Source organism: Homarus americanus, unplaced genomic scaffold (genome assembly GCF_018991925.1).
Source record: "Homarus americanus isolate GMGI-L3 unplaced genomic scaffold, GMGI_Hamer_2.0 scaffold4896, whole genome shotgun sequence".
Taxonomy (NCBI): Eukaryota; Metazoa; Arthropoda; class Malacostraca; order Decapoda; family Nephropidae; genus Homarus; species Homarus americanus.
In genome coordinates, this window is record NW_024749657.1 from 6,314,183 (window position 1) to 6,435,392 (window position 121,210).

Consider the following 121,210-nt stretch of genomic DNA (forward strand, 5'->3'; position numbering starts at 1 on the left):
AGAGAGAGAGAGAGAGAGAGAGAGACAGATACCTACACGAGTCGATATATAGTAAATAGACAGGGCAGATAGACAGACAGACAGACAGACAGCCAGAAAGACACACACACCTGCCGGGACGAGAGATGTCAGGTATTTCATTAAGATTTAATTAACTCTTCACGTTTCTGCTTGATGTTCCCTCACCTGCTTGTCTACCTGTCCCTGGTCTCTATTATAGTTGGTCTCTACTCCTCTGGTCTCTACTCCTCTGGTCTCTATAGTTGGTCTCTACTCCTCTGGTCTCTACTCCTCTGGTCTCTACTCCTCTGGTCTCTACTTGATACCCTTCTACCTAACTTAACCAAACCTAACCTAACCTAATCACACCTTCCACCTAACCTAACCAAACTACAGGAACTTTAGTGCTTAATTATCAGGTAAAAAAAATTAATGGATCACCTGAAGAATCATCGCCCCAGCTTATTTCACCTAACTATTAAACCACCCTAAAACTATTTTGGGAGGATGAGGTTAGGTTAGGATATGTTAGGATATGTTAGGTTAGATGTAGGTTAGGTTAGGTTAGGTTAGGTTAGGTTAGGTTAGGATAGGTTAGGTTAGATGTAGGTTAGGATAGAATAGGTTAAGGTTAGATTAAGTTAGCATTAAGGTAGTTAATCTTCAGGTGAAATAAGCTGGGGCTACGATTCTTCAGGGGTACTATAAACAACATGTGTTAGAGTATATACCTAACCACGTGTATTGTTTATAACCCACACTCTACAAAACGCCCCCAAGGCGTTAGGTTAGGTTAGGTTAGATTTAGGTTAGGTTAAGGTACGCGTGATTAAGTTGACCTCAGAGCTCAATTGTGTGGAAGTGTTGGTAAGACTGAGAGCTAAGCGTCAACAACCAATAGGAGAGGCGCTAATCCCCAGGTAAACAAACCGAACACCACCTTGTAATATTTTTCTCGTTCTTTCTCACCTCTCTCGTTCTTTCTCACCTCTCTCGTTCTTTCTCCTCACTCGTTCTTTCTCACCTCTCTCGTTCTTTCTCACCTCTCTCGTTCTTTCTCACCTCTCTCGTTCTTTCTCACCTCTCTCGTTCTTTCTCCTCACTCGTTCTTTCTCACCTCACTCGTTCTTCCTCACCTCTCTCGTTCTTCCTCACCTCTCTCGTTAAAGGAATCATCTACAGTTCGCAATTTAACTTTCTCCTGTACCCCCATAGTGACACAGCTACTGACAGCCAATAGACCCAAGGCAGAATGTCAGAGTTAACCAATCAGCTGTGGCCATTTGCTAATCGTATACCTGCTGTCTGAGTATACTTAAAACTGTCCGAGTGAGTTAACACATTACCTTCCCCACCTCCCCTTCATTCCCTTCTCTCCCTCTACCCCTTTTCCCCTCCCTCCCTCCCTTCTTCATTCCACTCCCTCCCCCTCTTCCCTTCCCTCCATCCTGCTCCCTCCCTCCCTCCCCTCCATCCTGCCCCCTCCCTTCCCTCCATCCCTCCCACGCTCAGAGAACTCACACTTCCGCCTTGTCTTCCACACCAGCAGGCGCTAATCCTTCCCCTCCATCAACGGGTCATTATCACCTCTCAACACACAGGAAAACCAACCTTACAGCCAGAGATGGATTAACACTATCATCCCTCGCCATCATGTTTACATTAGCGATCCCCAAGATTACACGATTGGAAGGAGGAGGAAGAGGAGGAACAAGAGGAAGAGGAGGAACAAGAGGAAGAGGAGGAACAAGAGGTAAGAGGAGGAGGAGAGGAGGGGCTTTTGACTGTCTCTTAAACAATTGACTGGGTGAGTGGATTACGAGTGTGTGTGTGTGTGTGAGGTGAGGTGAAGTAAGGTGAGGTGAAGTGAAAGTTAGACACTATACATGTTTACACTCAGGATATTAAGGTTTTTTGAGGCGTGATAGATCCATCCTGTCTGTCTGTCTGTCTGTCTGTCTGTTTTAGTGATTATCATCTTAGGTTAGGTTAGGTTAAGAATGTGGGAATAAACTCTTTGAATGCTTTAGGAGATGATCATTAACTATACAGATGCCCTTCCCCTCAGTTTATTTCACCTGCAGATTAACCTAACCTAACCAAATATTACTTAAACCTTACCTAACCCAACCGATTAACCTAACCTAACCAAATATTACTTAAACCTTACCTAACCCAACCGTCGAGAAGTGAAGGAAATGACATACGTCTTAAGAGAGAGAAGAGAACATCCCGTTACCATGACAACTATAAGACCCACCTGAGTGACGTCAGAGGTGGGGATACACAAAGGAACATTACCTTAGCTTTTGTCTAGTGTTAGTTGGAGGTATAAGGTATCTAGGTATAAGGTGTAAGGTATAAGGTATCTAGGTATACGGTATAAGGTATCTAGGTATAAGGTATAAGGTATCTAGGTATACGGTATAAGGTATCTAGGTATAAGAACATAAGAAAATAAGGAATCTGCAATAGGCCGGTAGTTCTGTGCATGGCAGCTCCTGTCGAGAGTTACTACCACTCTCTATCATCCATGAATCTATCCAGCCTCCTTTTGAAACTTTCCAGCGTGGTGGTGGTGTGTGATGGTGGTGGTAGTGGTGGTGTGTGGTGGTAGTGGTGGTGTGTGGTGGTAGTGGTGGTAGTGGTGGTGTGTGGTGGTAGTGGTGGTGTGTGGTGGTAGAAGTGTGTGTGTGGTGATGGTGGAGGCTTGTGTGGTGGTGGTGTGTGGTGGTGTGATGTAGGAGTTGTGTGTGTGTGGTGGTAGTGGTGGTGTGTGGTGGTAGAAGTGTGTGTGTGGTGGTAGTGGTGGTGGTGGTGGTAGTGGTGGTGGTGGTGGTGTGTGGTGGTAGAAGTGTGTGTGTGGTGATGGTAAAAGTCAACAAGTTTAACCAATTGATAAGGGATGGGGCAGGTGTGGAAGGTGAGGACAGGTCAGGGGTCAAGACGAAGTGACCTGCATGTAGTTAGTGGGTCATTAGAGGCGTAAGACTAATTCAAACGGGAATTGTGTCACTAAGGTGTGGAGTGACTAAGGTACTCTACTGCCGCCGTGACGCACTCTGGTGTGTGTGTGTGTGTGTGTGCAGTATAGTGAGAGAGAATAAAAATGGGAGAAGGAAAGAATAAAGGTGGATGAGAAGGAGAAGTGAAGGGAGGAGGGAAATGTGAAGGCAGGGAAGGAGAGATGATGAGAGACAGGGAGGGAGGGAGGGGAGAGGTGAAGGGAAGAAAAGAAGGGAGGAAGGAAATGAGAGGTAAAGGAAGGGAGTGAAGGGAGGGAGGGTGGAAGGAAGGGTGGTAGACTAACAAGGTAGTTAACACCCACGAGACAACGTCCATCATTACCGGTAATCATCTGCTTCCGGCCCTCTTCTCTTGTTATGTTCTTATTTCGATTTCTTTCTCTGATTTTCTTTCTATACTTCGTCATTCACAACATGTTATTAAATGGACAACAACAACAACAAGAGGACACTAGAAGCTTCAACCAATCACAGTGAATAATGACGTCAAACAAATTAGTGACGTCATGAGGTGTGGGTGAGGTCACGGGCTGACACCTGTTCTTCAAGGTCAGGTCAGGTCATCATCGGAACAACCTGTTAATTGCTCGCGCCACGCCAGTGTGAGGTGACCCTTGACCCTACACACACACCAAGTTGACCGGACACACTAAGTATCACACACCGGTTAACGACCAATTAGACTAATACCCCTAATGACCCTTTAACTACCCCAAAGTCGCGGTGGTGGAAATATTAACACACAAGAAATATGTTTTAAAAAGCAGCTCGTGTTAACCCCTTGAGTACGGCGACTTAACCCCTTGAGTACGACGATTTAACCCATTGAGTACGGCGACTTAACCCCTTGAGTACGACGATTTAACCCATTGAGTACGGCGACTTAACCCCTTGAGTACAATGACTTATTACATTATCATATCTCAAAGGGTTAAGACATGAGATGAACCGATATAGAGAATGAAACAAACAAAATGTATAAAAAAAAACAAGTAATTAAGTACGACATAAACAAAAAAATGAAAAACAAACACAAACTTATGGATGACCAGATGGCTACATAAACAAACACAAAATATAAAATAAAAAACAAATAAAACAAAAACAATAAGCGGGTTCAATTAAAGGATTACATATATAAAGGTTATAATAAAAGGATTAAACTCCCTAAAATTCGACATAACACAAACCTGATTAAGTCGAGTTACAATATTGACGTCGTTTCATTATCAAAGGGGGGAGAGAGAGCTAGGACCTGCCTGCCTGCCTCCTCCCCACCCCGCCCGCCCACCCTGCCTGCGTCCTGCCCCGCCCTCCGTCACGCCCGGATGATCTCTTTAGACACCTGAGAGAGAGAGAGAGAGAGAGAGAGAGAGAGAGAGAGAGAGAGAGAGAGAGAGAGAGAGAGAGAGAGAGAGAGTTATGGGTATACATACAGATATACACACACACATCCCGAAGCAGTCATCACACAGAGACGTGACCCCACTGTCTGCCAAAAATGACCTGACCTCATTACCCAGGCATCATCTATGACCCACGACCAAGCACACAAACACGCACACACACACACACACACACACACACACACACACACACACAACACGCCTAGCATAAACAATGAGAGAGAGAGAGAGAGAGAGAGAGAGAGAGAGAGATAGGGTGTAAACAGAAGAGCATCACCGATCATTCGCCTACGTCACGGCTATAGCTTCACGTCACGAGTATAAATGCCAGAACGGAGCGTGTGGAAGGAATCCGAAACTATTACCACTAGGGAAGGGCTGGGGGAGGGGAGGGGAGAGTCTGAACCTCTTACGTGTCTAGGGTGTGATGCTCTTGTCTCGCTTATTTCCGGTGTTTTCCTCCTCTTTTGTGATAAATTTGAAGCCTTGTTTACAAACATTGATTCCCGTCTTGTCCGTAAGCTTAGCCATATGTTAAGTTAGATTAGGTTAGGTTAGGATTTGGTTAGGTTAGGTTAGGTTATGTTAAGTTAGATTAGGTTAGGATTTGGTTAGGTTAGGTTAGGATTTGGTTAGGTTAGGTTAGGTTATGTTAAGTTAGATTAGGTTAGGATTTGGTTAGATTAGGTTAGGATTTGGTTAGGTTAGGTTATGTTAAGTTAGATTAGGTTAGGATTTGGTTAGATTAGGTTAGGATTTGGTTAGGTTAGGAGATTATTTATTTATTTGTTTCTGTGTTGATTTACGGAGTCTGTATTCTTAATATATGTTTTAGTTCTACGTATTTGTATTAGCTGTATCGTGTATTGTATTACGAGAATTAATTTATGTATTTTAATTTTTATGACACACCCACAACTACAACAAACACACACCTGAATCATCATCCACACACAAATACATACATATCAACATGGCTGGCAATACACACACACAATACCACAATGTATACCTGAAATAACTGAGTGATGTCTGATTTATGTATTATATTTATGTATGATCTGTGACGTGTGTATTACGGCTATTAAGTCTTCATACTTTTCGGACCTGTGATGTAAACTGTATGTATACTTCTTCGAGTTTAGGTTAATTATATGTTGATTATATTTAGTTATATTGAAATGGCAATTATAATTATGTTGACTATAAAATTATGTTGAGAGAGAGAGAGAGAGAGAGGAGTAGAATTAAACAAAGGAATGAGGAAGAAGGGAGAGGAGAGAAGAAGAAAGAAAGAGGGATACAAAGGGAAACGAAGGAGAGAGAGAGAGAGAGAGAGAGAGAGGAGTAAAATCAAACAAAGAAGAGAGAGAGAGAGACAGACAGACAGACAGACAGACAGACAGACAGACAGACAGACAGAGAGAGAAGAGAGAGAGAGATCAGCCACTATGTAAACAAATACCCCTCACTCGGGTCTTTTACATAGAGTCCAGATATTAGACTCTTGTGAACGAGGCTCCATCCTCAGCACACTCGGGGAGCAGGTGGGGAGGTTACCCGGGGAGAAGAGAAAGAAGATGGGGAGGAGAACAAGAACAATAACAAACAAATACCAACAACAAACTAAAAACAGTCAGAGGAAGAAGAGGAGGAGGAGGAGGAGGAAGAGAACAAGAACAACAATAACAACAATAACAACAACATTAACAACTAAAATAACAACAAAAACAATAACAACTACAAGAACAACAATAACAACTAAAAGAACAACAACAACAACAACAACAACAACTACAACAACAATAACAACAGCAACTACAACAACAACAACAAAAACAGCAACTAAAACAACAAGAACAACAATAACAAAACAAGAGCAATAACAAAAACAAAAAACAGCACAACTACTACAACAACAACAACAAAAACAGCAGGGGTAACTACAACAACAAGAACAACAACAACAAAAACAGCAACTACAACAACAACAAGAACAACAAAAACAGCAACTACAACAACAAGAACAACAACAACAAAAACAGCAACTACAACAACAACAAGAACAACAATAACAAAACAAGAGCAATAACAAAAACAACAACTACTAGAGGGGTAAATCTGGATCGAACTACCTCGTTACAGCGTCACCCACCTAGTTTATCTCATCTCCCCTTGTTATCTCTCCCTTAGGGCCGGGGAGAAGGAGGGAGGGAGGAAGAGAGAGGGAGGGAGGGAGGAAGAGAGGGAGGGAGGGAGGGAAGGAGGGAGATGGGAGGGTGAGGGAGGAAAGGAGGGAAAGAACAGAAGAAAGAAATAAAAGGGATAAGAAAGGGAGGTGATAAAGAGAGAGAGGGAAAGAAAGGGGAAGAGAAGAAGAGACGAGAAGGAGGAAGGTATAGATAAGCAGATAAAATCGAGAGAGAGGGAGAGAGAGAGGAGAACCAGACAAACATACAGACATAGATGAAGATTGATCCATTGGCACCAGGCACTCGTGGCCCCCTGGAGTGCCACTGGAAGATTGAGTGTGAAACGGATACCGGTTCCTGCCCCATGAACCGGTTCCTGCCCCATGAACCGGACATTACCTCCACCACCCACACCATGTCTACTATACCCCCACTCCTCCACCACACCCACACCACCCACCCACAACCCTCCACCACACCCACACACCCCTCCACCCCCACCCCTGCACCACACCCATACCACCTCCATCACACCCCTCCATCCCCATCACACCTACACCACCACAACCCCACCTCTTCCACACCCCAACCACACCATCTCACCCACACCACACCCACACCCTCTCCACCACACTCATCTCATATTTACACAAACACGTAATGTTATGTCATACTTCCACGTCAGTCGCTGTTTTCCAACCTGTTCTCCCGCCCCCCTGACCTCTCGTGACCTCACATGTGGTGGCAGTGACCCCATCAACGGCCTAGTGCCACCTTTCCCCACCCTACCCTCACAAACACAAAGTTAATGGGATTTTATTGTGAATTTTTGTTTGGGTCGTGAGAATTTTTTTTAAATATCCACTAGTTTAAAAATTCTTTATTTTGACCTAATTTTAGTGGTTTTTAATTTTTGTTTTATTTTTTTAATATTTTTTAGATTTTTTTATAAACACGATTAAATGAAAATAAAAGTATAGATATAAAAAATAATTAAACTTAAATAAAAAATATGAAGAAAAATTTTCAAGTAAAAATAAACAAAAAATACAAATAAAAAAAAATAACAAAAACAAACTTAAAATAAATCAATTAAAAACAAACAAATAAAAACAATATAAATTAAAAACTAAATACAAATAAAAACAAAAGGTAGAAAATAAAATAATAACAATAGAAAGTACAAAGAGCTTTCACCTGGCGCGGCTTTCTTTTATATAGGGAGAGAGAGAGAGAGAGAGAGAGAGAGAGAGAGAGCAATGCAGGTGAGGAGTAATTAACCAGAGTCGTGTGTCACCTGTTGATGACTGAGTGATGAAGCGAGGAAGGCGAGAGGCAGTGAGGGTGAGAGGGAGTGAGAGTGAGAGGAGGTGAAGGTAAGAGGGAGTGAGGGTGAGAGGAGGTGAAGGTGAGAGGGAGTGAGAGTGAGAGGCAGTGAGGGTGAGAGGGAGTGAGAGGAGATGAGGTGAAGGTAAGAGGGAGAGAGTGAGAGGTGAGAGGGAGGGAAGGTAAGAGGGAGTGAGGGTGAGAGGGGCAGGAGGGGAGAGGGAGTGAGAGGAGAGGAGGTGAAGGTGGGTGAGGGAGTGAGAGGGGTGAGAGGCAGTGAGGGTGAGAGGGAGTGAGAGTGAGAGGAGGTGAAGGTAAGAGGGGAGGAGGGGTGAGAGGAGGTGAAGGTGAGAGGGAGGAGAGTGAGAGGCAGGAGGGGTGGGGAGAGGGGAGGGGAGAGGGAGAGGTAGTGAGAGTGAGAGGCAGTGGGAGGGGAGGCAGTGGGAGGGGAGAGGGAGAGAGGGGTGGGAGAGGGAGAAGGGTGGGAGAGGGAGTGGGGAGGGGTGAGAGGGAGGAGAGGAGAGACAGGGAGAGTGAGGGGAGGCAGGAGAGGGAGGTGAAGGTGAGAGGGAGGAGGAGGGAGAGGTGTGAGAGGAGGTGGCAAGGAGAGGCAGTGAGGGTAAGAGATAGGGTGAGAGGCAGGAGAGGAGGCAAGGGGCAGAGGGGAGGAGGTGGGGTGAGAGGGAGGGAGGAGAGGCAGTGGGAGAGAGGCAAGGCGAGAGGCAGTAAGGGGTAGGAGTGAGAGGTGCAGTGAGAGGAGGTGAAGGCGGAGGTAAGGGTGAGAGGAAGGAGAGGAGAGGCAGTGGGAGAGGAGGTGAAGGTAAGAGGGAGTGAGGGTGAGAGGGAGTGAGAGTGAGAGAGAGGCAGTGAGGGTAAGAGATAGGAGGGTGAGAGGCAGTGAGAGGCCATAAGGGTGAGAGACAGGGAGGAGAGTGAGAAGCCAGGGAGAGGTCGACAGATAGCCGTGTGTCACATTACTGGACCTTCAGCTAATAATGAGACACAGTATCCTCTCACTACCCCCCTCCCTCCCCCCTCCCCCTCTCCTCCCTCCCTCTCACTCCCCCTCTCCTCCCTCCCTCCCTCTCACTCACCCTCCCCTCCCTCTCACCCGTCCTCCTCCCTTGCCCTTAGCTGGAGGGAAGGAGGAGGGGGGATAGGAGAAAGGTTGGGAGGGGTGGTGAGAGGTAGGGAGGGAGGGGGGAGGGAGGGAGGGAGAGAAGGAGGGGGGGAAGGAGGGAGGGAGGGAGAGAAGAAAAATAATGAGGGAGAGAAGAGAAAGAAGGTCACAAGAAAAAGGCAGAGAGAGAGAGAGAATAAGAAATAAATTAGAAAATAAGAAACTACGTGAAGGAAATTGAATGAGAGAGAGAGAGAGAGAGAGAGAGAGAGAGAGAGAGAGAGAGAGAGTCACCATTGTAAGGCATGAATAATTACTAATTCCTTCATTATATCATCTCACTCATCACCATAAGCCTCACCATCCCTCACTCACTATACAGGTCTAGTTATGTATCTGTCTATGTATGCATATGTATATTATCTATTGTTTTTAAAATATTATCGATTTATTAGTCTATCAATATATAGTAAATTCATCTATTAAAAAACTCTCTCTCTCTCTCTCTCTCTCTCTCTCTCTCTCTCTCTCTCTCTCTCTCATATTTGTATGAAAAATTACACTTAGAATCATCGGTACATTGATAGTCATACTGGTAATGTAATAGCTTCCCTTAACAAAAACAAACACAAAAAAGCAACAACAGAAAACGAAAAAAAACACCAATATCTAATACACAAATCAGTGAAAACAAAATGACAAAACGAGACTAATTGTGGCAACTTTTTAAAACAAAATGGTTTCGAACCAGGAGTCAAACTACAGCAGGTGTATACAGTGAGCTGCCGCAGGTTTAGCCCGACCTGTGCTGTAATGGTCAGCATCCTCGCCTCGCAAGCGAGCGGACCCGAGTTCGATCCTCGGGCAGGGTGAAACTATGGGCAAGTTTCTTTACGCCATTTGTCTACCCAGCAGTAATTGGGAACCTGGATGTTAATCGATTTGCGGATTGTATTCCGGGGTAATGGTTAGCCAGTGCAGTTAGCGAGTTGTCCGGTCTTCTCGGACCATTCCTTGACACTGGGTCATGCAGCTCGTTAACTTAGGGTGTGGTTGTTGTGTTGGCCCTTGGGCCAGCCATCCTCGATTTCGAGAGGCTTCCATTATTATAGCCCGAGTGATTAACAGGTAAAAGGTCTTGTTGGAACACCTGATGGTCGCCTCCCTCCTCTCCCTAGCTTAGTATTTCACCCGATGATTAACCACCCTAGCTCTACCTGAGGGGTTAGGTTAGGTTAGGTTAGATTAGGTGAGCTTTAGGTTAGGTAAAAGACAACCAGTATAGCACAACACAACTCCACAACACAACCTCTACAACACAACCTCTACAACACAACCTCTACAACAGACAACCTCCACAATACACAACCTCTACAAGTTGTAGACTACAACACACAACCTCCACAACACACAACCTCCACAACACCCAACCTCCACAACACCCAACCTCCACAACACCCAACCTCCACCAAACATCTGCTCCACCAACCACTCTTTCTTAGGGGTTATATTCCCATCAACATCCTTCCCTCAGTATAGCTTAAAACTCTTCCTCTCGTCTGTTTATTTCTGCAGGAGCCGTCGTTTGGGGGCGGGGGTGGGCGGGGATGGGCGGGGGTTCGTTTGGGGGCCGGGGGGTGGGCGAGGGTGGGTTGGGGGGTAATAATTAATCACAAGCCATCAACTTCACCTGACTTCTACGTTAATACACTATTCATTTACCTGCGTTAAACTACACTTGAAGATGATCTTTAACTAATTTCTACACAAACTTTCAACAATTAGATCGAAACAGTCGGAAATTGGGTTAAAACGGAGTAAGAAGCGAGTGCATTACATAGTCGTGAGATCAGCTGGTAACGCGTGTGTATCCGTTTGTGGAAGATGTTGACGTTTTTGTAGGTATCCGGATTACTGGCTGACGGGAGAAGATCTTTATAGTTTGTTGATATATAATGATGTGTGTGTGTGTGTGTGTGTGTGTGTATGTGTGTGTGTTTATGTACTTGAGGGGAGGGGGGGGGTGTATGTATGTATGGAGGAAGAGCTGTGTTTGGAAGAAGAGGAATCATGTGTGTGTATTTGTGGTGTGTGGAGAAAGTATGCTTGAATGTGTGGGGTTAGTTTGTGTGTAGCGGTGGTAATATACATGTTTGTGAAGGGTTATATGTATACAGTATATGGTTGTATGAGTTGGGCTGAAAGTGTATGCGTGTGTGTGTGTGTGTGTGCGTGTGTGTGTGTGTGTGTGTGTGTGTACAGGCCTGGTATCACGTTGCACCAGCCCATTCATTTCACACGGGCCTGAAACCCGACCCGACCCGCGCGTTGTAACATGACCAGGGAGAGAGAGAGAGAGAGAGAGAGAGAGAGCTCTACTATTGATCTCACAACACGGTCCACTATTTCTCATACCCCAGCGGCTCTACTACTATACACACACACACACACACACACACACACACACACACACACAGTAATCGCTTCTCTCCTTATTTATCATCTTTGTCTATGTTTCCTTTATCACCTCTGGCGTTACTATTATTTCTAGTGTATAAAGTTATTGTTATTCATTATTATTATTATCTTGTTGTCAATGTTATTTTTCTTGGTCATCATCATTATATTATTATTATTATTATTATTAGCAGTATAGTAGTTGTGCAGTACTAGTAATAGTCTATATCTATAGTAATAGTAGTAGTAGTAGTAGTAGTAGTAGGCCGCATGTCACCGTAACCTAGCTCTCGATGCTGCACACAGGAGGAACGAGAACGACAAGAGAAGGGCATATGGGGAGAGAATTCAAAACGTTGATCAAGGCAGCTTCACTCCTCTAGTGTTCACAACCTCTGGTGGGATGGGACCAAGTGCAAGATGTTTCTACGCCAGACTCGCGGAGGTGATCTCCGAACAGAAGCAGCAGCCCAGAAGTTATGTTACAGCCTGGATGAGATGTCGACTGTCTTTCTCTCTCCTCCGGTCGGCTTTGCTCTGCCTCAGGGGAACGAGAGCTTCTGCCCCAATGCCGACAACTGCTGCAGATATTGACTATGAGGCTACAGTCACTGAATGCGGCATAGATCTGCGGCTCAACTAATTCAACACAGATAACATAAGAACATAAGAACATAAGAATGAAGGAAACTGCAGCGGGCCTATTGGCCCATACTGGGCAGTCCCGTTTACACTCAACCCCTATTGCTCATATAAGCATCCAACCTATGTTTGAAGCTATTCAGCGTATTCGAGTTAATGATGATATTTGGTAACTTGTTCCATTCATCCACTACTCTGCTTCAAAGCTACTTATGTATTAGGATATTTAATATAAAGGTAATAAAATGGCGGCGAAGGTGTGGCTATTGGGGGAGGCTGGAGGCCACGTAGTAGTAGAAATGAGGTATATTCAACCCACGATGCAGTATAGAATCATAACAGAAAAAGGTAATGGGAGGAGTACCACAAGGAAAGGTCTTGGTTCCTACGCTGTTTATGACCAACACCAACAACACTATAACAGAAATACATCAAGCTGCCTCATAAAATTTGTGGACGGTAAAATTATATTTTCAGAAAGGTAACAAATCGAGGAATGGTGGATTTACATACGATTTATGGTGGATGAATGACTCGAGAATGGTGGTTTAGCTGGTAACGTTGGTAAAGTTTGCATGTGGTGTACATAATGGCTGTGTTAGCATTTGATAATTAGAAGAAAAAAATATCTTTGAGTCCGTAGTTAGTAGAAGTAATGAAAAAAAAAGCCAAATAGACTTCAGGTATAATAAATCGCGTAGCTGTGAATATAATGATAGAAAGTCAACCATGATTCACTAGCTACCACACCAACACTATAAGACAAGACATCACTGGGAAAAAAGAACAAGGCAAAGTGACTGGAAATATTTGCCTAATATTCCTTAAAGAAACAACTGGTTAAAGGCCTTGGGACTGACAACGCTTCAAGTAAGACACCCAACACGATATGGCTGACGTCACACAGATATACAACATCCTAAACGAGACGTGAGATTCAAACTCCAAGATGACCTGAGGAAAAAGTCACCCACAAAATATTCATAAATAAAGAATAAGAATTTTACTCTACAATTTGTATATACGAGAATATTTTCACTCTTCAAAAAACACAGTAATACATTTAATTCCTAATACGTCTATAGAGTTCGAGAGAGATCAACAGACATCTAAATGATATTAATTCAGTTACCCATCGTATATCATTGTCGGGAGTACCTCAAGGGTTAGTCTTTGCTCCCACAATATTTCTTTTTACCCACATACTGAATACTGCGGTTCACTGTCCACTATACTGAGAACTGTGTCCATTGTTATGTAGATGATCCAACTCTTATAGTAGTCTCCCTTTTGGTATACCTTCCTTGTATAGACGAATGACAAGATGAGGCTACAATGATCGCTCTCTCATGATTCCGATTCTGGTCTATAGGTAAAGTATGGCTGCTCTCTCTCTCTCTCTCTCTCTCTCTCTCTCTCTCTCTCTCATCATACTGGAGTCCGCCCCTCAGATTCCTACCTAAATATACCTCCCTCCCTCTCTACTTTTCTCTCTCCCTCCCTCTCTACTTCCTTCATTCCTCCCATCTCTCCCTCTCCACTTCTCCCTCCCTCTCTACCTCTACCTCTCTCTCCCTCCCTCTCTACTTCCTTCATTCCTCCCATCTCTCCATCCCTCCTTCTCTACCCCCTCCCACCCTCTCTACCTCCTCTCCCCCTCAGCTCCTTACCTCCCTACCTGCTTATGGTATGTTTAGAGGTGTAAGTCTGGCAAGAATGTGACAGACAACCACACACTTGACCACGCAATCTCCTACCGCTCTTAGCCTATCCACGCCCCTACACGCTTTCCTGAGTTTCCCAACGCCCTTACACGCTTCCCTGAACTTCTCTACGCCCTTACACGCTTTCCTGAGCTACCCCACTCCCTTACACGCTTTCTTGAGCTTCCCCCACGCTTTTGTGAACCATACTGAACTTCTCCACGCCCCTACACGCTTCTATGAACCTCTCCACGCCCCTACACGCCTCTCTGAACCTCTCCACGCTCTCTGAACTTCTCCACGCCTCTTTGAACCTCTCCACGCCCCCTACACGACTCTCGAACCTTCCACACTCTATGAACCTCTCCACGCCCCTACACGCCTCTGTGAACCTCTCCACGCCCCTACACGCCTCTCTGAACCTCTCCACGCTCTCTGAACCTCCACGCCCTCTGAACCTCTCCACGCTCGAACTTCTACGACTCTCTGAACCTTCCCACCTATGAACCTACTCCTCTCACCCATACAAACCCTTATTATGACCTCTTAAGAACCACTCCGGATATAACCTCCTAAGAACCCCTGAAATGGCCCTTAAGACCCCCTGATATGAACCTTAAACCCCTTATATGACCGCCTAGGAACCCCCTGAAATAACCCTTAAAAACCCGAAATGACCCTTGAACCCCCTGAAATGACCCTTGAACCCCCTGAAATGACCCTTGAATCCCCTGAAATGACCCTTGAACCCCCTGATATGACCCTTGAACCTCCTAACATGAACCTTAAACCCTGATAAACAAGAAGAGAAACAGCATAGACTCGACAATAATAGTAAAGAAGAGAAGTACAGGAAGACAAATAATATAATAAGAGACACGTAACAAAGGAGTATAAGAGACGGGAATAACAAGAGAGGAAACACAGAGGGGACAATAACAGAGACAATCGTTCCTATTTCATAAAAAATGTGAGATTATTAAGGGGAAACTATATTAAATGATTACAGTGAACTAACTTATTATTAACATTACTATAATATATTTAAAAAGTTAATTGGTAAATTCTAAATACACGTTAGTTATTAAAGAGTACTATTTCTAGTTACACTTTGAGTACGGTGGGAGGATCTCAAGTAAGCTGTATACAATGTACTATCATCGTACTCAAGGTGTTATTCCCATCGTACTCAAGAGGTTGGATCATCGTACTGAAGTGACTGATTAATTGTACTCAAGGGATTAAGCTAACTTCATGAATAATAAATTCATTTATAATACGTATGGGATGAAATCATTATCCTCAGGGGGTTGACATTGTATTTAGGATTTTAAGTCATAATATTCAAGTATTTAATCTCCATAATCAATAAACATAACTAAAGGGAAAGATTTCAGCTATCGTGTTTTGTTTTCAGTTTATGTTCGCGAGTCACCACGGCATGCAGGGTTACGACACTACGAGCATGCAAAAACCCTAAGAACAACGCCCCGTGTAATAGTTAGGAATTAGATTGCTTGTTGGATCCCTTGGAGTTTAACCTTACGATTAATCACCTTAACTCCAATGTAATGCAATGTAATGCGCACACACACACACACACACACACACGGTGAGTGAACAAGTGTGACTAAACCCGTAGGACATGGAGCCCGCCCTCTCTGTCCACCACACATTGTAGCAGTAATCCCCCGCTGGTCGTGTCCACCGCACCGTGTGAGTACTTCATTGTTGACCCCATTCCCTCCCTCCCCCCTCATCACCAAATGGGGGGTGGGGTGTGGTGGGTGGATATGAATATTGGCTAATGGTTTGTTGATGACGGTGGAGACGCTAAGTAAGGGAGGGGAGAGGAGAGGAGAGGACTGTATTTCACGGTCTATTCGTCTAATTATTATCTTCTATCTTTCTCTCTCTTCCTCTGTTTAATCCATCCAATAAAATACATTCATTCTATACACATAACGCACCATGATGAAGAGGCCAGGAACAGCTGTCTTCATCCTCCCCTCCCTACCATAAATTTAACGCAGAGTCAGTTCATTAAAGTGAGCTTGTGTGGGGCTAGTTCGACGCCATCATTACATCGATCCGGGTTTTAACGAGTCACCCCTGGGAGTATGGCCGCGCTTTCTATGTCTTAATCTGGTTGGCGTTTATTGAGATCATTTCTAGCATGTAATATGTAAATACTGGTTCTGTGTGTTGTTACCGAAGCAGAAACACGAGAAAAAAAAAGATATAAATATTAATATTCTTAAAACCGTTTTATTGATATACTTGCATTAAGATTATAAAATGCATGTGTGGTTTTAAATTAGTTTTCTCAAGTGGCTGAGTGTTAATTATCTACACACTCCTACACTTCCTTACACTCTCACACACCCTTACACTCACACACTCCCCCACACATGCTCCTACACATCCCTACACTTCCTTACACTCTCACACACCCTTACACTCACACACTCCCCCACACATGCTCCTACACATCCCTACACTTCCTTACACTCTCACACACGCCCCCACACACGCCCCTACACCCCCTCAGGTGACCTCTGGCCCCAGGGGTATAAACTACGTCAGGCTGTGGTGGCACCTGACGTAAAAATACTGTCACTGTACACCGTCTCTCTCCTTTCATCCTCCCCTACCTCTCCCCTCTCCCTCATCCTTCTCCTCCTTCCCATCGTTCTTCCGCGCCTCTCCTTCCTACACCATCATCCTCACCCACCCCTTCCTTCTCCCTTCCATCATCCTCCATCCCTCTATTCATCACCAGTTTCTCCCTTCTCCGTTTCTTTCCCGTCCCTTTCATCCTCCCTGGCCCTTCATCTCCCCACACCCCCCCCTCTGCCTCGCTCCTTCTCCCCAATAATCTCCCTTTACTCCCCTCCTTCCCAGTTATCCCACAAACATCAAGGTACTTTGTAAACACCCTGTACGGTATATGATCCACGCTACTAATATTTCTAAGTGATCGAGTCCTCCTTCAGATCCGTCTCTGTCGTCACTAGATTGAGTTGGTTAGGTTAGGTTAGGTTAGGTTAGGTGGTATTTGAGAAAGTGAGTGTGAACTAGCTTTTCAATCTTCATAGAGACGACAACAATTTATCTGTTTACGATTAGGTCTGAGACAATGTGGTTAGATCACCTATGACAGCACACCAAACGACTCAACCAAACTTATTAAAACAAATGAGATCACCTGAAGATTCGCCCCCTTGGATAATCTTCAGGGGAGTTAAAATGTGCAGTCTAAAATCCATAGGTTGACTTCGGCAGGAGAGTTAAGGTTGGGTCTGACATTACACACACAGATCATAACGACATTTTAAACATTATTTTCGTTCATTTTATCTTTATTTCCTCATCTCCTTCACCATATCTAAGATTTAAACATCGAAAATTAGCCTATAGGTGTAATTACCATAAACAATTCAGAATACTTAAGATGGCTCCCAGTTTCTTCACCTTCACCAATACAAAACAAGAAATCAACTGTGTTTACCGCGGGAGGGAAGACTTTTCTCCGCGGGTCAGTAATCAGCAGAACCTTTCAAACAACTAACTAGTAACTGCACGACTGTCAAAGGTTCACCAATTTGAGCTGAATAGACATATAAAATACATAATAAACATGTCAACGCTTTAACTAACTTGGAAATCCACTAGGTTTCTTCTTGCTCAACTTGAAGTGGTTGAGTGGAGAGCGGAGGAAGACGTCAACTCAACATCACTAAGGTTCACTGCTGATTACTTTGCCAATATATACTCTACGCCTTAACTTTTAACCTGTGCGACCCATTCCTCACCTGGCCAATCACATGACATGAATAGAGCAAACTAGCCATGTACCTTGACCAATTAGAAATAGTTGTTATGTATACGCATGCAGTTCATCTCTCCCATTGTGTCCGTGGTTCGTATACTCTATATAGTTAGGGGATAAACAAAAATGACTTACTAATACAATACTGAAATATACGATAAGTAGAGATGTTAAATATACATAGAGTTAACAGCTATTGGTTATATATCGTCGCTTACCGTACAGTGATATTACCATTTTTATATTTGTTTCTCTCTCTTTAAGCCTTTATCCGCTATAATGCAGCAATATGGCGGAAATGACATCAAACACACATATACTGTAGTCTCCCTTCACTCATACTTACCACTGTAATATACACGAATACCACAGTAATGATTATAAAAACTGGTACAACACGAGACAGTTCAAAGCAGAGAACATACTGTACATTCGGTAGTATAAGACATGGTATAATATTTTTCTCAAACGTTTCCTACGATCAGGTTACAGATTCTCAAAGTATCGAATGATAAATATTCCACCAAATACAACAAAATAAATATTATAATGTAGTACTACGCTTCAAATAACGTCATTAACCGTTTAACAAGGTTAGTAATTAACTAGTCCACCAACAATTATAAATTATGTAATATAGGAATAGAACTATCTGTCTGTACGAATTAAGTAGGTACAGTATTGTTTTATTTCTTGAGTTAGATTGAATGAATTAGTTACATTTTACGTTAATTTTATTTCTTATTAATTACCTTATCTCCGATTTGCTAGGAAGATGTTCTTAATCGTTTATTTGATAATTATTATGTGTCTATTTTCAGTTATTTATTAATTAATAGTTTTCTTTTTCTCTAATTAATCTATTGTTAATGTTTGAAATAATTTTTTGTTTCAGGTTATGATGCGACTGACTTTAGAATATTCTAGTTAATTATTATATATTTATCTCTTCTAATATACTATAGGACTAGGCGTGTGTCTGTCTGTCTGTCTGTTTCTCTGTTTGTGTGTGTGTCTGTTCTGGGCAGCCGAAACGGCACAATCGATTTTCATCAAACTTGGTGGGAAAATCGCAAAAAATTCGTAGTGGAACAAACCTGGTCCCATGTCGATGATTTCTTTAGGAAGGCATTAATTAACAATTTTATTTACGACGGAAAACGATGCAAGTCTACGGACTTGGCGCACCCTCATTTGCTGTACGCTAGCCAAGCACGAGCGTTGAAACTTTCACTGGGCACGAACGTACCCGCGATCACTCGTGTTTATCTATGATCGGTAAAAATTAATAGTTATGTTTGTTTATCTATAATGTATATGTAATTAGTTTATCCTTCAGGTAAAACTATTAAAACTTTGCAGGTCCTCCGCCTCTAGGTAAAGTCTCTACGGGTAATTGCAACAGTTTCCTAAACTTTTAAAGTCATATTAAAGAAATTATACGAGAAGCTTGGGCAGTAATCACGGTAAAAAATTGGCCCGGCAACTTCAAGTAATTTCCTTTAATTTGAAGAAAAATTACCAACTCTTTAAACTGTTTCAATTAGAGGGAAAAATTAGGGCGTACACGGTATTAATATTTTGGTTCGCGGTAAGTGTTCGTGTGATAAGCGTTCGTGTGGTTAGCGTTCGTTTAAAGTTTTATATACAGTACATGGTCAGGTTACGTTCAGTTCCTGCTGTTACTTACGCTCACTTCACCCTCAGTGATTGGATAAGCTGAATTCAATTTGCTTTTATTGATTGGATAATACTGCCATTCGGGATTGGTTTTGTCTACGTTCATTTTTCGTTCATGGGTTAGTAATTCATAACATTACGTTCAATTTGCCTCTCAAACCCCGGTAAATTTCAGCTCAGTTTGTGTTCTAGTACTGCATTTACTTAATTTGCATTCAAGCACTCTAATTCACACTCAATTTGTAGTGGTCTAGGATTAGTCCAGTAATGACGGTAAAAAGTTTGATTTACGTTTAAAGGCGCTACAATACTTGGCTTCGCTAAGACGAGTTAGCGGCGGTGTTAAATGCCTATGTTAAACCGACCACAAACTAGTTCATACGATTCTGTGAAATAATTTTTGGGCGTGAATGAGATGGGAATTATATTTTTAGGAATGAAAATTCTATATGATTATTTGTTTAATATTCTTATCATTATTATTAATAGTGGTAGCCATATTAGTCTAATTATTCCTGAAGTGCTTATGGAAACATTACGATTTGTATAAGGCAAAATACTGTATGGAAAATATAGGTTAGCTGTTACAGTACAAGTTAAGACAAAGTTAAATTAAAAATATAAATGAAATATAAAACAAACTTGACACAATTCTTAAGTTTCTCTGACCTTCACTATGACTGACCTCCACTAAAATCTGCTGGCGCCCAGACAATCAGACCGATCAACTGAAAAAGAAAAATCGTAAAAAAAAAAATAATCCGTAATTATGGATGCCAGAGTGCAAATAACCAGATAAACAGACAAACAAACCCCAAATCTGTCAATATTTCAGATAAAATTGTACATTCTAGTGATTAATTTTGATAAAAAAAAAATCACGAACTAAACTAAACCAATATGAAAATAGAAGCATAGTTTTGTTGGGAAAAGTTGGTCACTACGGCGCAATGTGACAACTTTGAGTCTTGCGATGATTCTCCGCCGGTGACTGTCATTTGTCCACAATAGACGATTGAGTCCTAACAAGAGGGGACAGAATCCCTTTGTGGGCCACATTGACGCTCCTCGGCCCCTCACGCTTCACCACCCGTTATCTCCTCCTTAAGAACCACTAATATCACCTAAGACGCTCTGCTTGGAATCTTAATCCTTCGTGCCTGAAATATATGGACTCTCTCTGGAATTTTTTGTTTGTGAAGATAAATATCGTAAGAGCTTTTTATTATTGTAGTTACCGGGGGGGCGTATTTCTCAATCTTCAGTGATCGAATGTGGGGCAATATGCTTAGGTTGTGACGTAATCAATCATTAATGGGTTTCTGTAGCCCAGGAGTAGGAGTCACTAAGGTTCGTCGTAGCTCATGATGAAAGAATGAAACTAACTGATTAACTTATGATAAAATACAAAAAATACGTAAAAAGTAACGTTAATATTATATCGAGATTACCAGACATGTTAACTTGACACCAGTTACGGTTATGGCACATTTTATAAACAATTATCTTCTTAATTTTTGTCTGATGAATTGAGTTCAGAGTTCAGTATTATTTATGTTATTTTACGATATTTTAGTGTTTTAGTTAAGTCAGGTGCATCATTCTTTTATCATCAGTGAGGGGAAATATTTATCGTACGAATCTCTGAGAGTAACAAGCAGATAATCCCACAGAACTTTATAAAACACAACACTTGGCGATTATTCCCCTCACTACAACGTATGTGTTTTTGAACGACCACGCGTGAAAAAGAAACATTTTTATATGTGCCTCAGCGACCAGCCGCCAGCAGCTTCCTTACTGATGCCATTTGTTGCTGGCGTGAAAAGGATAACTGACAAGCGTTCATGCACTGGCTTTAAGGGCATAAACAGGACGAATTACAGAGCACAAATTATGTCCTTATACGGTGAAGACATAAGAGCAAATTCAGCTTGTATCTGGCCTCGGTGTGTACGTCCCAGTGACATATATCAAAGACCAATTGATGTTAAACTGATGGGCACTTGATTACCCACGCACCGGAGGACAAACCCCGTGATTCTGGCGACTCAAAACCGCCTCTAAGACAACCCACAACAAGGGCTGAACTCTCCATATAAATTCACCCTCAAATACATCTTTTGAAGCTGGTAGGAGGCGCGAGAGATTATAATGTGTTGGTTTTTCAGGCCGCTGGTTAACAGAATAGGTGTCGGGTGACGGCGGTGCGGGGCGGGGCGGGAGCACCACCAGCCACTACAAGGGCGACACGCAGTATGGTGGTTGTACCGACTCACAGATTTCATGCACACTTCAAATATTAATGAATATTTTTTCTTCACTTTACACGTTGATGTACACGTTATGAATGACCATGCATACGAACACCACAATATATATTCTGCTGAAATACATAACAGTAATCTAATATTTTACTAGTACTGACGATCTCCTGTACTACTTAAGAGTGAAACCATAACTAGGCCTTATAGTGCACCCGTATGATATGGTTAAGGATACAGTATTACCTAGACTCCAGGACTAATACACACCTTACCTCACTGAAATAAGTTCCTGTGATAACCTTATAGTCAGTAATTACTACCATAAGACCTACGTGTTTTAATAATGATTTGCATTTACTTAATGAGGAGAACTGTCTTACTGTGAGTTACATCTTATGATTCTACTAATAACATCTAATTAAAAATAGACAAAAAATACCTTCATACATGTACGTATATTAACATTTACTTCTTAATTATGACAGTTAGGAGCTACACATACCTTGAGACATTTAAAACAGATCAGGTGGGAGGAAGAGACGATGTGTGGCGCCACTATGCACAGACGCAACACACTAAAATTCCCTTTATTTATGACACATTCACGTCAGAGGCGGCGTTATGGTGTGATGCTCTTGGAGAAAATAAAATAAAATAGATGAAAATTTAATCCACATTTCTAATTCTATTTTCAATCGTTCACGTTTCTACAATATGTAATGTAGTTTGCTGTATATTAATGATGTCTGTATAGCCCAACCGTAATACATAATACAGGGTGTTAGAAAAGTCTCTGTGCAGTTGTAATAACTAACCCTACAGATGTTCCTTGTTATACCTACATTGTTATACACATTGTTCTACATACAGGTGCACAGAGACTTTTCCAACACCCCGTATAACTACTACAGTATCTACATAACACATATTTAAAGGCAACAAACTAAAATATAATACAAACTTGTAAATGTTTATAAAATAACATTAAATATCGTTTCACGGTTTATAAATTCCTCTCTTAAAAAAAAAAATCACCAAAATTTTACCAAGTTTATTGTCTATTTTCTAGCTAGTATTTTTTTTCTTATTTACTGAGATAAATTAACTATAAAAATAGTCATTGATAATATTTCAAGTAATCGAGAAACATTAGTGAAACGAGTAGCTAAACAAATGATCAACGATAAATGGCAATAAAAACAAGATGTGTGATAATGGCAATAAAATAAGGAATATATAATAACTAATAAATGTCATAAAGTTAGGAATATGTGAAAATTGTGATAAGAAATACGTGATATATAAATAATTATACCTATGTGAAAATTATGTGACGGAATGAAAATTAAAAAAATAATAATTTGACAAATACGTAACTTTATACTTATATCCTCCAGTCTTATTATTACTTCTATATCAACATAGAAGACTGATTAATACTGTAACTCAACCCCTAGATTCTCCAAAGGTCCTACAAGGAACAGTGTTGGTCCGAACTGGTAGAATTTAGGCAAAACACAAGAATATTTTTATAACTTTAGATACGCTAAATGTACCCTACCTTATTTCCTTATCTTCATGGGGAATAAAATACCTTATATCACATGTATATTGTATTGAAACGTATAATTACATACAACTTAATTGCCATATCATTAGTTGAAAATACTATCATTGCCTAATGCTGAAAGTAATATAGATTAAGTTTAGTAAATGTTAACTGATGGTGAAATAAAGTAGTTTTATATTATCTAAATTTAACCTTTTCGGTATATGATTATTAGGAAAAAGTCATTATTTTTTTTTAATGTTTAGTTCAAATAAAATTATTCTGTCGTATAAAGGAACTACAGAAATTTAAAATATGAACATTCAACATTTGCCACGTCATTCAGGTCGCACAGGAGAGCAATTGCATACTGATATATGTCTGCTATAAAAATATAAACACATTCCCTCAACATTCTCTCTAGATTCTTATAAAAAATATATATAGATGTGCATTAGGTTATATATCTATTGTGCATTAGAAACTCTGGTGGTTTCTGTGGAGTATAATAACGTTCATCGATAACGTCATTACCCGAAGAGCAATCAACCAATCAGCTAATGTGATGCCACTGACGTTATTGATCATGTGATTTATTGTCCCTTATTCCAAAACAATCCATGTAGTAAAACCAAAACACAACTACCGGTAACTATCGTGCAACTAATTACATTAAGTAGTACTCAAAAGGTAAACAAAGACAATAAAATTATGCTTAAACAATAAAATTACATAACACTTTGGCACCAACTTTTTTTTTCCCATTAATTATGCTTCGTATCTCTAAATGTCTGTCCAGTTATAGACAATTGACAAAGATAATAATACTTCCTAACTTCTATACATAATTATATACATACAAATATCTATAATACTTAGGATGAAACATTATAGGCGATGCTGTATATAGAAATAGATTATACAGAAGACACTTTGACAGGCTTATCAGTAAAGATATTTTTACTAGTTAAACTGAGATTATACCAGTTATAGTTGACCATCCCGATTATACCAGTTATAGTAGACCATCCCGATTATACCAGTTATAGTAGACCATCCTGATTATACCAGTTATAGTAGACCATCCTGATTATACCAGTTATAGTAGACCATCCCGATTATACCAGTTATAGTAGACCATCCTAATTATACCAGTAATAGAAAACCATCCTAATTATACCCGGTAGGTCTAATTTTTATAATATATTGGTCAGTTTTGGCAATACTGTTGTTACAATAATTAGTTCTGGTAATACTGAAGTTATAATACAATTAGTTCTGGTAATACTGATGTTATAATACAATTAGTTCTGGTAATACAGATGTTAGTTATAATACAATAATCAGTTCTGGTAATACTGATGTTAGTTATAATACAATAATCTGTTCTGGTAATACTGATGTTAGTTATAATACAATAATTAGTTCTGGTAATACTGATGTTAGTTATAATACAATAATCTGTTCTGGTAATACTGATGTTAGTTATAATACAATAATCAGTTCTGGTAATACTGATGTTAGTTATAATACAATAATTAGTTCTGGTAATACTGATGTTAGTTATAATACAATAATCAGTTCTGGTAATACTGATGTTAGTTATAATACAATAATTAGTTCTGGTAATACTGATGTTAGTTATAATACAATAATTAGTTCTGGTAATACTGATGTTAGTTATAATACAATAATCTGTTCTGGTAATACTGATGTTAGTTATAATACAATAATCAGTTCTGGTAATACTGATGTTAGTTATAATACAATAATTAGTTCTGGTAATACTGATGTTAGTTATAATACAATAATCTGTTCTGGTAATACTGATGTTAGTTATAATACAATAATCAGTTCTGGTAATACTGATGTTAGTTATAATACAATAATCAGTTCTGGTAATACTGATGTTAGTTATAATACAATAATCAGTTCTGGTAATACTGATGTTAGTTATAATACAATAATCAGTTCTGGTAATACTGATGTTAGTTATAATACAATAATCAGTTCTGGTAATACTGATGTTAGTTATAATACAATAATCAGTTCTGGTAATACTGATGTTGTTGATGTTCTTCCTCAACAATTTTTCTGCTTCTTCTATTTTCATTTTCTTTCTTCTTTACTTCTTCTTTCTTCTTGTATAACCTCTTCCAGTTCCTCTTTTTATTTCTCTCTTTCTTCTCTCCCTCTTTTATCTTTCTGTTGTATTGCTTCTTCCTTTTTCTTATTCATTTCATACGAGAGATGTAAGAGTCAGTCATGTTTTTATTTCCCAGGTTATCAAGTCTCGGATTAAGTTAGGTTAGGTTAGGTTACATTACATTAGATTAGGTTAAAATTATGGATAGATTAGGTTAGGTTAAGTTATGGCTAGATTAAGATAGGTTAGGTTAGGTTAGGATAAAATTATGGATAGATTAGGTTAGGTTAAGTTATGGCTAGATTAAGATAGGTTAGGTTAGGTTAAAATTATGGATAGATTAGGTTAGGTTAAGTTATGGCTAGATTAAGGCTAGGTTTAGGTTAGTTCCGATCGAATTAGATTGTTATAGTTCGTGGACGGTAAAGTAGCCATCACTCTTACCGTCACATCTCAACCCCTGATACACCTCTGTCCCTTCACTCAGACGGACGATCTCTTGGTCTTGAGGTAGTTGGCGACCATGAAGGAATCGTGCAGGAGAGGTGGGAACTGGTCGCTCTGGTGGGGGTCGATCTTGCTGCCTCCTCCCTGTTCCACCAGCAGGTTAGAGATCCTCGACGGTGACCTGTAATTAGGATAGGTTAATGGCGGCCCTCTCTCTCTCTCTCTCTCTCTCTCTCTCTCTCTCTCTCTCTCTCAAGCAAAAACACTCTAAACAAGACACCAATTCACGACGAACCAACCAACCAACCACTAAGACTCACCTGACGATAGAGTAGCGGTGCCTGCTGTCGGTGGGGCTGTGGTGAGGCCGAGGGTAGCAGGTGCAGGAACAGACGGTGGCGATGCTGGTGTAAGACCCGACGCGCCCCTCGCCCAGCTCCGACTCGTGGGTACCCGCCAGGAGTTTGCCGTTGATGGCCATGAGTTCTCCGTCCAGGGTCACTACCGACTGGGACGCGTCTTGCATTTCGTAGTCCCCAGCCTTCACTTCGTCGGTGTTCCTGGAGGTGGGATGATAGTGGTGAGAGGCAGTGTGTGTATGTGTGTGTGTATGTGTGTGTGTGTGTGTGTGTGTGTGTGTGTGTGTGTGTGTATGTGTGTGTGTATGTGTGTGTGTGTGTGTGTGTGTGTGTGTGTGTAAGTCATACCTGATATGACCGCCAAGTGCCAAAAAAATTTATAAATAAAACACATAAGTTGTGGAGTGACTTTAATACTCACAAAGGCCTTTTAAAAGAGTTATTTAGAGGGTATCAAGATCCTTTTTAGCTCCATATATTGACTGACAGAGGAGGAGGAGGAGGAGGAGAGGGAGGAGGAGGGAAAGAGGAGAAGGAGAAGGAGGAGAAGGAGAAGGAGGAGGAGAAGGAGGAGGAGGAGGAGTAGGAGGAGGAGGAGAAGAAGGAGGAGGAGGAGGCGGAGGAGGAGGAGGAGGAGGAGGAGGAGGAGGAGGAGGAGGAGGAGGTACTCACATGGTCATGAAGCGAAGGACGAGAAGGTTGATGGAGGCAGCGACGACGGTGAGGCCAAAGAGGATGAAGACGAGAGACAGAGCGACGTAACCAGGCTTAGTGGTGAGGGCGTTCTCCTTCTGCACGGGGAGAACAGGATGGTGAGCTTCTCAGGCTATCTCTCTACCTCTGTCATAACTCTTCGCTGTCAATCATTGCCTGTCTAACTCTCTCTGTGTCAGTCCGTCTCTATCTCTCCTTTTCTAATTCTATCTCTCTGTTTATCTGTGCCTATGTCTGTTACTTTCTTGTTTAATCCTCTCTCTACCCATCTTCCTTACGTCTATTCCCTTACCCCTACGCCTTTCTGCATATTAAAATGTGTACGTTCATACTTTGGTACTTTGACTATAAGGAAGAATAATTGCCACAGACGACCACTACCACGACCCATTCCTTCTACCACCACTACCACGACCCATTCCTTCTACCACCACTACCACGACCCCCTCCACCATCCCTCATTACCTGTAGAGCCACGAAGTCGCCGAAGCCTATGGTAGTGAGCGTGATGAAACAATAATAAAAAGCATCTATGTAGTTCCAGTTCTCGTAGTGGGAGAAAACAGCTGCTCCCGCGGTCATGACGATAGAGGAGAGAGTCCCAGTGACACATAGTTGGTTCACGTCGGTCGCTTCAGTCGTCGTACACCCCAGCATCTTTTTCATCTGCGGCAGGAAGGTTCTTGTGAGGGATATATAATTAGTAGAAGGGCGGTGTGTGTGTGTGTGTGTGTGTGTGTGTGTGTGTGTGTGTGTGTGTGTGTGTGTGTGTGTGTGTGTGTGTGTGTGTGTGGGTATGGTAAGAGTGTTACAGTGATGTCATAGTGAATTACTGTACAAACACAGGTTGAAAAGGAAATGGCATCACAATACATACAGGTAAAGTGATTTTATTTTTTTTTTGGGGGGGGGGCCAACTACAAGAAAAAAGCCAAAGTGAAAGGTAAGCATCTGCGGACGAGTTATGGGATGCGATCATGTGTTGAACGGCCCATCTATAAATTCAACTTTGCCGTTCATCCTGGTATGGGGGTTATAGAGGAGAGACTTACCTTCTTGATAATGACGGAGGTGAACTTGTTGAGACGTTCACCAATGGACTGGAACATGACCATACCCAAGGGGATGCCCACGACGGCGTACACGATACAGAAAGCCTTCCCGCCCACGGTCTCTGGAGTCGAGTGCCCATACCCTGAAGAAGGTAGACCCACAGCAGTAATTTATTATCATCGGAAATTAGGAAACTCTTTACATACATACATACATACATACATACATACATACATACATACATACATACATGCATACATACATATACATACATACGTACATACATAAACCACATTGACCTTAACCTAACCAAACATGAAAACATTATCCGAATCTAACTTAACGTATCCAATCTTTAACTTATCTAACCAAATATCACTCACCGTAAATTTAACAAACCTAACTTAAACCAACAGAATATAACTTAACCTAACTAAACTTAACTTTATTAAATCTAACTTAACCATGTCTAGTAAAGTGACCAAACTTAATCTAACTCAGTCTAACCAAACCTCTGTGAACCTAATCAAACTTAACTTTAACCAATCCTAACTTAAACCAATTAAACTTAACTTAATCCAACAAAACCTAACTTATCTACACCCAATCCAACTTTACCTAACCAAATCTAGCGTAACATAGCCAAATCTAACTCATTCTAACCAAACCTAATTTAACCGAACCAAACCCATCCTTATAGAATCCTAACCTAACCTAACCTTGACAATCCCAACTTATCGTACCGAGACTTAACCTAACTTTACATAACAAAATCTATAACCCAATATAACCTAACCTAATTTAACAACGCCAAACTTAAACTAATCCACCCAAAACCTGACTTACGCCACGATATGATTACGTTACTCACCGATCATGGCGACAACGACGGTGACGAAGTACAACGCTCCGGCGAACTTCCACTGCGGCCCTGCCTTATGTGGCTGGTTCTCGATGATCACCGTTTCTATCAACTTGTACTCAGACCCGCTGATGTTGTATCTGCCCAGTAACTCCTGTCGGACGGCTGGTTAATGGCAGAAAATATGTTATTTGTGTGTCTAAGCAAGGGAGAAGATGGTTTAGCTGCCTCGCGCTTGACAGGAGAGACGCAAAGTAGGCGTCGTTGTTGTTGTACGGCAAAGAGGGAGAGAGGGACGCTGTTGGTTTGGCAGGAGGGTTGTTTGGCTAGGTTAGTTTATTATACAATTGAAAGCGGGAGGTGAGGGGGGGGGGTGTAAGTGGTATGTGGGTAATGAATACTGATACTGGTATGGTAGGTTGTTGAATATGCAACATTTAGGAAACAGTGTGATGGTTACGTACCTACAGCTTACAGAAGAGATCATTTACATTGAGGTCAACAGAGCGAAATCACATATTAAGTATTTTAGACAATTGTTCATAACTAAAAGTATATATATCTATATATAAGGGGCCAAAGATACATTTTTTTATCAATTAAATGTGATCTAATGCTGTTTTTTTCTTTGACCTTTAAAGGTTAGGAAATTTCATTAACTATTATTAAATCATAAGAATAGGCATAGAATAACTCGAAATTTTATTGTAAGCACATTTATGATTTTTATTATGATAATGCTGTATAGAAATATTTCAGGTCAACCGTAAACATTATTTATAAATATTGTTAACTAGACGAGTATTAATAGTTATCAATAGGAATACAAAAGTTATGTTGCGGAAACTTACTTCTACACACAATAATTTATATCTCGTTACTAACTTGTGTTGGATGATGCATTTTAACATTTTGTGGGTACACCTTAAGAGGTTAGTTCAAGGCTTTAAAGCAGGCATGAGAATGATTTTTGGACACAAACAAACAAACACACACACACAAACATATACCACGTCACCATCAACCATACCAAGACCATGGTTATGCACATCAACCTCTCCTCCGACATTGTCCCACCCCCTTCCATTAATTTAGGTCCCAACACACTCCAGGTTGTAGATTCTACGAAGCTCCTCGGCGTCACCATAGACAACAAACTAAATTGGAAACCACACGTCAGTGAAGTTGTCAAATCCTCCAGTTTCCGTCTCCACCTCCTCCGCCTATTCAAGTCCCTCGGAGTTCCTGCCCCCGAGCTCCTCAGTGTTTACTCAACATTCATACTTCCCAAGCTCACCTATGCCTCCCCTACCTGGTCTTCCTCCCTAAATGCCACACAACGTAAACACCTAGAAAAAGTGCAAAAGAGGGCATGCAAGATTATTCTCTCCCTTCTTACTCCACATATCAAGAAGCGATCAACACACTGACCCTTTCGAACTCTCACTGACCATCACCACGACCTCATCTGCAAATTTGGTAAGAAGCTTCTGCACCATCCTCGACACCGGCTCCTACTACCACCTGTTCGACACCACAACCGCATCCAGCCTATACGTGCACGAACTGATCGCTATAAGAACAGCCCAGTCCCAACCATTGTAAAAATTATCAATAACTGGTAATAAACCAGTGTATTCACTCCCAGTAAATACTACTTCTTGCACTGTCACTATGTTGAAATGCCCTGTAGTTTGAGCTTTTCCCCATCTAGTTATTTTATATCTTATTTATATCACTTATGTTATTTGTATATTATTTGTAATTCGAAACCCATTCCCCAATTATGTAACTGTATATTGTCAGCCTTCTGGCTGCCAAGCTCTTTCAATAAACAGTTAATTATTATTATTATTACACAAACACATGCACACACATTAACAAACACATGCACACATAAACAAACACACATACACAAACACATCATTATTATTGCACACACATACCAAAACACACATACAAACACATACACAAATAACACACACACACACACACACAAACATCACTGTGCCAATTTTGAACGCCTGAAATAATGCTTTAAACGGGGGTTTGTAATTCTCGGTGGTAAAGCAACAGCATTGATGAGCGTTTACGGGAAATGTGTAGGCTAGGTGAAGCCATGCTAGGTGGTGGGGGGTGAAACATGCATAAAACAACATGGCAAGCAAACATTTATAAAGGGTGGTTGTGCATGCTAAATAAAACTAACTTTATTTTGCAGATAACAAGCATCATGTTGTAGACAGGCTATTGTCACACAACATTTTAAAGCACCGAGGAACTTCCAGTCTTTTAGTCAACACACTCTAAGCTTAAAAAAAAATCCACGACAAAAAATCTTAAGAGGCTTTTGTTTTATTTTGAGTTGGCCGTAATACTTGGTCTAAGCTTTTGTTTAACTGTTCGCAGTCCAGAACTAGGCCTGTATTTTTTCTACTCCTCTACAGCACTAAAGCTAACTACTAGTAATTTCCCAGGCTGCAAATAAAGCATCACTAACTTAAAATCAACCACAACTTATGTGTACACGACATATAATCAGCCAGAACCTATGCACAAATAAAAATCAGCTGGAAATTGATGTATAAACTAACTTTCAATGATCCTCAGTCTCTCGGTCTCTGTGTCAGACTCCAGAGCGTCGAACACCGCAGCACCTATCAGGAGGTACGTGAAAGTACATACCACCAGCGATAAAGTCCGCACATTCTGCTGGCGCATTCTGACCTCGGCTTCCACCTCGATCTTCAGCGTGGCGACTTCTGGGAACAAAAAAACTTGCAGTCGTCGACTGCAAGAGTATTATGCCTTTGTTTCTGTTTTAAATACCAACTAGTTAGCTGGTGAACGATAACTCCTTCAGTTAGATTTCCTCTGATCTTTATTTAAATCACTTTGTAAATATTGTTATTTGTAGCAGTTGGTAGTATTTTCTGTTGTTTTTTACACTGGGATACCTAGAAACAAAATCTCCATAAGACTGCTTTGATGCAGTATCAGTTACTAATACTTGTGAATAAACAACTGCAGTAGGTCGATCTACACTACGGCACAATCCGGAGGTTTCTTTTTCTTGCGTTGGATGGCGTGTTGTTAGGCCCCGAGTAGCCCCTTCCCTAGCTCTTTTAGCTGTATGCAGATGCCACAATTCACACAGATGTCTGGCTGCAGGTGTCGGGCGGTCACAGGCTGTGTATCAGCTGAGTGTGTTTACATGTGTGGGTCGGCGCATGCGTGGTACCCCAGCCATGCTCGATCAATACTCGGTTTATTTCATCACTACCAATTCTTTTGTCAGGTTTTATATATGTCAGCAATACATTAAAATTTTATAAATTCATGCCTCATCGCTCAGAACCATGTCCGATGAGTGGATGTATAGAGTTAAGTAGTATGTGGGTGGAGACGTTCATTCGAAGGATGACACCAAGGTCTCACTCGCCACCAGTTCTTTCGTTGGTAAAGAGACCTAGCTAAGGTAGATGACTTAAATGAGCTAGCAGAGAGTTAAGAGCGCCAGTAGAGACTTGCGTGACCTTATCAATCTTAGTGCATCCAGGCCCAGGAGGGTGAAGTAGAGTAACAAGAGAGCAGGGAGAGACAGGGACTTCAGTGTCGCAGAGAAATCTTTAAAAAGTTGGAGACTTTTGAAAGTGTAATGTCTTGGTTGTTGATGTGCAATGGTGAATTGCGGTGTTTTTGCGTATTTGTAATTTAGAGATATGAATTGATGGAAAGTGAGTGTGCTGTTTGTACCTGTGAGTTGAGTGTGTTTGCCCTGGTGAGATGTGAATTATGCGAGGTGAAATGAGAGTTGTAAAGGGTTTGTCTAAGTGAGGGAAGGACATAGAAATTGGAGGGTGGATCGGCACAAAGTTGTAACCATCTGATGGGTATGTTACTAGATGAAGTAAAGATACCATGTGTGATTTCTCAAGTTTTTGTGTCAAGTCCTAGCTAGGATTGTTGCCTGTTTTTCATTAGGACCGGGCATGTATGTAAAAGAGGCGCCGATACCGCTTAAAAGGAACTGACCAGTCCGCAGCTAGATTTGAGCCCCATAAGGACCGTTTCTTCTCGTGAGGGTGGCCCATACCTTTCGTAGATAGGTCGAACAAATCTGCTACCGACTCGATGGGGTCCATTCATCCTTTCTTAGCATGAGAAGTCTATGTTGAATCTCGGGGTATCCAGGAAGCATTTGGTCAATCGCTTTAGTAAAAACTTCCTTGATGTGAGAAATCAAATTTCAGTGAATGTATTGTGCCAATTTTATTTTGTTATGTATGTAACCCTAAATTTTGTACTTTACCTGTATATCTGTGCATTTATTTAATATGTATGTTTATCTGATTTTTTTTTCAATGTTGCAGCTTGAATTGTATAATATCCATGGGTAGCATTGTGTACTATATTTATTTACATAATTTTATTCCATAGGTGTATAACTATTTTTATATACCTTTCAGTGTGCGAATTTCATGTCTGAAATATTTTTGACGTGTTATTGACAATAACAATTATTCATTTTATGCTCCACCGGCCATAACACGTGAAACTAATAAGTTACCCCTAGAGAGGCTAGTTTTCTCTGGCGAGAAGTACCATCCATTTTCTCTCTCTGCCCGACCCATTCGTATCTCGTGGACATACCGGTATATACAGTATTTGGGGTTTACGTAATGCTAAATATAAGTGATTGTAAAAGCATATATTTCTTATAAAGTTAAATATTTTATATATTAACGTTAGTGATATAAATTTAAAACACTCAAATATAAAGTACTGTAGATTGGGTGATGCCACTCACTGATGGAAGCAGTGTAAATTTAAATGCACTGGGCTACCATAAGGAAGAGATTCCAACAATCTCGGGTCTTTGTACAGTTCAGTCTCTGACCTAATTCCTTGTGTATATAACTGTCAGACACATACAAGAACAAAGAGAGCTGCTGTTGGCGTGTAAGGGGTTATGTTCTTACTTCAAATGCGTCCTCTGACTAATGTGCCTATTCTTTCCTGATACATTATTACTTATTTCCCTTATCTCCCTCAGTACATTTTAATTACTTAATTCCCTTATCTTCATATTTATCATCTACAAAAATCTATTCATTCTCATGAACAGTAAATACATTTTTATTTTCAATAACAATATAGAGAAAGTAACTAATTTCTTTCGTAATAATAAATTTGAGTTTTATTCTTCCATAGGCAATTAAAATATACAGATAGTCCACAACAGCAGTGATTATAAATATTTCTTTAAGATTAATTCATTGTTTTAAATGCAAGAAGGATCTCCATATAAAGACATCAATAGTCAACCCGAGAAAACAGTTGGAAGAGATTAATGGAAGTTTGGATTACATCTCAAAAGTGAAAGAACATAAACTACAGTATTTGTAAATGAAAAAGAATACTTGTACTGTACTGTAATTACAGTGAGCCTGAATTTATCAGTTTGTGTCTCTTTCCTTCACAACTTCAATAAAATATAGTTTTATTTTGTATTTTATATGAATATCAGGGGTTTTCTGGGTCACTAACCTTAATTTTTATAACCCCACTACTGTATAGGACAGGGGGTCACACACCAGTAGCAGTGTTAATCCAGTCACAATCTGTCTGTTCACCCTGTCCAACACCGAGATGTTCCTTTATAAAAACCAACTCCTACAGGTTTCCCCAAGATTATAAAACCTGACACAAACATTTAGGTGAGACAGTAGATGTGCATAATATGATATGGATCATGTCAAATTGTTCTTAATATTGCCAAAAGTAATCATGAAAGGATAATGGAGGGAACTATCATGTGCACTATGTAACAAGGGTCATGTGGGATGATTATTTTTCTGCAAATTTTACCATCATTGGAACTCACCAGCGAAGTAATGATATACAAATACAGTATTTAATTGTACCAGGTATTAGTGTTTATGTTCCATAATACTTGTCCTTAATTGTTCATAAAATATTTGTGATTACTGACCTCAAATTTGGCAAAATATTGTATGTTATATCAGCCTTCTTGGTGGTTGAACACTTCCCAATGCTACTTTAGAAAAAACATAGCATTTATTTCTCATTTTACATAATTTTTGTTTGTTCCTATGTTCAGATATTACTATTTTTAATTGATGTATTAATTAATATATCAAGTAAATAATAACAATGCATCAACCTTACCAATCAATCAGATCTTCATATCTGAGAGTTGGCAAAACACATGATTAAAGAGACAAAAAAACAACAGTGAATTCTACAAGACTCACTAGCCAAATAACATGTAGAGTATAAGTTAAACATGACTTTAAGGAGATTTGGTGCCAAGAGCAATCTCATCAACAGAGAAAATCCTAACCATGGAGATCTGACAGCTAAATCTAATATATAATCTGAACTCAGCAACAATGTAAACCTGAAAATAAATCCCAAATTTATATAAAAACAATAATACTCTTTAAGTGAGGTATGTGTACAGTATATATTGATTAACTGCTGGAAGAATTGTACAATGCTTGGTGTCTACATTCATGAAGACCTTAACATGATCTACTGTACATGAATTTATTATGAATAATTTACTTCCACTGTCATCATCCAGACCTAATGTGTTTGCCTTAGTAAGGTTATAATGAAGATTATACAATATACAATACTGTAGTTACAAGAATAGAAATGATTGATAAAACCATCCCTTACATACAGTAGAAATACGTAAATTTGTTAAAATAAACTAGGATATTGCAAGGATATGTATAAACTATACTCATTAACAAAATGTAATATTTTTCTTAGTCTTTGTTGTAACCATTAAAGGGCAGCCATCATCAGTGGAAGTTTGCTGTAAGGACGGTGGCCATCTATGGAAGTTTCAAGTTTCATCTTTGTGCAGAGGGGATGGAGAGGGTAAGGAATTCTTAGCTGCCGTTTAAGTGTTAACAAAAGATCTATAATGTCTGCATCAGAGAGGTTAAGGGTAAAATATTCAGCAAGAACTTTTCAACAAACTTTCTCAACTGACCTACAATAACCTAAAGTGAGCAGGGAACAAAAGAGCAACTATTATGAAGAAAGGTTACAGACTTACAGTACGTACTGTACAGTATCTTAATGACCCTAATGCCGGCTAATAATTATTCTTTAATTTGAAGATATGAAATACTTAAGAACTAAACAGCAATACTTATATAATAGAGGATAAACTACCTACATAACTCAGTGGTGGAAGAATACTATACAGTTGAAAGCACAGAGATTTATATCAACATCTATGTAAGTGAATCATATATTGTTTGGGTTAAAAGTAAGGTAAAAATATATTGTATCAAAAAAATCAAATATTGTACTTATAAATATATATGTAACATACAGTCTAACAGTTTAATAGTGATGAAGTGAAAAAAAATCCATTCACACCATTTACACATGAACACTTAATTAAAATGGGCAGTGCACAGGACCCGTGTCCAGTTCAAGATAACACTTAAGTGTGATTATTCTGAACTGGAAGCAGAGTTTAATACTTGTGTATTGCTTAGGTATTATAACTGACCTTAATAGCTTAACTGGCCCCATATTGTCTTTTATTTAATATAGTGTTGTTTAAGAAGATTATCTTATGTAAACTACAGCAATAAACTTAACCATATCAAGTATGAAGATGTAAGCATATGAAAACATAACTGTCTTTCCAGAAAACGAGATCAACTATTTTTATTACTTATGACATTAAAAATACTGCTTATTGTATGAGTAGTATAAATGTTATTGCAATTTGTTTTGTGAAGAAATGTTCAAAGAAAATTCATCATACAGTATCAGATTTCTCTAAGACCTTGCATTTGTATACAGTATATATTAACCCCTTTAAGGAGTAGTGTCACACCTCTATATTTTATTCTGGTTAACCCAAGATGATTTTATTCAGCCAAGAGAAACCCCCTACCACTCAATGGGTTAATACATATTAAAGTTATTATTAAAAATCTATTAAATAAGTATATCTAATGCCTTAAAATCTTTAAAATAATGTACACAGGTGTTGACCGTTATACAATGGGGTTAGGGACTTCGAAAAGCCAACGTAAGGTGATCGATCATACTCAAATATGGACAAAAAAATTAATATATATTATAAGGTCAAAAACATAAAGAGAATAAGCATTTGTTATGTGTGCAGAAGTTAAGTGTGTGGACCGTGGGAGGGGAAGGGGGAGCAGGAGTGGGTGCAGCATCAAGGATCTCAGCCTCCCCCTACCATGCCAATCTGTGAGCTGCATTATTATTTTTCAATTCATAATGTCAGGTAGATACAGTATATGTAATTTTCTTCTGTTTTACTTTTTTTTACTCAGTTACAGCACACACAGGGAGAATGGGAAGGGGGGGGAGCTGCATGAGTTGTCTTGGCTCGCTGTCTCGTGTGTGGTGACAAGACTGCCAAATGACAACGAAGTATTTTTTTTTTTTATTTATTCCTCCTGTTTACTGGTACAGTACAGGTACAGTATACATTATTTCTATGTACAAAGAATAGCATCTTCCACACACAAACCATCCTCTGAGCAAAGGAACACATTTCAACTGCTTAGCCTGGCAGTCACCTGGGACAGACAGAGCCTCCCACGCGGCATGTGTTATGCCATTTCAAGATTGAGTTATCATATCTTGGAATATTCCGAGCTATTGCACATCACTTTTTCATAGCACTGACAATGCAGGAAAAGCCATTGCACAGTGGTAAATGGTGTTAATTTTTCAGTATTGTAAAACTGATCGATTGCAAATAGATTCATTGTTTAATGGTCAACACCTGTATCCAGTGACATACCTAGAACTTTGCTGGGGTGCGGGTGGGGGGGGGGATTTTTTTAAATAAACATACCGAGGTACAATAGTGTTGAAATTTGAGATATTAAAATTTTTCTCTTATAATTTTACTGTTGTTGATGTTGTTAGTAATGCTATTATTTTTATTTATCTATTTAGTTATTATTTTTTTCTTTTTTATTGTTAAAAATGGTTTACTTAGAATTTATTAGCTCAAGGAGGGGTAATTGCTCCCCCCCGCCCCCTTCGGTAAGCCTTTGCCCCTATTTATATACAGTAAACCTAACCCTATAACCAATCTCACCTTCATGTATGGATCACACACATAAAGACTCAGGCAGTAAAGAACCTGTCAAGACAGCCACTACTGTAATCCCATCCCTTTTGTCTTACTCTTTGGTGTTAACAAAGGCTTTCATTAGTAAGTGCCTAACCTCAAGTGACAGCTGGTGTGGTGTAGTTGTTTAGCACCTCTAAGAAGAAAATATAAAAGATACAATGTGCTGAGCAAGATGGGGATCATGATGCAAGTGTCAAAAAATTTCCTGCTTTCTGTACAGTACTGGCCATAGCTTATTTCATTACCCAAACCATGTCATATATCCCCCCTCCACACACATACATGGCATGTTAATTTATTGTCTGCCTTTGTAAAAGCCTGCCATGAGCTCAAGGAAGAGAGGTAGTGAAAGCACTTCAAAAAGATTTATCAAAAGGATAGAAAACAAGAATCAACTGTGAGCTTATCTAACCTGAAGTGTTCATCAGAAGTCAATGCTAAATTGAGTGAAGTCAATGTACTGTATCTGTTATTTGCTACAGTTAAGAATGAAGTAATAAACTTATTTCTCATTCTTTACTTGACTATCTTGTTTTTTTGTTACTCCTGGACAAATACTGTACTTTTTATCACATAATTATGTTTTTTTTCTTAATGTATTCCCTGTTTGTCTGTACACCTGTGCTGTAAATACACACATACATCAGTCTGTGTGTGTGCACATATGCATGATTGTGTAAACATTACTGCAAGATTATAATATATATATATATATATATATATATATATATATATATATATATATATATATATATATATATATATATATATATATATATATATATAGTATATATATATATATATATATATATATATATATATATATATATATATATATATATATATATATATATATATATATATATATATATATATATATATATATATATATATATATATATATATATATATATATAGCACCACAAGGAAAGAGAAAACGACGGTTCCCAGCGCTTGGTAATTACATCTTCAGGGTGAGTACAGACTGTACTCACCCCTGAAGATGTGAATTACACGAAAGCGCTTGGGAACTTCGTGTTTTCTTCTTTCCTTGTGGTTATCAGCATATACCTAGATCACGCGCACCTACAGTGATTTACTTGCATATATATATATATATGTTTTTTTTTTTTTAATAACAAATTATTAATTCTCAAATGTAACAAGTACAAACAATATTTCTGATCAATAAGAAAAATTATTAAAGCATATATTTCATATAATATTTCCTAACTGGAGTATAACACCATTTTACCACATCCATCAGTCTACATGGAACATAATCACTTTGTTACTTAATACAGTAGTTACAAACAATCAACAATAACTACAAATCTAAAATACGATATATATTTCACATAAATTACAGTCTTATCAATAACTAATAATTGTAAAGTCATTAATAATGTATCATAATTATTTCAATGTATACTTTCTTCACCACTTACAAGACTTTTCCCACTAGAACACAGGATGACTATGACCAACACTGACCAGAGATGTAAGAGAACCACGAAGGACGCTTAGGATGACGAGTCTTAGTTAAAGGCCTGGCATGTGATGAGGAATACTGTAGTTGTTTTATCACAGCTCGAACATGTAAGCTGACAAACAAAACAGCGTAAACAGCTCAACATTGGGTAGGTGAAAGCCTTAAAGGAAACAATACCTGGACGTACAAGATTCTGTACTTTCAAATATCACGTGTTTCTGCCTAAGCGGAAATTATTAGCTTTATCACATCCCCTGTAAACCACATTATATAAGAGGTAACTTTGGTATAAGACCAGTTTGCAGGGGTTATTTTTTTAAGTTTCTACAGCTTCCTGACTTACCCATATAATGAAGCTGTCATGTTACGTAAACAAAGATAGAGGTGACAGCTTTCATCTTCAAAATGTCTGGACAATTCCTATATGTATGATTCCTCTGGAAATGAAAGTCATAAAATTAACCATACCATACATAACATTGAATTCATTACATTATAAATACAAATCTTAAGCTGTAGTTAAAGTGAGAGTCATACAAGTACCAATAGTGAACAGAAAATCTTATAGTCATTAACATCAAATGAAAAGACATAAATATAATTAAATATCATGATAGTTATTATCTCCATACTGACTTACCTATTTATTTAATACTTGTTCAGAACTACGATGAATAGCGATCCAAGCTGTGTGAATCTGCATCAAAATAAGCAAAGATTTGAAACAATGCACTACCAAGTTCACACATTAAGCACTACACTAATATTTACATGCTGATTTTTTAATGTCATCTTCTACCCTAAACTGGCTACTTTGACACTCCACTCACCCAGATATCTGTGCTCACTTAAACATTCATTAACTGCTCTTTTCACTCCATCTTCCCATTGATTCCTGAATCTGTATCTAACAACATGGGTACAGGATCCCCTTTGTGAAGGATAAAATCATCTGGTGTTATCAAAAGTGGCGTCCCCATACTGAAGGGGACGCCACTTTTGATAATCCCAGATGATTTATATCTGGTGAGTGGAGTGTCAAAGGGTTAAAATATCTACACATGAATATGCTTTTACTCATTCCCTCTAACATCCAATTATTCCTTACATCAAGTCCTTCATATTTTTTATTTACCATCTGATCAACTACACAATAAAAAAATTAAATAAAACAAAATTTTTGTCTCTAAACTTAATTCAGTGTCTTTCTTGAGCTCCACACGCCATCCCACCTCCACAAACATTAAACACATAACTTGGAATTATTAAATCTTTACAAACGTCTACACCGCCTATTCTACATAATAAGGGAGATGACATTAAGTATCAACTACGGTATTTAACTGCACATGTCTATCTTTTATTTAAGTGTTCATGCAGGCAATTAATGTTTAATAATGAAGTCATGCATACAGGTATATAATTATTGGCTAACATGCTATACCACTAACCCAGCAATATAAGTTCTTACAATCTATACAATGTAAATAGGCCAGCAGTAATAACAACACTATGAGAAAAACTTCACCACTATCACTTAAAAAAAATTCAACCAAATGATTCTATAGAGTTAAATAAATAAAAATAATAATACTTGTACCATAACCAGGCAGGGGTTAGTGTTATATACAGAACTGTTTAATTGCACAGTACAACATAAATTTCCGTCCATTTTAAATAATCAGGGGTTAGAAATAACTACCTTTAAAATATGGAGGTATGATTCAATTTATGGTCTAAAATCCAGTAAAAACTGTCTACTCCAAAGATAATATTACTGTATCTACTGAGAGTTTCACTACTTTTTTCCTCCTTAAAACCAAGCAATTTTATATACAAGAGCTTCCTCGTGATTCAGAATAAGGTGCACTTTGTGATCACCAGAAGACTTACCTGAATAATCTGAGAAGTGTCTGGGTCGTGGGGCTGAGTCTGCCGGGTGTACTGAGGAAGACATAAAACTAGAGTCAGAAAATAGGAGTGTGAATCACTTACCCTCACACCTGATGATGACAGATATAAGGTCTTGTATGACATAAAAGATAGCATTGTTTTGGTACTACAGTACAAATTACAGTATTTTACATGTTTATGACAACATGATAGGGATAATAGTATCAAAGTAAACTTCCCTCTCCTAGATGGAACAAAAGCATATAGCACAGAAAACAATAATATAAAGTGAAAGCATACAGTACATGGCCTTAGGATAATTCTAATCTACCTTACCTATGGTTTACCATCCATTATCAGGTACAGTACTGTATTACATTACTGCAAGATATTTTGATGTCCGATATGATTTTTTTTACCTTGCAATCCACATCCCTTACCATACACATGTACTGTATTCAGTATTGATATTTTCACACAAGAAACTCAACTTATGTACTTGAAGATTATATGCTGCTTCTATAAAAATTAGGTTTATCCATTAATTTGTAAATATGTCATAAAACAATACATCAATTTATTTTAAACAGGTGGGTAAAGTTAGAACATCTGGATGAGGACAGAGCCTTTTCACATTAACAATCTATAAGTTTCTCTATGAATAGGTAAAACGCTTTTGTTATAAACATATTCAATATACTGTTAGTCTATCCAACAGTTTAATAGAGGGCAAGAGGACGGTGGGTGGGTGCAGAACACCCCTCCTGTACTTAGTTTTTAAAAATCCTACCCTTGAAAACTAACAAGATATTAAATTTTTGTATATAACATTAATACAGTAGTTGAAAATCTATTGACCAGTCTGAAAGGGCACTATTACTTACATAGACTAACCTGGTCCTATATAAAACTTTGGTTTTGACGTGGAAGCTCCAACATCAGAGCCTCCTTCAGAGAATGCAGCTTGTAGGAGAAATGACCCCTTAAAGCATCTTCTCACATACAAATGTTGACTATATAAACATCTATATTTATATTACATTGTTAAAGCACAACTTCAGTGTTCAACTCAGACGTGGCACACTGATAGACACTACAGTACCGTCCATACCCGTATATGTACAAGTGGTCACCCAAAAGTTTAAACTCATTAAGACCTTGGATTTAAGCAGACTGAGATAAATTCATATGTTTACTGTCAGATTATGCTACAAAACAATAGTAACAACTAGATATGTTCTGAGTGCTGACAACTGCTCAAGGTAACACCCCATCTACCACTGATATCTCCAAGAACAAACGTATCCTCCTTCCTGGATGATCATTGTAATAAAAATGTAATGAACCCAGATTTATCACTGAATATCATGGAACTAAACAAGATGGAATTGGTTAGTGTACATCTTCTGGAAGAGAAGAAAAACTAAATTTCTCATTCATCTCAAAAACCAAGACCAACAACTGTGGTTTATGAATACAGTATATAATATGGCTACAAACAGAAGTAAATTCTCACCTTTGTTGTCTGAAAACACGAATGATGCTCGCTGTGTAAGTTCATGTGGTCCTACAGATGTTGAAGGCGGTGGAGATGCAGCTCTCACTTGGGCTGGACTAGCAACCTTGTGTTCTCCTGATGACATATTACACTCATCAGATAAAATAAATCAACATATGGTTCATTTACAAGAGGTAGCAATACTCCTTATGCTAATGGTATAATGCCTTGTTATTGGATATGCCAGGATTCATCATCTATGTACAGCCACAAAAAAAAATTAGTCAGTATTCCGTCCCATCCATGAACCCTGTGAATGAGACATCGCAAAGTGCACCATGTATGGGACTCAACAATGTGTAGTGTCTCAGATTCAAAGGTTCATGAGCTTCAGGGTTCATGGAAGGGACAGGGGACTTTTTTTGAGACTGTATCCCTGGTCAGATGATAAGCTTCACATGCATTAGTACAAATATGGCTAAAAACCAATCATGGTTCTGGCATAACTACTTACAACTTTCAATTAAGAGAGACGTTGCACTTATCATCTAGTTTGCCTTATTCAAATTTACCCCCAAAAAACATTAACAGCATGGACTTCAATATTTCACAAATGCAAAAAAGTTGGCCGCTGCCTGACCTGCATGAAATCTTATTGTCCCTACACTCTTTGGGTTATATTTTTTACTGAATATATTATTTCCCTCGAAGTGTAACCCCCCCAGAATTAAAATAAAACCCTCCGCACATATGGTAGTGTCTGACAATACACACAATTACAGAACAACCATGTGACACTTTGTTTAACTTGGCACTACACATAAGTCACACCTCGTTTATATTTTTCGGTGAGCTGCAGCAGGAAGGCTCTGTCCCGCACCTCTAACTCCAACTGTCGACGCAATACCTTGATCATCTCTGCTCGTCCCTCGGCCATGGACTTGGCACAGTAAACAAGGATTCTGTGGGAAGACACAAAGTATGGCTTGAATAATCCTTAACTCTGGAGCTTTTAGAGATAATTTGATTCATTTTGTTTTTAATTTATTCTGGGAAATTTTGCAAAAAACTTCACAACTTTGTATTTGTTTATCTTGAAATCTCGACACAGTAGAAGATAAAAGACTGCCTGGCTGGCTCCAAAGTGACAGTTGATTTGTTGGTCACTATCTGTATGCATACTATTATTGTTTTTACTGAACAAGTGTGGCCAAAAATTCACCTACAGCTGCATCAGCATAGATTGGTAAAAGAGTTCACTCTCTCAGGTAGTCAGCTAATGAAAACTGATTTTCCAAAAGACATGATGCAGCTAAGATTATTCTTTTGAACATTAATACATACACTGTATACAAATAATGGCAAACACAAGTACAATATCTGTACTAGGAAACAGTCCTATCAATCAGTTTCCTAGCCACAGGAGTAGTGCCACATTGCCACATGGGAGGCACAGAAGGGGGGTACATCACACCTGGAGGCGACTGTACCTTAGGTTATAAAAGGCAGTCAACACATCTCTAACCATGACAGTAAGAGTTAAGATGTTTCTCCTCAATATAAAGGCATAAATAATAACTGTATATCTTCATTTACTGGTTAGTTACCATCACTTTATCAGGTATAGTGACTACAGTGACAAGAAACATTTGGGAAAACCTATCAACCCAACACTTACAGAAGGATGCCAAGAATTCCTGCCACAACCCCAGGCTTCAGAATCCAGGAGATTATCACCAGGATGATTTGTTCATTACTCTGTGTTATGTCCCACAGAAAATCTATGTAATGTGGCTCATGATTTTGAAAAGGGCCACAAGATGAGGTGTTGCCTCTGAAATACAAAATAAAAGGGGTAATGAAATATACTGTAAATGAAATAAATATCAACATACATACTAAATACTAATGAAAAAAACAAAAATTCCCAATCTATTTATATTTTCACACCAGTTCCCACTTTAATACAATTTGTCCAAAGTAAAGTCCACTACAACCTCTCCCTAGATTCCCTTCACTCTTGTTTTCATTCACTCACTCTTCCTGGTGTTTCCATAGAGTTTGTGTATTTTAATCTAATGTTGTATCAATTGCACCAACATCAACAACACTACAACCCACCCGAGGTACACGTACATTTATCGAGCTTTAGATCAATTTGTCAAACCCCCCCGTGACCGCGTGTGTTTAATGCATGTGTCAGCCACAGCGTGATGAGGTGGGATGAGTAGCTTCCTCGAGAAACACCAATAACTTTGGTGCCCCGCTCACTTCTACACCACCATGTGTAGTGTAGGCGGTTGTGTGTCCCACCAAGGATACACACACAAATATAATTTAGATACGTATATGCTTTCCTCCTAAGTTTGTTCATAAGATTCTCTCATCACAAACTTAAAATAATTTACCATTATACTCGTTATATCTGAATTTTAATTATTTTCTATGTAACATGAGAAATTTTATTATTATTTCCTTAAATTTTTGCAGGGGAATATTTGGATGAAGGTCAGAGAGGGGGGATTGCTCAATACATTTGTTTATAATCTTTCATTCTGGTACAGTACTGTCAGCTGTCACTCTACTATAAATATAAAACCACACAGCATTCTAAACACTAAATATCACTCAAGTCCTCTGTTCCAAATTATTGACTCTTACCTGAAAAGGATAAAGCCATAACCCATAACAGCCAAGACGAGGGAGACCAGTGTGAGAGCGAAGAAGACTGTCTCAGTTTGTGCTGCTCGCCACGGCCGCTCATCAGGTCGTAAAACCTTCAAAACACTGAACTGGAAAATGAAATACAGTATGAAATCAATGAGGTGTTGAAAAAATAATTAAGTGAAAAGTAATCATCTTTCCTATCTTCTCTATAATGCTTTATTTTTGTATGGAGTTTACCTCTACGGGGGATGACTAATATATTTTCAAACTACAGTAATATCTATCTGTCATAAAAGTAGGGAAGATCACCTTCAGAAAAGAGAGGATGTGTGAATTATGTTTTTGCACTAAAGAACATGAGTCAAATGCTCCTGGAGAAATAGATAAATTTTATTTGTAAAGTATTAGTGATATTCTTCACATGTCACAAATTACAAATACATATACAGTACAGTAAAACAACCAGTCATATGGGACTATGAACCACTAACCTTTTGTATATAAAACATGATGGTGATCTTGAGTAGGACAATGAGGGGTGAAAGAGGGCAGAAGAAGAGCCCGGCCCACAGCAGTGTCTGGTTGTATATGAGGTGGAGTGTATTACGACTGATGTCAAACTCCAGAAGAAACTGATGGACCTTTCCCTTCCTGTAATAATTTGGATACCATGAATTCTGATGGAGAGGCAATTTACAGTAAGCTTGCTATAAAATGAGTTTTAAATTCATAAAAACTTGAGTACATTGATCAGCCCTCTAATACACCACAGGAACATACTAATACATTCACACCAATTATCATCCCACATACTTCATAACAACTATAATAACTTACCAGGTATTAGGAAAATAAATCTAGCAATCTGAGTTGTGAATAAAACCATATGAACATTATCTTAGGATCATACAAGGAAGTAGAATGAATACATTACGTAGTATTCTTGCAGGTTGCCACAAAGAACATCAGAGTGAAGAGGTGCATCACGAGGGCAATGAGGAAGTCGATGATTAACAGCCTGTAAAATTCCTGCCCCAAAGACGTCTCCCAACAGTCGTCATTTTTCTGCAATCCCATTCAATCAAGTGAGTAAATCCAGCCTAGCCCAGCACAGCCTGACCTAACTAACAGGATATGGTTTTGGAGATACTACCTTAAATAAAAGATCCTCTATCTTAACTATATATCATAAATGATAAAAATAGGTCATAAGACATCAGGAACAGTCAAGATCTTGTTATTGTAAAATTAAAATCCCGAACAAAAAGATTGACTAGCAAATGCCCCCATCTTGTGAGGTTAACGTTGCTAACCAATGACGTTTAATTGAGAATGGAGCAAAAAAATTTCACGATCACTTGTTTTCTGCCACGTAAATTAATTAACAGATAGCAGAATCAAATTATAATTATATTAGCAAAAGTTTAATATTTGTTTATACCCTGTGATGTAATATGTATACCAGCATTGATATCTGCTCTCACTGTAGAAAATCGACTTCAATTCAAAGATATAAGTTCAAATTATGATGATTCTACAGAGTGAGAAAGATTGGCCATAATATTTTCCTTTATCTCTTATTTTCAAAATGCTTTATACTGTACTACAATTCAATGGAAAAAAAGAGTAACCTACAGTAAATTCTACTATTTCTTTATATGTGAGTGTAGGAGACAAAGTTCTTTTACAACAAGGGGATTGAATTTAACCCTTAATCAGTGGCTAAGAATTCCTCACTGTCTAAGGATTAATGAAGTATGACAAGATAGCAGTGTTGGTGGTGTCTGTAGGTACCATTTAACTTCATGGATGGATTATGACTAAGGTGTAGTTCTCTGATCTTCATGTGTGTTTCTGTCAACTCACAAACCCTCCCAACTCTATAGCAGGATGATGGTGAGAAGTAATAGCATAGCCAGACTTTCTCTCTTCATTTACTGTAATCCTCACACATGAATATTACTAAACACAAGTCTCTTCCTGTACTGCTCAATACTGCCATAATTACATTTAGTCAAACTCTCACAATCTCACCTCAGGTCCTGCAGCTCTTCTCAGTTTTTCGCTTATGAACTCACCACTATCATCATCATCATCATCATCATCATCATACTGATCATCATCTGTTGTGACAGGAGTTTCTGTGGTAGAAGGTACAGGGTCCGTTGCTTGCATAAACCAGAATCCCACCAGCACACCCAGCACTGTCAGTTCGAGCAGAATGGTCCTGAGACAAAACATGGGTAAAATATATAAACAACCAACAAACTAAGTCAATGTCCACTATGATGACTGATGAATATTACTTTGTCTATTATCTCTATGGTTCTCCAACTTTCATGTAGGTGGATTAACAAATATCAAAAATGAGGAAAAATGGTTGAGGATGGTGATTGATGCATAGCAAGGACAAGGTGTGGAAGGAAAGACCTGATGCATATATATAGTAAGTAGAAATATTACACAAACACACACAAAAAAATGCTCCACACAAATGACTCACCGCATGAGAGTGACGTAAATCCTGTGGCGTTGAATTTTGTAACCCTCAAATTTGACTATGAGGCCAAATACAGATGGTACGAACATAATGATACACGTCACAATCAAAGGGTACACTAGTAAGTTAAATCCATTTCCCTGTAAAAAAAAGAACATTATCAGCACTGTACACTACTTCCCTGTAAAGAAAAGAACAAGACTATGAAATATCCTCATACTTTTACTATCTATCAATACTGTATATCAAAGTAAAATTAATAAAATATAAAGATGGCAAAATGTTTCAGCTGATCTCTAGTCTACAGCTTGCATTCCATTTGATAGGTACACCCCCGAAAAAATTATTCGGAATACGTGTCATATTGTATCACGTCGTAAGGGTGGCGAATAATTTTTTAGTGGGTGTACCTGGGAACACATGAAGAGTAGCTCCCCACTGGAGCTGTGACCCACAAGAACTGGGACCCATTAGGACTAAGACCCATAAAAACTGGGACCCATGAGGAATAAGACCCAAGAAAATTGGGATCCATTAGGAATTTGACCCATGAGAAGTAGGGCCAATTAGAACTGTGAACCATGAGAAGAATACATATCCATGAGACTTATTTCAATACTAACTGAACCTAACCAAATACATGGTATGGAACAGTACCACAATAATTTACTATAATATACCTGTTTAATTTATCATTCTGAAACGATGGAATCACTTACTATATCCTTGTTGATGTCACTGTCAAGCATGAGATATGTGGCCCAGCCCAGGAGACCCAGCAAGGTCAGAATGATGACCCAAAACACGAATTTAACGGACCATCCAATCACCTTGCTCCAAAAGTCCTCCTCCAGCTCCTCGTTCAGGAACTCTTGCAACAGTTCCTGTACAAAACACCTCAGTTCTATAAATCAAACTAAAAATGTGTGTCATTTAAAAAAAAAGGAAAATGTATTCCATTTGAATTGAATAGAAATTAATTTAACAGGATATCAAAGAACTGTACCTAAACTACCTAACAAAAGTGGCAATGTTGTTGCTCTCTAAAATCTGCACAACAATGATTCTTAATTCCTTGTGTATGGGGTCATCTCTGAGCTGACTAAAACCATCTAGCATTAGCCCCCAAAAATATAAAAAATGGCATCCCCATAATGAAGTGGATGGTGGAGAGAGTCTACTAACCCCTTGTGTACAGGGTTACATTTGGGCCAAATAAAATACTACAAGTGGTGTCCCCCCACAGCAAAGGAGTTAACCCAGACTCGAAAATGGTTTACTCTTTCCTTGTCTCGAGTGATGCTGCCTCAATCAGTCAACTCACTTTCACCTTACCTTCAGCTCATTATAGATACTCCTGTGCTTGAGTTTGGCTGCTTTCCTCTCCGTGATGCTGAAGTCCCAAGAGGAGAATACCTTCCTCACAAACGTGGCCGAAACATCATGTTCGATGTCGATGTAATTATTCTTGTACAGCGCATTCACCCTACCGAGGTACAACTCAATTAATGACAAGCGATTCACTGATGATCTTTAAGTCATATTTTTGTTTAGAGGGAGAGACAGACAGAGAGACAGAGAAAGAAAAAAATAAGAAGATTAAAAAATTACTTCTTTGTACAGGTATTTATATATAATGAGTGAATATTTCTCAACCGCCCAAAAAAGGAATTATTTGTTAGACACACAAACCATCCATATCTGGTACACTGTTTCCCATAGTTAATGTAGAGGGTGTAAGCTACGTCTTTCCGAATCACTGTGGCTATCAAGATCTTTCCTAAACACTGTGGTCATCAAAATATTACCTAATCACTGTGGCCATCAAAATCTTTCCTAATCACTGTGGCCATGAAGATCCTTCCTAAACACTGTGGCCATCAAAATCTTTTCTAAACACTGTGGCCATCAAAATCTTTTCTAAACACTGTGGCCATCAAAATCTTTCCTAAACAGTGTGGCCATCAAAATCTCTCCTAAACACTGTGGCCATCAAAATCTTTCCCTGACAGTGGCCACAAGACAATAGCACCCCTGACTAACCTGTGACGGATTGCAATGAAGTAGATGATATAAGCCAATAAAATAACGAAGAAGTAAGCCTCGGGGATGTTGTACCACAAGTTCGTCACAAGATAAAAACTCCTGTTCAAGTATGTGCCGTAGTAAAGCTCCGTGTTGTTAAACCAGCCCTGCGACAGACAACAGTAATTAGGGATTAGTGATCTTCCCTAGCCATGCGTTGTGATAATTCTAGTCATCTCTTTATTTGAGAGCTTTATTTGCCTTGACTTTACTCATAATTATACAGGAATATCAATTTCTGCATCTGAAAACATACTTACCTTGACGATATTTAAAACATTGCACAGAACAGTATGACTCTCTTGATATAAAACTACACTGTATTTGTCAAGGGTTTATTTTTACACTGACTATTAAATACTATTAAGTTAGAACAAAAATGGGAGTTGAAAAAAGTGTACTGTAGTTGTAAATGTTATACCAAGACAAACTATAGAAAGTTTTTATACCAAATTATGTCATTTTGAACATATTTTATCCTATTATTTCCAGACAAATAAAAAATGTGCCTTTATTATGTTAATCACTTGTCAATTTGATAGATGTTCTGACAGTCACCCCATGGACTCTCACCAACGACAGATACTGTACTTGATCTTGACATACACTCTCCAAGTACATTGTATGAATAACCTCAGTGGTCAAGAATAAAACTTTAAAAGGTCAAAATTAAAAAAAATATAGATAACGTATAATTCTTTTTATATAAACCCAAACCGAGAAATCATCATTCATTTTTACAAGTTTTTAAATTCTCTTCCCTGAGTTACAAAAAAGAATGTTTCTCACTGTATATTCTTGTTTGTTTTTTGTTATCATTGCTATTAGGGTCAAAAACATTAAGTTTGTATTCCTCAATAATATTTGGCTTCACCATAAAGAGAGAGACAGAGAGAGAGAGAGAGAATTAGAACTGCACTCAAAACTTGCAGTCTGGATATCAATAGTTTCCATCCTTAAAAAAAAAAATAAAAAATCCTGGACCAGCTTTGGAAAAACCATACTTTAAATAACATGAAAAATAAAAGAAGAAAAATCTATCCTTATATAAAAAACAAAACAATCATGCCACTAATCACCTCACATGCAAATCTCAATTACCAATGTCCTTCATCTCTAAAAATTTCAAAAACTCATCAATCGATTTTTGAGATACCGGTAAGGTTCTTCAAGCACTTCTACTGTAACACATCACTATAACTACAGCAATACAAAAACTAATCATTAAAGTTCTCTTGAAACACCAACTAAAAACAAGCAATGGTTTTATAAAGAGGATGCAGGTAGATTATACACTTACAAAAAATATATACACTGTTAAATGGAATAAATATCGGAGGGAACTGGCTCTTTGTAAAGCTGCAAGGAGAGAATTCTAAAAAAAAAATAGTGAATTATCTAAAGAGGAAGTTATGGGAGTATACAGTAATTGGTATTGTGAGGAATGAATGGTTGAATAAAGTACATGTGTATCATAATTACTTAGCATTATCATAAGATGTACTGTAATACATGAGATAATGAGAATACTGTATACTGTATAATGGAAGCTGTGGGGGTTACAGTAGGGTGTTGTTGTTTTATGTATTATTTCTGACAGTGAGTTGTGAAGTAGGAACTGAGGGATTACTTAACGGAGTATTACACCATATGTATGAGTGACCCACACCTGAATGTTAAGCAGCACTGTAAAAAAAAAAAAAAGTAAAATCAGATAAATTTAAAGATTTTATTGTATTCTGCAGATTTCCTCATAACATATGATAAATTTCTGTACATCTAATGACTGTACAGTACACTAATAATTACTAAGCATTAGGTGGTCGTGTAGGTGAATGAAGTCGTAACATCACTGAGCGTGTAATCTTCAGTGGCTATGGTAAATACACTGCCGCAACAAGATACCTCATCAAACACCACAACCCTCGTCTGTTTCTCTGTGGTGCTCCATATGGTGCATTATCTAACCCCTTCATTACAGTTAATTTTATTCAGCTCAGAGGGGAAAGAAGTTAAGAAAGACACTGAAACTCTACAAAGCAATATCTCAAATCTTAAAGAATGTATAATCCTACAGCTACAACAGTTTTAAAGGTCTGTACAGTATTTAGATGTTAATGAAGACTGTGGTTATGAGAGAATTCCTTATGAGTTGTTTCAAAAGGATGGATGGAGACTCTGGCCACTGGTGATGAATTCAATGTAACTGAATAATGGAAGATGTGAAGAATTTATTAATAAACCAACTTAAAGTGTACAATAAATAAACACTGAGGATTCTAATAATAAAAAAGAAGTCCTTATTGACACCGAGGCATCTATCATAAGTTATAGATAGGCAGGTTAGTAGTGTCAGTTTTCTTGACATTACTTAAGTCACCCACTCATTTGTTTAATTTTTCCACTATCATATTTCACACACATGCATGTGGTTCCTACGTCCATGGCCACCACGACCTCCCTGAGGCTGGCAGGGTGGGGAGATGGAGTGACCGCCACTGTCTGTATCACTGTCCTCACCGCTGGCCGCCTCAACAAACTCGACATCCTCTGGGTCAGTTTCCTCCCCATCACTGTCTTCGTCACCCAATACTATATCAATACCATTCAAATCAAACAACTCTTGATGAATAGCACTACTGTTGAGGGCGTGGAGGAGCGAGGCGGGTCACGAGACGTCAAAGGACGTGCATCCATCACGATAGCTGGTGGATAACTGGACCACTAGTCTTGAGACAAAGATTATGTGCGAGTTGAGTTGCCAAGTAAATAAATATCCTATACAAAGCACTTCATCCCACGTGGACGTTCAAACTACGCCGCAAAAATTAAGGATGTGGCGAACGCGGATGTTGAGGAGCATCACCTGGGATTAACTTGGGATGAGTCACCTGCTCGTATGACTGTTGGTTAATATAGGGATGAGTCACCTGCTCGTATGACTGTTGGTTAATATACAGTTCTTAAGAATTTGCAAATGTTTCCCATAAGAGAATTTTCAGTGATCCACCACATGGCAGAAGATAAACTCATCACCAATATTCAACTATTCTAATATATCTCTAGAGTTGTAATAAATCTCCAAGGATGTATTAAATCTCTGGGGTTATAATTTATCTGCATTGTTGTAATTTATCTCTAGGGTTGTAATCAATCTCCAGGGTTGTAAAAAATCTCCAGGATTATAATTTATCGCCAGGGTTGTAACAAATCTCCAAGGTTATAATATGCCCTTTCTAAAGCATACCCAGATAGGTTACTTGGCATCACTAAGGAAGGAACAAGCCAATCTATATTACTTAATCACTAATAGAGAAACTAATATAAAATTTCAAATATATGAGAGGCACAATTACAGGTGTTTTATCACTCCACTGAAGGTGCAAAAGCTCAACACTAACTATGTACGGTGCAAACATCAGATTATTTCTTACCATTGTTTACCACCATCCAGTTTCCTTGGAAAGATGCAAGAAGTAAAACATTTCATAAAACTCTCTAATCATAGACCACACAAGAGCATGATTAAAAAGAAATTCATATAAAAAATCATATCACATTGATAATCTTACTGTTAAGTATTTGTTGCCATTACCTGACCAACAAGGCTTCACACATCTAGTAAAGTGTACAAATAACCAATGAAAAAAGTAAAATAAATAAAATATCAGTCTTCATAGTTAAATTCACCTGCCAGACAAGCTCAGCCAAATACAACCGCGTGTAAAACATTTCAACCAAGAACAAGATTAAACTTCCGCGAGGCCAAAAATAACAAGGGGGTGCACAGGGCAGTGTAGGTGTAGTACAATTACCAAGGAAATAAAAACTGAGCGGAGAGAGAATGGTCGACGTGAAGAAGTGAAATGACTGGGTGTTGTGCAGAAGTGAAATGACTGGGTGTTGTGCAGAAGTGAAATGACTGGGTGTTGTGCAAAAGGGAATTGACTGGGTGCTGTGCAGAAGTGAAATGACTGGGGTGTTGTGCAGAAGTGAAATGACTGGGGTGTTGTGCAGAAGTGAAATGGACTGGGGTGTTGTGCAAAAGTGAAATGACTGGGTGTTGTGCAGAAGTGAAATGACTGGGGTGTTGTGCAGAAGGGAAATGACTGGGTGTTGTGCAGAAGTGAATTGAGAGGGTGTTGTGCAGAAGTGAAATGACTGGGTGTTGTGCAGAGTCGAGAAGAAACACAGTAGAGATAAATTGCCTGCCGAGGTGTTCCGTTCAGGAGATTAAACCTGTAGGCAAGAAGTAACGATAGAATGACAAGTGAGAGAGAGATTCTAGATACAACTATGGAAAAGAACAGTCCTAAAGTGTACTGTTGACGTCAATAAGCCAACAAATCAGATATACTGTGCTAGGGAGAAAAAAAAATACTGTAAAAAAATAAACACATAAAAGACAGAGGAACATTCACAATCAAGCAAGCAAAACAGAAGATCGATCATGTCAAATGGTGCTGCAACATGTGAAAGTAAAAGGTCAACAAAGCGACATAATAAATTGATAATCATAAACCTGAGGAGATGGTTCTAAGGCATAAAACAATCTCTATAGAGTATTATAGTTATGATGCACTACTTACACTACTACAAAAGGAACTGTACAATGGAGATTATACACAAGAACATTTAGATACTAATACTCCAAGTTAATGCATTTGTTTCATTATATAAAAAATACAAAATTCTCATTAAAAGCTATGATAATATTGGACCAGTTCTGTGAGTGTTTATTAATTTTCCACTTACAAAGAACTGCTCAAAATGATGTCACAGCCTCCTATATACTGTCTTGAGGTCTAAGATCTACAAGTTGTTCATCCATAGGAGAATGGAGAATAAACAAAACTTCAAACTTACAGCCCCAGTCAGCCAGTCTAAAGCACCAAATTGCCCATTGTCTGTGTAAGAGGTAGAACTGTCAGCATCATCTGCGTCACTCTTCTGGGAGGTGAGTGATGGGTCGGCAATATTTGTGTTGGGAAGAGAATCACTCACCCGCATGGCTGACGCAATCATTTCTGTAATCAATGAAAGGAAAGTTTAGTAAAATTAAATTTTATAAAACAGATTGACTGTGACAAAATAATTACTCTATTTAAAACAGAGAAGAATGAGAGGATTCAACAACCATGATCAGAAGAACCCAAACTTACTACACTCCATGATTGAAATAAAATGATTAAAAAGCAATTTTTGACATGGTTAAGTGTTATGAATGTCATAAATTATGGTAATACTTGCATTTTCACATTACTGTAATGCACTGTATTGTACATACTTTTTAAACTCCTCTTCAACCCTCAAAATAACAAATAAATGACCAAATATTGCATCTGTGAGCAGTAATTAGGGATATACACTTAATACATATTGATATATTATAATATTATGAACTGAAAACTTTAGTCCTATTTGTATTTTTCTATGCAATTACTGTGCATCACCTGGACTACAGTACTGAAAATTCTTAAAAATCGAATCTTTTTAATAATAATAATTCTTTAATAAATAAAGTGATGAGTATACAGTTTATAGGTTCCCAGGAATATTTGGCAAGAGATTAAAAATTTAAATACACATGATAGGTCCCATGAACTACATTCTTGACCGTCAGTAAAATATATAATATAACTCTATAGAATATATATTTTTTAAACACAACCTATAAGAACATGCTGCAACGTACATAAACAGAAGAACTCCTGCTAACACTTATATTTTGGTCTTATGAAAGCAAATTTAAGTGCAGTACAAATAGTTCTGCTATAACGCGATAATTGTGTTCTTGTAAAATATCGTGTTATAGAAAATCGCGTAATAGAAATAACAGGGCTTATGGAGAAAATAGGGTTAGGTGCAGTTTACTCGAAATCGAAAAAATTTAGTAGTTAGCCTAACACAAAGGATAGCACAGTCTAAATAAATGTTACATTCATATCTAATAATGAAATCATACAGTAAATTTAACACTTTACCTTGAAAAAATATGAATGTAACTTGATGGGGGAGAAGGGTGATTTTGAGGTTGATAACATCAAGCTTCTCTTCAAGTGTTATATCCTTTCTTTTACGATAATCACCGGGAATTCTATCATCAGAATGCTTTTTGGAGATATTCTTCTTTACCATATTCACAGTTAATACCACAAAATTGGAGAAATAGTAAGCAAAAATCGCGTTATAGCAAACAAGCGATCGCGTTATACAAATATTGTTCCGAATTCATAAATCGCGTTAGAGCAAATTCGCGTTATCAAAACACGCGTTATAGCAGAACTCACTGTAAGTTTATTTTAGATTTATTTCTCCATATCTAACCCAAATACAATGCTGCAGAAGAATTTAACTTGAAACAGACCTTTTTTTATTGTTTTATGATTTCTCACATCTACAGTATTTGATTTCTGTACTCTTGTGGTCTCATTATGACATTTTTAACATTTAAATCAGTGTCTTGTCATAAATCATCTATGACATGCTTTCTTCCACCCCTGCTACAGATCACATGAAGAATAACCCCTAGATTATTTAATATTAAGATTAACTACCCTAATACTAACGTAATCTAACTTAATACAGTGGGGTATGCTATAACGAATCTAATTGGTTCTAGAACCTTGTTCGTTATAGCATTCGTTCGTTATAGGATTAATCCGTTCCAGGCCCCCAAATACAACCACTTAACACTGAAAAATATAATATAAAATTGTAAAAATTGTAAAAAAGTGCATAAATATGCATCTAAACCCCTGAAATAAAGAATATCATCAATATTTGTAATAAAAAAACAATAAATTAGTAAAAAAAAAAAAAAATTTTTTTTTAAATAATGTTCGCTGTAGGAGTTTCGTTCGTTATAGCATTCTCAATTTTATAGGTAAAACCGTTCGTTATAGGAATATTCATAGTAGGATCCGTTCGTTATAGCATACCCCACTGTATAACACAATATAACTTAACATAAATTAACCTAACTCCCAGCTTATTTCACATTAAGCTAAATCACCCTACCACTTACCTGCATTACATAACCTAACCTAGCATACCATAACATAGCTTTAGGCACCTTTAGGGCATTTATTCATAATGTGATACAAGCTGGGGGACTAATCTATAGGTGATCTGACTCATTAGAGAATTATATCAGAAAGAGACCTAATTAAAATTGATTGGCTACCAACTTCTTTTTAACACTGAAGAGATAACCAATAATAAGTCTCATATTTTCAGAGATACGATACTTACCAGACCCGTCGTTGACCAAAAAGACCAGAGCTGCCGTATTATTGGCGCTCGGTGGATCATTAACACGTGCGTGAGCCAGAAGCTGAGGTGTCAAGAGGAATCCACACCTGACGAGCAGAAGATTTTCGGAAATTCTAGTAAATGTAACACTATGAACAATAATATTTGGACCTCCCCTGAAGACTAAACACCCAAGATAAATTCAACTGATGATTAAATACCCTAATGCTAACTTAACTCAACCTAACCACCCAAAATATAACCCATCCTAACCCCCAACCTACCCCTCCCAAACTTATGAAGCCTAACCCAACCTAAACACCCAAACCAAACCTCCCCAAACATAACCAAATCTAATCTCCAGAAACTTAATCCGACCCAACCCTCCCAAGCTAACCCCAGCACTCTCAAAGGCTAAACAATGTCTATCACAAAATTATTACTTAAACAAAAATAATGCAATTGTCAGATGTGATTCTTATACAGTATGTACCAAACAAAATGTACAGTGGTCCCTCGATTAACGAGTTTTTTACGAGCCGACTTCAACATGTTTTCGCTTGCATTTGGCGGTCCACCAGCTGTAGTATTAGTCCGCCAATACAGTAATCGGTTTTAGGGCTTAAATTCCTTACTATTTTAGTAAATATCAAGAAGTTTATACGATTCAATAATTTTAAAAGTTTAATATTAACTTTTTTAGTCATTTTAACAATTATTGAACATAACTGAAGGTAAAGAAACTAGTTTCTGGCGTGCCATCCAGCCTGTTAACACACCAGACAGGCGTTAGTCTCTCTCTGTTTTCCGTGGAGGTAACATCTTGCTTGAGACTCTCTTCAACTAAACGCTTTTTATCTGTGTTTCCAAGCAAATTATTGGTCATTTTGAAATATATTTTACATATTGACAATATATAATGTAGTGCATTGTTGATTTAAAGAAAATAATCTTGAAATACACCAAGAGAACTAAAATTTTATGGGTGAAATGGTGCCATGGGGTGACTTCTCTTCCACCCCAATGCCTTCTCTTCTTCCTTCTCCTCCACCCCCATTCTAATTCCCATCATCATCATCATCATCCAGGAGCCTTCTACATACACACCTCAAAGTAAGTGTACTTTTCTACCTTTTTTGTTGAATTTAGGCAATTTTCGGTGAGCTGGAACCAATTACCCAAAAACCCATTGAAACAATGGTTTCGGTTAACGAGTTTTTCGGTTAACGAGCAACCTGCTGGAACGGATTGTGCTCGTTAACCGAGGGACCACTGTACTATGAATATGCCATTTTATTATTTTATTTGGCTTATGTCAGTCGGTATTATGCAGCACAGAGACGCCCCCATAAAAAAGGGGGTTAACAATGATATTAAAAGAAAATACAACATTACATTACTTACACAAGGAAAGAAATACCCAGGTTAAGGAGGAAGAGATAACGCAGGAACCTGAAGTATGAGCCGACTCCAGTCCCAAATGTCCCTTCAATCTCTTTAAGCTCCTTGTGCCACAAACTGTAGTCATGAACTGTGTCACGCACCGACTGACGTAGCTGTAACAACAAGAGAAGGAAATGTCATTAGCGATGGAGGATGGCGGAGTCTTTCTATTTCAAAATATTCCTAAATCTCTGTGAAGCTGGTTTTGTTTTCTAAGTTAAATTAAAGATCATGAGATTTTATTTTGGTTGACTGATTTGCAGGGTATTTTTTTTTACAGTATTCGAGAACCCTAAATGATTAATTTACTATATTTTAAATAAGAACCTAAAAATCAGTACAAATAAAGTCTGATCATTGCAGAGAACATTTGTGTTTTTTGCAATAAATGTTAAGAAGAAGTAAAACTGCTCATAATATGTTAAGAAGTTATACTGCTCAAAAACTTTATGTAGATGAGACACTGGAGTCAGACTACAGTAGTGTATATTGAATCTATACTCTCCATACAGTAGTGTACCAAAATGTGGTGATCACTAACTCTTAAAACAAGTTTCCATCATTCTTCCTAAAGTAAATCAGGAAAGTGACACAGATATATACAGTATACGTGTACGTACTTGTATTATTCCTATCGTGATATTGAACAGTAATACTTGTTCAGGTCAATGTTAATTACAAATCTATCTTGCACTCATTAATACTCATTTAAAGTTAGAGTATTTAGCATGAAAATAATTCTCATCCTCATTCATAATCACAAATACGATAAACCCGTAACATTTTTGCTGGACAACAGATATGCGCAAAACTCAAACATGAAAAATCTGATGTTAAGACTGTAGGTGTAACTGTCCACATACCTTGTACCACCACATGCTAATGCTGTACTTGAGGTACTTTATCCTGGATATGGTTTGAGCAGCGGAGCGGTGTGAAGACCGACGGGCGGTTAGCTTTCTCCGTAATTCCTTCTTCACTCGCAAGGGTTTGGTTAACTCCCGGAGCGTCTCCCTAGAACGATGAGAAAGATACAATTGGAATACTTCTGTTAATTCAGTCTAAATCTATTAAGTGATACAGTATTTATAATGACTTTCCTATACTACTGTATATTGTAGACAAGATCACCAACAAATCTACTTCCTTCTATTAACCCCTTGTGTATGGGGGACTCTCTGCGCTGAATAAAATCATGTGGCCTTAGCCAAACAAAATCTTAAAAGTGGCATCCATTTAGTGAAGGGTTTAAATAACTTCTTTATCATGCTACTAATCATAACCTCTCTCACTACACCACTTTAACACCACAAGTGCTGTATCAACATCCATCTCCCTTCACACTTTAATCATTCCTATTAACAATCTCTATTCATAGCTTGGGTAAAGGTAATACAAACATTATAGACATGACTGAAGGTAAAATATATCACATAAATATTTTGATCATCAGTTTCTTTGGGTTGTTTGCCACTGATAAAAATGACAAGCAGAGTGGAACTCATTAAATGGTGTCCTGTCTCACCTCATCTTCAACTCCCCGTCCACATCATCTGACATAAGCTTCTCATCCCCCACCATGGCCTCAGCAATCTCATCTACGGCCTCTTCCTCGGTGTTGGGGCTTACACCTCTCCTTCGTCGAGCTATCATGGTGTTGAACCAGGCAGAAGGTCGATGTTCACTGCCATAATGAAGGGTGTGGGTGCTGAGAAGTTCTCCTGGAAGGAAAAGTTATTCTTAAATAACACAATACAGCACTAAGTTAATAAAAAGTTTGTTAGTTACATTAACACGAGAGAAAGTAATACTGTAAACAAATATGTACATGAAGTTGCTTCTGCTTACACAAAACATTGTCTTATTAAAAAATACTGAAAAATAACAAGTGGATGAATTAGTGAATAAAATGACGAAAAACACAGATGGATGAAGCATTAATGATTAGATGCATGACATGTAATAAGGTAGGAGGTAGTGGACTTACACTAGATAACTGGATGAAAACAGTAATTATATCACTGTCTATAGGAAGGTAGAGTTAAACAATGAGGTAGAGTTATGGAACAGCAAGTCCTCTACAGTGCATTTGGTAAAGTGTATAGAAAGACTGTGACTAAAGCCCTAAAAGACTGCTTAGGATTTTATAACATCATATGCCCCTCAAGATATTTTTCAAGTCTTCATTATACTTCTTGCAATGTTAGTTGGGTAGTTTTCACATTTTATAAACATCCTGTTATCCTAATAGCTTTTATCTTATCTTGTTACAGCCTGGGCATCAAGACTAAGAGGGAATCTGTGGGTACTGCAATAGGTGGGTAAAATCTAATTAATCATCATGGAAGTTTCACAGCCATTTTCCACACTGGCAAATTTAAGCAAGTTTTATGGTTGCATAACTTTCCTATTGCCAACCCACATCTACAAAGTGGAAATTGAGCATTATCCTCACAGATGAAGATTTATATGTACAACCATCAAATAGGACATACAGTACTTAAGTGACACAGTAATCATATAAACTAGCAAGACACTTTAGGGAGGTTATGAATTCTTTGGGTATTGCTGGCAACTTGCTGAATGCCTAGAAGAGGGTACAGTATTAGCACTCATGTGAAGTGGGCCTTACAGCGGACTACGAGAGCTGTGGCTAGCTCGTGCAGTTTGAAATATTACTGTAAGGTATCATAATATTGAATAGAGGTGTTAAAATAGCAATTGCAGAGAAGCAGGGTTGAGAATACAGTAGCGAGGTATTCTTGTAAAGGCAGCTGAAGAATGAACTTACAAGGTCAGAATGAAGACAGATTACAAGCAAAGGAATGTAGAGTACCATTATACTATATACTGCTGTACACATATGAATAGGTACATTAACTGAAACATTATCATAAAGTACAGCACACCAGGATGTGTACAAAGAATATATACAGGAATACAGTCTACAGATATCATAAAAGGAACATGATCTACAGATTGGTTAATTTATACATAGAATCTTACATACCTGATCCTCTGCACTCATCATCGGCAAACCTGACTCTTCGCCCCACGGGCTCATAGAACTGCATTTCAATACTTTCAACTGACGTGTGTGCCATAGTGACTATTTCTTTTGTGATTTATATATGACGGAAAAAAAAAAAAAACCCAAATTTCATGGAAAAATATAGAGGTCTGATCAAAGAACTGTTCGGTAAAACAAATGTAAGTTTGAAAGTCTCGCCAAATATACGCAAGATATTTCAGTCTTATTTAATTAACCATAACTTAGCCAACTAACCCTAAGCCAACTCAAGCCACAAACCAGCCTACCCTAATCAATCTAAACCAACTCAAGCCACCAACCAACCAAACCTGATCTTACCAACCACCCTAACCTAACCAATCTAAGCCAACTCAAGCAACCAATAAATCTAACCCAACCTAACGTAACTTAACCATGATACGAACATAAAAAAAAAAAAAAAAACAGGAAACACGAAACTAACTTGGAGTCATAGATGATAAGGTTATAACAATGCAGAGAGTATTTCTAAAAGTGCAATGATATACTGGGCGAGAACACACAGACTCGGTTCATAGACACAAGAACACACAATAACAACAAGGCGTATGGCTAGTACAGTATAAAGAGGATACAGGATTACCCATGTCGAATTATCACAGCACAGTTAAAAAAAAAATGCTGTTGAAATAAAAAACTACAGGTAATGTCAAGAGATTTTTTAATGGAGGACATATAAGTTCAGCTTTTCACACCCAAGTGCATGTTTTAATGAGAACCTCCCTCGCTAAATTTAACAAGTACAGTATTAAACATTTGCATCTAATTCCAAAAGTAGACTGCGACTTAAATCATTGTTGGAGATATCTTGCAGACATTACGAGACCTTCGGTTGATGATAAGCTCAAGCCAAAAATCTGCTATATATTATTATACTGTACAGCACACCATTTGAACCTCAACATTTACTAACAAAAGAAAATGAACTTTGAAATAACATTGTTGGTAATTAGCTGAAGTGTCACAAATAAGGAGACGAACTACAAACACACATACGTCACACACAAGCTCAGAAATAAAGTGACTTCCTGACATGTCATTTCCTGCGCTGGGGAAGGCTAGATAACAGGGTGAGGGGAGACCGAACATCAAATACAATTATTAATGGCACAGTCTACAAGCCACATAGCAACACCAACATATACAAGCCACATAGCAACACCAACATATACAAGCCACATAGCAACACCAACATATACAAGCCACATAGCAACACCAACATAAGCATCCATATACTGAGTGTTCTATGTTTTTTTGTTTTTCTTTTATATTTTTGTCACTTAACAGCTTACTACTCATCCGGGCAGTTGGTCTATCCAGTGTGTTGTGTGATGATGAGCTATATGAAGTGACACAAATTTACCATATGGGATTTTGTTACAGAAATAGAACAACTTGGTGAAATACATCTGATAAAACAGCTAAACAAGAAAAGGGATAAAGTATGGCAAGGAATGAAGGAAAAATATGAATTACCCTTCATTCTAGCCACCCTGTACCATTGCTGGTTAAAACTGTACTTGAAAGAATGGAAAAAAAAATGGAACTACACTGCAAGTTTCTGTGAAGTAATGTACAGTGTGTGTGTGAAGATTCTCTGTTTAATTTGTTCTTTCTATGACATCAAAATACCAGCATGTAAGAGGAATGTTATCTTGAGCATACAGGACTATATATTTTTAGTAAACTTCAATACATGTTTAAACTTCTAGAGGAAGACCATGACAATAATAGTGGTACCTAGAGCTTCAGGTATATTGCTGCTGTTCCGAAGTAATAAAAATAATGTACGGCCAAACAATAATACGTAAACGACTCAAGTACAGTATTACAAAGTTGAATGTGGTTTACTGTATGAGAGTAAAATACAGTAAAAAAAAATACATAATGTTGTAACTGCGCTTAAACAACTAAGGTCTTTAAGCGTGTAACAATGTCAGTATACAATCAACTCTGAATGATTACCAGGTTGTAAGCCATATATGCACAGGTCTTCTAACTTAGCTGTGGAGTAATTAGACTATAAGAGGAATGGACTGTAAATAATCACAGGTCAGTACATAAGTGAAGAATGAACTACTGTATATATTTAAAAACCTGAGAGATTGGGTTGTTAAGAGCGTAAAGGTGATGGCAGGGAAGAATGGACCTTATGTGTGCGACAGGTTACTAAAAAGGTACATGAAAAGAAGCAACAGACTATAATGGGTAAATTTTATAGTCAGATGAGAATGACAGACATGGTCAATGAGAGTCAGAGACGTAAGTTAGTTTGGTTGCTGTGTTTATTGGGTCAAGTTGTACTGTATTAGTTCTGGTTCATCATTCTCTTTCTGTTACCTAGATAAGATACTTTCCGTACGTTGTATTTTGTAATTCTGTACTGGAATTTGAGATTAGTTCATGGGCCTTTAAATTCTGTTTTGACTGGATCTTCTTACATAACGTTGATGAGAGTGCAAAGGGTTCAATACTATATAAATCATAGAGAAATGCCTCCCTTATGTAGTGCACAGTGAGGCTTACTCAAAATGGGGTATGAGTTTGTGTAAATGACTCTGAAGTGATAGTGAACAGCTAGTTAACTAACCCTCTAAAATAGATTCTCTCTCCTCTTGAACCCTTGAAGGATGTGACTCACTTTATCCCCCTTTTTTTTAATCACATTAACAACAAACAAACATTCTCCTAGGACATATTCTTTCAAAATCATTCACTATTATATGTAATGTTTCTTCTAACTGATTTTTAAGCACAAAATTTATCAATAAAAAGGACAGTGACTGAGAAATTTCCACAATCCCTCAGACTTACCTTCATGACGCGAGGGTAACGTGTGCTGTAGGTGGTGCTCTCGGCCATTGTACGAGTGATATCTTATCGAGTCTTGGCTGCGTCTCTGACTCAGGTGGACATCGGTACGAGCTCGTCGTAAGTGTACATGGCTGTAATCTTCGTCACTTGAACTTGTTTGTTCGTAGTTGACTGAATAAAATAAAGATTGTGTAACTAATTATCCATAAAAATATAAACTTTTGCAACATATGTTAACTACGGTGGCTTATTAGAGTTTACTGATGAAAAAATATCACGTCATTTGACAAATTTAGAGTTTAATTTCAAAGTAATTGATTTGGGATTATGTAGATACAATAATTTGCTATTGAATTATCATCTTATAGCCATGTATAAAACTCAAAAGTTATCATAAAATACAATCCTACAAATTGCACACAATTAATTACTTATCCTCAACACAGTAAACTGTATTTCTCATGATAGCTAATCATTCATACAACATATGATAACCAGTAACAAAAACTGTTATTGTTGACTTGTTCCACCATTATGACCTATGAAAGTGGGTTCTATAGGCCTGACTAGTGGCAGTGTAGACACAGCACACTGCACACTAAGCCCCTGGTTCACAAGGAGGCAGTGTGGCCGACAGTGCACTCACCCATCTTCACTTTCCCCAATTAAAAAGTTAGAACGTTAGATATACATTTACAGTTGGGTGAACTGTATTTCAATGTAATTTTATTTGTCATCATAACACTGAGGTACAGTGCTGAAAAGAATGCAGGTGTATAAACAAAGGTGATATAACAAAGGTACTCAAACTATCCATCCAGGAGCAAACTCGTCACAATGGTTTTAAATTGGACAAATTTATATTTAGGCGCGAGATGGACAAACATTGGTTTGGAAATAGAGTAATGGATGAGTGGAACAAGTTACCAATCGTCGTCATTAACTCGAACACGCTGGATAGCTTCAAACATAGGTTGGATGGATATATGAGCGATAGGGGTTGGGTGTAAACGGGACTGCCCAGTATGGACCAATAGGCCCGCTGCAGTTTTCTCCATTCTTATGTTCTTATCTTCTAAACCTTAAAGTGAGGCAGCCAATTGAGTACCTACAACACACACCTCCATTTTTGAGGTTCAGTTATGGGGCCCTCCCAGTCTACCCTGCTGTAAATGGGTACAGCACTGTACTGTACAGTACTTAACTTCACAACGTTATAAAAGTAAAGGCGGTCAGTGCAATACCAAACACACTGCCTCCTTATACAGTATACTGAAGCCTTAGTGAACAGCATGCTGTAACCACACTCCTCCCTAATGGGTAGTCATGCCTATGGGACCTGCTTTTAAACTACCATTAATTCACCAAAAATTATAAAACAACAATAGTAATACTTACCTTCATTCAGGGGAATGTCTTCAACCTCTACAGCATATACATGGGAAGCCATTTTTTATATTGCACAAGTGCACAAAGGGTCTGCTCCAATTTGGTTGGAGTCAGAACCAGTCACAGCTGCAGTTAACTCATCAGCACCAATACATATCATTCCCTGGGGAGTAGAGGAAATATAAATGTTGCATCAAGAGATAACAGATACAGTACTTTGGCAGCAACAACGTAACACTTCCAAAGGTCTCGACTAATGACAACGGGACTGTAAATATAATCCATCTGACACATTGCCTTATCTCAATTGACACAATCTGTAATAGAGATAAGATTAGCCTTTATCTATAAACATGGCACACCTCTTATATTTTGAAGACATACAATATTGTATAGTTAATACAGTAATTCAATATATTTTGCAGATTTAAAATAGAGATGGATATTTTCTTGTAAATAAAGATAATACATCATAGCAAAGCCATTGCCTTATCACTTCATTCTGCATGTACAGGTATAATTAAAGGTTACAATACAGTACAGTAGATCATTACTGTACTGTACTGTATACAGCCTTTAGTAAAGTTTTTTTTTTGCATCATATATTTAGGAAGTAAAAAATATAAAAACACAGTACTATCTTGTATAAATATTGAAAAAATCTGATTTACAATGACTATTAGTTATTAAGGTAAATGTCTGAGTAGAGGCACCACTATACTGTATATAGTAAATGTTTTTGAGTTAGTTTACTGAGCATTTGTTAACTGTGGTTAGTGGAGTGTCAATAAAACTGAGTTGCCTTAGTATATTCTGAACCAATGCGAATTTGTATAATGATTTTACTGAATAAATAACGGTCTATCTATCTAATAAAGTTCATGATCAATATCAACTCTTCCTGAACATACTGCATAACAAATGTTTAAACAAAAACTTTGGAAATAACAAAGGATAAACGTCATACATAACAAAGGATTAAACAATATCATACCTAACAAAGGATCAACAATATCATACCTAACAAAGGATTAAACAATATCATACCTAACAAAGGATCAACAATATTAACATACATAAAGGTTTAATATCATACTTTACAGGGATTTAAGCAAGATCATCATATATAACAGAAGTTGAACTTAGAATTTCTCAAGAACACTACAGAAAAAAAATACATAAGTTGCAATTCCTGGGATGGAAAAGGTCTAAAAGCCTCAGAGTATGAAACAACTTTTCATTTATACAATCAAACTGTAACATAACTATTCATGGTGTATAATAACGGTACAATAATACACTCCATTCCTTGCTTAACCACCAATCAACATTATTCAGTTTAACCATTCAAACTCTTAATACTTTGTTCTTTGAGCGTATATAGTCAACACTAATTTCTATTTACCATCATTACATTGAGTATTTTGATCTCCCAATATATTTCTAGTCATAATACTTACCATTAAAGCACTAACATCATCACTATAGCATCACCTCTTTGGCACACAACAAAGCACTGCACAGCTGACGAATCACGACCACATGACAATCAGCTGGCATGATGGCCAATGTTATAAATATACCAAGAACATAATGCCAAATTATTTATAAACTTATACCACTTTTTGACATGTTAACCTAATAAACATGAGATATATTTAATCAGTTGGAGGTAGAGTTTGACTTGATTGAATCACTTTATGATGAAATTAACTTATATTCTTGTTCGTGGTATATGTCCAACACTAACCCTGGTCCAGTCAGCTGTGTACAGTGTAAACAATGGTCTAGTTGTATTAGGGATCCACGAGTCACTTGTACCCCGCCCTCTCCACCTATTATCACTGTGTTTTATTATACTCTCTACATCTACCTCCACGTATTATTATATTTTTCTCTCGTCATAATTTGTCTATACACATGAAGTATGTTTGCATAGTCTATAATCATGACAAACCAACTTTTTTCAATACTTAATTTGACTTAATTAGAAAACATTGAATTAGAATACAATTGATGATAGTGTACACGTTAATTTCATGTCCTCAACATTATACAATTAACAAAATTATGTCGCCATAGCCGACAAAGCCTTAGAAAATTCTTTCGGTTCCATATTGTAACAAAGAAATATACAATATTATCCTAATTTCTAGCTTCTTTATATCCTATCTATAAGGATTAATTTTATTATTCATCTAAAAACTGATGTTTTGTAAAGCGACCCCGAGAGCTGGTGATGTGTAAAATGTTCGTCACACTGTAGTGGATACTCCCCCCAACAACTGATCACCTGCCGTTCGCTTACAGGTAGTAGAAGCCCCAGCTACATCAAGACTAGATCTCAGGTGCGGACGTAGGGGTACTACTGAGCACTGATTTCTGACCTTCCCAAGCAGCGACGAGTTCAGCACACAAGGCCTCTCTCGCTAACTGCACGGTGATTGGCCCTGCACACTTCACTTCCCTGATCCTGACCAACCATATAAATACGCGTAGGCCTGGCGAAAAGACACACGTTATCAAGAAACAAGAACACCACGAGACCCCAGGGGCAGAAGCCTCATCAAGATCACCCTCTCTGACTTCATCCACATCTACGAACACCAAGGGCACGACGACGACGAAGAACATGACCCAAACACTACCGAATGGACAGTCCAAGAGAGCAAGACGAGGAGGGAATAAAAAAAATCAACTTCAAGCTAACAAGAAAACACCACACTCAATCAAGCCGACCAAGTACTGAGAAACCATTGCCCAACGACACGCACCTGACTTTTGACCTGGAGTACTGCCCCCTCCAGGCAGGTTGCTGCCGCCTCAAACTTAAAACCCAAAATAACGCAAGCGGTGTTTAGCCACTGCATCTTTCCTCTCCCTCTAAAATTCACTTCAATCCTCTCTTTATCCTCCCCCCCCCCCGTCACTAGCATTTATCTATCTATCTATCTATCTGCGGAGTGGTCTACTCTACTCTCCTGAACCAGCAAGACCTCCAAACAAGCTCCTCACCAACCAGCTCCTTCACCAAGCTCCTCACCAACCAGCTCCTTCACCAAGCTCCTCACCAACCAGCTCCTCATCCAACAGGACCTCTGAGCAAGCTTCTCACCACACCAACTCCTTAGCACTGCACTGTACATACAATATATTCTTACGTTCTTACAAAACGCATCGTTTGTTTCTAATCTTACCTCCATCCCGAGTGAGATATCTTACATGTACGTACGTACGTGAGCCCATACAAAGAGAAATAGACAAACAGAATTTGACAACTGGCCACATACAGTACGCTACAATTGGTGACCCCCGGAGTACAGTACACTACAACACTTCTTTAATGTCTAACTAAATTGTTTAGTTTCTTGTTTGCGACACGTGGATTCTAAGGTTTATGCCTTTTTTCGAACTATACCTCCATGGTCTATGTACAATAAAAGACAAAAGTCGTATCGTGAAATTTGGTGAAAACATATGCCGAAGGGCTAAACTTTGGTGCATTGTGGTAGGGGGATCTCATAATGTTTCACGAGTTAAATATATTTAATCTTTGGACAAACCGTAACAAGACTTGTCTTTGATTGTACACCGTATACCTGTAGGCCTGAATGATTATATACTTATTTATTCTATATTCAAAATGGGCAGTAAAAACACCACGGAAAAAAATACAAAGAAATAATCATGAAAATTCAGTACTTTGATGAAATTATATAAATTCCAAGCTATTATGATTATAAATCAATCACCACCACAAATTTTACTTGTTATTAACTCACACTGGGAGTGCCTGTGTGGGTAGAGACAAAGTAACTGTCCTCAACAATGGAAGAGAGCAGTCTGTTGATGGAATTACCTCATTTCGTCATACCCATACAGTATTTCATAAGTTCTTACTCATCAGTTAACACCACCTTTTTTTTTACACCTTACAGCTCCTTACATTAATGGAAGATCGAGTCTACATTAAATATTAATGCAGCCAAATCGCTTAGACCCATCTCAATTTCATTTCCAATGTATTTAATTAATATTGCATTAACACCAGTACCATTTTATCCTAGGTATTTCTTGCAATGATCATTCACAAACTTTTTACTTTTGTATTCATATAACTTTCCTCCGATCTTTCAAAATTCTCTTCAATAACTACATTTAGAGCTGGCATGTTTGAACTAAACTTCATCTCATTGTTGGAATGTTTTCATATGGTAGTTTCCTTCAAATATTTCTACTGGTTATATATGTACATCAATTTGAACCAGTTTATCTAAACAACTACCGTATTAGGGTGTCATCTACACATCAAAACGGTTGCAAAATGAAAATAATTTACTCCAATACACAAATTTTATTCACAAAAAAAAGTAATTTCAAAGTGCTTTTGGCATTGGACAATTGTACTTAATGACCTAACTGATGACTCAAATTCATTCACCATACAATACTTTCACACCTACTTAAATCTAATGTGCTCTTGTAAACAAAGAACATTTGTAATTACACGAGATATAAATGTTATCTTCATAAAATAGACAAATAATGCCAACACAAGTCTAGAACAGATTGTCCAAAATTTTTTAAATGATTCCTAATTTATTATCAGAGGTAACATGTTACATGTTGTGTGGACACCCCTGTCCACTGTCAATACGTGATTTGCCAGTAAGCGCCCATCGATTCGCCCTTCAGTCACGACCCAACAAGATCTGCTGTGGAAGAAACTGAAATTAACGCATGAATAAAACTAAAAGTTGCATTAATTACCTTTGTCATGCAATGAATGACAGTCAATTTTGTACAATATATATGAACAGTCTCTCTACTTACTGCACTGCAAACAAGCATGAAGCATGAAAGTTACAGAAAATAATATATAAAAGAACAAGACACAGGATACTTGGGTGGTGGCAGGCAGGGAAGTGGGATCGGCGAGACAGTTGGGAAGATTGCCTGTAGCCGCCACACCACACTAGTCTCCGCACAACCGTCGATGGGGTTATGGAGGGCCCTGGCTCACCTCGTTTACCACCACGGCACGTTTCACCCCAAACCATCACCAACCCCAAGTTGCTTGCAGAAAGCCATTATCCGATAATTCGTTGTAAGGGACATTTTGCAGCCACAAATTTTGCTTTCAGTCACAGCAAGGTATGAAAATATGGCACTCGCTTGGGAATGAGGTCTAGCAGTTCACAACGTCCAGTCCATCTTTTTTTTATTATTTGCATCAAAAAATTCCTTTTAATCACAGCCATGGGGCATATATCTTTCATATTAAGGCACGATGAAATAAATTGGCACAATCAAACTTAGCAAAGAAATTACATGGGACCATCTAAAAGCTAAATTAAGAATTAACCAACAATGTCAGTACAAAATCCCTTGTAAAGATTGAACAATCCACTATTTTTTTTACATGTACTGTAAACAAGTAATTCATTAGCCCTACTTATAATGCAACTGTTTCTTTAGAGGTCAAGTGTTTTATTGGCGTCTTCTGTGGATACCATGTCTCCAGGTTTTATTTGGAGGCTTCATGAAACTATTACTTTAGTTGTCAATCTTCACAGTGTTCTTGATTTCTTGAGTAATCTTGCTTGGTCTTCAGGTCTTGACACTTCAAACACTTTATTGGGAGTAACACTTCCAAAACTTGACACGTCCAGGAATAACTTGTTAGTGCTTCTTTCTTGAAGTCTGCCCTTGGACTGGATGATGCCAAATCAACTTGCATTTGTGCAGTAGTATGTGTACACCAGCAGTTCCACTCTTTTATGTGGAACTGCAACACTTCAATTCAAAATAGATTTACTATTAACTTAATCTTCTCAACAAGCCATAAGTTTGCAAAATATGCATATTTTTACACATTCTAGATCACTAATTTGTGCCATTTTTTGAGTAACAAGCTGTTAGTTCTCATATACTATATAGAAATATTGTTGCAACATTTAAAAGTAAATTCAAGATCACTTAAATCTGTGCCAATTTTTCATTGAATGACCAAAATATTTCCACAACAATTTCCTGTCCTATGGACATGAGATAATGATGCACTACAAAACAACCCATCCCCACATCCCCACCAACGCTGGGCCCAATTCAGGTCTGGTAGGCCAGACCCAACACCCAGCAGCACCATGGCTGCCATCACTGAGGCAGACAAGTCGCAGCAGCCGGCAGTCAGCACCACCATACAAAAGTACCCAGATGATGATGATGATGGAAGGCCTGCACTCCTGGCCACCAATTACCTCACTTGTTGACCTGGTTGACATAGGCGTCAAGCTCAGCATCCAACTCTTCAGCGGTGGGCACCTTTGTCCTTTGCCCTCCCCGCCCTCCAAAGCCTCTGCCACGACCACCAATGCGGCCGCCGCCGCCTCTGGTCCCTCTGCCCCCTCTGGTGTTGCCACGCATACCTCTGCCGCCTCCACGACCACCTAATGGGAAAATATTAAAAACTAGGTTAGAAGACAAAGGTCTCATTTTGTTGATAACAGAAGCTGGCAGTTAGGAAACTAAAGACATTAGTATTTACTGACCAGAGGAAAATATTATACAGACAGTCACCGAGTTACGATCAGATTACGATGATCCACAAACGGTTCGTAACTTCGCTGTGACCCACTTACCAACTCTTTAGCTGTGCCTTTAAATTTTTTTAATAGTCTGTTAGAACATGCACAAACTTCTGGGGCCCATGATTTAAAAAATAAATACATAAATAACAAATAAAAAAATCACTTACCAAAACCAGAAACAGGTCGAGGTCCTTGTGAGAGTCTCTTGACAGGTGCAGTATTTCTCATCCCGACAGACGCACCATCCAAAGTGATGTTCATAGGTCGACCATCGAGATGAACACCATTGTACTGTTTAAGAGCTTTGTGAGCATCTGCTTGCCGCTCAAAAACAACATGGGCAGTACCCAACGATCTTCCCGAGCGATCATAGTGAACTGCTGCATTCCTCATTGTACCAAATTCAGCAAATAATTCCTGCAAATATAAACATACAAATTAATTGTTCTCAAGTCTTTCTATAATTACACCAATCAAAAACTGCATACAAACACCATTTACTGAAAGAAGGGCTAATGGCCTGAATTTAAGAAAGCTGTACTAAAACTGATCGTACAGTAAGTGACAAGATACAAAAAGTGGCTAAAACATGATCAAGAGCTGTGTTAGGGAGAGACACACATGACTCTGATGTCAGTGCTATGAATCAAGTACAAAAATGAAGCGCATCCCCAACACACATGTTTGAGTATGTGACACCCCACCTATGTACATCCTTGTGGTTACACCTTACTGTATGATTAATAAAAACAGCTTCAAAAAAATATTGTGGATCATAGGGATGCGATCTATGCTTTTTTTTCTCTGCATCGGGTTGTGGAAAATAAATAAATCTAACATTTTAACCAAATCAGACAAGTAAATCCATCACAAATTTAATAGTCATTAATAGGTACTTTACTGTGAAGATGTAAGAGACACAGCTAACTTAGTTATAATATTGTTCTGAAGAGATTCACTAATAATAAGAATATCGTGTTTTCTGCTGCATTAACCTCCAGTCTTCTTTGTGAGGATGCTACACTGATCCATGGTGATATAAGATTGTGTTAAATTTTGACTATCCTGTAATCAGTATAACACCATACACAATCAGAAGCCTTGATGAAATACTTGGCATAATAGCAATTACACCATCTTGAACAGTTTATAGAAACCATATAGCTTTCTCAATGTTTTAATTTAAAGTACTGACAACCAGATTTATACTCACGTGAATATCAGAATCGGAAACACCAAAGTCCAAATTTGAGATCAAAAGTTTTGCTGGTCCAGTCATCTGCTGCATACGCACCCCTCCTCCTCCTCCACCACCTCCTCCTCCTCCTCCCTGGTACATGTCATGGCTCCATCTACCATCTACATTGCCCTGTAAAAGTAGATAAATAAGTACATTTCTTCTTATTAAAACTATGTCAAAAAAAAACTTATGTCAAAAAAAAACTATGTCAAAAAAGACATTTCTTAACAAATTATCTCCTTCCTTACATTATGGGACAATAATAAAATTAACCTCACTCAATGAACACAAACTTGTGATAACATTTAATGAAGGGCAAGATATTCTTTGTTAGGTAGCTGGTCAACCTGGAGCACTGTCCATAAGTGTTATGATAGTGTACCCAGGTTTTAATTTTAATATACTGTACTACAGGTATATACCAAAAGTAGTCAACTCATCACTGAGGACTCAAAAGTAAAGTTGAATTATTCCCTTTTCTTGGGATTTTCATGAGGTAAGAATGCACGGTATCTTCTGTAGAAAAAATTGCCTCGTGACCTGGTTAAGATGTACAACTGTTAAATTATTAAAAAAGAAAACTAATGGTAAAGATTCATTTGTGACCATAATGGAAATTTAACGACCAAAAAAGAGGTTAATGTTTTACATGGTAATTTGGTAAAAATGTGACCTTTATTTTCATCACTGATGTTTATTTATGGAGACACATCCCACTTACATACAAAGAGAAAAAGGGGCTTCATCAGTTAAGACTTTTGCAGCAATTCCCGCACTTACTATTTTATTCTGCCTACCTCCTGACGCTTTTATTTAACTTAGGACAGAGCATCAGCGTCATATTACCAACAGATTAGTTTGACGTCAGCAGCGAGGAAATTTCTTGAATCAATTATAGCAAGTAGCATCCGATCGCATTTAGAGAAAAACAAATTAATCTTCAACTCTAAACATGAGTTTACAAAGGGAAAAATCTTGTCTAACAAATCTGCTAACGTTTTTGGGGAAAGTAGATAATGACAAAAATTACGATGTTATTTACTTAGACTTTAGCAAAGCGTTTAACAGAGTACCGCATCAGAGGCTTCTGAGAAGAGTTAAGGCTCATGGTATCGAGGAGAAAGTTATAAATTGGATAAAACCATGGCTCACCGATAGAACACAGAGGGTCAGTGTAGATGGTGTTAAATTTGAGTGGGGTTCCCCAGGGATCAGTACTGGGCCCACTCTTGTTCATAATCTACATAAACGATATAGATACTGGGATCAGCAGTGACATTAGCAAGTTTGCGATGACACCAAAATAGGGCAGCAGATTAATTCAGGGCAGGATGCAAATGCACTACCGTACAGGAGGATTTAAATAAACTGCAGGATTGGTCAGAAAAATGGCAAATGAAATTCAACACCAGCAAGTGCAGCGTACTTAATATTGGAAGAACAAATACTGGTAATGTATACAGCCTTAACATGAACCTGAAGAAGTCGACTTGTGAAAGAGACTTACGGCCTAGAAAACTGCGTTAATGTTCAAAATAAGGCAAACAGAATAAGTATTAGGTTTTATATCTAGAAGTGTAAGTAATAAGAGTGCGGAGGTCATATTGCAACTATATCTTGCGCTAGTCAGGCCGCACCTCGATTATGCTGTTCAGTTCTGGTGCCCTTATTATAGAATGGATATCAATTCACTGGAAACGGTGCAGCGAAGAATGACGAAAATGATTTCGGGACTTCGAAATCTACCATATCAAGATAGATTAAAGAAACTAAACCTGCATTCTTTAGAAAGACAAAGAGTGCGGGGAGATATGATAGAAGTATTTAAGTGGGTGAAAGGAATCAATAAAGGAGATATAAAGTTCTTATAATATCCGAGCAGGATAGGACTCGTAGCAACGAATTTAAGTTGGATAAGTTAAGGTTTAGGAGGGAGATATGAAGGAACTGGTTCACAAATTGGGTGGTGGACGAGTGGAACAAGCTTAGCAACTTTGTAGTAAGTGCTGGAACGCTGGAAAGTTTTAAAAAGCGGCTAGATAGGTTCACGGATGATAGAGTGGGAGCAATGCTCGACAGGAGCTGCCATGCACAGGCCAACCGGCCTATTGCAGACTCCTTATTTTCTTATGTTCCTGCATCCAGAGTGTTAAATAAGGTAAGTGATGTAAAAATAGGTATTTTAGAATGGGTCAGGTTTTCAAGGTTTGACTGGTGTTTAATTAGTGTATTAACCCCACATTTTCCCTCACCTTCAATGCTCAGCCCACTTTGTAATAAACTATGGTGTCGGTAGAGGGTCCATCTCCATAAATGTACAGGTATTAATTGACAAAAATGGAGGAAACGAACCTATTAACCTACAACCAACCCCTATCGCTCCTATACCTGTCCAATCTATATGAACTAGTTAGTTAGACGTTTGGATTTTAGGCCTAGAATCAAGAGAAAAACATGTGGAACCATATTTAGGTTATTAATTTCCCATTATAGTGCTTACCAGATTTTTACCAAATTAAATTAATACAGTAAGTCATTCACAATGTTTTTACCACACCTTCACAAACAAAGTAGGAAAAAAATGTCAGCTTACTCTTACCCTAAACAAATCTAAAAGTAACTTACCCTAATATAACCTTTAAAATGCTTATTAGTTTTATCATTATCTGTTAATGGTATTTATATATAGTGAGAAATTTTTCCGTTTAACCACACAAGAAAATCCACACGTACACATGACTCATCCTTTGGCCGGATCTCCATTAAACCAGCTAAATACACCCAAAATTATAGGTTATCTAGGTTATTTATGAAGGTAGTTAGTGTATATAAGAAAAATGAGACGGTTATTACTTACCCTTTGTCCGAATGGTTGTCTGTTCCCGGTGGTGATGGGTCGCTGGCCCTGACGCCCGCGGTTTGGTCCTGTAGAGACGCCGCCACCACGTCTTAATGCTCCTCTCCCTCTTCCTCTCATACCTCTACCAACACCTCCTCCTCCTCCTCCTCCTCTCCTGTTACCTGGCTTGATCTTCTGTGTCTTTATGATGTCGTCTAAACTCATATCCACTTTCGTCGCCATATTAACGGGTGTTGTGTGAGGTGATGAAGGTTGTCTCCAGGGTTTACTAATATGGCGTCTCCAGCACCGTGACCCACAATGCTCTGTACACTAATGCCGGCTGGGTCTCAATCCTTGGGTATATAAGGGCTTACCTAACTCGTGATGCAACCTTTCCTTAACCTCATCTTCACGTAATCTTAAGTCCAGTATTTTCCTTTGTCATAAATACTTTTAAATTATTTACTTTAGCTTGAGGAAAGATTTGTTGAGTTTTATCTCTAATTCCAGTAATACGAAGACACAGTCAATTTCGAACATACAGGAAATTCATGTCCACATGAGTGAAAAGAATATTAAACAATATTTCATGAAAAAATCTTACCAACACCTTCAAAAATTCAACATATTATATAATTTTGATTACCTGAAGATTATCTCCCCGGTATATTTCACCTGATGATGGAATACTTAACACTACCTGAAGGATTTATATTAGGTTGGGAAAGGTTAAAATTATCATTACTTTCACTTTTATCTTCTTCACTACTAATCGGCTCGTAGGTTAACATTAGGGTGGTTAATCCTAAAGTGAAATAAGCTACTGGGGTGTAATTTCCAGGGATCCAATATATTCTAATCTTTTGCCATTTAATGATAACCATAAAACTTAAAATGAGAGCTAAACCACTCAATGTGAACATAATTTATAAATTAATTAATAACGAAACTAATTCATCTTGATATATATTAATACTCTTCACATAAACAAGATATTTCTTACATTAATACAGGACAGTCACAAGCCAACTCTAGGTGCGGAGTCTCTTCATCAGACGCCCGCGAGTCATCCACAGTCAGTACAGGAAGGTTAAAGGGCTGATAGTGTGCTGCTGTAATTAAACTAACGGGCAGCAATACGTTAAATAGATACCCAGACCTTTAAACTCCATGGAACAACGAGAAGTAAAATCCAACGCGTGATTGTACAGGAAAAAAACCCAGTAATTAAAGAAAATGTCACTGTTTCCAGCCTATGCCAACAAAATCGGTATGTTTGTGACCACGTTTCCTTTACTTGATTTTATATACTTTGTTTTACCTTGAAATCGATGTTTGGGCTTGGGTCCTATATGATTTAAGCTTCTAGATTCTGTTTTACCATATAATGAAACAGTTGGATAGTTTATTACAGTATTTTCGGTAAAATTTGAGTTTGTCATTCTTGTATTTAGGAATCCAGGAAAAAGTCAAGAAAAAAGGCACGGAAAAAACCTAACCTAACCTACCTGCAATGCCATCATATTTAAATAGTGCTGTCAATGTGTACAAGTCAAATAACATTTTTTCCTGTGTACTTTATTTCCGTACACCAATAAAATTCCCCAACTTACTCAATTATTATCCATCAGTGCACTATCTTAGTTACCATGAATAATTAGCTAGACAACAATTTTCGATATCATTTACTTGTAGAAAAATACTGTACACATATGTTTATATTTCCTGCTTGAGGTATGATACTTTATATCGCCTCTCTTAGCTGAATAAAATCGACTGACATTAATCGAATCAAATAACTAAAGTGGCGTCTAGTATTGAGGAGGGTAAGGAAAGGAAGAAAATAAAGTAAAATAATGAAAGAAGTAAGAGAGAGAAGGGAAAGGAGAGAGTGTTGATGTCATTACAAACATGACATCACTTTTCAACAATACCCAAAACCTGGTGTACCTGAACCAATATGACCCTTCTCAGTGCTTGTGAGGTCATGATGTAAGGTCATCCCATAGTCAGGTCAGGGCACTCAGGTAACAATCATAGGACTTGATAAAAATAGGAGGGTGAACAGAGAGAGAGAGAGAGAGAGAGAGATTAAGGTTAGGAAAGAGGTGTTTTGATAAATGAGTTGATGTTTATATTAATAGATGAATCGGTGCTTAAAAAAATAGGTAGAGAGTTGTATAGCCCTGGCTGGCTCTCTCGAGAAGGCAGTTCAAAAGATGTCAAAGTCTTTAAACTGCTAGGGGAACATATGGAACTGCAGTCTCCTCCACCTCCGTAAACAGAGTGAAAGGTTTTAGGGAAATAGTGCTAGGAATGATGACAAAACTAAATTAGGCAGGGAACTAAAACCTAAATGCATCAAAGAAAGGATTCAGAACAGGAGTGAGAAAGATTTAGGAGTAATGATAAGTAGGAATCTTAAACCAAGTAAACAATGTGTATTTGCTCGAAACAAGGCTAATAAAGTACTTGGGTTCATATAAAGGAGTGTTAGTTACAAGACTAGCGAGGTCATCCTAATACTATATCTTACACTTGTGAGACCTCACTTGGATTATGCAGTTAATAATTCTGGTTACCGTATTACAGAATGGATATAAAATCCCTAGAAAGAATTTAGAGGAGAATGACAAGACTAATCTCGGGCATTAGGAACCTCAAGCACAGAGACAGGTTGAAGTATCTTAATTTGCATTCCCTCGAGAGACGTAGAGTGAGGGGCGATATGATAGAGGTGTATAAATGGAAGTCAGGGCTAAACAAAGGGGACATTACAAAGGTACTCAAACTATCCAACCAGGAGCGAACTCGTAACAATGGTTTTAAATTAGATAAATTTAGATTTAGCGCAAAATAGGTAAACATTGGTTTGGAAATACGAGTAGTGGAAGAATGGAACAAGTTATCAAACATCATTATTGACTCGAACACGCTGGATAGCTTCAATCATAGGTTGGATGGATATATGAGCAATAGGGGTTGGGTGTAAATGGGACTGCCCAGTATGGACCAATAAGCCCACTACAGTTTGCTCCATTCTTATGTTCTTATAGGGAGTTGGACAGGGAGAGACTTGAATAGATTGACAGGCAGCCAAAACGTGGGGGCTACATATTTTAATTTATCGCTCATAGAATGAATTAAACGTACCAAACTAACGTACTGTAATTCTAATCCTTGGTATTTTCTTACAGACCAACAGTCAGAAGCTTCATCAGCGTCCTTGGCTTGGTTGACAAATGAGAGTTGCCCCCCAGAAGCAGGACAGCAACAAGTGAAGCAGCCATTGCCAAGGTCAGTACTGGTCTGTACTGTATGTAATAGATTTGAATGCAGATGATTCAACTTCCACCAGAATTGGAAATTTATGTGCAATGGATCATACAGTACTGTACCAGTTTTGAAAAGAGGAATACTGTAGTAATATCTGGTGGTATTATGAATTAAGTACAAGTACTGCTATGTAGTATAGTATAGTGCTTTACTGGATGTAGTACAGCTCCTCCCCGACCCACTCGACTTACGACCTGCCTCAGTCGTACCAAAATTTTGTCAAATTACGTATTTTTGAGTCCCGACGTCAGTACACAGACAAAATTTTCATTAGTAATTCACTTTAAAATGGCTGCCAAGCTTAAAAGTAGTGCTGAGAAGTAAAAGAGATACCCATTTTAGATTTTCTATGTATTATTTAAGCATTTTTGACTTAGGACCATTTCAACTTACGACCTGGATTTGGGTCCCGAATCCCGTCGTAAGTCGGGGAGAAGCTGTACTGTATATCATTTCCTGTACCATATGTGAGTCTTGTTGAAAAATGCAGTGGTATCAGTTATTTTGCACTGCTGTCATGGTGCTTTAGTTACTTACAACTGCACATTAAGATTATTATCCATGTATGGCTTTGTTTGTACAGTGACCCCTCGTTTAACGAACACCTCGGTTAACATAATTTCGATTAACGAACTGCCTTCCATAAGGATCTTCAATTCGGTTAACGAAAAAAATTCGCTTAACGAACTTCTTACGAACCGACCTCAACATGTTTTCGCTTGCACTGACAGGGCAACCAGCTTTAGTATCAGTCCGCCAATACATTAATCGGTTCTAGGGCTTAAATTCCTTACTATTTTTGTAAATATCAAGAAGTTTATACTATTCAATAATTTTAAAAGTTTAATATTCAATTTTTTAGTCATTTTAACAATTATTGAACAAAATTGAAGGTAAAGTGACTAGTTTAATGCGCGGCATCCAGCCTCTTTACACAGCAAACAGGCGTCAGTCTCTCTCTGTTTTCACTGGAGGTAACATCTTGCTTGAGACTCTCTTCAACTAAACGCTTTTTTTCTGTGTTTCCAAGCAAATTATTGGTCATTTTGAAATATATTTTATATATTGACAATATATAATGCAGTGCAGCGTTGATTTAAAGAAAATAATCTTGAATTAAACCAGAGAGCTAAAATTTTATGGGTGAAATGGCACCATGGGGTGACTTCTCTTCCACCCCAATGCCTTCTCTTCTTCCTTCTCCTCCACCCATATTCTAAATCCCATCATCATCATCATCATCCAGGAGCCTTCTACATACACACCTCAAAGTAAGTGAACTTTTCTACCATTTTTGTTGAATTTAGGAAATTTTCGGTGAGCTGGAACCAATTACCCAAAAACCCATTGAAACAATGGTTTCGGTTAACGAACGTTTCGGTTAACGAACGACCTTCTGGAACGGATTGAGTTCGTTAACCGAGGGGCCACTGTATTTTGATTCCTGCCAGTTGAATGACACAGGTAATTTTTTAGTTTAGTACTTTTGTTATTAATCGTGGTTTCGGGAAATAATATACAGGGTACTGGTACTGTACACCGTAGTCTTAAATGTGAGGTATATTTTTGTCTCTGGTGGTAATATTTGTGTTGTAAGTTCCAGAATTTTATGTTTTAACTTTTATTTTTATTTACAGTACTCAATCAGAAGATGCAGAAAATGTAGAGAAATTTGATGAAAGTTTGGAAGAAACAGAGTCAGCACAGCTCCAAAGATCCAAATTTTACGACAAAGAACTAAAGACGGAGAAAATAGAGAAACAGATAGACAATAGAACACAGGCTACCACCAGCACTAACTCATCACATTCTAGGTCAAAATCTAAACGGTCTAAGTCAAGAGTGCGTAGACCTGATAAAAAACGAAAGCCACACCCCAACAAGAGGTAAGATAAATATAAGTAAAAAAAAATATGGTCTTGTATGTTATTTCAGAATACTGTACTGTATCTGGTGAGTTAATGACGATAGTTTTCATCCATTTTCATAAGTCTGGTCGATGCGTTTTGTACTTTTGTATGATTCCTTCAATTACGGAGTATATATACAGTAATCACCATGTGGGCAGAGAGGTGGTATATATGCCATGAACCAAGGCAGTTTGCTGACCACTAATGTGCATAGAAGCCATGTGCTGAACACTGACCATGACGAGCCGTTTACCTTTAGTTTTGCTCATTTATTTCCACAGCTTGACCAATGAAGTTTTTGGTGTAAATTCCTTCATTGCATCTAGGAAATCATGTCTAAAATAACTTTGTCTTACTGAAGGATTACTGTGGGCTTGCCACCATCTCTCTCATCTTTTATAAATGCAGAACAATAGTCAAAAGAAGTCAATATAGAGAAGAGTAACATGAAAATACTGATTTTGATGTACTGCATAGTCTGGGTCAAAAGTTTGCTCCCTCCCAATATGAAGCAGTATCGACCCCAAATGAGATAAAACAACACACCCGCATCAAATGACAGTTCGGGAGTTTTATAACTGGTTGTGTATCTCGCTCCAGGTTTCCCTCAAGTCCCAGAGAATATAACAGACACAAGAGAGAAAGTAAAGGTGAAAAGGCGGAGTGTGTGTAACTATGTGTGTTAGTCACTGTTGGTAGTCTTGGTTTATTAGGTGTATGTACTGTAGAATGCTTACATATATATTGGTATCCTTCAAAATATCTTAAGAAATCTGTTTTGTATGACTGTACAAGACTGATACACCTTCATCTAGGCCACAACTTACTTTCTTTTCAAACTCAACCTAGTCACCATTTTAGTATTGTACTACAGTATACTCTTTAATCTTAAAAAAATAAAATAAAAAATAATAATAATAATAATAATACTACTATTAGGTAAAATTTTGAACTGTACTGTACTGTATGTAAATTTATTTAGTGTATTTATTTATTTTATTATTATTATTTTTTATTGTGAATACTTAATGCTTTACTTTTTGAAGATTTGAAGAAATGATGGTCAAGAAGAAGAGCATCTTCCTAGAGGATCTCGGTGGTCTGGTAAATCCCGAGAATGCCTTTTTCATCACGACAGAAGGTGACAGATACAATGCATATTGTAAAACTACGCATCACACAGAGTTAGCAAGGTACAGAGAGAGAGAGAGGAATTATGTATTATGCAGATCATTCTAAGAAAGAAATCGCTTAAGACTAGATATAAAAGGGTGCTACTACAACATGCAGTCTACAAAAATATCTTTTGTCAACCCTAACATAACCTAAAGCACTAAATATACAAAATCAATAATAAAATTAATATAGTGGACATTCTAATGTACTGTACTGCATTGGACAAATTGTAGACCACAGTCTATAATGTAAATATCTTTGTAGACAACACCAATACATGCACCTTTGGGCACAAGATCTAATAAATGCAGTCGAGTCAATAATTCGTGAAATACATATTTGCATTCTTGAATTTGCAGTTACTTCTACTTCTACCTGTGTTTTAAATTTTGCAGTCAAATATTCATAATTCATGGTGAGCGACGACTGCCAGTGTTTCTTTACATAATAAACCATGTAAGTTGTGGAAATAACACTTCAATGCTCCAGTGTGACATAGAAATAAAGAAAATATAATATAAAACTATAAAATAAGAAAAGTTAAAATATACTAAGTGATTTGTTTGTGGGAGGCAGGGTGGTTGATTGGTATACTGAGTGTCCCCTCTCCCATTACTGAGCCAAGTGCACACCTCTGACCTTGTTAATAAAACGTGCAATTTCACCATAATTCCTATATTATTTAGGTATATTTGGTACCAGGCTATTAAAACATTATCGTGTGGTAATGAAAAAATTAATAAAATCCCAACTCGACCCCAGATTAATTATTGTGTGGTATTAAATTCCTGGTTCTTTGTTGATATAATGTGGTCACAGCCAGTCCAGTACCTGCCTTCATCATATTGTTGTACCTATCGTTGGTGGTTATGACGACGGACTTTTTAGCACCACCGGGGAAATGTGTTCCTACATCCCCTGTGATAACCCGTGTCGTCTCTAAACAGCAACGTCGCAGTAGTAGTAATTACTATTTATGAATTAAAGGGTATTGGTCATGTATCGATGGTCGTCATTGGTGGAAAGGTTTGCTATACTGTAGGACTAGGTTGGCCATTTGAAGACACAGGTTACCACAGTGGTGTAGGAACACATATCTACAACTATATCATGAGACCTGAAAGGATGCTTTGGTGGCATGATGCAAGGGGCAAAACATGTGCAATTTATAGTTTACTGCAGCACAAAATACACATACACGCAACACCACACCACTGCGCTGCCAGCCCAATGACAACGTTTGCCAATGGTCACATTATTCTGAACATAATCCCACATACATTATAAAAAAAATGTGTAAATGGACTGCGTGTGTTATTCTAAAATGGGCATAGAATAAACACTCATAAATTAAGAGGTTCCTGTACCCTGTATAATTATATAAATTTTAGTACATCATCATTAACAGTATTTGCAACAATATAAAACTTGCCTAATGGTATCTTTATTGTTTTACTCATGTTAATTTTATGTGTTGCAGGTACAAGATTAGCGCTCAAGGAAAGCTTGGATATGTTCCTCCACAGAAGAAAGATCGTGTTCTGAAATCACGACCTGGGCCCCGGTACTACAGAGGAAGAAAACATAAAAAGATATATTCTGAACCTGAAGCACTTATAGCAACATCCAAGGAAAACCCTGTAACTGAAAAAAACTCTTATGGTTATGTACCACTTGGGTTGACCTATGCAGAGACAGTCAAAGAAGAGAAACTCCTCCAGAAGTCAGAAGTAAATCCCCTGGGAATATATGATAGTATAACAGAACAGTATTTGTTAGGTGTAGGAATTCCCAAACAGGAGGAAAGTGTACAATGTAGCCAAGAAATGGAGTATGAGTATTGGCAGAACCAGTCAAAAGTGTACAATGAGAGACTTAGCAAAGAACCCTCCAATGTTTCTCTCTGGCTTGAGTTTGTGAAATTTCAAGATAAAGCTTATATATATCTGTTTCATGATGATTCACATAAGACTACTACTACAAAGAAGCACGGGAGGAATCAGAAAGCTTTAGCCGAGAGGAAGATTTCCATTTTAGACAGTGCAATAAAAAAGAACTTTAGATCTGTAGAGTTACAGTTTGAACGTTTGGAAATTGGTAAAGATATTTGGGATGACAAAAAACTCAAACAAGAATGGAGTACTTTGATATTCAATTTCCCCAATAAGATCCAAGTTTGGCACCAGTATCTGGTTTGTATGCAGACCCACTTTACCTCCTTTAGTCTGCCATCAGTGGTGCAAACATTTTCTAAGTGTAGTGAAAGATTGCAACAAATGCAGAGTGGTGTATTCTTGACCCACTCTCCACCTCCTGACCTGGGGAAATGCTTAGTGGATATAGCTGTCCAACTTGCACATGTGTGGCGTCAAGGAGGACACATGGAGAGATCGATTGCTCTTTTCCAGGCACTCATAGAGCTGAATCTCTTTTCTCCAAAGCATGCAAGCACCAAGGATATACCATTGGAATCAAGGTTAACACTCTTTGAACCTTTCTGGGATTCAAGAGCACCAAGGTAGGTCTTAGTGTTAAGGGAGAAGCTTGGTGGATGTTGCTCGTGCTTGCTCCTTCTCAGGTAGATTACAGTGGTCAGGGCCTTTCAGAATTAAATGATGACATGAAATAAAGACATCCTAGCTTATTTCACAGAATGATTAACCCTCTCACAGCAATGTCATTGATTAATCGGGGTATCCTGTGTGTGGATATTTGTGTAAAATAAAAAATAAATATTTCTATTATACATGTACAGGTACAAGTATAATGAAAAAATAATAATATTTTTTTACCAAGTTCAACTATATATATTTTAACTTAGTAGAAAAATACTTACGAATAGCAGTCATATTTTTGCTCGTCAGGCACGCACGCCAATTTATAACCACATGATTGTACAGTACAAGGGAGTATACGTTACAGCTGCAGTGATCAGGAAAAATTTTATCGTGTTGTATACGATAAAGACACAGCGAGAGGGTTAAATACCCTTGTGATAATCTAACCTTGCCTATCCAGGTAGCATTAGTGTGACTCATGTTTTCACATTTATTCATCAGATTCTTCTACAACAGACAGATACTGTAGCTTGTTGCAACTCCTATTTGGGAATTATTTACTGTATACCTTATTTGTGCTTGAGGTATACACTGTAGTATTCAGGTTCTGTATGCATGTATTTGTCTGATAAATTGTGAAAGTTTGCATTTTTTGTGTTGGTGACATGGCTTTCAATTGGCCATAAATCTAGTTGAGTGGTTCATTTTCATTTAAAGTTGTTTTATGTTGTATTTACTCTGGAAAAAATACAAAAGGTGTAAGAGTTATAAATACAATAGATGAATAGATTGATGGTAAATAGCTATGCTAGTTTCTTTTTTAAACATACATAAAGAATAGTTGTACAGTATTGATTACCTTTTTTAACAGAGATACAGTACATATACAATTTTACAGATTTGGTGAGGTGAAAGCTGTTGGATGGGCCAAGGTTATGGAGAAAAAAGAGCAGGTGAAATATCAAGAAGTTATATTAGGTAAGTGAAATTACTGTAGTAATAAATCAGGTACAGTGCACTACAGTAGACCCTCCTTATGTTATGATAGTGGGACTGAGAATTAACATGAAATAGTAATTCGAGTTACCTGTACATTGGTTTATGTACAGTACAGGTATTTCTCAATTTATGTAATGGTTACATTTCAGAAAACCATTCATAAATTGGGAATGCCTGTTTTTCAGAACTTGGAATCATAATGTCTTTCTGGCTGAATACAGTAAACCGTTTCAATATCAAATTGGTGAAAGTTTGGACTTGTCACTCATAAGATGCAGATTTAGTTCTATGATATGACAAACATAGTTTGTGGAATGTTATCACTGGTGTACGAGGTCTGTCCAAAATGAAACCGAACTTTTTAAATACCGCGCCAACGAGCTGGCGCAGCGTGCTTGCGACGGGAGCTCTGTGTAGCAGTGACCTTGAGCTTTAGTCTAACACTAGCCGCATAACTCCACTTCAATTAGTCATCGAGCTACACGTGCTAGAGTGAACGTGTTTAGTGCACTTGACCATTTGTTGCAAGTTGAACAATGAAGGATCTTGAAGAGCAATGTCTTTGCATGAAATTCTGTTTCAGATTGGGAAAAACTTTTAAGGAGATTTTTCAAATGTTGCAACAGGTGTTTCATCACCTGTTATGACATTTTTCAGAAAGTTTTCATTCGCATTTGAACGATCAAACAGCTCCTGACTGACTGTATCACGGTTCTCTTTTTGCTCATCTGTCGGCAGACGCGGCAACACGTTGCATCTTCAGTTTTTTGTTAAAATCGTGTGGCATGAACTTTTACAGATGCCTACTTCTTCGTAAACTTCACGGACAGTCAGGCGACGATTTTCATGGATTACAGCACGTTTTTTCTCAGCGTGATCGTCATCAGTTTACGTGGAAGGCCATCCAGATTTGGGTTCGTCTTCGGTGGATGTTCTAACCCTTTTTGAAACGCTGGTACCACACGTGACATTGCGTACGGCTCAAACATTCCTCCCCATAAGCCTGTTGCAACATTTGAAAAGTCTCCTTGAAAGTTTTTCCCAATCTGAAACAGAATTTCATGCAAAGATATTGCTCTTCAAGATCCTACATTGTTCAACTTGCAACAAATCGCCAAGTGCACTAAACACACGTTCACTCTAGCTCATGTAGCTCAATGACTAATTGACATGTCGTGATGCGGCTAGTGTTAAACTAAAGCTCAAGGTCACCCGCTACACAGCGCTCCCATTGCGAGGAGGCTGCGCCGACTCGTTGGCGTGCTATTTAAAATGTTCTGTTTCTTTTTGGACAGACTTCGTATATACTGAGTTGGCCACTCCACTTCAGTGTCCTGGGTCAAGCTACAGCATTTCACCTGGAGTAGCCACCCCACAAAAGATAATGTTGTTTTACCCAACAGGTGGGACAAAAGATGAAGAAGATGACTTCATAGCTCAAGGTGGCACAACATCACGGTTATGGTTGGCCCTCGAGACCTCCCGAGAAAGACGTCATTGGTTGCCATGGGCACAAGACCCTGAGGATTGTGAGGACCCCGAGAGGATGGTTCCTTTAGAAGAATTATCTCCCCATCTTTTCATGTTGAATTCTGTAGAGGACCACTACTACCTTATACTTCAGTTTCTCAAATTTCTTGGTGTACCTGATACTAAAACCTTCATATTGCGAAGACAAACATTGAGCAAAAGTCAGAAAAATAACAAGGTTGAAGAAGATGATGATGATAATAGTGAAACTGTTTTTAAGTCCCAAGTTATTGAAACTCTCTTTGATGCAGATTTATTTGGAACTAATTTACACTCCATAAAAGATAATGTAAAGAGTGAGATTCTAAATTTTGATGCTGTTGGTCCATCTCTTGAGGACCCTTTATGTGAGGAGTATTATGAGTTCTTATGTAGAGTAGTAAAACAGGCATCTGATGTGTTCGAACTATCATATAGAACACAGTTGACAGTTTTGCACATGAAACTCATCGGTGCATGGTATTTAGTTAAGCAGAAAATTATCAGTGACAAAATTGAACTTAAGAGGTCTAATAACCAGTTACAGAAGGTACTAAAAAATATATTTAAGTTAAATGAATTTAGGATGTGCCTTCCTCTCTATCTGGAGTATGCAAAAATAGAAGAAGCCAGGAATGACTTGGAAAATGCTTCTTCTATTCTCTCTTCAACACTGTCTATTGCTACGGCTACTGGTAATGCGATGGATATTACCAACACAGATTTTCCCACTATTATGGAACTTTATGCCTTGTTCATCCAAGTAGAGATGAAGCAAGAGGCACGAATTGGTTTTTTTAAACACAAAAATAACATCATGTTTTCCCTATATTCATTAATTAATACAGGAAAGTTTTCACAAAACAAGGGATTATCTCTTTATGGTAAGCGCGTCATCCAAACCAAGAATAAACTAAACGATATGTTAGACTTGCACTGTGATTCTTTAACTGTGAATTATGACACTAACCCTGAAAAGAACATGGAACAATTTCTGGCAGTTAAACTAGTAAGTTTTCTGGCCATTTTCCAGTTGTTCATGGCAGGCTTTAAACCTGCCTGTTTGATTTTTGAAACCATTATTAAGAAAATCAAAGGTGTATATACAAACCCAGTTCCTCTTCAGCTGCAGCATATTTTATTGCCTTCAGAAAGAGTTGCCAATGCTATGGAGACACAAGAGAAAAACGAAACTAATGCATACAAGAATAAAGTGCTGGAGAAAATATATGAGAATTACCTTTGGTTAATTGAGGTGTCATCTCAAGTCCTGAGTGACGCCATGATGTCTCCAGCGACTCTGAGGGAAATAATTATGTCGGCTTTAAGAGTTGCTCCAGAAAACCAAAGATTCCTCTTACTTCTTGCTCAGCACCAGGTATGTACAGTACTGTGTTCACTTGTAAGGTCTGATGAATCCTATTTCAAGTACTACAGTAGAACGTCGATATAACACGAGATACGTTCCAAGAGAGGTCGCTTTAAACCGAACTAAATCGAAGTGTTGTTTCAATGGAATAATTTAGTTTGATACTTGAGAGAAACAAAATGCTAAAAAGACTAAGAGTTTACCCAGATGCACCTCAGCCCATCCAGATTAAACAAAACATTATTTACATTGTTTTTTGTAGTATGTTAAAACAAACACTTATAAATCAACTCCGCCAAAATTATGGGACGTGAAATGGTCTGTTTACTAGTGATCAGCTGATGTGAAGATTGTGGGGGGGGGGGGGTATATATGTCAGATTGATCCGTGCAAAATAATAAAGATTCACTTCATATTTAAACATTCTCCTTAATTGTGGGTGTCGCTTTAAATCAATAATCTTAAATTGAAGTGCTTTAAATCGACATTCTACTGTATTTTGTTTGGATGCGACTCTTACCACACAAATATATTCCGATTATATATTTTTTCAGCTGAGGGAACCCCTTGCCCGCTAAAGGGCTAGAACCCGTCTCATACCGATTGAAAATGTGATAAATAAATTAGTTAGATGTCGGGTGGAAAATTTCAGACAGGTCATTGGCTGATAACCTTGTGATGGCATGAATGCACTGAAAATATAATGAGTGATAAATTAATGGGAGATGATTTGTGGTGTGGTCCAGTAAAGGGAAAGGAGGAAGGTGAGAGGTGGACTTTGTAGGAGATAGTCTGTTAGTAAATTGATTTTTGAAAGCTAGGAATATGTCAATGGAATAAGCATATAAGAGGCTGCACACAGGGAAGCTGAATATGACCTTGGAAGAGTGGAAACATACATTTTATTAATAGGTCAGTGTTTTGATTACAGCTACTCCTCGACTTATGAGTGCCCCAGTCGTATCAATTTTTTTTTCAAATTAAGTATTTTCAAGTCCCGACGTATACTGACAAAATTTTCGTCTGTAATTCCTTTAAAAATGGCTGGCAAGCTTAAAAGTGAGTTATGTGGTGCTGAGAAGATAAAGAGACACCCATTTTAGATTTTATATATTATTTTTGCATTTTCGACTTATGACCAATTCGACTTACGACCTGGATTTGGGTCCCTAACCCCGTCGTAAGTCGGGGGGAGACTGTATAGTGAATTAGATTAGATGTGTTCAGGTATAATTCATTTACAGTACTGTATTCCATACAGTATAATAGAGTACTGTACATTACTCCATGTTTAGCCATTTATTTTGGAATGTACGTACATTAATTTTATTTTATGTTAGGAAGTAATTCAAAGTCGGTCACCATACCCAGAACATCTGCCATATTAGACGATATCACAAATTGTAATATTCTACCAGTTGTCAGTTTTATTGATTTCTTCCCTTCACACACACAATCTATTATCAACCTCTTGGGGTTCTCAAGTGAATTGGGTAGACTACCTAGGTTGGTACACCAAGTATAAACTAAAGAATACTAAGAAAAACATGAATAGTTGTATTATGTTAATTGTAGACTTTCAAGTTGCTCAAGTCTTTTAGAAGCATTTTTATACAGTGTGTGTGTGTGTGTGTGAAGATTTATCTCGTTTGTGCTGTAAGTGTAAACCAGTACATGTATCTCTTCAGGTGCTTTGGCAGCTGCTGGTAAAGTTTTAAAGGTTATCACATGCTGAAGTGTTGTGTGGAATTTACCTGGGTGCTACTACACTGTGGTTTATGACATACAGGGGATTTACACTATAGACAGCAGTCTACAATTTGTCCAATACTTTATAATGTGTACTGTCAAAATTTTCTTTGTGCTTTACCAGTTTTAGTTTAGTTTGGTTGGGTTAGGTTCCCACAAATTCTTCTGTAGACTAAAGATATCTTGTAAACCACACACTACAGTAGCACCATTCTTATTTAGGGAAGAAGTATACACAGATTGACTGAAGTACTATGTTATACAAGTACAGTAGTGTTAAAAGTTTGTTAATAAATATTTTACCAGGTATTTAGTCCACCCTCTGCAGCACTTTAGTAGGAATGGCCTGGAACTGCATCTTGAGTATCCAAGTCAAGACAATGGTGTTTTTAGATAGACTTGTTTTTATTTAACACATCATCAAAATTGGTACTGTGCTACAGAATTGGCGTGACCTCCTTGGTGGACTAGAGAACCTTCCTCAGAGAAATTCTTCCATCGCTGTGCTGTTGTCGCAGGTCTTCCCACACATCCAGAAAACCATCACACTCATTGCCCAAACATATGAAGGTCAGTCAGTTGTGATTGTGTCAACTACAGTCAGTGTCCGCTTAATTTACGGTCACCTGCTTTTATACCTTGTACAGTAGCTGGTGCATTTTGTAAGATGTGGCAACTGTGTTTGTTTACTTCGTATTAAAACTCCCGGAATGGACCTAAGGAATCTCGCAATAGTAGCCAGACTAAGGATGGATGAAAAAATTTTACTCCACAATGTACAGTAGTTTACAAAACTCGATATTTTTGTGTGTTATCATTTACCAGAGGCATTAGATAGATATCAAATAAATGCTGCACTGATATTATGATTACGTTGTGTAGATATGAGGAAGAAAGTTTGAGGGAAGAATAATTATAGTGTATAGCTGCTCTGAGGAATACTGTACTGTACATGGATGAGATAGGATGAAGTGCAAGTTAAAGTTGGTTACCAAATTAACTTCATTATGGATAAGGTATTTCATTAGACAGCTTTTTATTCATACATGTGCTGGTTGTGACATATTCACTACACATTTATAGTTCATTTTGGGTAAAAAACAATTTGCTCTGATAAGATGGAGTATGAAAAGTTATTATCTTCCACTTTCTGTTTCCAGGGGCTCTCAGTTGTGGCCATCGCTTAGAAAGTATACTTGAAAAGGCAGTGAGTCAGCCCCCAGGGAATCACTGTCCTCTCATGTGGAGGCTCTACTTAGCTGTGGTTGCTGCCACACGACCAGGGGGACTGAAGGACCTAGTATACAGGGCACTTTCTCACTGCCCTGGTGTTAAAGTAAGGAATAAGATATAAGTTGTGTTAATATGACAGTTCTCATCCACACACACACAGAGCTGAAACATACGTTATACAATTAAATTTGCCTCGTTGCCCCCAATATATATATATACCTGTGTTGTCTATCTTAAAGATGTCGAAGCACCAATCTCTCGGTCTGTCAACAATTCTGTATTCTCTCTGTAATGTGTAGTGAAATATTGTTTGTCACTTATACAGTGTACCCCTAAGTTTAACAATCACTTATTTAATTTGGGACTATTAAAAGCAAAGACAATGAGATCCTGTTTGAGGCAGACAGTAAAAGAGAGATGGGCAGAGTACATAGAAGAACTATGCAATAAGAGTACAAGTAGAAAAGGAAATCAAAATCAAAATGCCAATTCTGGAATTAGAAGTTGCGGCAGCTGTGAGCAATATGAAAAATGCTGAAACTCATGGGGTTGATTAGCTTCCAGCAGAATTTATAAAACAAATGGGCAAGAATTGGTTAAAATGTTTGAGTAAAATATGTAATTAATGTAATTCTATATACAGTACTTCCAAAGAGACCTCCCAGTGAGTAAAAAAAAATACATATTTGTATTACCTAAGAAACCAAGAGCCTTAGAGTGCACCCAGTTTAGTACAATGAGCTAAATCAGTCGTGCCTGCAAAGTTTTATTAAACATAATTTTAAGCAGAATAAAATTTAGAATAGAAAGTGATAGGATTTGTAGTTTGTAAAGACTGCTTGTTAGAATGAAAGATTTCCTTGAATGTTGAAGTAGGTTGAGGGTGTAATATTTCCCATGTTCCTCAACAGTCTGTATACCTGGATTGTGCGCGTCTCATGCCAAGTATGCTGAAGGAGATCATGAACCTGCTGTCAGAAAAAGGCCTGAGGGTGAGGTTACCCTTGGAAGAGTTACAGGTTCTCACAGAAATAGAGTTGGATTTGGAAGAAGAACCTGAAGAAGATGTAATTACTAGTGATTTGAAAGGAGACTGTGCAGAGGATGCAATTACTAGTGATTTGAAAGGAGACCCTCTGAAGGATGCAATTACTATTGATTTGGTAGGAGACCCTGCAGGGGATGCCATTACAGGTACTAGTGATTTGGAAGGAGACCCTCTGAAGGGTGTATTTTTCATTGATTTGGAAGGAGACCAAGACAATGGTGATTAATACATAAATTCAAGATTTATTTCATAGCTGATAAGGTAGTTAATCCTTAAACCCCTTCCGCATTATTAAGCTGTAGAAATCTTGTCCTCTTGCTGCCGTCGATCCTGCCATATTAGGTTTAGAGTTTAATAAAGTTTCAGGATCAACAAGTTATAATAGTTTTTGGCTGTGCATGATGTGGTGACCAAGACAGCCCAGCAGGAATGGGTCAAGGAACTGCCAAACTCTCTGACTATACAGTACCTATTATCTGCTTTTTTGTGGCAATAGTTTAAAGTACAGTATCAAGTTTACTCATGTATGTGGTATTAATATTGGGATATTTATGGTTTTTTAATTAAAGTTTTGAATTAGATTTTGCCTATCTGTTCTCAAAGGAAAGTCGAACATGATAAAACTGTGATATTACCAGGCAACTGTCCAGGTCTTTATTGAGTTATGGGTATTTTTAGTCTCAGTTTTGACATTAGAAAATACAAGTACAGTACAGCCCAATGAACATGAAACATTGGGTTAATATCAACCCAACCAATAGGCAGAAAGAGCGCATCATCCTAAGTTACCACTCATTTGCTATTCTATCGGACCCTGGAGTATTGATAACATTTAGATTGGCTTTACAGTACATATTTGATCTTGGTAGAAAAATATGCTCGAAAACAACAACTGTACAAGCAAAAATGTACACTCTAATGCCCGTATTATTAAACAACATCTTCCCTTGAAGAGGATCGTCATGTTTCAACCCGAGCTTTAAACTAAATGAGTCCTGAGGGACACCACAATACAGTACCTGTACTTAATGGGGTGGTGTGGCGGTAAAATTAACTAATTTCAATAAAATTAATTTATAATATTGGAATTAGTTATTCTTACCGTCACATCACCCAGTTAAGTACAGTACTGCGCTGTCCCTCAGAACTCATTTAGTTTAAAACTCGGGTTGAAACACGACGATCCTCTTCAAGGGAAGTTGTTGTTTAATAATACGGCTGTGAATCTTTGGGTTCATTTAGAGGCAGGCGAGACGGCACGACTTTTGTTGGCAAGTGTATATTTTTCTCACCTATGTAGAGTACCAGAATTATCATTGTTTAATTTAGTGGTGTTAGGAAATTGTTTTGTAAATTAGTCATGTAAGAAATGATTAAAAAGTAGCTACCAGTATTCTCCAAGATAACTATTTTATTTTGATATGAAAAATATAATATTGAATTTTCACAAAAGCACAAGTTACTGAGGAAGTCAGAAGCATAGTAAAGTTTTATCTGCTGTTATTGGGTACAGTACGTATTTAGTTGGAATTTGTGCTTATGTTATTGTACTCTGCTTTTTGCAGCTTAATTTGAAATTTAGATATTAAAATATTGTTCTCTAAAATAAAATATGGACTGAAATAGTACAGTAGATAAAACTTTAACACACCTATTGACTACCAAGGAAAATTTTTTGGGGGTACCTCGTGGAACTTCTCTTTAAATTAACATTAAATTTTTCACTCAAAAAAAGAACATTTTCCAGTGATAATTTCTGATCTTTATAGATATAGTGTATGAAAATGGTACGGTACTTGGTACTGTACAGTCAACAAAAATATTATCGTGCCCCTGGGCTCCATAGGAACTGGGAAAAAGCAAATACCTCAGCCACTCCTGTGTTGGATTGGCAAACCCAGGTTTTCTAAACATTTCATCCTGTGTTCCAGAATGAAAAGTATGGAAAGCGACGCAAAATTTTTTTGGTTGATTGTACCTATACATATAAAAATATACTACAGGCTAACAATCCATTATCCGAAATCCTTGGAACCAGAGGCATTTTGGAATTTTTCGGTTTTCAGAATGGTTATTTATTTATTTATTTTTTATTTTTACCGTGATTAGCCCACCCGGGCATAGATCACTGACCCACAAGGCCGGGGCAAAAAAAATTATAATAATAATAATTTATAGGTCTAGGTCGTGTTTCTCACTTTTGGTCTTTTTTTCATTCTTGAATTTCTTTATTATTATTTTTTTTTTATTATTATAGTACTCCTGTATTAGTTATTATTATTAATGTTATATTTTATTCTGGTGTATTTTTATTAAAATTTTTATTTACTATGAATAATTATTATTATTATAATTATTATTATTATAATTATTATTACTATTACATTTTCGTCCCCCCAGGCCCTGATGTGGGTTAGTGATCTATGCCAGGGTGGGCTAATCACGGTGTAAAAAAAAAATTGTTTTCAAAGCTTTTCGGAATTTCGGATAAAGGGTTGTCAACCTGTATATACAGTACAGTATATTTTATTTTTACAGTCAAAAGACTCTTACGATCTAATGCCAAAGTTGAGGTCATTGAGAGACAGACACCTTTTAAATTCAATTTAGACCTTGACAAATTGACTGATGATTTCACAAACTTAGGAAGCATAGTTCATCCTAAAGGCGTGATACCATAAATATTTAAGTTGTGGTAAGAAATCCCCAAAACATATGAAGTAGATATGAATATAACACTACAGGAACTACAATATCACAGGAACTACAATATCCTTTTATGACAGTTAATATATGTGCCTTAACATCTATATGCAGTTTTTATATACCTGGATATATTTACATGTGTCCATACAGTGGAAACCACCTGGATCATGAAGTTCGGTTCTGGTGCAGTCTATAAACTGAATGGAAAGAATAAAAGATAAGCTCTCGCAGCAACCAATTCAGAAACAATCACCTGATTTTGTACTGCTTGCTGCTGCTACCAACTCTTGGACTAGGTTTCACCTATAGTCTGGACTTTTATGACAGTTTGTTAAACTACCTTTATTGTCCATGTATAGAAAGGACCACAAAGGTCTGCCAGCAAGACCCAAAACCAGGAACAAGCAGCTCATAGATGTACTAATCCGTAGAAAGTCCTTTTGCCAATAAAGCAGGTTAGACATATTACATGAAAAGGAAACATTACACACTATTGGTTGTCAGGTCCATTTCTTTTACTGTCAAGTCCTGAGATACCTGGTAGACAGCACTCTTCCCCCTCCCCAAAAAAGGAAGTTGGCATTTAAGGATAAAATACCAATTCTCAAAAGACACCAAATTAGGAGAAAGATCCAATTCTAGCCTCCATATATATACTGTACACATTTCCACATCCACAAACTATGAATAAGTCTTTTCTCTACATTTCTCTTATATTTACCAGGTACAGTATTTTAAGTCACATATGAGAACCCTGGATGGTAAACTGTCGACTTCATGACTACAAGAGGTGACTGATCCAAACTAAACTTCTAAAGTGAAGTAATGCAACACAAATACACCGAGGTTCACTAATTCAGCATCTATTAATTAAAATTACAGTACCAGCTAATTCATACATCTCTCATGTGGATGAAACAATGAAAATTTTGAACAGTTTTTGGCCACTTGTATGAATTTGAAATGTGTACAAAATCTACACATGTGGTCTAAACAGTAAGTAGGTTAGAGCAGGCAGTATCCCTATGCGAGGGCCTATAAGGGTACCAATTCATATACCGGTATTTGTCTATTTTCTACCTATCATTCCTGCTATCAATACAAATTGTAGGCTCTTTTAATATTAACTCCACTTCATTTCTAGAAATATTTCATTCCAGTGTTATAATATTTAGAACAAATTAACTGAAGTAAAAAAAGCATTAAACAACATAATTATTATGTACTGTACAGGTACCTGATAAGTGTGAAGAGGGAAGTGACAAAACCTGGTGGAGTGTGAAGAGGAGGGAAGTGACAGTACAGTACCTGGTAGAGTATGAAAAGGAAGTGACAGTAGTGGACCTGTGACAGTAATCTTATTAAAAAAACATACGTAAATAAAATGGTTAATTAATGCCTTCCTAAAGAAACCATCGACATGGAACCAGGTTTGTTCCACTCTACGATTTTTTTTATTTTTCCACCAAGTTTGAAGAAAAACGATTGTGCCGTTTCGGCTGCCCAGAACACACACGGCTATTCCTATAGTATATTAGATTCAGCACTGTTTGCCTTACTCACCCAATCACACTAGAGTGAACGAGGGAAATAGATATAATTGGTATTTGTTGATCACTATTCAATACAATACATTGGTCATGATTAAATTAGATGAGTTATTGCCTTTATTGGTATTAGGGGAGATTTATTATCCAGTGATTGAATAATGAAAATGGAACTGATGAGCAGGTTAGGAGGAGGAGGAACAATAAGGCAAGGCAGTGAGGGGTTATCTGTGATGTAGGGAATTTATCATCCAGGGATGTCAGTGAGGTACAATCATTGTCATTCAAAGCTGTCAGTGAGGTAGAAACATTCACCTGGGCTGTTAGTGAAGCACAAGTGTCGTCCAGGGCTGTCATAAGTCGGAAGCATCATCCATGTTTGTCAGTGAGGCAGAAGCAACATCCAGGGCTGTCAGTGAGGCAGAAGCAGCATCCAAGGCTGTCAGTGAGGTGGAAACATTCACCTTGGCTGTCAGTGAGTCAGAAGCATCGTCCATGTTTGTCAGTGAGGTAGAAGCAACATCCAGGGCTGTCAGTGAAGCAGAAGTAATATCCAGGGCTGTCAGTGAGACAGAAGCAACATCCAGGGTTGTTAGTGAGGCAGAAGCAACATCTAGGGCTGTCAGTGAGGCAGAAGCAACATCCAAGGCTGTCAGTGAGGCAGAAGCAACATCCAGGGCTGTCAGCGAGACAGAGGCATTGTCCATTGCTATCAGTGAAGCAGAAGCTCGTTCAGGGTTGTCAGCGAGATGTTGGAATGCCAAGATGGGAAAAGTTTGTTCCATCATTAGTAGCTAATGAAGAGACAAGTGACGGATAAGGTGAGGCTAATTGGCGATAAAAAAGAGAGAAGGTGGAGGCAATAGAAAAAGTAAGAATGTGTGTATAAAAAGGACATGATACGGATGCCAGAAAGAACACAAGAAACAGCAAACAAACAAGAGAATAGAGAGAGGAGAAGAGATAAGAGTTACACACAGAGAAGGGCAACTTGAGACTTAACTTGGAAATAATAATGAAGAACCACGGTGTCCAATTTAACAAGTGTGACAGACAAGAAATCAAAACAAGACTTTTACCAAACCCACAACTGCACTCATACCCACACCTATACCTTACCTACATCCATTCTTTTAAATAACCCAACCACCTCTAACTATCCTACATTTCACTCTCACTATCACGACAAGGGAGGAGTGTGGAAAGGTTGACCGGCTTAGCTCAATGCTGGACACGGACTGATAGGCTCTAATACACTGGGGGAGTTTCTACGACACAGGGAGTGATGTCCGGGGTCTTCAGTGTTCGAACTTAATTCTCAGTGATTGGAAGAACTGGTAAAATTCCACGGCTAATTCATATTCTACAGGCGATTCAAGTGGGGTAGAGCCCACAGGATTGTTGAATTGGCGAGGATTCAGTGTTAAAGTGCGACAAGAAAAGTCTAAAATAATTAATAGAAATACTTCATATAATCAACAACTGTTAATATCCTTAATTTCTTTAAGTTAAAGGCATTGAGTGCAGTACAGTATTATCAAACAGGTATCATAGTAAAATTGCACATTCTTAAAGTGTATTCTTTATAAATGTTCTTCAAATGTATTGTACAGGTATTTAAGATGACAAATGGTGAACATTACAATAGAAACTAAAGTCCCAGATTTTCAAAGCTTCTTACTTAAATCTAAAATTGTTAAATAGTCTCAGTGTAAATGTGAATCCACAATGAGCACCATCACTGCCATAGTATGAGCCTTCGACAAGCTGGAACAATAAATCCTGACAAATTAGGTGCTGATAATTTTCTTATACACAATAAGAATTGTCAAGATTCCTTAGCAAGATTTCTCGATTTAAAATACTGTACAATTAAGGTTAACTTGTCACTGATATAAGAAAAATACAAGTCAAATATTGTAACCTCATTAGGTCAGAGCACATACATTAACATTAATGAATTCATTAAATTAGTAATACAAACCTTGCACCTGACACACAGAGTCCCATAAGGTAACAAGCACATTATAAAGTTGCTTTGGCAAACATCTATACTGTCTCACTAAACACACAATCCTTTAAATATTAGGAACTGCAAGTTACAAGAAATTAGCATTTGATGAATTAAAGTACAACCTCAGAGATCTGTAACTATTTGAATGAAGTGTGTGCCAGACCTGTGAATCTTCTAGTTTTCTCAACAAGGTCATTCTACCAATGGCATTTCCCCATTTGAAAGCACGAGGTATTTCTTTATCGAGGATTATGGGGTAAAATAAGGTCCAGTTCGATGGTGCACAACCATTAACCCCATCACTATGCGGATGCCACTTTTAATATTTTATTTCGCTTATGTTTGACAATTTTATTTAGCTCACTCTTTAGATTTTGTATTTGAAACGTATCTCACATTTTAAATAATCATAAAAATAGTCAAAATTAATTTCATGTACTGTACAGTAATGTTAGCCATTCACACGACCGTAAGTCATAGAACAAGCTCTGCCTCATATGAATCCACTAATAATTATTTACACTATGGGCTCAGGCATGACTGCAGGTGGCTGCATGTTCACTTAATGGCATTATCTGCTCTCCAGAGAGTACAATTAATATTTTTGTATGTTATGAATTATTTTCAGAAGTGATAATTTTCTGCAACTCCTAGAAATCTGATTTCTGAGGTTCTACCATGAATTTATTATAAAATTAATGACCGAATCTGACGAGTTTTAAAACTTTCATGTAGGTGTACAGTATACTCATACTTGCAGCTCTGGAAATACACAATGGAGTAAAAAATATTACGTGTATATAATATATATCTTTCAAAATTTAAAAATATTTTGGTTGGGAATATTGGCATCTTTGGCAGCGTTCACCATATCTTTATCAAATGACTTAGTTCCACATACAAGTACTAAGGTCGAGTCTACTTGGCCCTTCACCAGTTCCTGCCGGATATCATCCTTTGCCATTCTCCTGTCCATTGCTTCTTCCCTGTACCTTTTTTGACCCATATCAACCTCCCCACTCAAGTAATGACACATTGTAAAATTCCAGAACTGACAATAGTTGGATAATTCATCTCGAAGCAAAATATTAGAAAAACTTTTGGAAGCGTAGTACAACCTGACGAATGTCTCATCATCTTCATTTTCAAGAATTGATTTTATGATCTGATACATGGGTGCAATGCCAGTGCCCGCTGCTAACATAAGGATGCGCTTATAACTGTTGATTTTGTATGTGAAGCTGCCAAAAGGTCCTCTCCAAGGTATCAAATCTCCTACTTTCCATTCTTTAATTATTGGAGTAATTTTTCCTGTAGGATAAATTTTAATAAGAACTTCAAATGATCCTCTTTTGTTTATGGCAGAGACGGGTGTGTATTGCCTTGTAACTGCCTTCCCATTTATTCTTTGTTTAACTATCAAATGATGTCCAATGTTTAATCCTAAATGTTCATCATCATTTAGCTTAAAGGTGTAAAGGTAAGTGTTGTTGTTAATATCATTTATTTTTATAATTTCAAACTCCTTCCATTTTTCTGGTTGAACTGCACTAATGGCATGTGGTTCCTCTTCTCTGCCACCATTTCGAATAAGTTCACACTCCTTTTTCCAAGTTTTCAAGTCTTGTTCATATATATCATGTACACACGGACAACACCCACTTCCACAACAGTCACTTGGCTTCGGTGCCCGGGGTTTGGGTGGGAGCAATTCCTCAATGTCAACAAGTTCCCTGGTCTCCATAATACCTTACGAAAGTTTTATACAGGGATGTACTGCAATCAAAACTCCTGACATGGATAACATTAATTTACTGATCAGCTTTACATCTAAATTACTTACCATCACCATTAAATTTCCTTGTCGGTAAATAACTGTAGTACAGGCCCGAACAATTTCCCCAACTCAGGCTAAGCTTCTATCCCAAGATGTCACTAAAAGCACAATTATTCTCCAATTTTGTGGATGGGAAGACTTATTTGAACATTGCAGAAACTAACTAATATTATGAAGGCTAACATGAAAAGAAATGACAGTGATTGATGGAAGAAAATTCAGTTAATTTTAATAACGGTCACTTGTCACCATATAGGAAAAAGCTTATACTGTATATAATAGTAAAAAACCATAATAATTACATTTATACTTATTCCTTACATCTACCTACAGTAGACCCTGGAAGCCTAAAACCCTGCATTTTTAGTTACCATCAACCTGGACAATGTACTCTACTATATATGCGTAGTACAGTACAGTGCAGTAGCACTATATCAATAAGCAATGGAGCTTATGAATCTGTCCCTACAGTGTAAAGACATAAACAGTGATGTGCTCTGATCACACAATTTAATCTTTTGAATACAATGTCCATATGCAGCTCTGCCCAACTCCAGCTGACGTTATCACTTGCCATCCTTTTTTTTCTAGAAAATTTAAGACGCAACGTGGCGCCCACTGTGTAGAGTATCTGAAAATACAGGGCACTATATAAGAGAATATATACTATATTCTGTATAACTGATAATCGGTCTCCTTATACGATAGCTGTACTGTTGTCTTAAAACCTAAAGCCATAAAAAGTATAAAGTATTTTTTTAGTTATCTCCATAGTACATTGCAGCCTAGCTGAATCTAATGTCTTAAAGGCTAAATGAAAGCCTACAATGAACCTCATAAGGTGGACAAGTATAGAGACTATATGTCAAGGGGGTCCCTATAGAATCTCAATACAGTAGCGAGTGAATACTCCCACAAGAATCCTACAAAAGTTCTATACAACACTGAAGAGATAATCACTTTATACTGTTGCTCTTCACAGGATCTTTTATGATTTTTGCCTCGAGCTCAGCCATCAAGGCAGCATCTGACAGCCCATCGCCCACATACGTTGGGCCAGTCTCCTGAAAGAGTTGTTATGGATAAGTGTAGTAAACACAAAAGGGAGGTACGGACTTGAGAGTATCGAAAGAAACATTAAAGAAGGGAAGAATATGTGATGAAATTGGGAAACGGAAGAATATCTTATGAAACATGGAAGTAATGAGAATGATTGGTGAAACACGGAAGAATATATGGAGAGAGAGAGAGAGAAAACAAATACAATCTAACCATCTAAGGGTAGTTCTGGTTGGGTTCAATCAGTCCTCCACTCAAAACATTCTCAGGCTGTTTTTACCAAACCTTCAAGGTTTTGGACATCTGGGGACCCAGTTTTTAATTTCATTCATCCATTCCAGTCTATGCCTTCCCTTGGCCCTCCTACCCTTAATTTTGCCCATTAGTATTTGTTATTATCCCCTCATCATTAATTACAGTATATGACCAAAATATCTTATTTTTCTTTATCTGTTTTGCACATTTCATGTATTTCTCTTAAAGTTTTTGCTAATCTTAGTACTCCTTCATTTGTTTTCCAGTTAGTGTAGCTTATTCTTTGCATTCACCTATAACACCACATTTCAAAGGCCTCCAACCTCTTTCTGGTGTCCGCAGAAAGAGTCCACGTTTCTGACCCATACAACAGTCCTTGCCATATAAAACCTTTCAACAGCCTTTTTCTCAAATTGAAGTTGATGTCCATTTTTATTAGGTCTTTCAGATTATTTAATGCTGTTTTGGCTTGCCCTATTTTAGCTTTGATTTTTTTTCTGTACATCAACCATCATGGCTAATATTACTTCCCATATACTGCGAACAAAATTTTCCCTTTGTGTTACTTTCTTGTTGCCTCCCATAATCTTTATTTTAGGATTTATTTACAATTTAGAAACAACCATTAGCTACTTTAGTCTTTACGGCATTAACTCTTAAACCATATATACAGTGTACGTACAGGTATTTCGCCCTTTTCCACCGATTGGTCACCGAGGAATTTTTCAACAGTTGGAGAACAAACACGGTTTCTTCGTTGTATAGATGACGGGCACTGAGCATCATAATTGATAGGAAAAAATACAAAATAAGAAAATAACAAGTCCACCACCTGATTGTTAGTTTATTCCTAAAGTATTAAAAAAGTTTTCTATTATTGTATATATTTTTCATTAGGTAGCTGGCTACCCCAAACCTTCTCTCCTGGACATGAACAAAACCCTTTAGAGTTACTGTAGTGTAGTGCACTTCAACCTGAGTTGGTTAATAAATTCTATCTTCGTGAGACCACATATTTTATTGTTCAAGACTAAATATTGTATTTTACAAAATTAATGAAAGAAATCAAGTGTCAGTAAAATTGTCCAAAAAGTTTAAGTCCTACCCCTGCACCTCCTACTGAACCTATGCACTTTCCTATAATCTCCACTCGCAGGGTTGCTGGTGTGTTATCCAGGTTGGATGTGAGTAAGGCGCATGGACCGGACCGAATACCCCCTCGTGTTCTGAGGGAGTGTGCTGAAGCCCTGGCCCCTGTGCTTGCTCGCCTCTTTTGCCTTTGCCTCAAAACCCAAACTTTTCTTTCTTCTTGGAAGCATGCCTTGGTTCAGCCCATCCCGAAGAAGGGTGACCATTCTAATCCCTCTAACTATCGCCCCATTGCCCTAACTTCATCCCTCTCTAAGATTTTCGAAACTATCTTGAACTCCCATTTTCTCCGTCACCTTGAATGCCTTTCTCTTTTGTCGGATCACCAGTATGGCTTTCGCCAGGCGAGATCTACTGGTGATCTGCTCTCCTATTGCACCCATCTTTGGTCACCCTCTCTTAGGAATTATGGGGAAACTTTTGTCATGGCTCTCGACATTTCCAAAGAATTTGACAGGGTATGGCACAAGTCTTTGCTAACTAAACTTCCCTCTTTTGGTTTCTCTCCCCCACTTTGTTTTCTCATCTCTAGCTTCCTTGAGAACCGACCCATGGCAGTTGTTGTCGAGGGATCGATTTCTCGCTCTTTCTCTACCAGTAGTGGCGTCCCACAGGGTTCTGTTCTTTCACCAACTCTCTTCCTTCTTTTTATCAATGATTTACTTCACACTACAACTAATTCTATCCATTCTTATGCTGATGATTCTACTCTTCACTCTTCCTCACATTTTCCCCTTCCTTCTAACTCTCAAACTAGATCTGTTTCTAGAACTGATATCATTACTTCTATCAACACGGATCTGTGCAGCATCTCTGAATGGGGAGGTACAAATTTGGTTAAGTTCAATAGTAATAAAACTCAATATTTACCAATTACACTTTGTAAATTAGACGATATCCCACCAATTGCATTTCAGGACGCTATCATCCTCCCAAATTCTGAAATAAATATGTTAGGCCTCACCATTTCCTCCAATATGTCCTGGAAATCACACATCCTTAGTATAACTAAAGCTGCCTCCCGAAAGTTGGGAATGCTGTACAGATGCCGTAGCTACTTCACTTCTGAGCAGTTGCTCCAAGTATATAAGGGATTCATTCGTCCTAACTTGGAGTACTGCTCTCATATCTGGGGTGGCTCTTCTTCTGTCCAACTATTACATAGGGTGGAATCTAAGGCATTTCGTCTTATTAACTCTCCTCCTTTAGTCGACAATCTCTCTTCCCTTTCTCTTCGCCGCAATGTTGCTTCACTCTCTCTTTTACAGGTACTTTAACGGGCAATGTTCGGTGGACTTGGCATCCTGTGTACTGCCGGCAAGGCCGTGGGTTCGCAACACACGTCTTGCCCGCGGTACCCACCGTTTCTCTGTGGATGTCGGTCACACGAGAATAACCCGTTTTAGTACCTCCTTCTTTCCTCACACAGCCAAACTGTGGAATTCTCTGCCTTCTTCTGTGTTTCCATGATCTTACAATCTGTCTCACTTTAAAAAGCTGGTTTTCCGGCATCTTCGTGGTGTAGATTAATACAGTATAACCTTTTTTTTCTATATTTACAATTTTTTTCCCCTTTTTTTTTCTCCCCCCAGGCTCTGTTGTGGGTCGTTTGACCTGTGCCCGGGTGGGCTAATTCCCGTAAAAAAAAAACAAAAAACTTTTGTATACCTTTGTGAAATCCAAGGGTGATTGTTTTTTGTATTCTAAATGTTTTTTTAGACCACTTATGAACATTAATCTCATTTAAATAATTACTACATGTGGGTGGGAAGCTGAATTACCCGTAGACCAATACCTGTAATATTTAAGGACAGTAGTTTGTGTTATCCAGCTGCCTAACAATAAATAGTTTGTGTTATCCAGCCGCCTAACAATAAATATCTACAGAAGAAAACTTATTAACACAGTACTAAAGTTTATCGAGTGAAGGAACAGGTTTTTGTCCCTATTTTTTTTCCATAAACACAGATGCGGTCTGTCAGCCGCCCACTTCACAAGTGGCAATGTCAAGTTGCTTGCAATAAGTGAGAAGCACACTGCACAGCAACCAATCAATAACATGCAAACTTTTTATATGTATTATCATTTGCCCCCACAAACCTAATAATGTGACCTGCTTATTATTATGATATTGTTATTAACATTATAATTCATCATCATTGTCTATAGACAGAATAGCATTAAGTAGTTAAGATTTTTTTCCATCGTGAGTCTACAGCCATGACACCCAAGCTCTTTCCACCATGTTTGTTTCAGGATAGGTTTGTCAGTTCCTTTGATAAAAATTAAAAATTTTTAGAACATGATAACGGAATATTTTAAGGTAACTATTATTTTAAGTCAAGTAGGTTACAGCAGTTTGGTACTCCTGCAATGTTAGTAATTACCTCGAGTTTCTGGTAGTGTCGGTCACCATGGTCTAAGAATTTTCATTCATAAAATGAACCAACCTAAACTAAAAATAACAACAGCAAACAGCAACACAAGTATAATACCAGAAGTCTCTGGTAATCTTTAACAAAATACAACTTAGTGGAAATTATGCCATACCTAACCTAACCTAACCTAATCTAACCTTCACTTCAAATTATATTTATTTTAAACTGAAGAAGAATTAGAGGAACAAGAAAACTACCTGGTAAAAATACCTGTACAGTATATTAAAATACAGTATATAAAATGACATCAGTGAGGTTTAGAATTAGCAAAAAAATATTACCTACACTGTATTATACACTTAGCTGAGGTACCTGGCTACTCTGACACTGTAAAATTCATTCAGTAATATCATCATACAAGTTTACAGTGACCTTGGCATGTATATAAACAACGTAAGTATACATACAAAGCCAACATATGGTATATATACAGTACATAGACCATGCAGGAACACAAATAGTTCAGTAGCTACCTTGATTATCAGAGGCAGCATTGAATAAATATTAACCCAATGCCTACATAAACCCATGGTAATAACACTTACCTTTACCAAGACTTTTAGGCATAATTTGACACCAAACGGCATATTACTTACCATCTTAAATTCACAGGAAATAATCATGTACGGCATTATTGTCACTTATCCTCACCACACAAGCTTTTCACTTATTCAGACTGACGGTGTCAATAGTTATAAACACTACTATTAAATGCTATATTCCACTTGTAACAGGGTGGAGGTGTCTACCGTGCTGCTATACCTGTTCCCCCAGAGGCTATCACCGTGACAACCATGACAAGCCCCGTTTATTACTCTATTAACTTTTTTAACTACCATAGTTATTCATGCCTTATTCTTTTTCAGTCAATATACTTCTATGTAATACACTTTTTGATAGCCCACTAAGTCCATGGTATTAGATGGAAGATGTGGTGATAGATACCTTGCCTTACTGGGGTTGAAGCCTTCACAGGTCTGATAGGACTACGACACCCGAAGACCATGACGGGAACAGGTGAGTTTTGTTTACTTAAAGGAGGACTATAGTGTGTACTATTAATGGAGACATCATAAGATATTGCTATTAACTGTAAATTTGACTCCATTATAGCTTACAATAGATTTAGAGTTCGATACCTTAGCCGTATTGGTGGACCGACACCTTACTGTAGTGCTTTTTAGCTTGATGTGAACAATAAATACTCTAATATACAAACACCAAGTTAAAGATGAAAAAATATATACTTCTTATTACTTTAAAGCAGTATAACACTTGGAGATGATACACGGTAAGTTAAATCATATCATGCATTTATTTTTTCCAATAAAACGCAGTTGCTATACTGCCACACCCTTCCGCGTTTCATTCGAAAATAAATGCATGACAATTTAACTTTCCGTGTAGCATCTCCAAATGTTATACTGCTTCAAAGCAATAAGAAGTTATTTAGGATTCACTGTACTGTTTATAAAAGGATAACCCACTCAAACTCAATATTAAAATTTTTATCCTACACGACGGTGGCGACGTCAAGCGACTGGTCAGTGGCAAACACACTAATTCCATTAGGCCATTATTAGAGAGGGCTATCCTTCTACAGTTAGAATCCTTAGTGTTGTCTAGTTTTTTTTTTTTTTTATGGTGAAGCCAAACAGGGTAGATTTTTTCAGGTTTCCTCCTTCACTAGCGCTGGACAGTGATCGTCGTAACAAAAACAGACCAGCCTTCCGAATGGCCAGTAAGATAATAAGTGATAGAAATGGTATACAATATTTTTAAACCAAAAATAATTGAGTAAATAAGAAATCAGACGTGGATCCCGAGGAGGTTCTACCCTTTTCTTAACGATCCTGAATAAATAATCCAAATTGACGGCAATTTTTCTCATACAAATGGAATGGATTATTATATATATGAAGTTAGTAACAACAGGAAATATCTGATAAATTGTTACACAAATAAACTAAAAAGTGTTTACAGGGCCGCCAGCAGTTTTAGGCCCTGATAACCAAAATCGAAATAATAAAATGTGTAACTGCTGCTCAGTAGACATATCCCATAACTATGTCATCGTTTGTTTTCTGCAAAGCATTGTTTTTATCCGGCTTTAATTGGCAAGGGCTGAATGGCAGCTGCAGTTATTTGCCGATAACTACCAAAAGTAAGCTGCAGTGTGTTGAATTATTTCATGGACAAGACGCGAATACCTTAAGTTTCTAACCCTACAGATCTAATCTAAGAAGCCAGTCGATTAAAAATGTTCAAAGGAGGGCCACCAGACAGGTGCCCTTACTAAGGCATCTCAGTTACCTAGAGATTGGAACGCCTACAGTTGCCCAGCTTATACTATAGGCGGGTAAGGGTTGAATTAATAGAAGTCTACAAACACCTCCGAGGTCGAAGAAGCCACAAGTTCACAAAAATGTCAGGGGAAACATGATCCTACTGTAGTATTAGGGACTGATTTAAGGGATGGGTAAAGATTAAGACGATATCGTGCTTTATCCAGTAACTTCAGGATATTTTCATGTAGAAGATAGATGCAATCCCCCCTCCCTAGAAAAATGGTGAAGAATAAGTTTTTCGCAGTAATATTTTTTTCCGTAATGAACACACATCTATGGTTTTATGGACTGACGTTCCTACTTGACGTAGCTGCTGGTGGTGTCAAATGTTTGGACACGGATCCTGGAATGTGGGGGTAATATCGTCAATATATCTCTCTAGTTTGCCTATTCATTTGATGGTGTACCTCACGAAAGACTGAAAATTAACCTCCTAGAATTCGTGGGAAAGTCCTGGCATGGATTGGAGGCTTTATTTACGACCGTAAGCCGTGTGTGGTGATTAATGGCAACAAAAAAAAAAAACCAATGACGACGGCAATGCGGCTGCTGCTATAACCACGCACTTCTCTGACATCGCGTTGTCAACTGAAATGCATAATTAATTAAAAAAAAATATCAACAATTTTGACAACTGTCATCCAGAATGTTGGTAATAATGTTGCCAGTACATACCTCCTAATATCAAGTGCGCATGGCTTCAAATTGGCCTCAGAATGCCCATGATATTGGTCAGATTTCAAAAAAATCTTCGGGGGATGGGGGCTTACAGTGTCCCCCAGCTGGGTGGACTCGCTGCGCTCGCAATGTTTCCCCACCCACAACTTCTTGGACCCCCCCCCTTGATATTCCTGGATCCGCCCCTGCATTAGAATGCATATCGGCTCCACGTGGGTATAAGTCTTGCTCTATCTGCAAAAAGAACAAAACGATACACCGTAATTTAAAATTGTAGGCGTTGGGTCAAGGTCGCCGGGTCACTGATAGTGTAGCGAAGAGGGAGTCGGCTCAGATTTTTTTTATATAATTTTCGGCAATTATCAACTTACTAGCCGTTCGGGCGGTTGGTCTATCCAAGGTCTATAGAAGAAAACTATCCAGTGTTAGTACAGGGGGAAAACGGAGACCCCGCGGGAAATCTGTGATATTTGGTAGGGTCACTAGTTATTACCCTTCTCACGTCTGTCCGGGCCGAGGTTAGGTTAGGTTAGCACTAGCAGCAACAGCACACCAGCACTAGCAGCAACAGCACCACCAGCAGCAACAGCACCACCATCATCAGCAGCACACCAGCACTAGCAGCAGCACATGATTGTAAGCCATCAAGAATGAACGAGTATTCCCTCGAGACATATTCCTAATTTTCTACCATTTAATGACGCCGACCGCCTCCTTCCCGCTTGGGTAATCAACGCCTACCGCCAGTGCAGTTGTGGTCTATTTTCACTCTTTTTAAACTCATAATTATTTAAGCTGCGTCTCCTTTGTGTCAGAGTAGAGTCTAAACCTGACGACAAAAGACAGTTTCCTCATTTGCCACCGGGGGCCCGAGGGAGCACGACAACAACCACCCGCCCACCACTTTACATGGCGGGAAAATTGACGTTCGCGGGAGGTTTTGTTACAACAGACGGAGGCGATGGTGGGGAGACAATGGGCGGACGATTAGTGGGTCCCTCAAAGCTGGCAGTCGGGGGGAGGGGGGGTGGAGGGGGGAGGCGGGAGAGAGACTTCACCTGGGGGGAAAGTGGGAGTCGTGGAGCGCGTATTGTTTGTTAAAATAATCTGAAAGAGGAGACCGAATAACTCAGGAATTTTATTTCAAAGGAGAAAGGTAAAAAGAGTCGACGACAAGACGCCAATGACAGTGACGGGATGATTATGTATATGTATTCTCGTCTGGGAGGGCTTGTGTATACGTCTATGTGTACTGTACGTCCATGTGTGTCAGGGGAAAATACCTTTCCGTGAAGATAGATGTTGTCAGGTGGCAGAATCAGGCCCGAGGGGGGACCTACCCGGGGGCCAGAGCTCCTCGTTTTCACATCCCGCTATTTTTGTCTTTATTATTTTCTTTATATATCCTCTTCATTAATCTTCAACTTACTTGTCAGTCGGGCGATGGTCTGTTCTGTTACACACTGTTGGCAAGTCAAGGACATGTACGGACAACATTATTACCAACATTCTGATTGACAGTTGTCAAAATTGTTGCCCTATTTTTTAAAATAATTATGTATTTTAGTTGACAACACGATGTTAGAGGTTAATTTTCACCCTTTCATGAGGCACCATTAATCTTCTCTAGAGAAATGGCCTCATATTAGTACAGCAGTTCAGGCAGGCACCCCTCGTTAATTTTACGCCCATTTAATAGAAGTTTACTTAATGCTATTCTGTCTGTAGACAATGATGATGAATTATTTTCCTATGTTAATAACAATATCATCTTAAAAATCAGGTTACAGTATTGGGTTTGTGGGGGCAAATGATAATACATATACAGTAAAAAGTTTGCATGTTATTGATTGGTTGCTGTGCAGTGTGCTTGTCACTTGTTGCACGCAACATGACATTGCCACCTGTGAAGTGGGCGGCTGACAGACCGCATCTGTGTTTATTGAAAAAACTAGGGACAAAAACCTGTTCCATCACCCGATAAACTTTAGTACTGTGTTAATAAGTTTTCTTCTGTAGATATTTATTGTTAGGCGGCTGGATAACACAAACTACTGTCCTTAAATATTACAGGTATTGGTCTACAGGTAATTCAGCTTCCCACCCATAAGTAATAATGATTTAATTGAGATTCATATTCATAAGTGGTCTAAAACACCATTTAGAAAAAAAAAAAAATCAGACTCTTGGATTTCATAAAGGTAATCAAAAGGGGTTACTTATCTAGGACTTAAACTTTTTGGACAATTTTACTGACACTTGGTTTCTTTCATTAATTTTGTAAAATACAATATTTAGTCTTGAAAAATAAAATATGTGGTCTCACGAAGATAGAATTTATTAACCAACTCAGGTTGAAGTGCACTACACTACAGTAACTCTAAAGGGTTTTGTTCATGTCCAGGAGAGAAGGTTTGGGGTAGCCAGCTACCTAATGAAAAATATATACAATAATAGAAAACTTCTTTAATACTTTAGGAATAAACTAACAATCAGGTGGTGGACTTGTTATTTTCTTATTTTGTATTTTTTCCAATAAATTTTGATGCTCAGTGCCCGTCATCTATACAATGAAGAAACCGTGTTTGTTCTCCAACTGTTGAAAAATTCCTCGGTGACCAATCGGTGGAAAAGGGCGAAATACCTGTACGTACACTGTATATATGGTTTAAGAGTTAATGCCGTAAAGACTAAAGTAGCTAATGGTTGTTTCTAAATTGTAAATAAATCCTAAAATAAAGATTATGGGAGGCAACAAGAAAGTAACACAAAGGGAAAATTTTGTTCGCAGTATATGGGAAGTAATATTAGCCATGATGGTTGATGTACAGAAAAAAAATCAAAGCTAAAATAGGGCAAGCCAAAACAGCATTAAATAATCTGAAAGACCTAATAAAAATGGACATCAACTTCAATTTGAGAAAAAGGCTGTCGAAAGGTTTTATATGGCAAGGACTGTTGTATGGGTCAGAAACGTGGACTCTTTCAGCGGACACCAGAAAGAGGTTGGAGGCCTTTGAAATGTGGTGTTATAGGTGAATGCAAAGAATAAGCTACACTAACTGGAAAACAAATGAAGGAGTACTAAGATTAGCAAAAACTTTAAGAGAAATACATGAAATGTGCAAAACAGATAAAGAAAAATAAGATATTTTGGTCATATACTGTAATTAATGATGAGGGGATAATAACAAATACTAATGGGCAAAATTAAGGGTAGGAGGGCCAAGGGAAGGCATAGACTGGAATGGATGAATGAAATTAAAAACTGGGTCCCCAGATGTCCAAAACCTTGAAGGTTTGGTAAAAACAGCCTGAGAATGTTTTGAGTGGAGGACTGATTGAACCCAACCAGAACTACCCTTAGATGGTTAGATTGTATTTGTTTTCTCTCTCTCTCTCTCCATATATTCTTCCGTGTTTCACCAATCATTCTCATTACTTCCATGTTTCATAAGATATTCTTCCGTTTCCCAATTTCATCACATATTCTTCCCTTCTTTAATGTTTCTTTCGATACTCTCAAGTCCGTACCTCCCTTTTGTGTTTACTACACTTATCCATAACAACTCTTTCAGGAGACTGGCCCAACGTATGTGGGCGATGGGCTGTCAGATGCTGCCTTGATGGCTGAGCTCGAGGCAAAAATCATAAAAGATCCTGTGAAGAGCAACAGTATAAAGTGATTATCTCTTCAGTGTTGTATAGAACTTTTGTAGGATTCTTGTGGGAGTATTCACTCGCTACTGTATTGAGATTCTATAGGGACCCCCTTGACATATAGTCTCTATACTTGTCCACCTTATGAGGTTCATTGTAGGCTTTCATTTAGCCTTTAAGACATTAGATTCAGCTAGGCTGCAATGTACTATGGAGATAACTAAAAAAATACTTTATACTTTATATGGCTTTAGGGTTTAAGACAACAGTACAGCTATCGTATAAGTAGACCGATTATCAGTTATACAGAATATAGTATATATTCTCTTATATAGTGCCCTGTATTTTCAGATACTCTACACAGTGGGCGCCACGTTGCGTCTTGAATATTTTAGAAAGAAAAGGATGGCAAGTGATTACGTCAGCTGGAGTTGGGCAGAGCTGCATATGGACATTGTATTCAAAAGATTAAATTGTGTGATCAGAGCACATCACTGTTTATTCTTGTGGCTTTCTATGCACCCCACAGCCTCTAGGCTCAATTTCCACAATGGGACAGCTGGCCAAGTTTGTCAACAGAAGGATCTGCTACAAAAGCAGATTATAAAATCAAGTCAATAGATCCTCCCATAACCGTTACACGCTTACGAAAATTAGGTTGGCCGAGTCACGACAAGACATCCATGGATGTATTCAGCCTAATGTTGTATGATCACTCACCAGTGTAATGTTCAACTTCCCATACAAAATACCAAACTTTAAAAGTTCATAGTTCTTCCCGGACAGACAAACCATTATGTAATTGAAAACTTCAAATTATCAGTTTAATGCTTTCTGAAAACTTTCAACGAATACTTAGTGAAATATACAAGCGAGATGTTAACTAGAAAGTCCTCTCGTGAGCAAAGTAGAAAAGTTCCAGTGAAATGGTTGGTAATACTTCAGTGTGGGGAAGGTAGTTAAACATGCAGCAACAGTTTTCTTATAATTATATACAAAGAAACAAACAGCAATAAGTAAATACACACGAATTATACAAGGATATTAATGGTTCCAACTTAACGCACGCCTACATAGGTGACCACAGCAGTGCTCTTATGGTGCCAACTTAACGCACGCCTACATAGGTGACCACAGCAGTGCTCTTATGGTGCCAACTTAACGCACGCCTACATAGGTGACCACAGCAGTGCTCTTATGGTGCCAACTTAACGCACGCCTACATAGGTGACCACAGCAGTGCTCTTATGGTGCCAACTTAACGCACGCCGGTGACCACAGCAGTGCTCTTATGGTTCCAACAACGCACGCCCACACGACCACAGCAGTGCTCTTATGGTGCCAACAACGCACGCCCACACAGTGACCACAGCAGTGCTCTTATGGTGCCAACTTAACGCACGCCCACATAGGTGACCACAGCAGTGCTCTTATGGTGCCAACTTAACGCACGCCCACATAGGTGACCACAGCAGTGCTCTTATGGTGCCAACAACGCACGCCCACATAGGTGACCACAGCAGTGCTCTTATGGTGCCAAACGCACGCCCACATTACCACAGCACCAACTTAACGCACGCCTACATAGGTGACCTCAGCAGTGCTCTTATGGTGCCAACTTAACGCACGCCTACATAGGTGACCACAGCAGTGCTCTTATGGTGCCAACTTAACGCACGCCCACATAGGTGACCACAGCAGTGCCTAAGCTTGAGTCTCGGACCAACAGTAGTGACGTTAACAATAACTTCTCTAATAACACTAAGGCTGACGGAGTCACTAAGATGAGGGAAAGTTCAAACTGACTTGACAATAAGTAGTAGATACGTCGACTGATGAAGCTTCAGTAGCGGAGAATTTACCTCACACACACACAGGCAAGAATCATCAGGCGTTGCAACAGTAAAGTTGTGACCATGAACTCAGAACCGTCGAGAACCAACTGAAACCAACTTTACCAAATTGTTCTCATTTGAAACCAATGCATTTAAACCCTCGGCAACACCCTGGGAAATGTTCTCTAATGTTCTGGTCTGGAGAACAAGACAGAACAACTTGTCAACATCAAGTAAGTTCGACTCTTGAGGATGGGGAACAAAACAACTAACGCACCAGGACGGCTTCACTGCCTCTGGAGCTGATCTACTGCTGCAAAAGTGAACCAAGACACAGTGTCACCACTACGGAACGGGGGAGTGTCACCACCACGGAACGGGGGAGTGTGGTTGAGACATTAAACTGTTGCACTGCTGGCAGAATAGCGCGAGTGTATGTCATGTGTGATGTACTGGACAGCGCCATGACGGGTGATGTACTTGACAGCGCCATGACGGGTGATGTACTGGACAGCGCCATGACGGGTGATGTACTGGACAGCGCCATGACGGGTGATGTACTGGACAGCGCCATGGTGTATAAAGCCCTTAAGCACAACAGTTCAAGGTTCAGTATTTACCTTAGCCAACAGGTGAGGTTGTACCAAGACCCAACACGACTTGTGTCAGGTGAAGCTGAGGCAGGTGTCCTGTTAGACAAGTATGGCTGACGAACTTAACAGGACAGCTGACGAGGCGAACAGGCGAGGTGTGCACGTCAGCTGAAGTGACAAACAGCACTCTTAACTTTCTGCAGGTATAGCGAGTGTTGGGTCATCATGGGTGGAGGTGCCAAGGTGTTCCAACTGGTCGGTGCATCACTAGCACCTCGCCTTGGCTCACGGATCGTCTCAGCTGGAGTGAACATGTAACGAGTGAGTTAGCCTCCTGATTTACAACCTTATTGGACTACCTGAATATGACTATAGATGTAAAGTTAGGTTTGGGTGATTCATCATGACATAAGTTACACAAGTTTACAACATTACAATACCGGATTTGGGTTACATTATGTTGGCTCATGTATAGTAATTCTTCAGGCCAGTTTCCATATATGATCTCATTGGAACACCTACCAAGGGGGAAGTGAGCTAAAAAAAATATAACCTCGAACTTATTAAGACAACTTCGGGTAGGACGTGGCCTCGGGACCTTTACCGTGTTGATAAAAACAAACTAATTATATCAAGATCGAGTCTAATTAATCCCTCGTTTCAGCAGTAGTTAGTTTATTGCCATTCGTTGAAGCCGTTCGAGGCCACGACCTGTCCCCTCTTTACATTATACATTACCCAAAACTGCAGCATCAACCATGACATGTTTACTGGTACAGAAGGTAAGGAACTACAAACACTCCATTGATAGTTAATTAAGAAATGCATCTCAACTTTACCTTTGTCCTGAATACCTGTATAAACTTTACCAACTTTGTGATGACGTAACAGTAAGGTAAACAAAGTAATATTCAACACTAAAAGAAACTTTACCCGTCAGTCGCCAGTATACGTCAGCAGGGAACACCCAGAAGCATCAGCAGCAGTACACAATAACGTTCAATAGCCAGTAGTAGTCACCAACAGCCGTCACAGTAGTAGTTACCAGTCGCCACCAACAACCGTCGCCACCAACAGCAGTAGAGAGACTGAGGTACTGGCTGTTCCAAAGTTCACTGAGAAGCTTCGAAACGTGACCGAAGCCTCAACCCATCCATACTGAACCATCAACCATCTCTAATCCCAGTTTACTAACGACGATATAAACACTATTATTGAATCAACGAGAAAATAACAGCCTTAAGTAATAACAGTACACTATTTAAGTTAATAAAGCTTAATTACTTATTGTTTTACTTATAATCAGTGAAGGAGTTGATTCAGTTCGGAATGTTTCATATCTTGTGGTCCTGGTAATGACGTCACAGTGGGGGCGGGGTTTATGAACGATGTGTTTCGACTATCAATAGGTTGTTATGGTTATCTATATGACAACAGAAGAAAATAATAATACAAATATTATATACGTGTTTGTGGCCTTATTCTTGTATAGTATAAATTGTGTACACTCACTCAAATACACACACGCTTATTAAAAGTGTTATCCTTATCATAACTATCATCATCAAGCTACGGGCAGATAGTGGGTAGTGAGGGGAAGGGGAGGGTCCGGGGCGGCTCAGGTCTCCCTCCCTGTTAGTCCAAAGTCTGTCATCAGGGACACAGTTAGTGTGTGGTGGAACCAAGCCAGGTGAGTGTTGGCAGGACCTTAGTGAAGTAATCTCAGGTCAACTCAGTCCACCTGACAACTCTCTCTCTCTCTCTTTACACTCTGTTCATGACTTTTCAATACCGGTTTTACTAGAGGTCAATTGATCCTCGAGTATCAGAGTAGGTGATTCTTGTGTGTCAACTGAGGTGATCAGCTTCATGAGACGAGAATGAAGGGGTGGGGTGAGTGTGTAAAACGGGGATGAGTCACCCCCACCTACTACCAAGAAGGGGAGGAGGGGTTAAGAGTGGGAGGTGAGGTAGGTGATTAGTTACACCCTCTACTAGCACAGGCAATTCAATCCATGAAATAACGGAACTAGCTTCAGTCGTTGTATCAGCTTCCGTATTGAATGTTGTCCGCTGGCTGTTTAGTGATGATTTTAACACAGTTAGTCTGCTTTTCCGTAATTCTGATTTAGGTGGATAATCACACGAAAAGTTTTGTGGTGTGTTTCGTAGTGGCATTTCAAGTTACTGGCTTTGTGGTGAGTGAGTAAGTCACACATTGCAGGTAAGGCACAAAGGTTTACCTCCTTTATCAGTGAATGCAAAATCTTCCTCCCACTCTGGCTTAAAATTTGTTTTCATCTTCATACTTTCGCATCTTACAATTTGATGATGCCATTTTCCTTAACAAAAATTGTCAGAGACACAGAGCAATCAAATATATTTAACAGTATTTAAAAACAACTTATTCTTGTGAACTGTAAACATAATTCATATCCTGAGTGTACCAACAGCACAGTTCAAAGTCGTGTGTTACACTGCGTTAATGTACTTGTCATGACGTGACTCACCCCTCTGACATTCCTCCGTAACCCCTCTGCTGACCTTAAATGTCTTTAAACCCTCTACCTCCCGCCAGCAATGATGAACGAACACCTGACCCAGATTTAGCATTAAAATTAAGATTTAAATTCTTAAATATTTGTATTCATCTTGAATAATTAACCTACATTTCAGTCCAGAGGAGGCGAATCAATATATTTCCGCGAGCCGCACATAGTGTCAAAGAGCCGCGGTTTGGCCACCCCTGCTCTATACTAATAACACTATTGGAGGTGTGTGTGTTGGGACAAACACTAACTGCTACACAACACACTTCCCTAAACCTTTTACACCTGTCATTCCCAGATTAACCAAACAGGTGAATACAGCCCTAAATTCTTCTTCATCAAAGTAAAACACATTGCTGTTTATGGGGACAATGTCAGTTTCCTTCGTTTTTATGTTCTTAAGTGTATAACTGAATAGATTATGTAGTACCACGTCATTCATAATATCCAGTGGTCTTGTTTTTCTGTTTTATCTCCTACAGTGGGATGTCAGTGTCTTAAGTAAATCTTTTACAGGATGTTGTATGAAAAAACAGACAAATACACTGTAACTTTATTAAATATAACAGGAAGAATTAACATGTTATCTAATCCCATACACACGTCTTATTTCATTTATATATACAAAATTGGTTATATATGGACTGTAAATTTTATTACCAAAATGTTTAATAATACTTAAACTTATATACAAAACATAAGTCTAACAATCTCTGGGGCTGATATCGATGGTAACACTGCTACTGGTATCGTCAGCAGCACTGCTATTGGTATCACTGTTACTGGTGCCGCCAACAACAATGCTATTGGCTGTCTCGTCTTCAGAGCCGCTGTTGAATATACCTTGGAGGCCTATGGTGTTGTTCCTCCAGGCGACAATGTCGTCCTGGAGATCGGGCAGGCGACTATAGGTGTCGGGGTCCAGAGGGCAGCGGGTGAAGGGGTCGGAGGGAGACGTCAGCAACAGATGGATCAGCGTCGACTCGTCCACCACCATCTTGGATGAATGTAGCAACACCGGCGCCTCCATCACCGCCTGCGTCACGCTGTCCAAGAACCTCTCAGGGCAGCCCTCCGTCCTCTCCCCACACACTTCATGAATCTTCAAAAAGGGACATCCGCCCTCCGTGGCCTGCCGAGTGAGGAAACACAGTTGGTAACCGTGATCACGCCACAGTGACGCCCCAACAGAGTGCGGCGTCTTCCGACTCACCAGCAGGTTTAATATACCGTCAATTTCAACGAGGAGGCTAGTGAAGGACGAGTTGCTCCTATCAAGTAGCTTAGACGTTAGGGAGACGACTGAGGACGTGGCAGAGACGAGGGCAGCAGCAGCTGCCTGAGCCAGGCCAGGACTTTCGTAGGCCTCCATAGTTGGCGACGTTGCCACCAGTATCTTTAACAAAATGAAGACGTTCTCGAACAATAAGACGGTCATTGGTCCATTCCAGCAGCCGGTCTCGTACCAACCCTTTATCGTCTTCGCCATCTGACTTGCCAACTCTACCAGTTGGGCCAGACAGCGTAATTCAGGCCCAACTCGTAGTTCCTTCACCTGATGTACAGCGGCGGCCGCAATGGGCGCCAGGTGGCCTTGTTCCCAACAGCTGCTCAGAACCTTCATGAATGGTTTGACGAGGCTGGATGACAAGGAGTTGGGCAGGAGCTGATCCACCTGCAGGTTAGGACTGACGGCCACCAGCCCTGTTGCTGCTTGCCAGCCGAAGACTGAAGACGCCATGTAATCATCTGACCACATTTCAACGAAGCGTATCATCTGCACTCTGAGGTGAAAGTTAGGGCACACGTCAGGGCAGTTCATCAAACGAAGGACCCAGACTTTCGTACAAAGACTCTGCTTAATATCCTCCTGAAAGCTGGGGTCCCAATACTCAATGAGACTGACGATTCTCCACATGAGGTCTTCCAAGCTGTCCGTCACGACAGTGGTCATCGACCCCATCATACGCACCGCCACAGCATTTGCTGCTTCAATCCCCAGCTTTGTCTTCATCGTCGCCACGCGCGTCATAGTTTCTCTATTACCAATCCAGACAGAAGCGTCTTCTCCTAGCTCAACCGCCACTATCAGGTGACGGAGACACAGCGACTCCACCTGTACCCACTGCACGGCGTAGTGATACACAAACTCCCCGACCTGGAGCATCTGGGAACAATCGTGGCGAGAGTGACGATACAACAAATCACGAAGATATTTCAAACTTTTAGAAGGTGGAGGATGCACTTGGTAATCCAACCCTGTGATGGAGTAACCCACCACAGTATTATGTTCTTCACCACAAAAACACACCACCATACTGACAGTCAGATCACTTAAAACACCAGACTTGTCACTGACGTTCACTTGTCACGTTGACGGTAACGAAGCAACCAGGGCAATGACAGCATAGATTGAGAGGAGTCACTTATAGGCGCGAGGTGGGAGGAGCCAGTAAGGTGATGTAAGGTCTCCTGAGGTAGGCGTGGATGTGACCACCTTCAGGTAATGAGTGAGGTGAGGTCTTATAATCCACAAAAAGGCATCCTTAAGTCTGACCATATAATGACCACCCAATAACTTATCTGTTGGGATCACCTGAATATTAGCCCCCCTCAGTTTATTTCACTTTAAGATGAACCTCCCTAACGCTGGCCTAACAATCCAACCCCAGGTGACGTTAGGGTGTTTAATAATTATCAGTTGACGTAAGTTGGGGGATAAACTAACTTGTTTTTACCAATAAATCTTCTCTCACCTCATTTATTTATCCAATTTTACACCAGGTGTTAGTTTACTCCACACTCTATCTACTTAAATATCTATCTAATCTGCTTGCTATAAACCGTATCTAATTAGCAACAACAAACAATCTTCACTATCCACCATCCAGACCCAGACCTTACCTGATGGATTCCATG

At 38.4% G+C, this 121,210-nt stretch overlaps 6 protein-coding genes across 10 annotated transcripts; 1 reads left to right on the top strand and 5 right to left on the bottom strand.

Annotated features, from left to right (window-relative positions):
• Positions 1-25,633: 25,633 nt before the first annotated feature.
• On the bottom strand, positions 25,634-32,137 carry LOC121853579 (two pore potassium channel protein sup-9-like). The gene is made up of 7 exons (XM_042347801.1): positions 31,376-32,137; positions 28,791-28,946; positions 27,919-28,061; positions 27,332-27,532; positions 26,825-26,943; positions 26,114-26,353; positions 25,634-25,974 (listed from the first exon to the last, which is right to left on the bottom strand). The coding sequence occupies exons 1-7, from the start codon at positions 31,500-31,502 to the stop codon at positions 25,830-25,832; spliced, it is 1,131 nt and encodes a 376-aa protein (XP_042203735.1). The 5' UTR covers positions 31,503-32,137; the 3' UTR covers positions 25,634-25,829.
• A 6,926-nt stretch (positions 32,138-39,063) lies between these two features.
• LOC121853560 (transmembrane channel-like protein 5) lies at positions 39,064-67,601 on the bottom strand. 4 transcript variants are annotated; one of them, XM_042347777.1, is made up of 22 exons: positions 67,525-67,601; positions 66,074-66,227; positions 64,676-64,846; positions 60,317-60,512; positions 59,655-59,805; positions 58,753-58,904; positions 57,349-57,455; positions 54,961-55,121; positions 50,053-50,201; positions 49,345-49,495; positions 48,729-48,893; positions 48,013-48,149; positions 47,544-47,736; positions 46,444-46,574; positions 46,001-46,160; positions 45,504-45,634; positions 44,521-44,676; positions 43,674-43,804; positions 42,861-42,977; positions 41,345-41,395; positions 40,092-40,148; positions 39,064-39,888 (listed from the first exon to the last, which is right to left on the bottom strand). In XM_042347777.1, the coding sequence occupies exons 2-21, from the start codon at positions 66,123-66,125 to the stop codon at positions 40,117-40,119; spliced, it is 2,694 nt and encodes an 897-aa protein (XP_042203711.1). In that variant the 5' UTR covers positions 66,126-66,227; positions 67,525-67,601; the 3' UTR covers positions 39,064-39,888; positions 40,092-40,116. The 4 variants fall into 4 exon arrangements, with proteins under 4 accessions (XP_042203711.1, XP_042203710.1, XP_042203712.1 ...); XM_042347776.1 differs by lacking the exon at positions 67,525-67,601 and having other exon boundaries at positions 66,074-66,337; XM_042347778.1 differs by lacking the exons at positions 40,092-40,148; positions 67,525-67,601 and having other exon boundaries at positions 66,074-66,337.
• Positions 67,602-70,403: 2,802 nt separating this feature from the next.
• LOC121853561 (THO complex subunit 4-like) lies at positions 70,404-77,072 on the bottom strand. The gene is made up of 5 exons (XM_042347780.1): positions 76,752-77,072; positions 73,868-74,023; positions 72,822-73,071; positions 72,325-72,513; positions 70,404-70,779 (listed from the first exon to the last, which is right to left on the bottom strand). The coding sequence occupies exons 1-4, from the start codon at positions 76,974-76,976 to the stop codon at positions 72,326-72,328; spliced, it is 819 nt and encodes a 272-aa protein (XP_042203714.1). The 5' UTR covers positions 76,977-77,072; the 3' UTR covers positions 70,404-70,779; position 72,325.
• Positions 77,073-77,753: 681 nt separating this feature from the next.
• Positions 77,754-94,204, top strand: LOC121853559 (nuclear exosome regulator NRDE2-like). Of its 2 annotated transcripts, XM_042347775.1 has the most exons (11): positions 77,754-78,006; positions 79,934-80,033; positions 81,710-81,958; positions 83,029-83,175; positions 84,639-85,676; positions 86,615-86,694; positions 88,119-89,602; positions 91,786-91,912; positions 92,503-92,678; positions 93,487-93,692; positions 93,732-94,204. In XM_042347775.1, exons 1-11 carry the CDS (start codon positions 77,973-77,975, stop codon positions 93,847-93,849), a joined length of 3,759 nt encoding a protein of 1,252 aa, XP_042203709.1. In that variant the 5' UTR covers positions 77,754-77,972; the 3' UTR covers positions 93,850-94,204. The 2 variants fall into 2 exon arrangements, with proteins under 2 accessions (XP_042203709.1, XP_042203708.1); XM_042347774.1 differs by having other exon boundaries at positions 93,487-94,204.
• A 5,238-nt stretch (positions 94,205-99,442) lies between these two features.
• On the bottom strand, positions 99,443-101,634 carry LOC121853413 (NADH-cytochrome b5 reductase-like). The gene has a single exon (XM_042347507.1). It carries the CDS (start codon positions 101,632-101,634, stop codon positions 100,705-100,707), a length of 930 nt encoding a protein of 309 aa, XP_042203441.1. The 3' UTR covers positions 99,443-100,704.
• Positions 101,635-101,687: 53 nt separating this feature from the next.
• Positions 101,688-107,458, bottom strand: LOC121853414 (GTP cyclohydrolase 1 feedback regulatory protein-like). Its single transcript, XM_042347508.1, has 3 exons — positions 107,225-107,458; positions 102,688-102,791; positions 101,688-102,358 (listed from the first exon to the last, which is right to left on the bottom strand). The coding sequence occupies exons 1-3, from the start codon at positions 107,258-107,260 to the stop codon at positions 102,238-102,240; spliced, it is 261 nt and encodes an 86-aa protein (XP_042203442.1). The 5' UTR covers positions 107,261-107,458; the 3' UTR covers positions 101,688-102,237.
• Positions 107,459-121,210: the final 13,752 nt, after the last annotated feature.

Excerpts from the sequence above, each read along its gene's own strand:
- LOC121853559 (XM_042347774.1), top strand. The coding sequence starts at position 77,973 with ATGTCACTGTTTCCAGCCTATGCCAACAAAATCG. Across the intron at positions 80,034-81,709 it reads GTGAAGCAGCCATTGCCAAG|TACTCAATCAGAAGATGCAG; the intron begins GTCAGTACTGGT and ends TTTTATTTACAG. Across the intron at positions 86,695-88,118 it reads ATATCAAGAAGTTATATTAG|GTGGGACAAAAGATGAAGAA; the intron begins GTAAGTGAAATT and ends TTTACCCAACAG.
- LOC121853579 (XM_042347801.1), bottom strand. The coding sequence starts at position 31,502 with ATGCGCCAGCAGAATGTGCGGACTTTATCGCTGGTGGTATGTACTTTC. Across the intron at positions 28,947-31,375 it reads GAGACTGAGGATCATTGAAA|CCGTCCGACAGGAGTTACTG; the intron begins GTTAGTTTATAC and ends GCCATTAACCAG. Across the intron at positions 25,975-26,113 it reads CACCGCTACTCTATCGTCAG|GTCACCGTCGAGGATCTCTA; the intron begins GTGAGTCTTAGT and ends TCCTAATTACAG.
- LOC121853413 (XM_042347507.1), bottom strand. The coding sequence starts at position 101,634 with ATGGAGACCAGGGAACTTGTTGACATTGAGGAATTGCTCCCACCCAAA.
- LOC121853414 (XM_042347508.1), bottom strand. The coding sequence starts at position 107,260 with ATGCCGTACATGATTATTTCCTGTGAATTTAAGATG. Across the intron at positions 102,792-107,224 it reads TTTCCTGTGAATTTAAGATG|GAGACTGGCCCAACGTATGT; the intron begins GTAAGTAATATG and ends CAACTCTTTCAG. Across the intron at positions 102,359-102,687 it reads GTGAAGAGCAACAGTATAAA|ATACTCTACACAGTGGGCGC; the intron begins GTGATTATCTCT and ends CTGTATTTTCAG.
- LOC121853561 (XM_042347780.1), bottom strand. The coding sequence starts at position 76,976 with ATGGCGACGAAAGTGGATATGAGTTTAGACGACATCATAAAGACACAG. Across the intron at positions 74,024-76,751 it reads GACAACCATTCGGACAAAGG|GGCAATGTAGATGGTAGATG; the intron begins GTAAGTAATAAC and ends CTACTTTTACAG. Across the intron at positions 72,514-72,821 it reads TCGACCTGTTTCTGGTTTTG|GTGGTCGTGGAGGCGGCAGA; the intron begins GTAAGTGATTTT and ends TTTTCCCATTAG.
- LOC121853560 (XM_042347777.1), bottom strand. The coding sequence starts at position 66,125 with ATGGCTTCCCATGTATATGCTGTAGAGGTTGAAGACATTCCCCTGAAT. Across the intron at positions 59,806-60,316 it reads GACGGGGAGTTGAAGATGAG|GGAGACGCTCCGGGAGTTAA; the intron begins GTGAGACAGGAC and ends TCATCGTTCTAG. Across the intron at positions 41,396-42,860 it reads CGTGTTTTCAGACAACAAAG|TACACCCGGCAGACTCAGCC; the intron begins GTGAGAATTTAC and ends TGTCTTCCTCAG.